This window comes from Mugil cephalus, chromosome 2 (assembly GCF_022458985.1).
Source record: "Mugil cephalus isolate CIBA_MC_2020 chromosome 2, CIBA_Mcephalus_1.1, whole genome shotgun sequence".
NCBI classification, from domain to species: Eukaryota; Metazoa; Chordata; class Actinopteri; order Mugiliformes; family Mugilidae; genus Mugil; species Mugil cephalus.
The window spans coordinates 23,881,539-24,016,819 of NC_061771.1; the positions used below are offsets into that span (position 1 = coordinate 23,881,539).

General features: G+C 42.0%; 13 protein-coding genes across 17 annotated transcripts; 7 read left to right on the forward strand and 6 right to left on the reverse strand.

Moving 5' to 3' along the window:
• Nucleotides 1–1,427: 1,427 nt before the first annotated feature.
• On the forward strand, nt 1,428–15,642 carry wdr19 (WD repeat domain 19). The gene is made up of 36 exons (XM_047577353.1): nt 1,428–1,566; nt 2,328–2,419; nt 2,518–2,583; nt 2,696–2,821; nt 2,916–3,031; nt 3,152–3,267; nt 3,920–4,000; nt 4,143–4,255; nt 4,345–4,518; nt 4,604–4,674; nt 4,756–4,928; nt 5,435–5,555; nt 5,644–5,750; nt 5,852–5,968; nt 6,271–6,426; nt 6,684–6,831; nt 6,928–7,141; nt 8,194–8,353; nt 8,458–8,568; nt 8,656–8,765; nt 8,858–8,915; nt 9,170–9,316; nt 9,403–9,485; nt 9,562–9,645; nt 9,732–9,878; nt 10,283–10,407; nt 10,588–10,697; nt 10,797–10,865; nt 10,938–11,015; nt 11,188–11,284; nt 11,379–11,503; nt 12,268–12,349; nt 12,480–12,630; nt 12,716–12,839; nt 13,855–13,931; nt 14,226–15,642. The coding sequence occupies exons 1-36, from the start codon at nt 1,561–1,563 to the stop codon at nt 14,338–14,340; spliced, it is 4,050 nt and encodes a 1,349-aa protein (XP_047433309.1). The 5' UTR covers nt 1,428–1,560; the 3' UTR covers nt 14,341–15,642.
• rfc1 (replication factor C (activator 1) 1) lies at nt 15,491–27,593 on the reverse strand. Its single transcript, XM_047577354.1, has 23 exons — nt 27,451–27,593; nt 26,945–27,094; nt 26,769–26,844; nt 26,383–26,502; nt 25,976–26,289; nt 25,768–25,842; nt 24,827–24,904; nt 24,396–24,743; nt 24,119–24,232; nt 23,842–24,021; nt 23,643–23,747; nt 23,112–23,544; nt 22,903–23,015; nt 21,770–21,884; nt 20,695–20,783; nt 20,441–20,578; nt 19,858–19,953; nt 19,496–19,749; nt 19,281–19,398; nt 17,236–17,381; nt 16,931–17,144; nt 16,085–16,276; nt 15,491–15,997 (listed from the first exon to the last, which is right to left on the reverse strand). Exons 1-23 carry the CDS (start codon nt 27,454–27,456, stop codon nt 15,902–15,904), a joined length of 3,570 nt encoding a protein of 1,189 aa, XP_047433310.1. The 5' UTR covers nt 27,457–27,593; the 3' UTR covers nt 15,491–15,901.
• Nucleotides 27,594–29,068: 1,475 nt separating this feature from the next.
• On the reverse strand, nt 29,069–32,899 carry rpl9 (ribosomal protein L9). Its single transcript, XM_047577364.1, has 8 exons — nt 32,876–32,899; nt 32,183–32,229; nt 31,968–32,083; nt 31,489–31,584; nt 31,170–31,302; nt 30,936–31,016; nt 29,868–29,997; nt 29,069–29,231 (listed from the first exon to the last, which is right to left on the reverse strand). Exons 2-7 carry the CDS (start codon nt 32,226–32,228, stop codon nt 29,891–29,893), a joined length of 579 nt encoding a protein of 192 aa, XP_047433320.1. The 5' UTR covers nt 32,229; nt 32,876–32,899; the 3' UTR covers nt 29,069–29,231; nt 29,868–29,890.
• Nucleotides 32,900–33,516: 617 nt separating this feature from the next.
• lias (lipoic acid synthetase) lies at nt 33,517–40,030 on the forward strand. Its single transcript, XM_047577360.1, has 11 exons — nt 33,517–33,700; nt 33,927–34,102; nt 35,716–35,809; nt 35,928–36,008; nt 36,112–36,268; nt 36,351–36,408; nt 36,505–36,633; nt 37,830–37,975; nt 38,054–38,124; nt 38,202–38,313; nt 39,022–40,030. Exons 1-11 carry the CDS (start codon nt 33,539–33,541, stop codon nt 39,081–39,083), a joined length of 1,248 nt encoding a protein of 415 aa, XP_047433316.1. The 5' UTR covers nt 33,517–33,538; the 3' UTR covers nt 39,084–40,030.
• Nucleotides 40,031–40,089: 59 nt separating this feature from the next.
• On the reverse strand, nt 40,090–46,478 carry ugdh (UDP-glucose 6-dehydrogenase). 2 transcript variants are annotated; one of them, XM_047577358.1, is made up of 12 exons: nt 46,236–46,478; nt 44,676–44,837; nt 44,181–44,282; nt 43,881–44,081; nt 43,603–43,800; nt 42,901–43,048; nt 42,720–42,814; nt 42,496–42,626; nt 41,644–41,783; nt 41,002–41,093; nt 40,787–40,897; nt 40,090–40,695 (listed from the first exon to the last, which is right to left on the reverse strand). In XM_047577358.1, exons 2-12 carry the CDS (start codon nt 44,835–44,837, stop codon nt 40,585–40,587), a joined length of 1,491 nt encoding a protein of 496 aa, XP_047433314.1. In that variant the 5' UTR covers nt 46,236–46,478; the 3' UTR covers nt 40,090–40,584. The 2 variants fall into 2 exon arrangements, with proteins under 2 accessions (XP_047433314.1, XP_047433315.1); XM_047577359.1 differs by lacking the exon at nt 46,236–46,478 and adding an exon at nt 45,971–46,181.
• A 927-nt stretch (nt 46,479–47,405) lies between these two features.
• On the reverse strand, nt 47,406–53,393 carry map9 (microtubule-associated protein 9). Its single transcript, XM_047578752.1, has 13 exons — nt 53,057–53,393; nt 52,882–52,972; nt 52,274–52,783; nt 51,991–52,184; nt 51,800–51,905; nt 51,647–51,714; nt 51,490–51,551; nt 51,240–51,402; nt 50,950–51,036; nt 50,678–50,839; nt 50,412–50,557; nt 49,021–49,156; nt 47,406–48,397 (listed from the first exon to the last, which is right to left on the reverse strand). The coding sequence occupies exons 1-13, from the start codon at nt 53,126–53,128 to the stop codon at nt 48,272–48,274; spliced, it is 1,923 nt and encodes a 640-aa protein (XP_047434708.1). The 5' UTR covers nt 53,129–53,393; the 3' UTR covers nt 47,406–48,271.
• Nucleotides 53,394–54,696: 1,303 nt separating this feature from the next.
• On the reverse strand, nt 54,697–63,689 carry smim14 (small integral membrane protein 14). Its single transcript, XM_047579243.1, has 6 exons — nt 63,364–63,689; nt 60,978–61,047; nt 59,555–59,650; nt 58,716–58,764; nt 58,425–58,576; nt 54,697–56,687 (listed from the first exon to the last, which is right to left on the reverse strand). Exons 3-6 carry the CDS (start codon nt 59,627–59,629, stop codon nt 56,649–56,651), a joined length of 315 nt encoding a protein of 104 aa, XP_047435199.1. The 5' UTR covers nt 59,630–59,650; nt 60,978–61,047; nt 63,364–63,689; the 3' UTR covers nt 54,697–56,648.
• On the forward strand, nt 62,818–67,646 carry ube2kb (ubiquitin-conjugating enzyme E2Kb (UBC1 homolog, yeast)). The gene is made up of 7 exons (XM_047579242.1): nt 62,818–63,272; nt 64,009–64,102; nt 64,206–64,264; nt 64,798–64,880; nt 64,996–65,095; nt 65,429–65,557; nt 66,862–67,646. Exons 1-7 carry the CDS (start codon nt 63,210–63,212, stop codon nt 66,934–66,936), a joined length of 603 nt encoding a protein of 200 aa, XP_047435198.1. The 5' UTR covers nt 62,818–63,209; the 3' UTR covers nt 66,937–67,646.
• A 1,892-nt stretch (nt 67,647–69,538) lies between these two features.
• Nucleotides 69,539–95,824, reverse strand: pds5a (PDS5 cohesin associated factor A). Of its 4 annotated transcripts, none has more exons than XM_047579240.1 (33): nt 95,683–95,824; nt 94,488–94,640; nt 86,051–86,254; nt 85,784–85,870; nt 84,368–84,465; nt 84,072–84,198; nt 83,776–83,856; nt 82,421–82,561; nt 81,756–81,871; nt 81,312–81,406; nt 81,046–81,191; nt 79,828–79,979; nt 79,378–79,491; nt 79,137–79,218; nt 78,970–79,018; nt 78,731–78,870; nt 78,102–78,217; nt 77,490–77,595; nt 77,187–77,347; nt 76,946–77,069; nt 76,688–76,846; nt 76,520–76,588; nt 76,232–76,368; nt 75,960–76,083; nt 75,448–75,652; nt 75,057–75,171; nt 74,820–74,952; nt 73,911–74,030; nt 73,644–73,706; nt 72,676–72,824; nt 72,504–72,582; nt 72,145–72,416; nt 69,539–70,440 (listed from the first exon to the last, which is right to left on the reverse strand). In XM_047579240.1, exons 2-33 carry the CDS (start codon nt 94,599–94,601, stop codon nt 70,437–70,439), a joined length of 3,882 nt encoding a protein of 1,293 aa, XP_047435196.1. In that variant the 5' UTR covers nt 94,602–94,640; nt 95,683–95,824; the 3' UTR covers nt 69,539–70,436. The 4 variants fall into 4 exon arrangements, with proteins under 4 accessions (XP_047435196.1, XP_047435193.1, XP_047435194.1 ...); XM_047579237.1 differs by having other exon boundaries at nt 72,504–72,585; XM_047579238.1 differs by lacking the exon at nt 95,683–95,824 and adding an exon at nt 95,380–95,544 and having other exon boundaries at nt 72,504–72,585.
• A 3,067-nt stretch (nt 95,825–98,891) lies between these two features.
• n4bp2 (NEDD4 binding protein 2) lies at nt 98,892–110,767 on the forward strand. Its single transcript, XM_047579227.1, has 16 exons — nt 98,892–99,331; nt 99,852–100,869; nt 101,498–101,622; nt 101,806–101,894; nt 102,652–102,728; nt 102,847–102,981; nt 103,550–106,095; nt 106,561–106,634; nt 106,738–106,783; nt 106,893–107,116; nt 107,206–107,330; nt 107,420–107,546; nt 108,351–108,527; nt 108,637–108,805; nt 109,578–109,701; nt 109,795–110,767. The coding sequence occupies exons 1-16, from the start codon at nt 99,112–99,114 to the stop codon at nt 109,838–109,840; spliced, it is 5,322 nt and encodes a 1,773-aa protein (XP_047435183.1). The 5' UTR covers nt 98,892–99,111; the 3' UTR covers nt 109,841–110,767.
• A 922-nt stretch (nt 110,768–111,689) lies between these two features.
• Nucleotides 111,690–115,572, forward strand: rhoh (ras homolog family member H). The gene is made up of 3 exons (XM_047576639.1): nt 111,690–111,931; nt 112,073–112,127; nt 113,292–115,572. The coding sequence occupies exon 3, from the start codon at nt 113,768–113,770 to the stop codon at nt 114,353–114,355; it is 588 nt and encodes a 195-aa protein (XP_047432595.1). The 5' UTR covers nt 111,690–111,931; nt 112,073–112,127; nt 113,292–113,767; the 3' UTR covers nt 114,356–115,572.
• Nucleotides 115,573–121,054: 5,482 nt separating this feature from the next.
• On the forward strand, nt 121,055–129,260 carry chrna9a (cholinergic receptor, nicotinic, alpha 9a). The gene is made up of 7 exons (XM_047578793.1): nt 121,055–121,370; nt 121,539–121,684; nt 123,811–123,965; nt 124,064–124,244; nt 124,686–125,037; nt 127,437–128,029; nt 128,123–129,260. The coding sequence occupies exons 1-7, from the start codon at nt 121,325–121,327 to the stop codon at nt 128,291–128,293; spliced, it is 1,644 nt and encodes a 547-aa protein (XP_047434749.1). The 5' UTR covers nt 121,055–121,324; the 3' UTR covers nt 128,294–129,260.
• A 1,632-nt stretch (nt 129,261–130,892) lies between these two features.
• LOC125004407 (trichohyalin-like) lies at nt 130,893–133,551 on the forward strand. The gene is made up of 2 exons (XM_047578975.1): nt 130,893–131,052; nt 131,130–133,551. Exons 1-2 carry the CDS (start codon nt 130,893–130,895, stop codon nt 132,716–132,718), a joined length of 1,749 nt encoding a protein of 582 aa, XP_047434931.1. The 3' UTR covers nt 132,719–133,551.
• Nucleotides 133,552–135,281: the final 1,730 nt, after the last annotated feature.

The window sequence follows — 135,281 nt, forward strand, 5'->3', positions numbered from 1 at the left end:
TTGCAGATGAAAGGATTTGATTTGATTTGACAGTGGGAAAAAAAATGAAACAAAGTTCAATTAAATTTTACAATGCTGCCACCTACTGGCTTGGTACTGTCACTGCCTCTACTTCAGGGGGCCGGTTCCCCGAGATCTCAGATTTAAGAGGCCTGACCTCATGCAGACAACAAACAAGCTTTCAGAAATCTGCTTATCCTGCTGACGTACATCAGAAAAGTCTGCCTAGTTCTTCTGTCGTCATTATTTCTGTTGACATCATAACATATAAGATACTAGAGCTTTCCAAACCGTACACATGGAGATTATGCAGATTCTTTTTCTGATTAATCTCTCTTCTATGTATTGCAGCTCATATGATGCTCAGAAATGACAAATGCATCTCCATGGGTCATAAAATCTGTACTGTGGAGTTGCTTTGACAATAGAAACTATTTGTTCTATTCTATAAATCCAGAAAATATAGAAACCTGCTGAGCTGCAGAAGAGGAAAGTAGTAAACACACATAAACCAGTGTGTTCGTCAGGTTAAAGCCGATGGCAATGACATAATCTACCGTGAAGTCAACTACTTGGTCATAAACTGCTGGGAAGTGAGCCAAACTTTCTGCAACTCAACCTTTTGTAAAGAAATAGTCCATTTAAATGCATTTTAAACAAGATTGAGATGAGTGATTTTCAAAGTGTGTTCTTGGCCCCCATACGTTCAAATAAAATTATATGGTCATATAGTCTGTGGTTTGGACTAAGAGATTAATGTGGCACTTATGTAGAAATGTGAAAGGATGTAGATGGATTGCTGCCCTAAATCTGTACGTTATTTTATTTATTGAGTTACATTTAAGCTACGTAATAAAGGGTATTAGAAATTTTCCCTTATTGCTGAATTTATTTCTACCATCCTGGAACATTTGAGATGTAGTAAGAAAAAAGACGTGCTGCTTTTAACTTTTAACTTGTGTATCTAATGTGTGTGTGTGTGTCCCACTCCATTACAATGGACGAATTATTATCAGTGATTAAATCAGGGCTCTCAAGTCTCACAATATGTTTACACACTCACATGCCACACACAACATTTTTCACGCAAGTGGTAAAAGTCGCCGCACATTAGTAACAGACTGTATATGAAAGAAATTAGTGATCTATGAATGGATGAGGCAAAGACAGACTGTTCTGCTTGAATCAGCGACCTATCAGCCAATCACAAAATAGTTAGTATTTCTCGTTGCCAGGTGAAATAGCACTTCACACACTTCACTATCGCCCAGCTCAAAAAAATTAAAAATTAAAAAAAAATCTCACTCTAAGCCAAGTTCAAAACTTGAGAGCCCTGGATTAGATAAAACATTGAATCTTGAATAAAAATAAATAAATAATTACTCCGGAACTTAAAAGATGTTGGAGGCCCCTCATTGGCTGCGGACCGTTGCCCTGACAACATCGCCATAGTATCCGTAGACGCTTCAGAGTGAAGCATTGTGGGTAACACACACAACCGTTCAACTCGAAGATGTTCTGAGAAGAAACTCCAAGTTTAAGTGATTAAATGAGACAAATATGAAGGTTGGTACCAGAGAAAAAAACTTAAAATACCATCTTTACGTGCGCTTTTACGAATTCTGTGGGTGACTTTTAACAGTAACCGCGCTTCGGCTAACGTTACTGGGGTAGCTCATGGAAACCAAGCTATTATGTTAGCAAAGGTAACGTTAGTTATTGTTTTGGTAATAATGTTTCCCAAAGTCAGCTAACGAATTGGTTTTTCTAGACGTTCGGCATTTTTTTTTTACAGGATGAGCACATATATGAACTAAGATACTAAGACATTTTATGAAGTTAAGAACATGCAAAAACTGTTAAAAAAAATACTGTGGCGCTAACTAGTTAATAGCCAAAATAACACATTAACACAGTCCGTCGACATTACTTACGCTACTAACACAATATTACCTCTTGCAAGTTATATGTTTGCAGCTCTGGTGAAATTTTAGGCATCTTGACTAATTTCAGCAGATACAGTTAAGACATGGGTTTAGGCCAGTGAATTGTCATATTGGAAATAGCATAAGTTGATAACGTTACTGGACATGTTGCTACCATTGACTTTTACATGTGTATGCATTAAAAACACATGCTAGGTCATTTGATTTAAAATGTTATATATTTGAAATCCAGCTTGAGTTGTGGTTGTGGTGAAGAGATCTAAGTCCACTAGACTCACAGAAGATGATAAAGTGATGTTATGTTTAATGCAGTAATCTTCTGATTCTTCCAATCAGACACATAGACAAAAACAGCTTAAAATGTCGTCTTTATGCCTTCAGAGTGTTTTCATCCTCGCTGACAAAGCCTGGGTGGGTTCTGGCCTGCTCTACAAGTGGCAGAAATCCCTTGGTAATTACATCGCTGTTGCAGGGTGAGTAATGATAGAGACTGCATCTCTTATACAGCCGTGTTATTCAAGATTCAAATCAGCACAGTAATTAAAACCGTCTGTTTTTCTGACATGCATAGGCAGGACAACACAGTGAAAATATTTGATCGACATGGACACAAGTGGGCTGAGCTCAACCTCACGGGGTAAGTGTGAGAACATCAGTTACACTTAGTTTAGGTATTTACCACTCTCTGCTTAAAAATACTTTACATTGAGTTCCTTTATCCCGTTTTTTCTTCCTCCTACACCTCTCAGGCGCTGTGTTGGGATGGACTGGGATAAGGATGGGGACATTTTGGCAGTGATAGCTGCAAAATCCAGCTCCATTTACCTCTGGGATGCCAGTGGCAATAAAACATCCCAAATAGATAGCGGCATGAGGTATGACAAGTGTCAGCAGTGTGGAAATTATCAGCCGACGCAAGTTGGGATGTGACGCTGACGATTTGTTTCCCACTATTGGTGGTTTCAACAGAGATCAGATGTCCTTCATCTTGTGGTCAAAGACTGGCCCCCTGTTGGCAGTTGGGACAGTCAAAGGAAACCTGTTGATCTATAATCAGCAGACTTCCCGCAAGATCCCCGTGCTGGGTAATAAAAAACAAAAAACACAAAATGACTATACGCAGTTTTTATGTTTTTTTTTTACTCACTTTTTAGTCACTTCTGTAACGTTGATTGTCTTATTCTCTCCCTCCTCGTACTTGCTAGGTAAACACACCAAGAAGATCACCTGTGGGTGCTGGAGTAGTCAGAATCTTCTGGCTCTAGGAAGTGACGACAACACGCTAAGCATCAGCAATCATGAGGGCGACACCGTCAGACAGGTACTCAGTTTACATTCACATTAATATTAATGTAATGTTAATTTACATTAATATACTCGCTTCACCTGTGTCATCTGTTGACTGTATCACTTAAATATGATACAACTTTAGTTTCTTGGTCACTGATTTTAAAAGCATCTATTATCGGAAAACTTGTCATTGTCGTAGCAATACACAAAATACAACAACAACCAAAGGCGGTGTGAGATAATGACTTGACTGTAGCACAAGTGCATGTAAAGAAAGATAAATGTCCATTTACTTCTCTTATTTGGGATTCTCTTTGAGCTGTTAAATACCTATATGGCTACAGCGTCTAATGTCGGTGGCCATTGATTTAAGAAAATCTTCTCTGTGATCATCTCCTCTTTTCTCTGAGAGTGAACAGATCTTTTAATGATGAAAGGACTCAGCTAATGACATTTGTCAGCTAAGTGGCACTGCAACCTGCGGTTAGAGAAGAAGCTGGAAACCGGATTGTGAATGAGGATGTCACAGCAGTCTTAGTGATGGGATGGGGATACTGTATATGATATACAAGTTCAAGAAACACACTGAGATTTTTTTTGGAAAAATATCAGAATGCGCAGTATCTCGAGGAAAGAGTAAGAGAAAATAAAGCTGCAGTTATACCTGCCTGATCTTTTGGCAGACAACGCTGAGAGGTGAACCTGCAGAAATTTACTTTTCTGTAATGAAAACGGATGAAAGGTCTTCACAAGGAGAGAGCACTGTAAGTGAATTCTTCACAAATTTCTCAAAGTGTACAGCATGTTTTTGGCTACTGACTTTCTTTGAGATAACCTGTTTAATCTAAAATGTTTGGAAAGTCCACAACATAGACATTCACATCTTTGCAATCACTGACCTTTCAGGTGAGCGTGTCCGTGGATAAGAGGATATTGATGCTTTTCAATTTCAACGACCCTGAGAACCCGATAGAACTGGCCTTCGAGCGCCGCTATGGAAACATCGTGTCCTACCGCTGGTACTGCATATGCACAAACACTCGCACACTTCCAGACACTGAATCGTGTCTGATACTTGCACTAAAGTTTGTTTTTGCTCTCTGTATAGGTACGGTGATGGGTATATACTCATTGGATTTTCCCATGGATACTTTGTGGTGATTTCCACACACATCAGGGAGATAGGGCACGAGCTCTATCAGGCTCACAATCATAAAGACAGTCTCAACAGTGTGGCCATCTCACAAGCACTAAACAAGGCTGCGTCGTGTGGGGACAACAGGTACATTCAGACGTACAAAGAAACAGCACCACCATTAACATTTTTTAGTTGTTTTTCAAAAGTTATTCCCATGTTCTCGTTACAGTATAAAGATCCACGAGCTGTCTGATCTTAAAGACATCAGCCACATAGTTCAACTGGACGACGAGACTAAAGGCAAGACGGCCCTCTTCATCAACCACACACGTCTGGACCACGTTCAGTACTTCACCCTCATCATCTCTGTGTCTGCTGCAGGTCTGGATCAGCTGAGCTGGACAGATGACGGCCAGCTGTTGGCGGTGTCCACGCAGAAAGGGACACTCCATGTGTTCCTGACCAAGCTGCCCATCCTGGGTGACAGCTTCGGTACACGACTGGCTTACCTCACCTCCCTGCTGGAGGTCACCGTCTCCAACCAGGTGGAAGGGGTGAGGACACACATTCACGCTGTAATGAGAAACGTTTTAACGTGAAAGAATTTAAAAGAGACGGTTTTATCTTAGACAGAGAAGGAATGAAAACACCAGCATAAAAAGGAATAACATACCGAACCGTTAATCGTTAAATTCCGCATCCAGACCTTAATCTCTCTCTATGCAGAAATGGAAAGAGCTATAAATATAGATCCATGCTGGACAAGGACGACAATATAAATGATTATCTTGCCTCAGGGCATTACGGTAAAGAGAGGATGTTAATAAACGTTAAGTGCTTTATAAATGGCCATAAAGTTTTCGAAAATTACAACATTATAGATGCTTGTAGTAGTTCTGACAACAATTATCATATAAACTTGGGAGAAAGGATAATATGAGGAAGATTTATATGATGAAATAAAATAAAATCAAGAAATACGGTATATAAAACTGAACCAAGAAGATACACGAGAAATTAGATTCAATATTCAGTCTTTCTCTTTTACATCGTGCTGTAGGAAAACCCTGTAGCCATAGAAGTGGAAGTGGAGCCCACATTCATTGCAGTGGGACCATATCATGTGGCAGTGGGCATGAACAACAGAGCCTGGTTTTACGCCCTGGTAGATCAAGAACCTGGTATGTACATGTTTTAATCACTGAAGCGATGTTATGCATCGTTTGGTCATGAGTTTTCTCCTGTTAAAAGTTTTTGTGCGTCACTCAGGTTATCACAAGCTGAAGGACATTGAGTATTTGGGAACCATAGCCAACATGTGCCTCAACGCTGACTACGCTGCAGCTCTGTTTGAGGGAAAAGTTCAGCTCCACATGGTGAGTCATGTCTTTCTCACCGATAAATGATAGTTAAACGAGCTTCTCCATTTGAACATCGATAAACTGCAGGTCGACTCCATGTCTGTGTCGTGTTTAAGATTGAGGGTAAAGATCAGGAGGAGAAGAAGCAGATGAAGCTTTTTCCAGACGACGACAGAAAAGGTCGGATCCTTTGTCACGCCCTCACCGCCGACTTCCTCTACTACGGCACTGATGTAAGGATCAGCACGTCAATTTTTAATTAACTGTTTTAATTAGTGAATCAGAATATTACACTACTACTCTACTGAATCATACTTGATTGTTTTTATTAGTGTAACATCAGGAGTAGCAATTTTAATTAATCAGTTATCAAATATCTGTTTATTTTTATGTGTTTATATGAGTTTCTATTATTTTAGAGTTTAAATGTGTCACCTCTTTAACTCAGTCTCCACCATCCAGTTGTTTCCTTTTCACTGTGCCAATGGACTTGTACGTGTCTGCCGGTTTGAGCTGTAATCTAATTTGTTTTCAGTCAGGAAACGTGGTGTGTGTCTTGGTGGAGGACTGGGAGACGGTGAGCAGCTACAGTCACTCCGTTGGTGTGCGGAAAGTGTTCCCCGACCTGAACGGCACCCGGCTGGTGTTCATTGACGATAAGAATGGCGGCTTCCTGTACTCTCCTGCAAACGTCAGTGCATACGTAATTCACACGTCTCTGAATTGTGGAATCTAAAATAAAAATAAGTATTTGTGCGCGGTGAAATGAGAGGATCAATAATTAATAATGGCAGAGAAATATTATGTGTTGTCGCGATCTGTCAATGTACACGCTGAATATTTTTATTTATTTAACACAGCGTTAAAAGAAAAAAGATACAGACACACTTGAACAGAAATAACTTGGATTAAAGCAAATGTTCGTGTGTTTGTGTGCGTCCAATCCAGGCGACGGTTTCCTGCTTTGAGCTCCCGAACTTCTCTCCCACCATCACAGGAGTGTTGTGGGACAACTGGCATGCGGACAGAGGAGTGTTTGTAGCTTACGACGAGGATAAGGTCTACACCTACGCCTTACATAAAACTACTATATATGGTAGGGAGACGCCACAGTTACACATATTATAAGAAGACCACAATAGAACCACTTTTATACGTGTAATAAACTCTCCTTCCCCGTCACTCTGCTCAGGGCCCCAGGTGGTGTTGGTGGGCAGCACTGCACTCCTGTTTTCCCAGAAGCCTCTGCTCTTGTACAATGGTGAGCTGACCTGTCAGACGACAAGCGGTAAAACCAGCGAAGTGGCTCTGAGCACGCACTCGTTCCTCAAGCACGCGACAGGCACGTCGACAAATTCACCACCAGAGCTCAGCAAGCAGCTCGCACAGACTCTGATGCTGAAAAGGTCGGTCACGCTGCAGATCGTCAATCAGTCAATCAATCAATCAATCAATCAATCAATCAATCAATCAATCAATCAGTCAAGTAGTCAAACTTTATTTATGGAGCACTTTTCATACAAAAGATGCAGCCCAAAGAGCTTTACTTAAAAAAAAAAAACAAAAACAAAAAACAAAACAGTAGACACAAGAGATATCCCCCTCTCCCTGTATGTAAACAGACACAAGGATTTAAAAACACTGAGGAATTAAGAACACTGAGGAAACGTTATCCCTCATTACTTTGAAGTTGAGTAAATAGTAGAGAGATAAAAATAACAATACAATTATAACTTAGTAATTACATATATATTAAACTGTATATTAAACTCGGCCTAGTGCTGTTTATAAATATACTTTATTTTGCAAATACAATATTAAGTTATTCGAATTAATACACACGTTTTATTTCAAACATGTGCAACAGTAGGGTGACAGATAAAGTAATAAATACTGGCAGATTCATGTTTTAACTTTAAACATAGCTATATGTAGAACGGGCAGTGAAGTGTAATATGTGATTGGCTCATCAGCGATAGGGGCGGGTCCTATGGTGTACGGGAGGCTTGGATTGACAGGACTCATGGGGGAAAATTGTGGATGAAAATTTAAAAAATATATAAAATATTAATCAACCAATGATTTTGCGACGCCCCTGCAGTACCTCCGCGGACCCACTAGGGGCTACATACCCCCTGTTGAAGACCTATGAGCTAAAGGATAAAAATAAATGAAAATTCAATTAAAAGCCATACTAAAAAGGTAAAAATGTGATCATCTTCTTTGAAGAGCCAGACAGTAGCTTTGTTTTAATGTTTTACAGTTAAGATGGATTTTTTTTAACTGTTCAGAAAGTTTTTCTGTTGTTTTTGATCTCCTCCTCCATTCTTCTTGGATAAAAGAACATCTACAGAGTTATCATCACAGTTTTCAGCAGGGGATCAAAGCTTCAGTGGAAGAAAGCAGAAGGACGTGGGGCTGAAATAAATAAATAAACACTGTAAATCTTCTTGTCCAGGTTCCACGAGGCCTGGGATCTGTGTAAGTCCGCGGGCAGTGACGCAGACTGGGCAGAGCTGGGCAAAGCCTGTCTGGTCCACATGGAGGTTGAACAGGCTATTCAGGTTTACCGCATGAGTGGGAACGTGGGAATGGTGCTGTCCCTGCAGGGCATCCAGGTACGTACACTCCTGGTAAAACCTCAAAACCTCCATGTTTAGACAAAACTGACACTCCTTCTCTTTCTTTCTGTTTCTGTGTCTGCGTGTCTCTCTGTTTCTAGGGTATAGAGGACATGAATTTACTGGCGGGCCACTTGGCGATGTTTCTTTGTGACTACAACTTGGCACAAGACCTTTATCTTTCCTCCAACTGCCCAATTGCTGCCCTGGAGGTGCGTACGAGGCCAATAATTCTTTGTCACAGGTTGTATGAGATGTTATTATGCGTGTAAAACTAACTAACACTGTGTTTGTATTAGATGAGAAGAGAACTTTTGCACTGGGACAGCGCTCTTATGTTAGCCAAGCGGCTAGCGGAAGATCAGATTCCCTTTATATCCAAAGAATACGCGGTTCATCTGGAGTTTATGTGAGCGAATTCGCACACATCACATACACACACACGACAGCAATCACACACCTTTCATACATGTCTCTAAACCTGATCGTCTTTCTGTGCAGAGGAGATTATGTCAACGCGTTGGCGCACTATGAAAAAGGAATGACCCGCAATAATAAGGTAAATTAACCCGATTTCCTCTTCAGATAGTGTTTTATATTATGTTTTATATTATTTTACTACACTTTCTTAGCTCCACAGTCTTCCTACAGTTTGTCGTCCACTCTACTTAGGTTAAGAAAGAGCACTTTAAGAGCAGACAGGAGGAGACTTACCAGACTTGGATAAGAAATGCACTGAAGGTTCACGTCTACGTTGCACGTGATTGAAGTGATCCTGATTCTGTCGCTGGTCCTCACGTTCCCCTCCCTCAGTTCCAGGACCACGACGAGGCGTGCCAGGCCGGCGTGGCCAGGATGTCCATCAGGATGGGGGACATCCGGAGAGGAGCCGCTCAGGCCATTCAGCACCCGAGCAGACTCCTCAAAAAGGAATGTGGAGCCATACTGGAGAGCATGAAGGTGCGTGATGTGTTGTGTTGTGTTGTGCAGCGTTGTCGTACTGGAGGATCTTTTTTTTTTGCTCATCTGTGCTTTATTTATTGCAGCAATTCTCTGAAGCCGCTCAGCTCTATGAAAAAGGGCAGTATTATGACAAGGCCGCTTCAGTCTACATTCGCTGCAAAAACTGGTGAGACAAAAGCCAGCGCACACCGAGTGTGTCTTTTTTTATTCTCCTCGGTTTAACTCCTCTGTATGTTTCTCAGGGCGAAGGTGGGAGAGTTGCTCCCGAACGTCAGCTCTCCAAAGATCCACCTGCAGTACGCGAAGGCCAAGGAGGCCGACGGGAAGTAGGTTCTCAGTCCATGTGTCCGTCTCCTCCGTGATTCACTGATAGGGATTGTAACGTGTAATGCGTGTCCGTGCGCACCGCCAGGTATAAAGACGCAGCGCGGGCTTATGAGAGCGCAAAAGACTGGGACAACGTGATCCGTGTGCTGCTGGACCACCTCAACAACCCAGAGGACGCCGTTCGCATCGTGAGGGAGACGCAGAGCATTGATGGAGCAAAGATGGTCGCCAGGTATGAAAAACAAAAACAAATAAAAAACCCAGGATATTCACAAAGAAGGGATTGAGCTTTTAATCTTTAATGCATGTCCACATTTTCTTTTACTGCTTTATGCTGCCGAGTGTTCACATTGAATTCTACATACTACGAAGTAAAGGGGTAAATGCCATTAAATAGTGAACAGTTGCAGGTTCTAGGTTTTTAAATCACTTCTTGTTAATCTTCCTGTTTGAGAATTAGAAGTGACAAAGGTTTGGCAGTTTTCTGTAGATGTCTTAATGAATTATCAGGTCCAGTTCCAGCTGTTTTTGATTCACTTTCTGAAAACGAATTGTTTAAACTCTGTTTGTTGATGTGCAGTAGTTTTATTTTAATCTGTATTGAGAACCCTGAAGCTATTCCTGTGTGTGCTGCAGGTTCTTCCTGCGCCTAAACGACTACGGCTCAGCCATCCACTTCCTGGTTCTGTCTCAGTGCAACGACGAAGCCTTCCAGCTGGCACAGCAGCACGGGCAGATGGAGGTCTACGCAGACATCATCGGTCAGAGCCCATGGATTATTCATTCAAGTTGACACCAAATTCTGAATTGTTGCAAATGTATTCCCCTTCTGCACTGTTTGTTGGTCCACTTTATTTAAATGTAATTGTAATTAAATGCAGTGTTGTTTGTCTGGAATTTAATGGCGTTGGTGTTTTTTTATTTTCTTTTTCTTTTTTTAGGCGCGGAGGCAACGCAGGAGGACTACCAGAGCATCGCTCTCTACTTTGAGGGAGAGAAGAAACACCTGCAGGCTGGAAAGTTCTTTCAGAAGTGTGGGCAGTACAGCAGAGTAAGAGCCTCAAATTCACTTATTCACTCATCAGTCGTTTATTCTGACTTTTATCATTTACACATTTTCTTTCTTTCTTACTTTCTGGGCGTCTCTCAGGCCCTGAAGCACTTCCTGAAGTGTCCAAACACTGAGGACAACCTGGCAATAGAGATGGCCATTGAGACGGTGAGAGCTCTGTGTGTATGTGTGCGTTCGTGTGTGTGTACAAAACTAACTTTGTGTATGTGTGTGTTTTAGGTGGGCCAGGCCAAGGACACCTCTTTGACCAACCAGCTGATAGATTACCTGATGGGAGAAAGTGACGGTATGCCCAAGGTAATGAATACACTGCTACTGTAGTTTGAGTGTGAAACAGCTGTAAAATAATAAGGAAATATACTCGTTTGTTTATGCCACATTGGGATAAATAAAGATCTTTGTTTGGAGGAGCTAACAGGAGTTTATTTGACTTTCATCACCATAAATCATCATTCTCCGTTCCTCCCAGGATGCAAAGTACCTGTTCCGCCTGTACATGGCGCTGCAGCAGTACAGGGAGGCTGCTCGCACCGCCATCATCATCGCCAGAGAGGAGCAGTGTGCAGGTGCAACCGCCACCTTCGTACCAATAACAGCACCATAAGCTGGTGTGACCAATTAAATGTGTAACGTTCCTCTGCTTTCGTGTTCCTGCTGAAGGGAACTACCGTAACGCTCACGACGTGCTGTTCAGCATGTACACCGAGCTCCAGGCTCAGAAGATCAAGATCCCCGCTGAGATGGCCACTAATCTGATGATACTTCACTCCTACCTGCTGGTGAAGGTCAGAACAACTTAAATCCATCACTGTTCAGAATATTGTAAATGTATTTGGGGGTTTATGTCAGCTACGTGAGACTAGGTGCCAGGTTATTCTCGAAGGAGCGTGATGGCAGCTTAGCCTCTACAGCAGGGGTGTCAAACTCGTGTTAGCTCAGGGGCCACCTACAGAACAATATGATCTCAAGGGGCCAGACCTTCAAATAATGACAACTTCAAATGTTTCCCTTTGTTTTAGCACAAAGAAGTACATCACGAAAGTGTTTACATTTAATGAACTGCACTATTACAAAATCTTTTATGAACAACCATGTTTCTTAAGAAAAAGAAGTGCAATTTCTGTATGTCTCACTGTTGTGTTATGTCCACAGCTCTTACTAAAATTGTGTGAAACGCAGGAAAAGTAGTTACTTTTATTGGAAAATTTGCAGTCAATGTCTTCAATGTAATTTTTGCACTTTGCAAATTCATCCCACGGGCCAGATTGGACCCTCTGGCGGGCCGCTTTTGGCCCGCGGGCCACATGTTTGACACCTATGCTCTAGGGCGACTAATATTTGGACGTTTTATCACAGTGCTCCTCAAATTCACAAGGTAATGTGTTACTCAACCATGTGACTTTGAGAAAAATGACGTCCTACATCAGTAACATGTATAAATAAATCTGTATTCACCATAAATGCACCTTCACTTTTCTGAAACACGTCTGTGTCTTAACGTAGGTAAGTTCGGTGTTTCTGACTTTGTAAATCATGTGTTTTCTTGTAGATCCACGTAAAGAGAGGGGACCACTTAAAAGGGGCGCGCATGCTCATCCGTGTCAGTAACAACATCAGCAAATTTCCTGCACGTGAGTCAGCACAGACAATTCACCATCATCTCCAAGTCCAACTCACACGAAGAAAAAAAACATAAATATCACGACGTTTAAACGTCAACCTTCCCCAGAATACGTCTCATCCGTGTCTGTGTTTGTGTAGATGTCGTTCCCATTCTGACGTCGGCAGTGATCGAGTGTCACCGCGCCGGACTGAAGAACTCGGCCTTCAGCTTCGCTGCCATGTTGATGAGACCCGAGTACAGAAACGACATCGACCCAAAGTACAGGAAGAAGATCGAGGCGATGGTTCGGTGAGTCACATGAACGTCCACACCTCCTCCTCCTCGTCTGTCCTACACGGCCTCTGAATCTGAAACGTTCATGTCTCCACCGCAGGCGTCCAGACACGTCGGAGCTGGAGGAAGAAACTACTCCGTGTCCCTTTTGTGGCTTCCAGCTGCCGCAGAACGAGCTGCTGTGCATTTCCTGCAAGAACAACTTGCCCTACTGCATCGCCACGGTGGGAAAACACGATCGCTCATACGCTCCATTTCTTTGGAACAAGATACCGTATTTTCCGGACTATAAGTCACGTTTTTTTTTTTTTCATAGTTTGGCCGGGGGTGCGACTTATACTCTGGAGCGACTTATGTGTGAAATTATTAACACATTATTACCGGTATATCATTTCACATGTCATTTTCACACTAAACCGCAAGGGGGCGCTCTAGGCCTGTGTTGATAATTTCAACATTGGCGGTAACTTTTAAAAACAACTGAGAAGGGCTTAACAAAAACGGCACCGAAAAGAAACTCGTATTCTGCAGATAACAAGCTGCAAGTAGTAAAACATGCAGCCGAAATCAGTAATCGAGCAGCAATAAGAAAGTTTGGAGTTAGCGAGAAACTTGTAAGGGACTGGCGAAAAGCGGAGGTTACTCTTACTGGAATGAAGAAAACAAAAAAAAGCCAATCGCGGGCTAAAAGCTAGCTAGGTGGCCACAGCTACAGGAAAGAGTTCGCACGTGGGTGCTTGGAAAACGTGCGCGACGTAGAAGAGGAAGCGCCGCATCTTCTACCTCCGGAGTTAGCGGAGTTGTTTAAAAGTGACACCGAGGATGAAGATTTCATTGGATTTGGGTTATTTGGAGTGACACGGATGTTTTGGTAAACTTCTTAGCATGTTATTTATGCTATAGTTATCTCAATAACTCTTAATATGTTATGTTGACAAACCAGGCACGTTCAGTTGCGTCATGTAACGTAAACATACCGTACAATTATTCAGCCTGTTGTTGCCTCTATTCTATTTTTATTTTAAATTGCCTTTCAAGATGACATGTCTCTTCTTGGTGTTGGATTTTATGAAATAAATTTCCCCCCAAAATGCGACTTATATATGTTTTTTCCTTCTTTATTATGCATTTTATGGCTGGTGCGACTTGTACTCCGGAGCGATTTATAGTCCTGAAAATACGGTAGTCTCGTCTGTCCCTGCACATTCTTCATCTGGTCTTTGTTCACGTTGTCCTCAGGGCCGTCACATGCTGAAGGAAGACTGGTCCATCTGTCCTCACTGTGAATTTCCCGCCCTCTACTCGCAGTTAATCCTGTTAGTGACACACTCGCACGTAACATACACACATTCACCGGCTGTATTTTAATGCATAGTTAGTCCCCAGTACCAAATTGATAAGTTATATATTCGTTTTATGTGGCTGACAGCGACCGATATATACTTCAGAATATTTCCAGATACCATCTTTTTTGCTTTAAGTTAATTCATCTTAATCTTGTGACACTTTCAAGGTTATTTCCTCCTGTTTACACACATAATTGTAGAGATTGTGTTGGGCTTTAGTTCCTCTTCTTTCCTGACAGACTTTACCCTGAACTTTTGTTCCAGGTTACTAGAGAGTGAGACCGTGTGTCCTATGTGCTCTGAGAGTCTGAGCGTCAAACAGGTGAAGAAGATCTCTGATTGCTCCAAATACCTGCAGAGCGACGAACCGGATCAGTGACGTCAACACGTAAGCCTAACGTCAACCAAACAGACCAAACAAACCAACAAAAAAATGTATATTTGATGAAACTGTATATTTAAGCTAAAGATAATTTGTAATCACACTTTTGTATCTATAATTGTATGTCTTACACAGCGCCCCCTAAAGGCCACAGTGGGTAATTACATCTTTTTCTGACTTAACCAGCGCAGACCGACATTACTCTGATAGAGTTGACTGTTAGCTGATGCATGTTTTTAAGACTGTGACACATATTACAGCTTTAAACCACAGGAAACATAAACACTATCACAAATGTAGTCCAGTAAGAAAAAGAAAACACCACTGTCACCTGGAGAGAGTCCTGTACTGCTACAATAACCTGTTTCATGTTTGTAAAAAAAATGTTTTTTTATTAGCCATGATGTGAATGTTGAATATAAAACCAGTGAAGATAAAACAAAATATATTTCTGTACCAGAATGAGCTTTGTGACTATAGGATTAACCTTCAGTAATTTATTGTCATTAATTTGTAATATTTTCACTGAGTCTATGATTAAATAAAAAAAAAATAAGGAAAGATGGCATAATTTTTTTCCCTGGAGCTCAAGCTGATGCATTCAAATGTCTTTGTTTGTTTAGTTTAAAATCTACTGTGATTGAAGTGAAGGTCAGTTCTTGAGAGGCTGAACATTTTTTGTTGCTCTTGGTTTGAATACTGATTTAGTTTGTTCCGAGATGTTCATGGTTGTTTCTCATTCAGGTTTGTATCTGGCAGCTTTGTGTAAGACAATTATTCATTTCTGTATCAGATTAAATAATATATTTATACATATTTTGAGATTTAAAGAACTTCTTGACCCCTCACGTTTGTTTTTGTCAGCTACATTTTCCAAAGCTAAAAGGAACTTTGACTCTCCACGTCTTATTTTAATGTTTTAAAGAGACGGCGACATGAACACTTCACAGGTCACTGGAGAATTAGAGCCTCATTTGTCAGTAGCGTTGCTGTAAACAGCCTCAGCATCATTTGACACCTTCAGTGAGGACGAATACTGAGCGATTGTGTTGTCTGAGAAGAGATCTAAACATAACAACCTGTACAAACCATCCTTATAACAGTAAACTACACATAAAACTAAAAATAAAAAACTCCAAGCCGACACTCATGAGCAACATATTTCTCTATTACACCTCATGACATTTTTTTTTTCCTTTACAAAATTGCAATTTACAAGAGACAGATCCTCGGTTCTAACCGTAGAGCAAAGGCATCGCTGTAGTAAAAAGTAACAGTCTTCTACGTCAGCGCTATTTACATCCTCAACACTGTGAAACGACTGAAGGAACAACACTACGACTACCGCTGCTGCTCCTCGTGAGACGTGGACTGACATGATGATGATGATGGCAGACAGAGACAGAGCAGACAATATCAGCATCATTGTTCAGTAAAGAGACACAGACTGTTAAACAAAAAGAAAGAGGACAGATGAGTGACCTGCTGACCAGTTTCTCTACACGCTCATGAATGGATCCATGTAAGTGCACACAAAAGTTTCCTAATGAGTCCGTCCTCATTTCTTTCCCTTTCCTTTCCCTTTGCCTTTGCCTTTCCCAGATTCTTCCTTCTTCTGCTTAGTCGACTCCTTTGTGGTTTTGGCCTTTTTCTGCTGCAGGACGCAACAAGAAATAAACAGGAAGTTGATGCAACGTTTTTTTTTTTTTGAGCACATCATCAAACCGTGCATGTTTCTCACCTTGATCATAGCGTCGGCTTTGAGGCCGTCCCCTTCCTCCTCAGACTCCTGGCCGCCGTCCTGGCCGCCGTCCTCTCCTCCCAACTCCGACTCCCCCCCGCCGCCACCGCGACGCCCCTTCTTCACGGCTTGGAGGGAGTACGGCGTCAGATGAACCTCTTTGTTGTACAAACGGGTGAAAGCCGCCTTCACCTGGGAGGAGGAGATCAGACAAGATGCTCATTTAAGCTCCTGCACTCGAGAAAGTTCAAAGAATTATAATCTGGCACAGATCGTTTTAGTATTTTATGGAGCAGTGATTCCCAAGCTGCCAAGCTGCCCCCTAGTGGGCTGCAAAGGTAATGCAAGTGGGCAGCCAAATCATAAATAATCAGATTTTTGTGTATGTAGGTGGGGTGAAATTATACAAAAATAAATATATACAGAATGTTTTAAATGCTCAAACTCAGTTATGTTTTAAAGGATATAAAAAATGTGCGGCCGGACCATTTTGCAGTGAGATCGAATTGCATTTGACTTGTTTACATTTGATGCTGACGGCTGAAACTGGAGTATAAAGATAAATAGCTGAGAAGAGGTCGGAGCTGTTTACTTAGTTTAAACATGTAACTTAGCATTACATATGTCTGCTGTATTAAGTTCAGTCCTTTATGTTCAGTTTTAAATAAAAAATGTAGTACATTGCCTCCATATTTATGGGGTCGGAGAAACCGTATCCTATCTGATTAGCATCTAAAGCTAAAAGAAGCTGCTCTCCTCCTTTTCTGAATATTTACATATGTGAGTAAACAGAGGGACACTAAGAAACGATGACCTAAGCCTCAGTTCGATCAGCCTCCCGCTCACCTTGGAATCCAGTTTGGAGTAGGGGTCGGCCTGTCCCCCCCAGACGCTGATCTCCATGATGCTGTCCACGTCCTCCTTGACCAGCTGGTAGTCGTCCAGCAGCTTCACAGCCTGAGCCGCGCCCTCAGCGCCGTGTTTCTGGAGAGGACTCAGCAGCGCCTGTCGCAGGTAGAACAGGTAGTCCAGGTTCACCGCCTGCCTGCTGCTCATGGTCCTGCAGGAGAAAACAGACAAAAGAGACAATTTGACGAGCTGAACATTATGTGTAGATGTGGCATCTTTGTGATAGAAGCAAAAAAACTCACTTGAGACTCATGTGCGAGGCCAGCTCCTGAACGATGCGGGAGTGTTTACTGGTGGAGGAGTTCTTGCCGAGCCAGCTGGGGAAGACCGGGAACTGAGACATGTAGCCTCTCATGAGCTCGCCTGGGATCACACTGGCGTAGATGGCCTAAAAACAAACACACACACACACACTTATAACGTTACTGCAGGGATAATAATACAGTCGCACACTCATGCTAAGCTAACATGTTGTTTTTTTTTGTGCTTGCACACATTTATTTACTTTTTGAATACAGTATGAACAACAAAGAAGATATGAACAATGTGTATTTGTGTGCGTGTGAGTCCTATCATAATTTGTATGTTTACCAGTTCACACAATAATACAGGAATAATAATGATTATCACATTGTTATTCATATTATAGTAAGGAAAAATAATGAACATATGAAGTAAAACAATGTTTCCATTAATAAGTATTAAAAAATGAAAATAATAATGATAATAAATAAAAACAAACAAAACCAACAACAACATTTACAAAACAATTACTAATTATAGTGATAATAATTACTATAGTGAAGGATAGTGAGAGATAGTGGAGGAGGAGGAGGAAGGATAGAGAAGATAAATCTTCTAAGACACATTATACATGTTTTTTATTTTTAACAGACTGGTATTCTGTCCTTTCTGTCCATCTATCGTAACCACGTCCAAACCATCGGGGAAGTTACACAGGTGTCAAACATATGGTGACACACAGCATATATTTACAAAGAAGACTGCAATTTTTCAATGAAAATAACTTCTATTCCTAATTTATCCACTGTTTTAGAAAGAGAAGTGGACACAACACTGAGAAAGGACCCAGGACTAAACAGCAGACAGCAATGTGCTCAAAGCATTTAGCTTTCTTCAGAAGTTTCCTTTTCTTTTTAACAACTTAACTTTTTAAACTTTGCACTAAACCAAATGGAAAAAGTCTGGAGTTGTCTTTACTTATATGGGTCAAAGACGAGACATGTCAATTCTGGTGTCCGAGGCATATTTATAATAGTAAAAATAAATTAAAAAAAATTAAAAAGTACAATTTGTTACTCAATTCTTCCCACTTTACTTGCTCATATGAGTATTTACTGTAAGAAATGAAAATTTAAGGACCTGTTTAGCTCAAAAGTACAAAACTGTCCTTCCTGAATAACGTCCGGGCTAAAAATCTAAGTACAAAATTACGCTAAAAATGTCAAAAATCTTAATACAGGCATTAATGATACACTGGGGCATAATTGTGTTGGTGTTTGTAATGACACCTACAAATATAGTAACAACACTAAGCTCATTTACATTTTTATTCAAGAAATACTTTTGTCCCTATTTTTGGATTCTCAAATGTCCTTCCTGTGTATCACACATAAAGTGTTTATGACCATATTTGGATTTGGACATTCATGTTACAGGGTGTTGTATCAACCAACAGATTCAGAAGGACCCAAAAGAGATGACAATGTCAATAAATCTCTCTTAAAATGTTGATATTTTGACCTTTTCGCTCAGTGGTATGTTATGTACCACCGTGATGTGTCTTTCTGGATAACGCTAATAACACATTTATAATTTTTTTATGTTTTAAAATGACCTATTTCATGTGAAATATGACATTGATGTGTTGAAGATTGAGCTAATGTTTTACGCAGTAGACCCAGTTAGTGCCTGATTATAAAGGAAAAACAGTTGTTTTGTCCTTCCTGGGTAACAAAGGTATCCTGTTACCCAGGACATGTCCTCTGTTAGAGAGACTGGACATGTTAATGAATTCAGTAGCTGTAGGTTTTTGGACATTGATTTGATGTTGTACTGTTACTCTTTTATTATTATTAATAGCAGCTGATTTTGATTTTGTTTCACTTTTAAAATCCTTATACGTCTTTGACCCATATGTAGTTATTCTGTCATGTAGTTGATCTACACCTACTAAATGAGTAGGAGTGGTGCGTTCGCTGCCCTTTAAATCAAGCCCTCCACCGGAGGACGTTTCTATTTCATGACACAGAAACATAAACGTTACCTGGGTGGGCAGCAGAGACCAGTTCTGCCCTGAGCGGATCCGTCTGTCGACCATGTCGCCCTGAGAGATGGAGTCCGCCGCCTTGCTCAGCAGCACCAGGTGGGCCTTCATGTCCCCGCTGTGAGAAAAGACAAAACAACATATTAAAATATATTAAAAGAACTGATACTGATCTGGACCCGGAGTCTCACGGCCTGTCCCCCCTCTTTCCTCACCCAGCAGCGGCAGGACGGACGTGCAGGTAGTTCTCCTGCACGAACAGCGGCGCCAGCGAGTAGTCGTGGAAGAAGAGGTCGGACTTGTCGATGAGGCTCATGTGGGACGTCTCGTCCCCCGAGGCGAACACCTTCCTGCAGACGTCAAACGGGCCCAGCTTCATGTCCTTGCGGGCGCTGGCTGCGTCCGCCTTGCACTGGTCGTACGTCATCACCTTGTCTTTGGCCGACCACATGCTCAGGTTGTGGATCACCTGGAGAGGAAGCAGACAGCTTTTAGAGAGAGTGGAGTCAAAGGAAGAAACTTCTCACGTCAAAACCGCAGCACAGGTTTAATCAAATGAGGCTTTGACTCGTTTTACCTGTCGGACGTCCTGATTGGAAGCTAAAATGATTTCATTCAGAGCTGGGGGCGGGATCTTGATTCCCTCTTTGAAAGCGATAGACATCATGGCTCCCTGAAAAGGAATGAAAAAGGACAACTGTGAAAGAGGAAAGTTAAATATTTACATATTGGAACAAATATCACAGATGCAGAGTCGTAGGTGCGATGGAAAAAGAAAAAAATCACGTAAAAATGTATCTGATAAGAAGTGACATTTACATTTAGATGTGCTGCAGCTGAACAGCTAATTAACCATGTGGCCAGTGAAGGCAGCACTTAAAAATAAATAAATTAATAAATAAATAACAAGATGTGTTCATGTTAAATAAGGAAGCTTAAAAAGAATAGTTAACAGAAGTTACACAGATGTCCAGCTCAGTTACAGCTTCATGCCAGATCTGACCACAACCACATTAGATCATTATAAATACTAGGATTTTAATTCAATCATGTGTGTGTATGAATATATAATTTTATTTAAATATATATATATATTTTAAAAATATTAAATTAAAAAATAAAATATCATATAAAATTGTTGGGGCATATTTGAGATGTACCTTGATCTGTTCCACCCGTGGCCTCTGGAAGCGCAGGTCGAAGCAGTAGTTGGCCAGAGACCTGATCTTCTGGTGGTTGCGGTCGTTGCACATGCAGATGATGGGAACCTTCGAGGTTTTGATGAGGTTGATCATCTCCTGCGCGGAAGAACAAACACATCGGGTTTAGTAACGAGGCGTCGCGATCCTTCCTCTAACGCCTTCAGAAGACAAGGACGCGTCCAGACTGGGGAGAGACACGAGTTTGTTTGTACCTGGATTCCTCCACGGTCCTCGTTTCCAGCCATGCCGTCGATCTCATCCATGATGAGAACGTGTTTACTGCTCACGGTCGAAGACGTTCCTACACGAGACCAAGAGAGCGGGAGGACACGGTATGAGCTTCGCTTGAGAGCAAAATGTGTGTCATGTACATTTACTAAAACAAAAGAACTGAAGTTTGTGCAGGTTTCTTGTATTAAAAACTTTGGTATGAATTTTCACAACTTTCTCAACGATATTAGGGATTAGTAGGTATAAAAACTACGCATCATCTTTGAACAGGAAGTAGTAAAAACGAGCAAAGACAGAACAATGAAGTCCCAACGTCCTCAAACGAGTACTTGCTAATTAGCGACGTTGTAGCTCGTTGCTATTGATAAAATTTGTTAAATTTGTGAGTCACATCAAACTAGCAACGTTAATAAGCATAAACAAATAAGTTTTGACCTTTGAATACCACTAGACTAAATCGTCCACTAATGGGGACAAACAATGGGTTTAAATTAAGCAGAATAAGCTGCAAAATAAAAGCTAAAACTTCATGTCCCCATATGAGGACGCAGGGTCTCAGGAGGTTAAGCTCGGCTGGTTGTATTTTAAAAAACGTCCCTCATCATTTAAAAAAATTAAAAGAGGGTTTTGCCTTAAAGCCTGAAGACTTATCCTCCGTAATTGGAAATCTGACAAGTCCTCTTATTTTTCAAGTTGGTTAAAAGAAGTTTTTCCTTAAATCCTCTAGAAAAACTCAGATATTATAGATTCAGGCGCCTTTGTAGGATTCATTCTTGCCTTATCCCCCTCAGAAATAACACAATAGGTCATATTTAAAAGTGTGATTCATGTCATGTTGCCATATACGCTACAGGGCTGTGTATTCATGTTTACACCTGAGGTCTGAGCTAATAAGTGGCTTCTCCTATTGCTAACGTGCCCCTTGGTCTCTACATATGATGATATGACTATGGCTTAAATGGTTTGCTGCTGTAAGTTCGTGCTTCTTGTCCACTAAATTTATAAATAAATGTGAAAAATGTAACAAATAAAAAAAGAAAAGAATACAGGTTTCACCTTTGTAGAAGTTCTCGATGCTGGTATTGTTCAGTGACTCTGCAACCACTTCCTTCAGGCTGTTTTTGCTACGAGTGCAGCTGGCGTTCATCTCCACGTAGCTGAAGCCCAGCTCCTACGAACCAACACCAACCATCAAGCGAAGCCAGGATCAGAACAACTTCTAACCCTCAGGACAAAAACGTCCACGTCCAAAAACCGCTATAAAAACTTAACAGACTAATATTTTTTTCAGATTTTTTTCTGCATAAGTGTCTTAAACCACTTCAGCACTTTACAAAACTATCACAAATTCAATCATGTTGAGGGTTTTAAACCCTTAACGAGTGCATATACGGCTTTCAATACACACACACACACACACACACCTCATAATAAGCTGCTAAGCTAAGCTCAATAACACAAGCACAAAAACGAATGAAATAACAAACATTTTATTCATAGGCTCTGTAATGGGAAAATTACTGCTTTTAGTGTTTAACACTCAAAATGACAAATTAGACCATTTTTCTCATAACTGAAAACCTAATATTGCAGAATGAATGTTTTATTGTTTTGATGGCTGAGAGATCAAAAAATGTAGTTATGATGGAAGTCAATGTGACATTTTTGTTCACTAAGGTCACAAGAGGGTAGTAAATTTTACATCTGATGCTACACAAAAACTAATAATGCAATCAAGTCAATATTTTCAGATAATCTGGGTCATACCCAAGACTGATCTGGAAAAAATAAAATAAATAAATAAAATAAATGCCCTAGCCACCCAACTTTAGTTTTATGGAAAATAACAAATTTGTTTTTCATAAAAACAACAGTGACTTCAAGTAATCAAACTGGCATTTAAAAGGTCAACATTCCTCAAAATGAATGTTTTTTTTTGGTAGTTTTGTAAAGTGTTGAAGTGCCTAAGAAGATTTGTGCAGACAAAATCAGAAAAAATTAAATTAATTAAATTAATTAAGTTTTTATTAAGTTTTTATAGGAGTTTTTGGACATGGTTGTTTTTGTTCGCTACGGTTACAAGAGTTTGGTAAATTCAACAGATGCCTGAGGGTTAAGTTTCCCTCTGAGCGGTGTGCGACGTGTGTGTGTGTGTGTGTGTGTGTGTGTGTGTGTGTTTCCAGACCGACCTCACAGACCAGCACAGCTGTGGTGGTCTTCCCCACGCCAGGAGGTCCGGAGAGCAGAGCGGCTTTGTGACCCGATCCATCGTCTTTGCCTCCAAACTTACCAAACTTCGCTGCTGTTCACCAGAACACACAGAACAAAGACCTTCAGCACAGATACTTTCTTAAACGTTCACCAAAACAAACCCGAGTCCTCCAGTTTTTTCTCTTACCTGCTGGTTTGCTGGCGCTGCCGCCGCCGTGGTTTCTGTGCCAGTTCTGCAACCATCGAATCAGCTTGTTGGCGCAGCTCTGGTCGCCCTGCTGGCCGATCACGGTCTTCAGGGAGCGCGGCCGGTACTTGTCCACCCACAGCGTGCTGGCGCCCTCCTCTGACGACGATGGGGCCGGGGTCGACGTGGAGGAGGAGGAGGAAGAGGAGGTGGAGGAGAGACCCAGCTCTCGCCGGGCAGTGTGACGCGACCCTCTCCCAGACGGGGTGCTGGCATCTGACGTCCTGGAGCCGTGGCCTTGTGCCAGGCCGGTCTTTGACGGGCTCGGGGTCTGAGGGGACCTGGAGTTCCCCTTAGAGGGGGAGATCTTCTGGGACTTGGGGGTGGTCTTTGACGTCTGGGTGGAGGGAGTCCTGCTCTTTGGGGCTTTGCTCTAATTAGAAGAAGAGGAAGAAAACGCTTAATATCAGTGAGATGTTATTTAAGTTACAACAAAAAGACATAAAAGCTGCAAAACAGTCTGAGTTTTACCTCGGCTTCTGCAGCGATCTCATACTTTGACTTCTTTCCTGGTTTGGTTCTGATCAGCTCCAATAGAGCATCTTCATCCAGGATCTTTGTACCGAAACTCTCCGCCTGAAACACGAGTGTTAAAAAAAAAAAAAGATTGTTTTGATATTGTTTTGTTCCTCCTCTGTTCATCTGTTTGGACGTGTTCGTCCTTCGTCACCTTCTCGAGCTTCGAGGCGCCGCTGTCTCTGCCCAGCACCAGGTAGGTGGTCTTCTTGCTGACGTTTCCCGTCACCTTGCCTCCGTAGCGCTCGATGAGAGACTTGGCGTCGTCTCTCTCGATCGACTCCAGGACGCCCGTCAACACAAACACGCAGCCCTCCAGACAGTTCTCCGCCCCCTGGAAAGCACACAGCGGCGTCCAGTCACCCACCAATCAGACACCGAACGAACGCACAGCTTTTCGTTTCTTTCTCTACAGCAGCAGGTGACGTTACCGTGGGGATTTCCTTGGAGCCCAGAGCTCGTGGTCCATCTCTGTTGAGGTAGTTCCTGTAAGCTGAGGTGTTGGCTTTCTTCTTCTCCATGTCCTCAGGACTCGTACTAGTGCTCTGGTTCAGAGACACAATTGTTTAACTTTATGTTGTCAATGTTTTTTTTACCCATTTTTTTGTTCACACGTTTCTCTTTTGTGGTATTTTATAGACAATTAAAGAGATTTAACATGAGATTGTGAAGATTACGACCTGCGTAAGGCTCATCTTCTTGGCTCACCTCAGGTTTCTTGGGGGAGATTTTAAGTGCAGTGGGGGTAGTTCCCGCTTTAGGCGTGAACTTCACGTCTGAGATCGCAGAATCACGCGGCTCCTTTTTAGGGGAGATTTTGTTTTTCGTCACTTTGCTCTTCGACTCTTCGTCCTTCAGCTCGTCTTTTCTCTTCATCAGGGCCAGTTTGGAGCTGGCTTTGACGGGGCTGGCGTTCTTCTTGGGAGACGGGCTGATCGCGGCCTCCGACGCGCTCCGGCCGGGCTTTGAAGGGCTGCTCGTGCTGCCGGCAGCATTCGCTCTGCCCTTCTTGGGAGTTACGGTTTGGCCCGGTCTTTCATCAGAGCCTTTACGAGCCTGGATGTAACCACATGCAAGAACACACTTAACAACTGAGGCCGTTAAAAGCGAACCTACGTTTTTATCGTTGGCTTCATCACCTTCTTGGCCTGTGGCTCCTCGTTCAGCATCGCCAGTGTTTTTGCGAATTCCTCATCTTCGTGCACCTGTTTTTCCAGCTGTGTGAAGGCACAGAGACAAGAATAAGTAAATGTCTCCTTCTTGATTGATCGTATAACGCTCCAGTTCACTCTAATACGCAACACGACCGGAACAAACAGTTTGAGGCATTTTTATTTGAAAACAGACTGAAAGCATAGCGCAAAAAAAGTTTAACTGTGCTGTTTCTGACCAGTGTGTTGACTTTGTGTTGTCACACTGCCGTGCACCTGCAGCAGTCACGTGCTTCCATGTCAAGAAGCAACTAAATGTACCGACAACGGACTCGACGTGTCTCGGTGAGAAACACTGCAGATTCAAAGTCACGTTTATGTTCAAACAGATTCATTAATTACTGTCTACTAGTGATGTGCGGATCGATACTTCCGATACCAGGTCTTTATGCTTTAATATTGATTCTATCAAAAGATCGATACTTCAGTCATTTGAGGTGATGTTGGACCTTGAAAGTAACTTAACTTGTGGCAACACAACAAACCTTGCGAAACACCTCATTTGCAAATTAAGATGCAAGTTTTCATTTTATAGTAGTTCTTAATAGTTAAGTAATAATTTATTTTAATGGTTGTATTGTTTTACTTAATAATTTTTATTGTTTGTTGTTGTATTAGGTCGGTTATAGTGAATGAGGCCGCTACCTCAATATACTTCTGAGTTTAAAATAAATACATTGATGTCTGATGTCTTGTATTATTTATGAAGATATGATGATTTGAAACGCTTTTTTTCCATTTAACAGACACATTAGCATCAGTATCGACTGTCATCGGCGATACTTACTCTGTATCGGATCGGAAAGGAAATCGGTGGTATCAAACATTGCTACCGTCGACTTTAAATAATGATATGTACAAGTAGTCACCTCCATCTCCTCCTCCAGCTGCAGCTGTCTTGCAAGTTCTTCATCACTTATCAGGTCGTCTGTGTCTTGAGTTGGCTGAGGAGAAGATGAGTTTTTACAGAGTCAGTTTGTTGAAACGGGATTCGTATTTTAATAGTGAGAGGATGAGAAGAGTTGGTAAAGGGTTCAGTAATAATGCAATAATAATATAATAGAAGTGAGTACTCACAGCCTTTCGTTTGGTGCTGGCCACCAGTTTCTTGTCTGACCGCTGAACGGTCCCTTCGCCAAAGTAGTCCAGCACTGAGGTGGGGGTTTGTTTGGGCTGGGGAGGAGGTGGTGCTGACTTAGGGGTGGCAGGCAGAGGAGGAGACTTTAACCCAGTTTTCCCCCCCTGAGTAGCAGAAGGCTTGGGAGGAGACTTCACTCCTCCTCTGGGTGCCGACCGAGGACTCTCCGCATCTGACTTTGACGTTTTGGAGCCGCTCCTCTGGTTGGGTTTGGAGACTTTCTTCAGGCTCTGAAAGGTGTCGCTGTCCGAGTCTGCAACCAGAACAGAGAGACATCCCATCAAAACACAGCTGCTTTGAAATGATTTACCGTCACGTGTTAACCGCTGAGGCACGTAAGCATCACCTGTTTCAGAGACGTACTGCACCGGGTCTTTCTTGGGAGGCGGCTCTGCCTTCTTGGTCTTCACTTTCTCTTTGGGAGATTTCTTTGACTTGCTCACGGGCACCTCCTCCTCCTCCGAGTCTGAGCAGAAAGAACAAGATGTAGCAGCTGTTTTATTATAGTTCTAGGATCCTCTAGGACTCTTCTCTTTCCTTTATACCTAATTTGTTGTTTTCTATTCCAAACCAAGACTGTAAGTTGTAAATGATAACAAAAATGTATTTACATTTGCAAATTTACAAATACTTTACTGTGTGGAAAAACACAAATAACATAATAAAAGTGAAGATAAATACAACAGCAGACACTCTATGATCACGTTAACCATTAGCTCACATCCCTCTCACCTGACTCTATGATTGCATGCTTCTTTCGCTTTTTCCCTCCATCCTTGTGTTGCTCTTCTGCTTTGGGGCTTTTGGCCTACAGAGCATAAACCAAATTAAATCAAATAACCAAGAGGAGGAGAAAAACACAGGAATCAATACAAAGAGGAGGATAGACTATGGTACTATTTCCTTGCCTTGGTGGTTTGTTTCTTTTTATTCTTCACCTCCTCGTCTGAAGACAGAGGACTCTTCTTCTTCTTCTTCTCGGGTTTGACATTTTCATTCGAGGCTGGTTTCTGCACCGCCGGTTTAGCGGATGTCGGTGCAAAGAACCGCCTGATGTCCTGTGTGCACACACTTGTTTTATTATGACATTAACGAAGGCAAAACGATTATTTTGTAGTTTAAACATTGAACTTTCGGACATTCTGCATTAAAATGTGCAAATTTTGAACTTGAAACAAAAGTCGACGGCAAAACGATGAGAAAGTAAGAGAAACCGATGTGATCCTCTTTCCTTGCATTAAACAACAGATTGTCAAGATTATCTTTCTTTATATTTCTTTAGCTGCAGCTAACACAGCTCAGGGCGCTTTTGCGCGTCAACAAGATAACAAGCTCACTTTCTCTTGATTTAACAACTTAAACTATTGTGCCATTTGTCGTGTAAGATGATAAACAACAGAAATGTGCAACGTACCATCATGAACACGTTTTCCCGCAGCGCTCAGACAAGTTTTTTTTATCAGAAAAGTAAGAAAAAACCTCCTTCTGCTTGGCGCGCGAAGCTTGGTTCTGTCGTCGCCCGGAGATGACGCACACGAGGGGCGGGGCTGGTTGCTGGTTGCTGGTTGCCATGCGTCAGTTTGTCACTCAGAGCGATGCTTTCAAAATACCAGAAAATAAAACAGTAAAACTCTCTAAAAACGTGTTTTAGGTCAAACAAACTACTTAAATATTTATTATTTTTAGATTAATGTTAAATCTTTGTGAGTCGTGTAACATTATTATGTTTTTTTCATGTAATTGCTATTGAGTTTTTTGTGTTACATACAAAATTTAACAGTGTAGATACAAATATAGACATAAAAATCTTATGTATAGAAAAATGTAATAATTAAAACGTATTTTTTTTGTAATTTTTGTTTTCAGAGTTTTGATTGAATGAATTGTGATAAAGGATTACAAAAGAGTAAAGGAATAATATGACGTATCCACCCATCATAACTATTCGTGCTATTTGCGGTGGTGCTGCAATGGAGATATTCTTTTTGTTTGTTTGTTTAGTTAGATATTAAACTACACATTAATGTGATTATTAAATGGCCCAACATAGTATTTTTGTTACTGTAAATGAATAACCATTTTGTAATCACATTTTGTGAAGGTCACAGAAGCCTGTATTTTCATTTTATTTTCACATATGGCTGTGGTGATGTGAATGTGGGCTCATCTGTTTGACATTTTGACTTGTTTTTGGTGTCTTGATATGTACAAAACACCTCTCCCTGTTAATACACATCTTAATATCGTCCACCCATGAAATCCTGATGATGGTATTTAGCGTCTCAGAACATAAAGACACGGTAAAGGAAAATACATGTCACACATTAACTCATTTGATTTTTTTTGTGCCTAATAAGGTCTGAAAACTGATGTAAACAGAAAATCTGAGTATTATTTCAAAATAAAAGCCTGACAATTTGAGTAATAATTCTTTGTAAGGAAGCATATTTAATTTACTGAACCAACCTCGTTAATTGCGAGAAAATAAATACTATTGTTTGCGTATGAAGCCTTACAACCCAAATTTTTGTTTTTACGAGTAACACCTAACACTTAGCCATTGAACAGTTACATTTGGTTTTAGTCTGAATTATGATAAACATTTTGTAGAATTAGCCATTAACTTAGAGATAAGATATGCAGCATTAAATATATGAAGAACTAGCAATTATTTTAATAAAAACTTTGATATCTGAAGACGTCTTTTAGTAATAGTGTTCTCACTGTGCAATCATCCATTTCCTGGTAATAATAGACTGAAACATACTTCCACAAGTCTGATAACTTTTTACTCAGTATAAATATTTCCATTTTTTCAGTTGCTATACAGTCAAATAAAGAACAAAACTGAATTAAACCTTAAACACATTTTATTAGCCACAGGATTGATGTTTTTTTTTGACCACATATTAAACTTTTAATCAACTCTTTTCATGGTTTTATTTGTTCTAAACTCCCCATCAATAAAAATGTGACCTGTATTTTATTTTCTGACCTGCAGCGACGCATGAGAAAGGAAAACAGAGACCAGGTGAACTGGAAAAGATGGTAATTTATTGGTCATAACAGGACATAATGTGATCATTTACTCGGCATCTTGCTCCACCACAGTGGTCTTCTCGCTGACATAGATGCCATCGAGGAACTTCCTGATGTCTTTCTTCCTGACTGTGGTGGCCTGCTGGATCAAAGCCGCTGGAAACAAACAGAAGAGCAAAGTTTTAGGACGATGTTATATTATTGTGACATGCTCAGTTATCAGAGGCCTGAAAGACAGGAGCATCGATAGAGAGGAGTGTTGAAGAAGAAGCTGTAGAAGTTTGGACATGCAAGCTGGGGTGAAGCAGATATTTGAACCAAAAACACCTTCAGTCACTAAACAAGCAAAACTGGGCAATAGTTCATTTCATCTAATTATTTTAATACTTCAGTCCGTGTAGCTGAAAACAATTTGACCCTACTATTGTGTTCATTTTAGCCAAATCAGTACACAGGTTGAATAAACCACACAAACTTTAACAAAATCATCGAAAGTCTTTGAATTTTATAAGAAACGGATGAAATCAACCTGCATTTTCTTGAGAGAAAACTTGAAAATCGATCAGATTTTATCAAACACAATAGGAGGGTTTTAAAGAAGCTAAACGTTTTAGTGTCAGTGTTTCATTCATACTGCAGAGCTCCTACACATACAATAATTTAGAGCCAACAACCTGAAGCAGAAAAAGCAATTAAAAAGGAAAACGGTAAAGACGTGAAGAACATGCAGAGAAAGAAAACAGAGGTCTCCCCCTGTAGGACACGGAGGCGGCGTCGACGGCTCAAGCTAACCTCTACATGTGCAGGTGTAACGTTTACTGCTCCGCTTCCACTACTGTTCCCTTCTCGGACACGTAAATGCCGTCCAAGAACTTTCTGATATCCTTATTTTTGACAGTGGTGGCCTGCTGGATCAGAGCGGCTGCAACACAGACGTTGGGGGTGATGAGCAACACAACACATCACACAGGGAGAGCAAACAATAATTACAGGTAAGGTGGAGAAAAGATGTGTCAGTAAATACTGGATGACCGCTTTGTTTCATGGCTCCATTGAGTAAAACATTTAAAATACATTCACGTTTTAGCTGTAACCTGAAAAGTGGACGAAATCTACATGAAATGACAAACTAGATCAAACTTAACACAGATGCAGCGATGGTGTTGTTGTTCATTATGATCCAGAATAAAAAGGCACCATTCATAAAAAGGTTATAATTAATTTTAAGGCACATGAACAGCAACGTGGTGACACGATCAAACTACTTTGTCCCATTCTGAAAACAGACACGTAAACATCGAGTCCTCACAGGGACGAGTAAATTAGCTCCTAAATGCTGCTGGATGATATATATACACACACACTAATATACATCATAAGTGTAGTAACAATTGACAGACACAGTTGATACTTTGACAGAGGTACTTAAGTGTTATATGTATATATTCTATTACTCTATATATGAGGAAAACAATTACTCTCCTATCATGTGACAAAGCGTCAGCTACTTAAAAGGGGGATAATCTATGTTTTGCTCAACAACAGAAGAGGGAGAGGACCACGTATGAAAACAGGATTTGACAGAACTGCTGTAGAGACTGGTCAAGTGATTGTACGAGTGGTTTCAGCCTCTACCAGACTTATCCACCTCCTCCAGTACATTAGTTCAGTCTGTTTGATGGAAGAGGAGCACGTTAAACCCTTCAAGGTAGAGTCAAATTATTTCATTACTGATCTTTTATGATTAACAATCTGCAAAATCCAAGTTATCCCGAGATGTTACGGGTCAAGTACAGGCTCAGGATCTGACCAGGGCTTCTGTTCTGTTGAGTCATGTAGAGAAACTAGGGACACACATACCTGAGTTTGACACCAGCTCGATGTCGTTACCCTCCAGGACCAGCTCGTCCTTCTGGGCAGCGGAGACGGCACAATTCACACCTGAAAACGAGAGGAGAAATATGTGTAAATAACCCACTTCAACAGGTTGATAGAAGACAGAAATTTCAACAAACCTGATCCATGTCATGTGTATTTTCTTCTCAGTTTTTAATTGGAGAAAAACAAGTTATCATCAGTGTGTGTCGAACTCACCAGGCCTCATTCGGACGCGGCGGATGTACTTCTCTCCCAGGAAGTTCCTGATCTCCACCAGGGTACCGCTCTCCTGGATGACTACGTTAATGGGGAAATGGGCGTACACAGATCGCATTTTGTATCTGAAACCCTGCAGACGGAGAGAGACGTGTGTGAGGCACCGAGCTGGACCGACAAAGCAAACAAAAAGCCCCCAACAATAGGCGGCAGTCGACCATTGAGGAAATCAACTAACCCCAGCACAGTAGAGGCCGGGGGCACAGAGCTCGTTACAGTACGCACACTCACTCAGCTACTGTTAAAATATTAAACTCACCAAAGTGACGCCCTTGATCATGTTCTGGACGTGGCTGCAGATGGTGCGGACTGTGGCAAGCTCCTTCCTGTTTCCCCACCATTTTTCCACACGAAGCTGAGGACGACGACAGACTGATCACTTTCAACGAATCATTACTAACAATTATACAACTACCAATAAATAAACGTTGTCTTAAGTGTCAACGAGCCTCTTCACAAAAATCACAGACATACAGTCACGTATGAACGTGTCATCCTTGTTTGTTAGGCTTTTATAATACTGTGTTTAACATGAAAAAAAGGAGAAACCCTCCACATGTCGACCTCTAACCATCTGTGACTGTGACTGAGCAAATCCAACCTGACGCTGTATCTAACAGCTTCACTAAATGCATCATGTACACATCACAATATCCTAACTAAAGCTCACTGTGGTAACATCACTGTAATCCTCAAGTACTTTAAAGTGTTTATCGTTCTACGACACGTTTTCCTCACCTTCTTCTGTTTCTTGCCGAGCAGGCTGAGCTCCAGGTTGATGTGGTTGAACTCCCTGGTGAGCTTGCCACGGGGCCCCTTAACAATCACTGTTCGGCCCTTCAACCACACCTCCACTGAAAACGACAAAAAGGACAAAAACATGGGTCAAGAAGCCACAAAAACACAGATAAATACATAAAAAGTCAATCTGCAGCCACCCGCTGGTTTCTTACCGTTGGAGGGCAGGTCAACAGTCTGACTGCTGAGAATGGTCTTCATTCTGCAAAGACACAAAAATGCGTGTTTCACTCTCTGAACTATTTGCGAACTTATAAAAAATGACAACTTCGTCAAGTTCAGGCTAAAGTTAAGTTGGCAGGTTATGATGTGCAGTGATAGAATTGGACTATAGTTAGTGAGGGCAGCTAAATGACAATATTTTGTCTTGTTCATAAACTTTTCTGACTACAATCACACCGGTGTAATACTGGACCATGGGACCATGAATGCATCCACACTGTATTGCGTTAGCTAGAGTTAGCACTGATGCTAGCACACAGCTACTTTCTACAAGGACCGGTGTCCTTACTGTCCATTTCTTAACAGTTGTCATTATTTAACAAGATAGTGAGCTTAAACACTTAAAACCAAACTAGCACAACATTTAAAAAATATATATTATTGTTCAACCCGCTACGGTCCTTAAGCGTGAACACAACGTCAGGCCTTAGACTGACAACCAATATGTGACAAAACTATTAACATATTCCTCCCAAAACATCAAAGTTAAGGTAAAAAATACAGCTCATACTGTGAAATACAGCTATGTGCGCGTCTTGATGTTCAAAATTGAGCCTAAAATGTGTTTAATCGACCTAGATGGAGTTAGATGAAACCTAAGAAACAAAATTTCCAGCTATCCTCACCTCGCCGGTAGCAGAGGAAAGGAGGAAGGAAGGACGTCACGACGCACAAGTAGACCACGTACGTGACACGACGGTAGACATTACGAGACAATCGAAGAACTTATTGACGATCAGGATCATCAATAATTATTTAGGTGTCGTCGACAGATTAAAAATATGACAGGTAACTTTTACGTCAAAGTATGCTTTTCTTTTCTTTTCTTTTTTTTTTAAAAAAAAAAAGAAATAAAGTTTTCAAATGAGACCGTTGAATTAGAGCTAAATTTCATCATATGTTGCGTTCACGTAATATAGTACAAACTGACACTACAGAATGCAACTGTAAAAAAAAAGCGTCCCTGTCAAATTAGAGAACAAGATCACCTGTGTTTCTGCAAACACAATAATTGGGCAATTTTACACAGTATCTTATTTCACCGGTTAAAATGTATGCGTTTGAGTTTATGCCCTACTCATTTGGTTATCATATATTGCTATCTATCTTTAAGTGTTGTTCAGTCTGTAGCTCCAGATTATATTTTAACTTCATTAGGCGCTAATAGCTGAATGCTGAATAAAAAATATCTGTCGTTGTTGACTGTCTTTTTAACTTACCAATTTAAATTTACCCTTAAATTGACAAAACATGGTATTACCCTATTTTCAAGACTCAACCGTTGCCCCATGAATGCACCATCAGACCAAAGTAGCCGCTCTCCGAGTTGTGTTGCCAATGACAGCCGCCTGCTAGCAGCAAATGTCATGGCGTTGCTCAAACAAAGTTGCTGCGTAGCGGGTCGTTTCTCCACAAACCATCTGTGGCTGAGTCCGAGGAGCTTCCCACATGTGAGTGTCTCCCTCCAAACTAAAACATTTTGACGCTTTACGCAACGAACAGCAGGCGTCGGTTTCTAAAGCCGTGACCACGGGCCCTTAAGTAACCACCGCCTGCGTTGTAATATGATTAGTGTATCTGAGGTGTGGGGCCACTGACTGGATGTTTTAGGACTCTCCCGGATAAGTGATCTGCTGCGGTGGCATCTGGACTAACCCGTCGCTGCTTTCTCTGCAGGTTTATAGCAGCAGCTTCGCATCTGTAGCCAAGTCCTCCCCGGACCGGAGTGACCGGAAGAAGGAGCTTCTCAGCCACGATGGACCCGACCTGCAGGACTTCATTTCAGGGGAGCTGTCGGAGAAAAGCAATTGGGCGGAATATAAAGGAAACCTGAAGAGGCAGAAGGGAGAGAGGTACGGGAAATCAGGGTTAAGGCAGGAGAGATGCTGCAGTTGTAGACAGAAAGTGTCTATTTTTTCAGCCCAGCTGAAGGTTAAAAGAAGATGAGTGAGTCCATTGTGGTATCAGAGGGTTCAAAGGTCACGTCAGACAACACCTCTGCAGATCCTCCAACATCTTGCACTTCTTACAGTCTCCAGGTTAAAACAACAACAACAAGTTGTCATTTTGTTTCTGACACGACAGAAACTGACTCTCAGAGTCTTGACATTTATACAGATCAGTCCAGTCTCATGAGGTTTTGTCTGATATCTTAGAAAATGATAAGAATAAGGAAAATCTGGTGCTATAGTCAGACCTCAGACTCTGCAATAAAGATAAAGCACAGATTGAAGAACAGAAGTTACAGCAGCAACTATTTGCAATAGTAGAATAATAACAGAGCTGATAGACACATTTACATTGCATATATTTATTTCTAACTATAATCTCCTCAGACCTGAACCTTTGTTTGGTATTCATTTTTAATTTCTTCAAGGTATTTGAGATCAGTAAGGACCTAAGAAGCATAAAAACTAAGCATCAAGTAGTAGTCAGAAGTAGTAGTTTTTGAAAAAACAAACAAAAAACAATGTCCTCATATGTGGACAATGTGTTTATTTCATTATTTATATTACAGTGTGTGACAAAATATAAAACTCTTTATTTTAATACCTGTACATGGCTGAGAAAAAAACAGAATTGCCAACAATGAAGTCCCAACGTCCTCAAACGAGTACTTGCTAATTAGCGAGGTTGTAGCTCGTTGCTATTGATAAAAGTTGTTAAATTTACGTGTCATATCAAACTAGAAATATTAATAAGCATAAATAAATACATTTTAACTGTAGAATTTGATGATTTGTCCACTTTTGTCCTGTGATCGTCTGCAGAATGAATCCGCGATCATGTTTTTACCGACTAGTATATTGTCCCTTTGCTCCCACTAGATGTCAGACTAAAGTGTCCACTAACGAGGACAACGGGTTTATATGAAGCAGAATAAGCTGCAATAAAACCTAAAACTTAATGTCCCCATATGAGGATGCAGGGTCTCAGGAGGGTATGATGGCGATCAGCAATTACATTCAAGCATAGTTCATTGATCGGACGTATGTGCGTTTTCTTTAAGTCAAATTTTTTTACCGTCTATTAATTTCGTCTCTCGATTGAATTTCCATTAAAAGTTCTAGTTTTATGTACATATCATAAAATAGAGTCCAAAGTACTTTTTACAGAACCACCAGTAAAGCGACAGTGGCAATGAGCAACTCCTCTTTAATAGAAATAACCCATCTCCTTGACCAGAGAAAATAGAGGGAGGTGGTGAATAAAAGAGGGCAGCAGATAAATTCCACTCAGATAAAGTACACATGTAGCTTATGTGATATAAACAAGAATATGTATAACTAGACATAGGAGATTCATGGAATGAATGGAATGAATATGAGCCCTTATTCACTGTAGAAAACTTAGTGAGCATGTGTAGTAACATACAGCAAATAAAAGACTTTCTCCAAGTCGTCCACGCCAACATGGAGATGAGACCACTGTTACACATCAGTGACCGGCTCTGCTCTCGTTCCAGACTCCGTCTTCCTCCGTGGCTGAAGACCGAGATCCCCATCGGAAAGAACTTCAACAAGCTGAAGAACACACTGAGAGACCTCAACCTGCACACGGTGAGTTACACTTCATCAGCTGAGGAGGTTTAGATGTAACACAAACATATGACATTATTTGACTGGAGGGTCTCAGCTGATTACCTGTGTTACCCTGTGTCTTTGTGTGTTTCCTCAGGTGTGCGAAGAGGCCAGGTGTCCAAACATCGGGGAGTGTTGGGGAGGAGGAGAGTACGCCACAGCCACAGCCACCATCATGGTAAATCCTTAACACACGGTGGTGCTGTTGTGCAGTTTGGACATATATTTGCAAAGATTATTTAGGCAGCAGGATAAAGAGACGTCTCACTTTGTGTGTGTAGCTGATGGGAGACACGTGCACCCGTGGGTGCAGGTTCTGCTCCGTGAAGACGGCCCGTCGGCCGCCTCCTCTGGACCCGGACGAGCCGTACAACACGGCCAAGGCCATCGCCGCCTGGGGGCTGGACTACGTGGTTCTCACCTCAGTCGACAGAGACGGTAACAGCTTCTGACCTCAGCTCAGTCTTCTACAGTGCAGAAGAGTTTTCTACATTTTTTTTTTTTTTTTACTTTCTTGCAGATATTGCCGATGGAGGAGCAGCACACTTCGCTAAGACCGTTTCTAACCTGAAGGAAAGGTAATAATCTCTCATCCATCTTGAGTTCCTCAGATCCACCAGTGTCACAGTGTTATAGTGTAATAAAAAAAAGGAGCTTTCGTCATCTTCATTTAGAAACTCTCAGATCCTGGTTGAATGTCTGACCCCTGATTTCCGCGGCGACCTGGCGGCGGTAGAGAAGATCGCCCTGTCAGGCTTAGACGTTTACGCCCACAACGTGGAGACGGTGCGTGAGCTGCAAAGGTAAAAAGACTTAACATTTTACCTCTCTGGTTTACCGCCATAATATAAGTGAAGATAAAATCCTCAGAGATTAGAAGCTAATACCTGCACAGTCTGAAAATATGTGTACAATGACACACAAGAGCACTGAAACGCGTGTTGTGTCAAGCTGTTTAAAGTTTCTAGCTTGTGTTCACAGATGGACACTTTAGACAACTATAATCAGGCAACACAAAATATTCTGTGTCATACTGTACTTGTTTAAAGGATAATTTTGGTATTTTTGTTTAAACCAAATTATTTCGATTTTAAGCGATTAACAAGGAGCGAGAACAACACAACCAGAAACAGTTCAGTCAATGGAGCATTTGTCTGAAAAGCACGACAGGACAACTCATTGTACGAAGCATCACCTGGGTCTCGTTCTGTTTTCTGTTTTCAGCATTTGACATTTCTTAATCTTTAATCCACAACGTTCTCAGCCACTCAAAATAATCTGATTGTGTGAGATGGTGACAGTTGTTTAGAGGCTCTAAAGCACAGGTGTCAAACATGCAGCCCGCGGGCCAAAAGCGGCCCGCCAGAGGGTCCAATCTCGCCCGCGGGATGACTTTGCAAAGTGCAAAAATTACATTGAAGACATTAACTGCAAAATTTTCCAATAAAAGTAACTACTTTTCCTGCGTTTCACACAATTTTAGTAAGAGCTGTGGACATAACACAACATTGAGACATACAGAAATTGCACTTCTTTTTCTTAAGAAACATCTGGTTGTTCATAAAAGATTTTGTAATAGTGCAGTTCATTAAATGTAAACACTTTGATGTACTTCTTTGTGCTAAAACAAAGGGAAACATTTGAAGTTGTCATTATTTGAAGGTCTGGCCCCCTTAAATTTCATAATGTTCTGTACGTGGCCCCTGAACTAACAAGAGTTTGACACCCCTGCTCTAAAGTGTCACCAGGATTGAAGGAATTAAAGAACTGTTATTGACACTGTGGGACAAACTTTGTCGCTGTTGATCATTTAGACCCAGAGAACGACGTAAAACAGAGCCCTGGTTTAAAAGCAAAGAGTTTATCCTTTAAAACTGACCGACAGCCACAGTGAAGGACAGTTATACCTCCTGACCAGCAGATGGCGCCTGGTAGACGCAGCAGTACTAGATAAACTGCAGTAGATGATGTATTTTTCTGGATCTTTAACTATTTTCAGACACGTCCGTGACCCCAGAGCAAACATCGACCAGTCCCTGAGCGTCCTGAGACACGCTAAAAAGGTCAACCCCACCGTCCTCACCAAGACGTCCATCATGCTGGGACTGGGGGAGACCGACCAACAGATAGTGGACACTCTGACCGGTGTGTACACTCGTCGCTCGCACGCAGACTCAGTTGTGCCTCCACAGTTTTTCTGACCGTGTTGTGATGTCGTTGCAGAGCTGCGGGAGGCGGGAGTCGACTGTCTGACGCTCGGACAATACATGCAGCCCACAAAACGCCACCTGAAGGTCAGAAAACACTGTTTGATCCTTGTTTCAGCAGAGACGGGTCAAATACAAATACAAATATGTGGGTTTGTGTTTAGGTGGAGGAATACGTCACTCCGGAGAGGTTCGCCCACTGGGAGAAAGTGGGGAACGAGATGGGTTTTGTGTACACAGCCAGTGGGCCACTGGTGCGATCCTCATACAAAGCAGGTGAGAAATACAGTCTGTTCCTTCAGTAACGGTTCATATGTTCAGTAATTTGACATTTAATAGATAATAATCTGCAGAAGAATTTCTGAAAGGAGAAATTACATAGGATATAGAAATTACATTTCTACATTCAACACAAATATCTTTAAGGAAACTTGATGGTGAATGTTTTAAAGGGACTTGGATGAGAAATACTTGATGGTAATTATAATAATAATAATAATGAAGACTTTGTTTCTGCAAAAAGATGTCGCTATGTTATCTTTTAAATAAAAAAAAAAATTAAGAATTTGATTAACGTCCAGTTAAATCTGTTATACTGCGCCAAAACACAAGTAACAATAAATAAAATTAAATAATAATAATAAAAAAACACTGTCTATATTATGAATCATGTAATTATCACATATCCTTTATAACATGATAATTACAATAAAGTTGATGACAACAAATTAACCAATGTGTCTCTGTTAAGAAGACATCATTTAATAAAAAAAAAACTAATACATTAGAGAATGTAAACAAAGTAATTACTGTTCATGTTTTGGTGCATTTTATTTTGAAACTCGCACGGAGGAAAGTGGAGATTAAAGGCTGAGATCTTGGGTTTTCTCTGGAAGGAATTATTGTAGTTAATTAAACCACGTCTTTAAAAACTAAATATCAGAGTGTTTCCTTTTTAATTGTTGTTGTTGCTTTTCTTTACAGGGGAGTTCTTTCTAAAGAATCTACTGAAACAGAGAAAAGAGGAAGCGCCTGTGGAAGGATGAGACGCTTCCTGACCTGCAACGAGACACTGTGACAAAACACACGTTATCTAACCTCATCGCTCTGTGTTGATTCGAGACGCAGCACAGGAAACACTTTCCACACAATGTCAAGTTTAAAAAGGAAGGCAGTGTTATTGGAGAAATGACATTAATACACGTGTCCTCTATTTATCAAAGAGAGGACGGAGCAGTTAGAGGCCTCCGGGTATGTAAACCACATAATCCCGTCCTGAGCAGGGACAGGTTTTCACCCCTGAGGTGTCTCCTCACTTCAGGTAAAAGCTACTGATCTTTAACAGCTCCGTTAATGAGCGCTTTGACCTCTGCTGTGTCAGGACCAGGGACGGTCTGAAGATAATAAAGATAATAAAACAAAATAATAATTTAAATGTTTTATGTTAAAAAGCCCAAAATGTATTTTCAGCATTTGCGCTGCAGAAACAGCGTTTACCAGAAAGAAGCAAAATATTCTTATATTCAATCAAATCATCTTAAGAAAAAAGAAAAAAAAATCTACCAATGGGTTCAGCTTGACAAAAATTCTTAAAATACGCACAAAGTTCTAGTCTCTGAACAAAATTTAAGATGTGTTTCTTTGATACGAGGATTTTTTGCTTCCTTTAAATTCCTTTTTTTTTTTGCAGTGTGCACACAGGTTGTTTTAGCCTTTTACCAGAACATGCTTTGTATAATGAATGTAATTTAATTTAAGGGTATTCACATCCAAAATGAAATAATGGGTTTAGGAATTATCATCACAAAACAACGAATTTGTTTTGACAAACAGCTCAATGTGCTTCAGTCCAGACACACATGAGCTTTACTGTACGTAGGCTCCTTTATTTTAGACGCCTCTGTGTAACTTGTAAATGTTTCCTTTGCGCACAGTTCAACAAAACACCTAAAAATGTATATTTGTATTTAAAGAATTAAAAGTCTTCAGTTCACATTTGGTTGTATCATTTTTTTCCCACCTCCTCCACAAAAATCACCAACCAGTCACAAGTTAAAAGACAGATGTTTCACTTTATTGCATTGGCCGTTTGAAGTAAACAGCCACGGATACAGAAGACATTACTGATTTAACACACGGTACGATCATTTATAAAAAAATAGTATAAAATTTTGCAATTAAAAAAAAACACTACCTGATTGTAAAGGTAATACTTTAAGACACTGGCGTATAGTGTTCTTCTGAAATGAGTACAGTAACAGGCAGAGTTTCTGAAATGCTATGAATGAAACACTTGAATATCTGGAACGGATTTGTTGTTTTTTTTTGTTTTCATCCGGATTTTTTCATCCGGATTCATCCAAAGAGTTATTCACAGTTGCTCAGGCTTTGACTCCGCTAACCTCTACCCCTCATCCAACACACTGCAGGACAGCAATTAGTCGCGCTGTGTTCCCCTTTTTAATCCGACGGCTTGGACAGAATGAAAATAATAAGGTGGAGGGAGGAATGTGTTTTATGTGTGTGTGTGTTTGGGGGAGAAGAAGTTTAGACTTTTGCTTTCTTGATGGGAGGTTCGCTGGCAGTGATGCGAGGACAAACAGCAGCCGGGGTGTAGGGGATTCTCGTTGCCGTCACTTTTTTCCCGATGGTCTCGATCTGCAGAGACAGAACTCGCTCGTCTCATTTGCCCCGTTTTAAAACATTCATTTTGTTTTGTTTTTGTTTTGTTTTGTGTGTGTCTGCTCACCTGGAAGCCGATGCTCTGGAGGTGAGGGTGAAGGTGATCCAGCACCCTGCGACCATCGAATATAAAGGCCGGCTTCAGCATCTTCTTGTAAATCTTCTCGTAATCCAGCTCCTGTAGCCGTGTTAAAAAAAAAAAAAAAAGCATTTATGTGTTTGTTCATTCATTCCTTTAAGGGCCGAGTTGATTTTCTAGAAGCTAAGATGTGGGATTGTGACCTTAAACATGTCCCACTCGGTGCAGATGACCAACGCGTGTGCGCTCTGACAAGCTTCGTAGGGGTCCGACGTCACGGTCACCAGCTCAGAAACTAAACAAAAAAAAACAAACAAGAAAAACACTGGAATCAAGAGAAACTCACATTCAGGATGAGGTGTGAGTCAGAATGAAGAACTCGTAGGGTGAATTTTAAGATTTTGTGAACACTAATGCTTTAAAAGATTAAAAAAACTGGAGGCAATAGTGTAATATCACACATAAAGTGGTTAACTAATAGAGTTACACACTTCTTAACCGTGTACCTCAAGCTTTTTTGCGTTGTTTCGAGTTTCCAGCTTCTAAATCCGATTCACAATAGCACACAAACTAAAAGGGGAATTAAACATTTCGATATGAACAGGATGAAGAAGACGTGAGGGAATTTTTTTTTCAACTAGTTTTTATCTTTTACGTGGGCAGAGCTGGAGCCAGCAGCCAGTTGGCTCGACACGAGCGCTGTGCGAAGGTAACACCGTGTACCTGCCAGCTACCGCTCCTTTATCTGAGCCTCACATCTCATGTGTTTAATCTGTAAAGTTAACGGGCGGAGCTCACGCTAAGCTACGTGAAAGCGAGTCTCCTCTGAAGGTGTTTAGATTTACCTCTCTCCGGGTTGTCCTCCGAGATGTGCGGCTGGGAGAGGTCATGAATGATTTGCTCTTTGAGAACTTTGGGGTCGTAGATGAACAACTTGGCTCCTTCGTCCATCAGATACTTGGAAATGTAGATGCTGGACGACTCCCTGGTGTTGTGAAACACACACACACACACAAACGCTAAATGTGCATCAACTCTGAACAGGGGTTAACGATCGTCTCCACGTCAGGTTGGCAGGTGCTCAGCGGGGTCAAGCGTGATAAGCAGTGACTCGGCAAGTTTTCTGTGTACAGAGTTTACTCTCAGCGGTTTGAGCGCTGCCGTTACTGATTTCAACAATGTCAGACAGAATACAGGCCGACTTCAAGTCTCTGTTCACAATCCCTTTAATAAAAACAGCTGTGAGCTCTATGTATTCTGGGATGTATTTACTGCTAAATGATCAGACTTTGCTTTTATTGATATGAACCATTTTCCTCAATCTACCTTTAGGCGTACATTAACGTTAGGAGTATATTGCTGAATAAATGTCAGCAAAACAAAAGAAGTGTTTAGTTTTAGGATTAAGAAGATTTGCAAGAGTCACAACTTCAATGCAAAAGTAAAAAAAAAACAAATATCCCTTGTGGAACGAATGCCTCGTATATGCCAGAGGAGGTTACTTTGAGGAAAGAAAAACTCAAGTACCTGATAATTATAGTAAAAATGTCTTCTGATAAGCTGCTCTTCATATAATAATCATGTTTATTTTCATGCAAAGTAAACCAATGAAACTAACTTTTATGTCTGAACTTTTGGCCTAAATTAATTAAAATTTCAAGTCTGTTTGGAAGGACTTGTAAAAGAAGGAGACTGACCTGGTGTCACCGGTGTCTTTCTTGAAGGAGAAGCCCAGCAGAGCTATCTTTTTGCCAGTAACGGTGTTGAAGAGACAGTCGATGATCCTGCAGGCGAACCGCCGCCTCTGGTACTCATTCATGTCTATCACCTGAGAAAATGAGAAAACAGGCATCGGAATAAATACAGACAAAAAAGAAAAAAATGTTAAAAACCACAGGCGACTATGACGTGGAGTCCTCACCTGCTGCCAGTAAGAAGCCACCTCAGGAAGGTTGAGGGCTTCACACAGATACACCAGGTTCAGCACGTCCTTCTGAAAGCAGCTCCCGCCGAAGCCTGGACGTCAGAGAACCGAAAGTCAGACATTCATCCGCTTTCACCCAGTGAGCGAAGCGTAAACGTCCTCTGGGCTCGTCTCTTACCCACGCTGGCTTTGAGGAACTTGCTGCCTATTCTCTGGTCCATGCCGATCGCCTTGGCAACCTCCTCCACGTCGGCCCCGGTGGCCTCGCACAGAGCGCTGATGCTGTTGATGCTGCTGATGCGCTGCGCCAGGAACGCATTGGCTGCCTGTTCACACACACACACACACACACAATGTTAACGTTCAACACTGTACAACTACAAAATACAGAGGAGCTCAGATATACATATATATAACATTACTAGGTACGTATTTTGACGAATCATTCAATTTAGGAAAATGCCAAAAGTTTTCATGTGAGAATTATCTTCTTTACTGTAAAAATGTATGTTTGTGTTTGAGTTCTGGATTGTGTTCTTTGCAAAAGAGACACGTGAAGACATCGCCCTGGGCTGTAAAATAAGTTGTTTTTTCTGGTGCTTTATGTACAACTCTAATGGAGCAACCAAGAAAATAACTTACAGGTGAAATAATTAATGAACAATCTAAATATTTCTGGGGTGTTCAATCTTACGTCTGATGAACTCACCAATTAAATGTCTTCTAAAAACGATGCTAATTCTTTATATATCTTGATTACACTGTTTTCTATTTTATTTTACTTGATACTACTTATTTTATTTTATCTTTTTACTTGGGTGTTTCTTTTATGTGGAACCGAGGCCGTGACCGAGTCATTTCTTCACAGCCTTCAACTCACCAGCTTGGACAGTTCAGACGACCACGTGTTGGTGGTGATGATCCGCGTCTTGGGGACCCAGTGTTCATACACGGCGCACAGCGCTCTGATCGCCCTTTGACCTTCCGCCGTCTCGTCTCCACCGATCAGGACGCGGTCCGGCTCCTTCAGGTCCCTCACCGCCGTTCCTTCTGCGAGGAACTCCGGGTTGGACAGGACCTGAAGCAGCAGCAGCAGCAGCACGATTTTAGTAAAACGGGAGACATCAGACAGTCGTACATGCGCGACGGTGTACGCACGTGGAGGTTGAGGCTGGGTTTGGTGTTGGCGTCAAATATCCGCCTGATGCTCTCAGCGGCTCGGACTGGGACGGTGCTCTTCTCTGTGACAATCTTGTAGCCGTCGGACACCTCCACGATCCGCCGGGCGCACGCCTCGATGAACTTCAGGTCGGCCGCGCGACCCTTCCCCATCCCGTACGTCTTGGTCGGGGTGTTCACCTGAGGGGCGGACGGGTAAAACCGCGTGTGAGATAATCATTCAGTTAGCTGGAAAAAAATAAATAAATAAATATGCGCAGCAGGAACCGATGGACTCACAGAGATGAAGACGAGGTCGGCTTCCCTGATGGCCGAGTCGATGTCTGTAGAAAAAAACAGATTCCTCCCGCGGCATGACTCGACCACCTCCTTGAGTCCTGGCTGAAACGGGGGGAAGTTGGACGATGTGTCAGTGAAACGCAGCACAGACGCACAAAATGTGCAGTCACCAACATAGTCATTGTGAGGTAACGCCTTTTGGTCGGGGGTTTGACGTGGACGAGTTGCGCTACAGTCTGGAAGTAATTAGTGTTTCATTTTACCCATGAGCAGGGAGTGAAACTTTAGAAAAACACTGGTTTGACTGTTGCCTGGATACGTGTACGGACTGATTCCAACGTTTTTTGTAAAGACATTTAAAAAATGAATTTCTTGAACTATCACCTACTCCACCTCATTAATGTTTAACCCAAACAAACACAGTGTATGCATGTGGTTATTGCTGTTGTATAGTTGTGTTACTGTGTAGATAATAATAACAGTCTAACACGTTACCTCGTAAATAGGCAGAGTGTCTGAGTTCCACGCTTTGATGCGGGACTCATTGACGTCCACAACTGTCACCGTGATCTCTGGACACATCTGGGCGATCACGCTGCATGTTGGGCCTCCTACGTACCCAGCACCAATACAGCAGATCCTCTTTATCTGAAACATCTGGAAAACATGTGGAGGGAAGACAAATTAACCACTTCTGAAAAAAAATAGGAACAAATTCTAATATAAGACTAAATCAGTTTATGCTGAAACAGGGTGAGGAAAGCCGTAATAAGACTGTACGATCGTCTGTATGATAAACTAATATTGACCACCATAACATCAATATAAAGATTTAGAGCAAACATTCATTTTTTACCTAATAAACTAGAAAGAAGACTTCTAAGAAAAAACTCTAAATGAAACCCATTCATGAGTTAGTACATATTTCAGGGCCTAGTAATAACTACCGCCGCCCTCATTTAATAGTCTGCCAAAGCCAGAATACAGTGGAAAGGCTCACAGTTTATCAGAGGATCCTTCAATGACCTAATTTGCTCAAAAGCAATTCAAAAAAAGTGCAAAGGACTCAAAAGTTTAAGAAAGAGAAAGAAGAAGAAAGAAGAGAAATGGAGCAAATCTTCCCAACTGAGAAGTCAAAACCAGAGGCCCAGAATGACCTCGATGGTAAATCTAAACCTGATCCTGCTTTATATGTTTTATCTTCTACAGAAAAATATATATATATTATTTCCCATGCATTACAATCTCCGTTTTATTCCCAATCCAGTTAATGAGCATGGTTCACCCCATGCACCCAGGGCTTAAAAAAAAATAAGATGATTAATCAACTACCGATCTAAGAACGATCAGAAAACATTTTAATAACTCAACATTTTCTGATTCCAGCTTCTCGGATGGAGATGATGATTTAAGTTCTGGTCAAAGCAACTCAAACGCATCACCTTAGTAATAAAATAATATGGATGAAATAATCAAAAGTTTAATGTGAACATGTATCTGTATAAATGTAGAAATAAATACACCAACTATACGCCAGTTTAAAGAAGTCATAAGTTAAAACAGATCTTAAATGTTTGCAATATTCAGCAAATATGAATAAAATCAAGTGGGGGGAAAAATAAGTTATGAACCATAAATATATATATATGTGTGTATGTACACACACACAAGAAGAGAAGTATAAACGTAGTAAGTGTGTGAATAAAGTGGAAATTGTGCCAAATAGTGATATGATGACTTATTTCATTGACATAAAACCGGTCCTTCCTCTTCTTTTTTCAAGTCTTCACCTGTAATAGTTTCCAGTGGCACCGTTACAGCCTGGCACAGGATATAAAAGAGCCTTTTATCCGAGCTCAGCCACGTCCAGCACGGATGAAAAATGAGCCCTTTATACCACAAACCTCCCAGTGAATTCACATGAACAGAGTCACTGTTTCTACGATCGCATTAAACATTAACATGGTTGTATGTGAGCCGGTTTACCTCCTCTTCTCTTCTCTTAAACCCGACACAACAGACTGATAATGAATGGACTAGCCAACAAGTCGTTACCTTTGCCAGCTCGACACTTCAGGAATGTTTAGATTATCTTCGTTCGTCCGTATAATCAGCCCGGTCGAAACAGACGATACACCCGGAACCAATAAATGTACTGTCCGGGGGGGTAAACCAGCGGTCCACAGGTAACTTCTACGGATAAACTCACACCGCCAGGGCTTCTTTTGGTAACTTTTATCAATTGTGTGGCTCCTCCTGAAGTTAAAACCCTTCTGACTGTGTCCTCCACACGCCTCGTTCACTGGGGTTGGCCCGCTGATGTGACGTAACTCCGCGTCCGCCATATTGGAGGAGGCACAACTGTGCTGTGAAGTAATAATACAAATGGGATTTTAAAGCACATTTTAACGGTGAATTTTACGTTAAAGCCTCAGCTTATTTAATTCACACACACACATACGTTCACACTAAAGTTAATGGGAAACAGGTACCAAAAACAATGTATTAAAACTTCTTAGTTTAGTACAATAGCTTTATTGATCCCACACATCAGTAATTCATGTTTCATCAGCTGTAAAGTAGTGCAAAAAACAGTGTATGTTACACTTTAATAATATATGAATAACAATAAATGTAAATTAACCCCCCTCCACACGCAAGAAAAAAATGGATACGTTAACTGAGTTGTTATTAGGGTTGCCACCTTTCAGAAATGAAAAGGGACACCCACCACGGCTCCTTGGGGCCATGACCACCAGGGCCCGAAGGAGAAAGAAATTACTCGTATTTCCCAGTCTGGGATGAAAAAAACATCTATCTATCTATCTATCTATCTATCTATCTATCTATCTATCTATCTATCTATCTATCTATCTATCTTAAAGCTTGAAATGCTGAATACATTCTTTATTGTACAACATTGTTGCATACAAGCCTTAATTTGAACTTTGAATATATTCTTTTAATTTTATTTTGATTTCCCTTCTGGATCATTAAAGTCTATCTAAGTCTATCCATCTGCTCACCCCTAAGCCTTTAACTGGGCTTAAGTACCACTGCGTTACTGCAGTTTATTGACACATCTGCTTTTTAAAAATGCAGATGTGTCAATAAACATGCAGGTATAAAATGTATTTCACTGTGCTTTGTACTATCTATAACTGTGCATGTGACAAACAAAATCTATCTTAGAGAGAGAAATGATTTGAGAGAATTGCCAATATGAAACATATTTCACACCTTTGTACATCTTTATTAACATCTTGTGGAAGTGACAATAGCTAACAACCTAAACTAATGTCAGTGGCTCTGGGAGACTTCTATGTATCGAGGTATGTGAACAGATTTATGGGGCATAATAACAGTTTTGGGTCTTTTATTGGATAATTGAGCAAAAGCAGACAAGGCCATAAACTAGTGCCTTCACAGCACTCACTCATTAGGACAATTACACTGTGTTTGAGTTGTAAATCCAAAATGGTTTTCCTCCGCAGAGACTTGTTCAAAGTGTCAGCCCCAAACTGGGACGGAGAAATGATTGTTTTACTTTTGCATTCCTTTACACTTGTTTCTCACTTGCAGTAAAACTATTTGTGAATGGACTAAAAATAAATTTGAATTTGAGTTTATTAAGGGACGGCCCCTTGAGACGCAGCATCTCATTTTCGAGGGGGTCCCAAAATAACCAGCACTGTAAAACAGATTAAATAATTTACATGTTGATCGATGTTAAACATCCGTCCTGTGATTGTGTGAACTTTTGCTGATCCTTTAAACCTAAAGACGAACATAAACTTTGCAGAGGAATCAACAGTATTTCAATCCTGATGTTAACTGCTTCTTATCCTGCATTCTGCTTTACAACAAGCTAATAAGGAATTTATTAAAAAAGGTTTCATTGTTTCACTTTTTTCTTTCTAAAACACACTTAAATATATATAAAAATATAAACTTGCAGTAGAGCTGCTGCCTAATACAAAATCTTACAAAAATATCAACTTCACCAGCTGCCATCCAAAATACAGCGCAAACGTTTTAAGCTGTAAATGTAACATAACACCAGCAGACGCCAGGTGTGTTATGTTACACGTCTAATGTGTTTTTCGGAACGGTATGGTTTTATTTGGAGGGCTCCACGGTGGAGGCGGGCTGTCCCCGAGTATCGCTTGTATCCGTCTTTCTTCTCTCTGTCTTTTCTGTTCCAGCTCTTTTCTTGCCTGTTAGAAAAAAAAATGAAAATCATGGATTCAACAGAAACGCTCCCAGACACCGTCACAATTAACACTTGTTTTCTGTGCATCTTAGCTCCACTTTACTGTTGTAGGAACTTGAAGTGGGGAAACTGTGTAGATTTATTGTAGGTAATTTAGTCACAGTCAACAGTTGGTTTAGACATGATTAATAGAAAAGAGACACTAAGTTAATATTCACACATTTCTGTCATTTTGCAGAACTTTGTTTTTTTACTTAATTATGGACCAGTGTATATTATGTAGTAGCATGTAGCAGTGAATTTAGTGACACCTAGTGGTGAGTAACCAACACCTCCACTTTAATGGAAGCATACAGGAGCAGTTATCAAGGTGAAACTCCTTCTCTAGAGCCAGTGTTTTAGTTTAGCAACCGTTCAGACACTCACACTTTCATATGTCTAGACTTGTCATTGCTGTAGTTCCACATTTGCTGATTAAAAATGCATCCCTAAATGTTTGCCAAACCAGAAATGTGGCCACATGTAGACACCAGATTTGCTATAAGGCAAACTAGCTTCATCACCATTGTGGGAACATGTTCAAGAACAAGTAAGTAACTCCTGGAAGGTGCCATCAATACAACTTACCAGCCAGTTCTCATACGTCTCTAAAGCCATTTTATCCCTCTCTTCTTTCATGTATCGCTCTTCCTCTTCTTTATTTTGGATCTCTTTCTGCTTCGTCAGGACATTTTCATGGATGACGTCTTTCTTCTTTGCATACCTTTATCAAATCAAGAAAAGAGAGGAAAAAAAATGTACACAGGAAGCATCCGGAGCCGTATATCACCCATAGAGAAGTGGCAATAACAGAGAATAAAATGGGATTAAAAGTTAAAACATGCCACAGTGCTTAGTCTACGGCTCCAGCACGGAGTCAATAAAACATGTAGGTAAACTGAACAAAAACGGAGAAAGTCATGGGAGCAGAATATTGAAAAGAAGACCTGGATGTCAACTGATGTCTCCCTGTTATATGAGGTAAATGTCAAAGTCTCTCTTTGACGTTTGTTAAGATTTTATACATGAAAAATAAAGTCATACCATTATTAATGTGAACCTTGCTCTCCAAAACACCCAACACCGCTTTACAAATGAATGGAGTTTGAAGTTAACCAAGCCTTATGTTAGCCTTATGCTAGCTAGTTATCTGGACTAAAGGATTAGAAAAATAGCAGCTACCGTCATATATACTGTGAAACTGATGTGTGGATTTAATTTAAGTCCATGTCGATAGACAAATTTAACTTTGCCTCGGTTACTTCTAAGTTATTATGACCAGCGTGCTGATGTTATAATACTAATGACAATACTAAATAACAGTAAGACTAGTTCAGTTTTCATCATTTCTGAGTTTTTATCATTTCTGAGTCATTTCAAACATTAACATCGATGGATGAACACAGAGACTGAGGGGAAGGTAAACACAGCTCCATGACTGATGAGGTGATTGGACTACAAAGTATTTTCAGGCTCATTTAAGATATTTAAAGTAAGTAGATGCTGGGATATTTAAGTTAGGGCCTTTTACATATTGACAGACGTTGGCAGTAACATTTATAGGCCCATTAATGATGAAAATAAGACATTCATTTCAACACAGCACATCAGACCCATAGTGTTACACTGTAGAATTTCCCCTCTGATGGAGCAAACATGGGGCCCATGATTTGAGTTGGTCAGACTCTGTAAAATATGACCAGCTTTGAGTGCCATCTAGTGGGCGACCCTGAGAGTTGAGTGGATGTAATTTATAAACTAAATGGCCCTAGTTAAAATACAGTATCAGTTTTAAAATATATGTTTAAATATTTATGTTTAAAGCCTTGATAATGTGTGTATATGTATGTACACATATATATATATATATGTATAGACACGGAAGAGACACATATGTTTATATATAGCGACTAACCGAAGTAATGTATAAAGGTCAGTGGTTTGGTGATAAAAAAAAAGGAAGATATTTTCAGACTCACCAGTCAGAAAAAGCAGACTTGCTGTCTCTTTTTCTTTCTTCCTCCTCTTCTTGTTTTTTCAGCTTAAGTTTATTTTCAGCCTCTTTTTGTTTCCTGTACTTCTCTTTAAGCAGATGATCATGCTCCTGTTTCCACTTTTCAAACACCTTTAATATAATATTTATTATCATTAAAATAATACAACAGTTAAGATCACATTTACGCACAGAACACATTTAATGGTTACCGTAGCTTCCTTATTAACGTACACTAAATGGTCTTTTTACCTGTCTGGCAGACTGCTTTTTGTCTTCTTTCTCTTCAGTTGCTCTTTGCTCTTTTCTAATCATATCTTGCTTTTCTTTGGCCTTTGCTTTGAGGCTTTCCACCTTCCTCTCTTTCCAAGCCTCATAGGATGCAACAGCATCTCCCTTTTTATCCTCCTCCTCCTGTTTGTTTATAGAAAGATACTGAGCGTTATCCGTGCATGCCACATGATTATGTAACATTCAAAGCTGGTAAATGCTTCATCAGTTATCAACAAAAACCCATCATTCACCTTTTTCTTCTTTTCCTTCAGAATTTCCTCTTTCCTTTTTAGCTGCATCTTCTCTCTCGACTTTTCTTTTTTCTTTTTAAGCCATTCCTGGTGAGAGTAACGAAAGAGTTCACATCAGTGAAAATAAACCGTAGATATTCAGGGTTTATTTTAATTTGATTTATCTGAGTTTGTGATACCTCTTGCAACTTCATAATTTTGCTTGTTTTATTTTTTATTAACACAAATACAGTCTTATTTATTCCCTATATAAGACAACACAGTCACAACACAGTTGCTGTCACACTGACCTGGTAAACAGCAGCTCTGAGTGAATCTGCAGCTTGTGGCTGAGACTCTTGTAGTGAGACTTTGCGGTCGAGGACTTGCAGAGTTCCCAGATACTTTGATTCCACTTTCCTGGAGCACACACTCTGAGGCCTCTGAGAGGTGTTAGACCGAGAACTTGAAGTCCTGATTAGAATAAAACAAAATGACGGTGAGTTAAGCATTCGTCCTGTTTAAAATACAGGGTTCAAAAAGTGCAGCTGGGTCATTTACCTGGTATCACATGTTTGCTCGTGGGCATGAGAGAGTTGATCTGAGTGATGTCTGGAGCTTTCCTGAAAGAAAACGTTAAACACATTTACTGGAACTACAAACATTGAGAATAAAAAGGTGGATCGTATTTTATAATACACTGAACACTATCTCTTACACTGAATTCTTCAAATGACGTGGAGTAGTTTCTCTCCTGCTTTTTGCTGTCATCGGAAATCAAGTCATCTGAAATAAGATATCAAGGAGATTAATGCCTACAACAAGTAACACAAAATAAAAAAGTAAAGAGGCTGAACATGACAAATATTACCTCTGGATCCAGAATCGACTGTGGACTTGGCGAAGAGTGACTGTTCACTCTTATTCGAAGAGGATTTACTGACACTAAACGAAACCACGTGATCTCCTTCTGCCCACTACGAGAAAACAACGTAACAAACCGATTAGGGATTGTTTAATTTTTTACTTTTCTTTACTTTAATAATGAGCAGTGAGACACACATGTGGACTGTAGCTCCGTTCAGCAGTGCTGCTGGATGTGTTCGCTGAGAGGGGAATTGAAGCGGAAGAAGTCTGAGGTCTGCTGAGGTCCTGGGGTTCAGTCTCTTCGGCCGGCCTCTCAGCAGCGGGGAAGCTCAGTCCAAGTGTCCTTTGCCGTGGTTTGGGTCTCGGTGGCTCAGTTTCTGTGACACTACCTGGATAATGACAGGTAGTGGAATTATAACTGAGAAGTTTGCGCTGATAGTTTCCAAATGAGTGAATATATGTACTAAATGAAACATACCTGATGGGGCTGCGCTATTTAGGTCAGACGCTGATAACCGTAGATCTTGGGATCTTTCAAGAGACTCACCATCGTCCTCTGGACCTGGAGTTTCCGCTGGGGTGTCAGACGGTGAGGCCAATGGCATGTCAAGCAGGGTATCATCTGACGTTTGGTTTGACGACAGAGACTTCCTCGAGTTCTCTCCTGATATTTGAGGATCAGCAGACTCCAGATCACTGTTTTTAAACTGTGTGTTATCTCCACTGACATTTGTGGAGTGCTGCGAGGAAAAGGACCCACTATGATCAGCGTGTGAGTCCGGTGGCTGGTTTTCACGCAACTCTGACGCCGTCGTGTCATTGGAGGGAGAGACGATCCTTTGGGTTTTGAGGAATGAAACTTTCTTGGGCTTGCTGTGTTTACCTTCATCGTCCGAAAGCTCAAAGTTGTTAATCTTGTCTTTGCTTTTCCCACCCTTGAAAGCACCAGCCTTCTTTTTTCTCGATTGGAGGAGTTTATTCAAAAAATCTGAAACATAGCAAAAGGTGGATTCGTCATTAAATTAAACGACCTCTGCAGTAGAACCTGTAAACAAATCAGCCTTATCTGAGGCTGTGCCATCTTACCATCTTCATCTTCCTCCAAGTCATTGTAGTAGGAGTATTTGTCTGCTTTTGTTTTGCTTGCTCTGGCAGAGACAGCGGCGTGAAGTTCATCCTATAACAACATTATTTTAAATTTAAAAAAAAAAGGGGGGCCAAGGACTGTTTTATCAGGGACTACATACATCAGGGCTCTTACCTGAAATGTTGTTCTTTTCGATGTTTTCGGGCTTTTCGTGTAAGCCAGTGTCCTGTGCTCCTGAGCTGACATCCTGAAAACGATGAACAATCTCCTCCGATAGCGCGAATAGACATTAGCATGGTAACGTTAGCTAATATTCGCGCAAGCTAGTTCGCTGCAAAGCTTCTTATATGCCGCTTTTTACAGCTAAATTAACATCACTCATATTTTTATTTGACTGTAAAGTACCGCTTTACACAGTGTACCGGTAACTGTAAAAGGTTTTATAACCTGAAGCCACGCAAACGTAACTGCCCGTAACTAGCTAGCGGAGTTGTTGATGGTAACCCAGGGAAACGAGTGGGACAGTTCCGGTTCAATAATGCGCATGCTCAGAAGATGACTAGAACTCGTCCACTTGGGAGTTTTGACCTAAGTCACTCACTTATTATTGCTCATAAGTTTAACGCAAATTTATGATATTGATTTGGGAGAAGTGTGGTCTTATTTGCATAAATATGACTTGATTTTATAATCAAGGTATTTGATTGGTTCACACTGCCTTATTATTGATGGCAGGATATTCATTATAACAGAAAGAGCATTAAGATTGCTGGTATCTTCACTGTCAGAAAGCGTTACTCTGTCTTAACATTTATTTTCTAACTTTTAATTATCTGTACTTTGTTGCAGTTCAAATAGCTGCAGGGGATAGCAGCAGCTTTTATCCTATGTGATGAAGCTACTGGACACCGAATTTCCCTCAGGATAAATAATGTATATATCAAATCCAATCTCAAAAAATAGTAGTTTTGCTTCTCCCGCGCTTTAAAATGGAACTCTTTGTTTGTAATGACATGAATTTTGTCTTACATCAATCCTATGAATGTCACGCAAGACAAGAATCAGGCAAAACCTCTGAAGATTCATTAATTCCCTTTTCAAAGTGTGAGAATATAAGTTTACAGAGAAATGTGCAAACACACAACGAAACACAGTCAAGCAGTGAGACTGAAGTATTTTTTTTTATTATTATTATTTTGTTTTGTTGTTGGAAAAGTGCATAGTTGAAGCCCTTTTTACTCCAGACAGCAACATTATACATTGTCCTGGTCCACTTTTATCAGTCCGTGATATAGGGCGATGTCTTTCTTCTGTTTATTATATACATCATCATCTTATGGTTTCCCCAACACGTTCCTTCCTTTATCTCTTAGTTGCAATCCTCCAAAGTGACTGAAAGATGTTGTACCAAACCGTTTATGGAGCACTGGTTGATCTGAAGATCAGCCAGTATCTCATTAGGTGTTGCAGATACGTCAGACATGTCCTACGGCACATGTTCACAAATTACAGACACTCGCAAAACATGATGAACACTATGTGATGCAGTCTAACAGCTGAAATACAATAATCACTAAATACTTTATTATTCCACTTTTTTTTTTTTTGTGGTTTGTACTGAAAAAGGGGTTGATTCCCCACAGTAACATTGAAGCTGTCATTTGCAGTGATGCTGCAGATTTTCTCCATTAATTTTAAATTGTATTTTTAAACATTTATTCTAGTAGACAATGATTGACATACTATAAGACAATTACCTTGTGGTGTAGTGTAAATGGTCATTCCCTCCTCTTTCCATCAAATATTTAATAACACAAGTGTGAGGTTCTTTTATTTAAAAAGTCACAAACGAGCTTTAAAATTCAGAAATAAAAATTCACACTGGCACCGTTAGAATACACCGTTTCATTAATTTCCCCACGCATCAGATTGACACACTATGATACAGAATTGTGAAGTAGAAACCGACCTTCAACGCGAGTCAACAAAGTGCTCATAAAATATAGTTTTGGCTACAAACAAGTCAGCTATTCTGCAGAATCTTGTCGTTTGCTTTTAACCACAAAACAATTACAGCACACACACTCAACTCAATATGATAAAACAGATTTATTTGTGACTGAGTCAGCTGAGTTTATTGGCTTTTATTGTATTTTTTTTGTTGTTGTTGTTGTTAAATGAGTTTGTGAGCGTTTCGTATTCTTCTCACACACTCAATTGGACCTTTCTCGACTCATAACCCGTAGCAGATGTATTGTCCTCTCGAGTAACCATAGCAACCTATTTAAAGGGACAGACATGTTCTTGAAAACATAGTTAACATAGAAGTCCATGATATTTGCTAGTTTGGGAAAATGTTTAACCTATTTAACTAAGGCCTTGCTGTTAAATGTTGTAACTTTAAAGTGGAAAGAGTGGAATGTTTCAGAGAGACAAGAACCAGCCACCCTTCGTTTCTCAGCATCGCTCAATGGGGATTTCTCCGCTACCTGCTACCGTTCCCCTCTTTCTCCCGACTGTGTGACACATTCCTTCATTTTGAGATCAAGTCTGATATTTACGTCTGGGATCAGAGACTGAGGCCCTGTTCCCAACGTGGCATTAACGTGGCTCTTGGGTGATCAGATCACAGTTGGGCAGCGGCAAGTTAAGGCGTGAGAAGGCGTTGAAGTCCAGACGCCCAGAGCACGTTCTTTTTTTTTTAGTGTGCCTTAGGCCTGAGTAAAATTAAGTTGTTTTTATTTAATTTGACATCTTCCTCTGAACAGCATGAACATCTTTCAAGTGATCACAAAACAAAGAAGACCACTTGAAAACAAGACTTCAGCACTAGAGCATCTGAAGAGAAAACAGCACTGTAGATGTTTTCTATTCATTATAGATGTTAATTACTTAAACTAATAAATAAATCTAATCAAAAGTAAACAAAGTGACAGAATATCAGTAGGCTACGTGTAATTTGGTCAAAAACTTGCATTTCTTTTGCTATTAAACCACGTGTTAACGCTGATGTGTGCAAATTACCAGTTACCATGTGTCCTCAAACAGCGGCCAGGGCCTTTATTTAACTTTATCACCAAAGATTGTTTCTTTTCACAATCTCACAACAAATAAATTATTTTGCCATCCATAAAATATTGATCAGCTCATTGTGATGCCAGGTGTGAGTCTAGGTGCTGCCCTGGTAGCTGTCCGCTTGTGATCGGATCGCCCAAGAAACAAGAAACAACACCAGGCGTGAATAGCGCTCGAGTCCAAACACCGGCACACCTCCCTAATTTAAGACTTTGTGAAGTATCACACAGAGCCCAAATGATACATCAACATGCCCATATGAGTAGATAATCCAGTCTTCTGTTGATTTAGTTTTTGCTGTGTTTAACTATGATTAAATTACAGATGATAGTTAATAACAATGATAATCTACATATACCGTAAAACCTCAGCACAGAGTAATAACCAAAGCTGAAGAGGAAGCAGAATAAATGTTGGCACTATATTTATATTGTGCTTTTATGAAAAAAAAAAAAAAAAAAAAAATTAAAAAAAGATTATTAACCCTCTCTATCGTCGTAACTGTGCTGGTCTCACTGATCCAGGATCAGCTGGGCTCTAGGATCAAAGTAGTTGTATTAGAAAAAAAAATAGTAAAAGATATGTAGATGAAGGCTGACGGGGAGACGGCGCTGTCCTGGTCACAGCTGTAGAGAAACTGTGCAGCTCCAGTCTGAACCGGTGGATGACTGGTGTCAGTGGGGCTCCTCTGCTAGTCGATGGGTGGGGCTGGGGGCTCTCTTCTATCGCTCTGCAAACAGAAACCAGTCATTAAAACTAGTGCTGGCAAAATGAGTGGAATAATGCGGTGGATTAATTTAGATTAATCACGATTAAATATCATTCATTTTTAATCTTAATTAATCGCGTTTCATTTTGCATGAGCAAACACACTCAACAAGTTCAACAGTTTCAACAAAACAACTTTTTGTCTCTTGTTTTTTTTTTTTTTTTTTTTTTATAGATATATTAATGCAGCCCTGACTGAGACAAACTAACTTCTTGACATTGTCCGAGAGGAGAGCTGACCACATCTTATATAGAGTGTTTACTGCAACTGAGAACAGTCTCTCACAAGGAACAGTGGTTCAGGAGCGTGGCCAGATATTTACAAGCCAGCATTGCCAGCTGGTCTTTGTCTTGGTTTGTCTCAAGACGGGCGACGCATTAGCTGAGGTGTTAGCAGAATCCCAGACTAACGTATGCTTCACGTTAATGTGGTATTGTAAGCTAGAAGCTAGAAGTGAGTTGGTGAAAACTCCTTCCTGCAAAGTGTACTTTGCACTTTTTTGTTCTCAAATTTCCCACAGAGACGGCCAACGTGCTGTTTAGTGTCTTCCATCTTTATTGGATTTACTTGGACAAACTGCCTGAAATGTGTTGCCAGATATGTTCAGAGTCATTCTGGTTGATGGTTGATTTACTAGATGGGTTAATTGGATTAAAATTTTCAATCAGATTAATCACGACGATGGATTAATCCACGGTAACGTGTTGATTTTGACAACCGCTAATTAAAATGTAAAAATAGTAACTTTTATCTGTCTATATCTTTCAGTTTGACTGTATAAAGACATCTGTAAACCTTTAATCAGGTTGTGAACATCCACGGGTCAGAGTCCGTTTTAAACCCAGCCTTAGTTTGTTCTCAGGCCAATAACACAGAGTAAACAGGTTTGTTTGTGGTTCATAGTTTGGGGGACAAACAGCTCATCTTCCAAACATGGCAGCTGCCTTAATCATCTTTATATTTGGAAGAACTGTTGCTCAGACCTACAAAGCCCGAGTCTCCATCTGCAACACAGTAATTCAATCTCATGCCCTAATAGCATTTGATAACATGAAATTAAGCGCATTTACTGTGTAACTGAATTCTCCAATTCTCCTCAACTCCAGATTTTATTTTGGAAACAGGTTATTTTAACTCCACTGATAGAAGACAATAGGTCAGTCGTCAGGCTTTGTTGGTGCAGATCAACATCAGTGAGAAGGGTGGGACGGAAACCTGAGAGAAGGGACTCTTAACAAAGAATGGGTGGCTTGTGCCTTATTTAGACTTTGGATATTTTATTCTAAATACACGGCTTTGCAATGATCTCACCTTCTTTCGGCTGCTGTGCACAAAATAATACATAAAATGCTTTTCTCAGTCTCTTGATTATATATGATTGTGGGTGTAGCGCAAATACTTGTGGTTTATTTTTACTAATTGCGTGTTTGTCTTGCGGTTGCACGCTCTCCCCTTTTCTGTTTTTAACAAGAGCTTTTGAAAACGTGTGAGCACAAGGCAGTAAACTGTTGTAGCGTTGCAGGGGAGAGACTAAACAAGTTGCGTCTTATTGAGGTTTTAAGATGAACAGATTTCCTCTCATGAAAGCAAATAATCTTCTGCACTGTGATTAATTGGTATGCGGAAGATGAAAGAAAAGGAAAGCGGCAGCTTTTAACTTGCGACATGTAAAAAAAGGAGTGTGTGTGTGGTACTGACATCGTGGGGTCCGGTGGGTTTGCCCGTGGGCCGGGTGCCCCTGAGACTAGATGGGCGCAGCAGAAACAGGACCAGAGCCACCACTGCCCATCCCATCAGGACCATGGGGAGGGTCAGGTCACCCCCTCCTGCTGGTCCGCTGGGCCCTGGCACTGAACACAAACACACAAGTCCTCTCATGTTCCTCGTTCGGGAAACGTGTCTGAATGCAGCCGCGCTCCAGCTTTCACACACATGTTATAAATGCCAACAAACAACAAAACACGAGACCAGGTGTGACGGCATACATACATTCCTGAGGACACTCTGTGTCTGTGCAGTAGGACTGAGATTGCCTGAGCTGAAAGAGAGTCACAGAAACAAACAGAGAATTATTTAACGTCTTCCTGACTGTGTGGCAACACTGCTAGTTAAACTTTGTGTCATGAAGTTTGCGGCTTCCGTGTTGCATTAACGAAGCAACAAAGACCGCATGTTGCATTTACATGTGTTCAACGCAAAGCGAGCCTTTGCAACATCTGCTGTACAGTTGTGACTGACAAATAAAAATGATTAAACCACATGGACAACACCCTTTGGTTCTGTAAGCAAATCGCGAGTCCTAGAGGGCGTCTCCGACCAACCACAACTCGCCATGCAAGTCATACCTGCGCACAAAGAGCAAATGAGGTCACCTCGAGGGAGAGAGAGAGATGCAAAGTAACTTCAGGCTATATTTTTTTTATTACCGTCAGAATAATTTTTTTTGGAAGTAAACTGGCTTTTCACAACATACTTTCCACTAAGAATGTTTTACAAGCACAACGCAAACCTGCCAGCGTAGTGCGGCAGATAGGAGCGTTTTCACGTGGCATAACTGATAGGATCTCAAGTAAACACTGAGCAGGAACCAGGATGTGTTGGCTCAGTGTCACTCAGCCGCGTTTCATTTCCTCCTCTAAAGACTTCTATCTGCTAGAGAATCGTACATGTTAAGTTACTTCTCTTAACTTCGGCATGAAATATTTTCTCTTCACACCGCATGCTTGGAATACTTTGACCTCTCCCCTCGCGTTCAGCCCTGTCATAATAAAAATATACCACACGGACTTTGAGAGATTTTGAAAGCCTTTTCGGGCTCCGTTGCTTACCAGGTTGATGAGCCGCCTCATAGCGTACTCCTGGGTGCAGATGCACTCGCAAGGGTCAAAGCCTCCCTCTGCCATTTCTCACCACGCGGTATCCACCTTGGAAGACAAGCACCGCATGTAACCAGGACGTACATGAGCCAGCGAGAGAAACCCAACGCTACCTGTTGTCAGCCCCTGGGCTCTATTGTTGTTCCACAGGCTCACACAGATTAGTGGGAGGAGACTTGCTCAGCTAAGGACAGTCAGCAAACTCTGTGGCTATGTTATCACCAGGGAGAGCTGCAGATTTTCACTGTATTTATCTTTTATAGTTGTTGCTGAGAAAGCCCAATTCTCCTACGCTCTGTCAGTCAAAATAAACGTTATCGCATTTCTTGCTTTGCTTTGTGGAATTAGGTCTTTATAGTTATTTATGTATTTATTTTGAGCTGTTCTTTAACCATTTTTTGTGTGTGTGTCTCCTGGGGATGGCTGCTGCCATCAAGGATTGTCATAGATATGGGGATGGGGGGGTGGTCTGGTCTGGTCTAGGTGGATGATACATATCTAAATAACCACATAAATGCCAATATCAAATGTTTCCCAGCAGAACTTTGAATTGTCACGAGAGATTAAGGTTAATATTATTTTAATGTTGGTTTCTCCAGAAGTGAAATCAACGTTTCCACTATATATATGTAAATATATATGTAATCAGCACACACAACTTCTTTAAACACTATCTTAGTTTCGTTTTAACTGCGTTTCCTGCCCTGTGGTTCTGTATGTGTCCAGCTGATTATATAGTGATTCATCTGCGCCAATCTACCACAATAAAAGTAAAAGTAAAAAAAAAAAACTCAGAGGCCATTTTATGACATACCTTAAACAAACGTGGCCTTACGCAAAAGGATCTACAATAAATGACATCTGCTTGAAGATTATATAAGTAAGAAGTTTACATAGATGAGGTGTTTACTTCAGCGTGTCCACCCCATTTGCGTCAGTGGCACTAAGGTAAATAGCAGAGACAGGTCTCTTGTGTAAAGCTAAACAGTTCAGGAGCGACACAAAGCCAACGCCAGGAATTATCCACTGCAGGAGTGGTGCTGTGTTAGCCGGCATTACTTTTAGCATGTAACATATACACGTTATATTTTCCATGGCTGGCTGGCTGGCTGCACATCAGCTCGGACAGTTTGTCTCGACCCAGCTGGATTCAATCAATCACAGCTACACCCCCGCTCCCCTATTAGCTCTGAGCTAACCCTTGACTTTTCCATTAAGTTAGCCCCAGAGCTAATCTAGCATAACGTTAAACCAGCTTCTCGGTCGTGCAGTCACCCAAACCAGAGGAAATCCTCTTTCTCTCTCTCTCTCTCTCTGTGTTGACTGTTAATAATGGAGGACAGATGTGAAAGCGGCGTCGAAATTTAAGACTTACTTGGGCTTTGTGACGTTCAGGAAGCGTTTGGTTGTCCTCTGGAGGCCCGGACTACACAGCTGCAGTCCCGCTGTTATCGACAGAGATGGGTCATACAGCAGACATGTCAAAATGTCAAAATACCCTCTCTGTTTTGTCTAATGCACGTGAACTAACCACAGTCTTCGCGATTAACATCCGGGATGTTGAAGGAGGGGCGGGCCCCGACGCTAAAATAGACGTCTCCTATTGGTTCACACGTTTGATTGACAGGCCTCTGAGCCAATCAGAGCTGAGAAGGATCTCACAGGCTGGATAGTAAACAAACAGTCCAGCTGCCTGTCATCGCGACACAAAGGAAGATGAACTCCCAACATCTGCGCGGTTGTATAACCAAATATAAAGGAGTGGAATCGATATTTTTACTTAAATAAAATACTACGAAATCGTACTCGGGTATTTTAATTTAATGCTGTTTCTGGGAAAGAAATCTGGAATTTATTTGATTTGATAGTCCCTATTCTGCACTTCTGGTCTTAGACACAAAATGTGCTGGGTTTACAATTTATGATGCATTGTTACCCAGTGTTAAGAGGTGTGAAAGATGGACATGTTACTAATAATTTTCTCTTTTTTTATAATGCCATTTTTGTTTCTTCTGTTGTTAAATATATAAATATATGATACAACAATAATAATGTTCCACTGAACAACTATAGTCATGTATTTTGGCACATAATCTGGCCACATACATTGTACTTCAGTCCATTTAACACATAATTATTTTATTTTTCTCCCATACATATTTAAACCTGCGAGCTGGACAAACATATAGTCCTACATAGGAGGAATGTTGTTCAATAAAGAAGACATTATATTATTGCCTATTAAGTAGTTCAAAATGTGGCTGTATGCAAAGCAGATTGGTTATTTATTGTATGTTGTGAAAGTATAATGTAAGAGATAAATAATAAGTGAAATTAAGAAGCGTAAGATTACTCAAGTGCAAGTACAAGAGCAAGTATCTCTAAATATTATTAATCATCTTCTTTATTAAGCAAAATATAATAAATATATAGAGATGTCTCGCAGAAATTTAAGCACTATTAACAGCCAAATTGTAATTTGGTACGAGAGCCGTGATTGTAGTCGACATGCATTTGAGTAAAAACTTGTTTTTGGTCACTAAATCTAGAAATAGTTTAAGTAGAAGAATAAAATAACATAGATACAGGTGCTTAAAATAGTTTGAGTTGAAATGTTCAAATAACTTTGCATAGTGTTCAAATTCCTTAGTTGTATTATACACCGATCAGGCATAACATTATGACCATCTTCCTAATATTATAGGTCTCCCATTCGCCTCCAAGACAGTTGTGACTCATCAGAGGATGGACACGGGCCTTCTGAGGGCGTCCTGCGGTGTCTGGTACCAGGATGTTGTTAGTGGGGGGGTCTTTGGGTCTTATGGGTTGAGGGGAGGATCATCCCACAGATAGTGGGATGATCCTCCTCCTTGGAGGCCAGATCAACACCTTCTTTTAAAGTTCTTCCTAAACCATTTTTTTTGTGTGTGTGTCTGTGTCATTCTGCATCCTGCTTGTTGCTGCCATCAATGAGTGCCATCGCTGTGGGGTGGGGGTGTCTGATTTCCTCTAGATGGGTCCACAGGTCCAGATCCACAAGTTTCCCAGCAGGATATTGAACTGTCACAAGATGGTCATAATGTTACTGGTTTAAATGTATGGCTAATATGTGTATTCTCCCTTATGTGAAATTAACTGTTAACTAAATCTAGACTGTGAAAACAAAATAAAAACCAATATCATTGTCAGGTGTAAATTCCTGACAAGTTGCCAGTGCTGGAAAATCAGACGTGGGCGTCACATGATGAAGAAATGTCCTGAAGGCGAGTTTGAAAAGAGCCTAACCCCAAATGCAGCCTGTCACCTGAGCTCATTAATGAAAGTTCCAGTTTCAGCTCCATGCTGCTACTTCACTGTCTGCATGTTTCTGGATCGACCGACCGACCGACTCACCGACTCACTGACTGACTGACGCTGGGTGGCAGGGTGGCAGTCGACGGCTACTCTGAACTCCCTCTGGGGTGATAGGAAGCGCTGGACCGTAAAAAGTGAAAGGACCTTCGTGTAAAAAAAAAAGCAGCAAGCGGCGGGGCAACCTTCCGTTACAGCCAGACAAACACCGGCAGAGACTGAGGGAGGCTCTGGGTCTAGCTTTCAGGACACAGCCATGGCGAACATCGCGGTCCAAAGGATCAAGCGGGAGTTCAAAGAAGTTCTCAAAAGCGAAGAGGTGCCGTAACGTAACTTATATTCACCCGTGTTATTTCAACGCCATTGCTATATACACTGTCAGTGGTAGTTAAAGACAGAGCATAATTTACCTTTGCTCGGGTCTCGCTCCTGGTGTTGTAGGTCAGGCCCAACCAGGAGAACTTTAGCTTTAGCTGTAGCTGTAGCTTCGCGTCAGGGATCTGGCCGAGCCCTTCCTCTTGTGTCCGGCGGCTGCGTTCAGGAAACACCGGGGATTCAGCCGGGTCCGTCTCATAAGGCCCTCTTTATTTGTTTTTGTTTTTTTATTTTTTATTTATTTTATTTTTTAATAACACACAATACCGCTTTTATCTCTGGTTTATTACCCAACTGAAACAACCGGTGGGCTTTAACACGAGGCTGTTTGTGGGGTGGTTGCGGCAATTTTTAAAAGATACGTGTTGTCATTTTTGCTACCTGTCAAGTGTTGTTATTGAGGGTTTCTAAGCTAACTGTGGCTAGCCGGGTGCTGCTAACTGTGCTGCTAACGTATCTGTTGTGACGCTTCCTGTGAAGACTTTCAACAGATATTATTGTATTTATTGTGGGTTTTTTATTTTTTATTTTTATCGCCAACTGTGTGTGGCTGCATATTGGGCAAAAACATGTCCAGACGGAGGCTGAGACCTGTGCTTTCACTGGACACCCATGATGATGATGATGATGATGATGATGATGAATTGTGTGTGTCTCTTCTCGTTTGTCCCAACCCTTAGACAAGTAAAAACCAAATTAAAGTAGATTTGGTGGACGAGAACTTCACAGAGTTGAGGGGTGAGATAGCAGGACCTCCAGATACACCGTACGAAGGTACAGTCACACACCTGCACTGTAATGGCAACGTCCTGTTTTTGTGCCTGTTAATGTTGTGATTTGTCATGCTGAAACATTGTTGTTCTGTCTTCTTCTCCAGGTGGAAGGTATCAGCTTGAAATAAAAATCCCAGAAACCTATCCCTTTAACCCGCCAAAGGTATATGCACTTTAGCATCTTTAGCACGTTTTCATCATTTTAAGTTCATTTAAATACACACACACACAGTATCCAGCCATTGTTGGCATCACAGTTTTGGGGTAAACTATGTTTCTAGTTTCTAAAACCTTGATGTTTAATTTAACTTTTAGAAAACGCTCAATCTGCACGTTAAAATGAAAGTGAAAGAATGTGCATTATTGTGTTATCTTGAAATCCACCCATTTATTTGCACAGGTGCTAGTTACTAAGCGCGCTAGGAGAGGTGGGCAGCTGAGAAAGCACTGATCATTCACTCCATATTTACACATTTCTTCCCATCAGCCCGATCCACTTCCACCACATCATAAAAATACATATAATAACAATCATTTTTAGGAATAAAAACAGTGTTTTTTACTGAACTGAATGCTGGCTAAATTAAAAGACTTCATCACGTTGAATTCATACACCCAAATATGGACAAATTACCATTGTCTAACATGCCGTGCACTGTTTTAACATAGGTTATCTCGCGCTTTTGTCTTTCTCAGGTGCGCTTCATCACTAAGATCTGGCATCCTAACATCAGTTCTGTGACAGGAGCAATATGTCTGGACATTTTAAAAGACCAGTGGTGAGTGAGCGGTGTCCGAACCTCGTGAATCGACGGCGCTCGATGCGCCGCTCTTGTGTTCCCCTTTGCAGCCTTTTTACACATCTGCGCCGCCTCTTAATCTTGTCTCACCCAGGGCAGCTGCTATGACCCTGCGGACGGTGCTGTTGTCTCTACAGGCTCTTCTCGCTGCAGCAGAACCAGACGATCCACAGGATGCAGTAGTCGCAAACCAGGTGAGAAAGATTTATGTTGCTTCTTGGTGCAGTGTTCCTGCTCTGCTGCTTTCCTTATTATATTTAGATGGCAAAACCACACGTATTGTAGAAGTTGAGCACAGAATCATGAACTGTTTGCTTTTCCTAGATAAAAGTAACGCTGTGGTGTTGTTCGTGGTAAATGCCGTGTGCCGAGCCTAGTAAATAATAATGGTTTCATAGGTTGTCACGATCAGTCGTACAGCATTGTTTTTCACACAGTTTGTCTCTGTCTGCTTTCTCTGTTTGTGATTTATTTATATTTATATATTTTTTTTTAAAAATGTGAATTGTCTCTTTCTGAATCCTCAGTATAAGCAGAACCCAGAAATGTTCAAACAGACTGCGAGGCTGTGGTCTCACGTCTACGCGGGCGCTCCCGTCTCCAGCCCCGACTACACGCGTAAAATAGACAAACTCTGTGCCATGGGCTTCGATAAGGTCAGAAACCACTTTCTGTGTATGTCACGTTCTACCACAACATTTATATGTAAAACGAAGCATAATGTGGAACAGAAGAGCACTAGAGGCTGGGGACAGTTGTTGTGTTTTTGATCAGGCGTTTATGTAAAAATTGACTCTGTGGCAAAACAAATCACTGGTTAGTGAATGTTAGTTGTGAGTGCTTTGGGTTTTGGGTTGTGGGTCAGAAAAACAACGCATCCAAGATGCAGTTTTACACTTTTGCAGTTTTACTGTTGCATTTTGCAGAAAACATATGGTAGATTAAATGATAATGCAGTAATTACAGTGGGGTTGTGTTATTTTACTGGATTTACCTGTTATAAGTTTATGTTTATTTAAACACGACTACATCTATAGACCCCTTCATGGTCACTGTGACGTCACTATGGCAACTGGAGGCAAAGCAGAGGGAAACTTTAGGTGAATATTGTCAGTTTCAACCATGAAAACATCAACTTGCTGTATTTTTTTGGTGCCAAAACTGAAAAATCAAAAACACTAACTTGAAGTTTTATCACATACCAGCCGCTGCCAGTAGTACACAACTTTGTGTTTGGTGATTAAAACAAAGGATTGAGACAAGTGAGACAATCAACAACACAGACACTCCTCAGATAAGATTAATATGTGATGAATCATCAGTTTCAGTCTGGATAACATCATGTGTCAGACTAAACCGTGGCTGAAATTAATAAGTTAATTACATTATTTAGGGGATTCTTGTTACATGTCAATGCTAATGCTAACCGTGAGCTAACACAACATTAGTTGTGTGTTTCAGGGGTGTCCAAGCAGAAGTTTCATTTACTACTTTACCCTTCACAGTGGTTCCACTTAATTCTTGTAATATATTTGTTGGAGATGTTTAACTTGATAAAGACAGACCAGACTTCGTCCCCTCTGTGTCCTACTTGGGTCAAATCGTCCATCCAGCGAGTGAGAGTGTAGGGGTCGAGTCAACTTTTTAAAATAATGCTCACAGTCTCGGAGAGTGAGCGTATTAGTATATTCTCTAAAATATGTGTTTCCCTCAGTCCGTTGAAATATGCTAACAGCTGTTTACAAGCTACAGTGTTTGAGATGTGTTGCCTCCGGTTAAGCCCCGCCCCTCAAAATATGTCACATTGTTTACAAACCGTGAAGGGGTCTATAATTATAATCTAGGAAATCTGCTCTGTCCACATTTAAACAAGAACATTAATTTTTCAGGTCTTTTTTTTAATATAGTTTCTGTTCATTTCTAAGTGACTCCTCTCTTCCTCCTCCCCCCCCACACACAGAATGCAGTAATAGCGGCCTTGTCTTCTAAATCCTGGGATGTGGAAACGGCGACAGAGCTGCTCCTCAGCAACTGAAGCACGCGGCGGCCTGGTGTGAGGATCCAAAACAAAACAAAACAAAAAAAAACAAACCCTTCCCCATCATTAAATCATCAGCCCCTCCCCGGTACCATTCCACCGTTCTGCCTTTTCGCCACACAGACGACACCCCCGGTCCATCACGGTGCTCTGAACCCTCTTTTATAACCAATTAGTTTGCTACAAACTCCACACCTGTAGCGCCACAGTTGCCAATATGCACACCACCCTGTTGCCTGTCTTCATCCCATCTATCCATTAGCTCTTCTCTTCTGCTAATTCAAAACGTGTCCCCCTGCCCCCCCCTCCCCCCAACCACCACCAAAAAAACATCCTCGTCATGCATCTCGTCTTCCACGCCCCTTTAAGTATATCGGCTTTTTTTTTTTTTTTTTCACCAGTTTGTGTTCCTTATCAAGTAACTGCCTGGTGGATTGTCCGTGGTAAAATGTGAGGGGGGGAATCCTTCGTACTGCTCTCACACTACGTCACTGTTGATTCCTTTTCGGCAGCTCGTGTGTCAGATACTGTCCCACAGACTCTCAGTACTGTAAAAAAAAAAAAAAAGCGTGCTGGATTAACTTTACTTGACTGGATAGTGCTGTGCAAGAACATTGTACTGGGGGGTTTCTTCCTGAATAGTTTATCATAGATGCTTCAAAAAATCCACTGCAAGTGTTTGTATTTTTCTTTCTGTGTGTAAAGATAAAAGAAAAACAAAAAAAAGAATCACACACACATAACATCCTCTCGACACATGCACCGGAGAGAAAAAAAGAAAAAAAAAGTCTGTAAATAGATGCGTGTAAATTTGAAAATACAACGGGAATATACTTTTTTTCTTACATGGCATTGAAAAACAAATTATTTTAAATATAAACTATGCCTAGTTTACAGTTATATGGAGAGATATCTTTTTATGCTTTTGTGATCCATGAGAAGTTCCTCTGAATGTCATTTTTTTTTTTTTTTGGTTTGTTTGTGTTTTTCTTTTCTTTTCATACGATCGTTGTGTACGGTGGGAGGTGGGGGGGTCGCAGGTCGCAGCCACAGCGTTGGCCCCTTAAACGGTACCGGAGGAGGGAACAGCTCAGCTCAGGCCCTAAAGGTCACTTACGCGCCACGTCTTTCCTTCCACGTCCACTCGTTCTCGCATCTTCTCTTGTCCTTGCATGTTCTGTTGCCTTTTTTTGTTTAATTTGGCCAAATGATGTGGCGGGTGTGTGTCTGTGTGGATCTCGCGTCTGACTAAATCAGCTCTGAAACCCACCGACCAGGAAACAGGAAGGGAACCAAAGCGATTTCTTTTTTTTTTTTTTTTTTGAATACGTTGCTGGAAAATGATCTGCAGTAAGAAATCGGTGAATGTCAGTGAGGAGTTTGTTTGTTTGTTTTTTTGCAGTGGTTTTCTTCTTTTTTAACCCATTTTCAGAGCGTTTTCTGTTTCGGCCGCAGATGAAAGGTCCTTTTGTTGTGGTGGAGGTGGATCTGTACAGATAATCATCCAATCCAGCAGCACTCAATCAAAAAAAAAAACAAAACAACTTTGGCCATATATACACTATATATATATAAATATATATATACGCACACAAACACACAGGTGTGTAGGTGATGACCTACACTCCCAAACATGCTTTACTACACAGCCAAATAAAATACTCGTTGAGCTCGTCTGAATTATGTCCTCGGATCGACAAGAGGCTGGAACTCCTCTCGTTACTCTGTGAAGTAGGTATCAGGCCTGCACAGCGTTTTTTCAAAGACTTTTCACTCGAGGTACATGAACTGCAGAGACGTATGTGGAGAAGTGGGGTGAAGATGCATCCTCTCACAAGTTTTTTTTTTTCCTCTTTTTTTTTAAAAAACATTTGCTGCTCAGTCCCCTTCCTACCTGCACAGTTTGGCATCTCACAGTCTGACACGATGTGCAACGTTCTTCTCGGATAAAAGTGAACAAGTTTCCAGCCAAAAACAACAACAACAACAACCACAACCACAAAAAAAAGAAAAGAACGCACACGTCATTTGTTTTACTTGTAAATAATAGTTGGGTTTTCGGTTCTTGATGCAGAGCCTCGTGATCATCGCACCACTGATGGCTGGATCGACATTTTGTAAGAAAAAAAGGCAGGATGACGATGAGAGAAGAGGAATGAAAAGAGGCCCGATACTCCCCGTCTTCCTGGTGTTCTCACTATGTACAAATATTGCACGACGATGACAAAGCATAAAAAAAAGGGGGGGTGTTGCGTTTCAGTTTCTCCATTTGGATTGAGAATATATATATATATATATTTTTTTTTTTTTTGAAGGGGGGGGTTGTTTTCTGGAAGCAAGCATCAGCAGTATAAAAAGCATGGTTATTTATTGTGACAGTGTCATGTTTCTTTGATTAAAAAAAAGTGGAAAATGACGTCATCCTTGTTTCTCGAAAGCTGCAGCGAAACAAACGCACACTTACAGCTGAACAAATTTATTATTTGTTTTTTTGGGGGGGGGAAATGTGATAATTTAACTACATTAGAAATGTTTCCACCCACTCTGGTGTCGGAAAAGCAGAAATCTGGCAACAGTGCAAAAAAACCTGAACATATACTTGTGTGGGAATATATCGTTTATGCATTTCAAAGTGAAGTATTTAGGCAGTAAAAACAAAACAAAAAGTAATTCATCCTCAGCTCGGATCCTGGAGACGAGGCGTCAAAAAGGAGCTCGGGACACGTTTTTCTATTTACACACTAGAAAAAAAAAAACTAAATCAGGCCACGGATAGTTTCAACATGGCCTTGTGATGCTAATATCAAGCTAAAGCTACTTAAACTTAACAAATTTAGAAGCATATGCACAAAATTTTGGTGTAGATACATCACATTCCTGTGTATTTTTTTCAATTTGCTGCTTCTTTAACCGTCTTAGATATTTGGCTTGAAATTTGCTGTGGCAAAATAAAAACAAAATATATATAGAACAGCATTAAACCAAAGCTAAAAGAAAAAACACTGCAACACAGACACAAGGAGGAAGAGGTCACCTTTTTTTTGTTTTCCCAGGGAATTTAATAAGCAACAATCATAACCAGATTAAAACGTTTGTAAAATGTCCATCTTGTTTTTTTTTTCTTTTCTTAAAAATGGCTCCACAAAAGAAGCAAAGAGCAACAAACACAAAGGGGGAAAAAAAATAACATGTTTCTGAGTAAGACCTACATACAATGAGCTTCAAATCAAGACTACAAGGAGTTTAAAACTTTCTAGGATGTCACCGTTTTCTTCTTTTCTTGTGTGTGTGTGTGTGTGTGTGAGTGTGTGCGTGTGTCTGTGTATACGTGTGTGTGTGTTTTAAGAAAGGTCCATAATGTGTCCAGGAAAGCTTTAAGAGTCGGAGGAGCTTGTACATGGGGTCGGGGGTCGGGGTCGGGTGAGGGGGGGAGGAGGTGTGAGGAAGAGTCTGGCCCATTCTCTACAGTCTTGATTTCATCTTCACAGGTTTTTTCTTTACCTGAAAAACAACAGAGTTTGGAGAAGGTGTCAGTGTCGTCATATTATCCTCTACATGTCAATAACTGAACCGATTGTCACAATTACAAGTTAAAGCTAAACTCCACATGTTTTAGCATGAGGATCATTTGTGAAACGCTACACAAATTAAATGGTGGGGGGAAAAAAAAACCATTGAAGCTCATTTATGATGCTGTGAGACATGGATGTTAATATCAGTTTCTACTTCCTGCTTCAAATTCAACAGTCGAGTCACGAACGTCGTCTTTTCTTGTGAACGTCTGTATCTCTGAACGTTTTCCATCTGCACTGACCCAAAACAATCGACTTGAAAACTGCGGAGGTGGCAATATTAAAGTGGAGTTACACTGCGACCAAGTGGACCAATCACAGCTGCTGTGGTCTGTGTCGCTGTGACGCATGGTTACATTTGTGGGTGAATGTCAGGCTATAGCGTCAGGGCTCGTGTTTGTCCTGTGTGAACTTTACAGACTTGATACAAAAGGACCTGTAATTATTATTATTATTATTCCATTTGTTTTAGTGCAAAGAAGAACAACTAAATGAGGAGGATGTTTGTATTTAATGAACTGTCCTTAAAAAAAGTGAAATTCCTTTAGGAAAAATAAGTTTAATTAGAGTCATTGATGTATTGATTGATGTCTGTTGTTTAGTCCTGGGTGTTGTGTTTTTTTCCACGTTATATTCAGGGTTCCTACACATTTGAAATTTAATTTGAATTTATGGCATTTGAGTAAATAGTTGTGTATCATGTAACGTTAGTTTTCATTATTCCGATTATTTAGGTCACCAGATTATTTCCAGACATTTATATATCTAGGTAACGTAGCTCCTACAAATAAGTTAACCCAGAAAAATTCAGTGCACGTTTTTTTTTTATGCAAGTTGCACATGAATCATCCGTCTCTGATCATCTATGTAGCCTACTGTGCTGCCAAGCGCCTTTAAAAAAAAAACCCCAAAAAAACAGATCAATCCATTTTTTTTTTTTTTTTTTAGATAGCCATAATTTTATGTTTTAGAAAAATGAACAATCTTGGGAACACGAATATTTTTCCAGACACTAGTTTTCATTTCCCACACTGGTAAAGGAACCCTGTATATATATTATAATAGTTATTTTCATTGAAAGATTACAGTCTTCTATTGCAACTTCTGCATTCTGCAGATTCCTGCTGTGGGCCAGATGAGACCCTGTGGTATTCTGGTCTGGCTCTGCAGAGGTGGGATGTGTTCAGAAACACCTCGGATGAAACCAACTCACTGCCTGTCCCCCTGCCTTCCTTCCTTCCTTCCTTCCTTCCTTCCTTCCACTGCTGCTCTCTGCCTGCCTTCCAGAGGGAACTCCCCTGCGTGTGGACTTGGTTTCTCCTCATGTGGCCGGGCCGAAGCGACCTGGTCTGAGGGGGTTTCTGTCTGTGTTCCTCCAGTCGCTGATAACAGCTTCTGGGCTGGACTCCAAGTCTATCTCAGTGTCGCCCTCACTGCACAGGAAGAGGTGAAGTGGCCCTACAACCACACTCTCCTTCCTCACTCTTTTATTCTCATCCCTCACAAACGGCCGCCTGCTGAGATAAAACAAGTTGACACCTGACACGCAAACTAGTTCCTTTCCTGCCACTTTCCTCGACTTCATTCATCGCTCGCTAATTAGTCCGCATGTAGCGGCGGTCAACGTTCTCACCTCTGCAAATCGATCTGTCTCTTTGTCCCTTCATCGTTCTGCTGCTGCTGTTTTGACATCTTGATGTTGATTGACTCTGCAGACGGGTTGGAGTTGGGGTCGGCCGCCCTCTTCCTGCCCCTGCCGGCTCCGCCCCCCGCGGGCGCCGCCCCTCCCTCCTTGTCGGCCGCCACTGGGGCAGCGCCCGCGGCCGTCTTGGGCGGGCGGCCGCGCCGCTTGACGGGCGTCGGTTCCGTCCCGGCGTCGGGGGTCGCATTCTGACTGGGAGCGTCCTGAAAGAGAGAGCGAGAGGAGCTCAGACGGGACGGAGGTCGAGAGCCGGAAGATTCGAGAACGCGCAACGTCTCCCGTCAGCTCACCTTCTTCACCTCGTCGTTCTTGATGACCGGGTTCTCGTTGTTTTCCTGTGCTCGGCTCTCTGGCGACTCGGTGGTGGCGCTGCTGTTGATTGAATTGTACGGGGAGGTTATTTATTTTCTGATGGGTGAGTGAGCTGCTGCGTGGCGTGTTTGCGTGTGCGTGGTCGTGTACCTGTTCTTGTTGAGCGTGGAGCTCAGCGGTGAGGAGTTGCTGCTGGCGTTGCTGGCCGTGTCTGAAGCTGTGGTGGTCTTAGTGAAGATCCTCCTCCCTGGTACCGTCAGAGGCTTGTTCACAGCTCCCAACACTGGAGCTGGTTTGGGCTACACAAATAAAAGGAAACAAAAAGTCTTAATATATCACTACTTAATAGTTTAGGTCTTAAGTATTTTTGACTGATGTGGGATCATGTCTGGGGGGTGAAGGAGGAAACCAAGAGTAAACTCTACAAGTAAACATTCACCATTTAGTATCTAAAACCATTATCCACTTAGCATGTCTGCTCACTTTTTAGACAGCACAAATAAATATGTGCTAGGTTAGATTCTCAACCCTGGTGTAAAAATAAAATGTTGTTTAAAAAAGACATTTATAGAAGTGGGATTAGTTTACTCTACCTAAACTACAGAGAGTAACAGGGTTTCTTTTCTCTAATTACATCTGTTTCACAAGTGTAAGCGACTGTATTTTATTAAGAGATCTCGCTCCCGGTTGCATTGTTCAAAGTTACTGCACGACACAGTTAATACAAACTTAACACGGTCTGTTTCAGTGGGCGTGCACCATTCAGATCTTAATAATGCTCTTATCGTGAAACAGGGTTTTGTGGGAAATTCATTAACGTGCATGTTCAGGTTTAGCACTTGAAATAATATAAGATAAGATAAGATAAGTCTTTATTCATCTCACAGCAGGGACATTCTGGTAATTAAGCTAATTTTTGATCTAATTTCTGAGGATGGAGGGGGGAGTTCAGGATCCAAAAAGGTTGAGAACCACTGGGTTCGACTTATCCACGTTTTAAAAAATGACTTTGGTTAATTTCATTCTTTTGTGTATTTCTCTTGAGTAGCTTTTTTTAAGTATCTCTGTGACTTACTTATTTGGTGCGTGCACGTTCTCAACATGAATCTGAACCTTACCTTCCCAGTGAGCAGCATTTGTCTCATCTCTGCAGACAGATACTCTTTGTCGTTTTTGAAGTCCTGTTGAAAGAAATTAGAAGAAAAAAAAGGTAAATTTTGTCTTTTCTTTAATCTCTAAATAGTCAGTGAGGATGGCGTCTTCATGAGGTCATATTTCGCTTTGAGAAGCTTGAAAGGTTCCGATCCCGACTCCTTTCACATCCTACAAAATAAAACATTTTCTAAGCATCTGGCAGCGTGGACGTGTGTGTTTGTGTGTGTTACCTTGTCCTGTACGAGGAAGAACTTGGAGGGTAGGACGGGGTCCTTCGGTGAGTCCAGGTGGCACGCGGTGCTCTTGTTGGCGATCACGAAAAGAGCAACGTCACAGACAATGTACAGTTTCTGTGGACGCAACAACACAATATGAGCCGTTAGGATTGTTTGATGCCCTATTTATACGGGAGTAGTTTTGTAGTTTTACCTGGAGACGTCTCGTGATAAAGAAATAACAAACCCTGTGTTCTACTCAAATGTATTATTTCATTGTTATGGCTCTGCTACTTTCCATCTCACTCCAATGCGTGTCAGTTTTAGTTAGTTTGCAAATTAAAATATATATTCTTGACACTATTTATGCCAACGACCTGGTGGTATTTAAATCAGACCCACGTTTTGGCAATGAATACATTAACGACTGATTTAATGATTTCATTTGTCTAAACATGCGAATAGTTCGGTGATATTTCCACCGTGTGCTCTAACATCTGTCCACACTTTGAATTATGCCACATCCTTCGTGATTCTTAAGTGACAAGAGGCAGAAAATGGCAAAAAATCAAACAAAAGTCTCAAAAAAGTAAAAACTCACCCCTAAATCACAGAAACGTGATTTGTACTGGATTTGGTTTTATCAGAGAACCTGCGTTACCAGGAAGGTAATTTGCTGTGTGATTTTTACTTTACAAATCACAGACATGATCGATTCGCACGGGATTAATATCACAGACGTCTTCTGTGATTATTACAAATTAGCAGAGGTCCCCAGGTAAAACTAGTCCCATGTGAATAGGGCTCGTCCCCAGTGAGGTTCAAACACAGGGGCAACCTGTAGGTGGTGCTGCAGCTACAAAAAAACAGCATCAGAAACTGTGTGTGTCAGATTTGAAACTATTACGGGTGTTGTGTTTGTACCTCATTGGCTTTTACATCCTCAGGACACTGAGCATCCTTGGTTTGTTTGATGTTTTCGACCATCTTCCTGAGGAAGGCGTGGCTGTTGTTCTCATTCTTGGTCATCAGCACTTCCAGCATGAACCACAGGCACCTGCACACAGCGGCACAGTTGTATAATAGTTAACAACACATTGTAGTCAAGTGGAAATGAAATGCAACATATTCTGAAAACGGAAATGAAACCAGCAGACTCACTCTTTGATGTCTTTGAGCTGTTCATATTCTTGCGGTTTTGTGAAGTCGGGGTCGTGAGCCAGCAGGTGGATCATGTAGGGAACGACGTACTCAGGAAGAAGAGAGACGAGTTTTTCTAAAGGGGGGAAGAGGAACAGCTCATTTTAATGCAATGATTCAAGATGACGTCGAATACAGAACTCATACTTGTGTTGTATTTTCTAACATGACTAGAGTACTAACTGTTTAAGCCAATACAAACATTTTCTTTTCTGAAAAATGTCCTCATTATTTGCAGTGAATTCTGATGCAAACTTTACTTCCCCAATCTTGTTAGACCGCTGTCCAATAAACATTTCACAACCCGTTCTGTTAAGATACAGCGGCGACGATGATGTGCGTGAGAACTGACCCTGAGCGAGGGGGTTTTGTTTGATGTACTCTCTGCGGACGGAGATGTTTTTGAGGAGGCACTGTCGGGCGTGGGCGCGGCGCTCCTTCACCGGGTCCTTGGCGCACAGGGCGAACACGGCCAGGTACTCCAGCGGCAGCAGCAGCTTGACGAGAGCCAGGTGCAACTTCTGCGCGAAGATCTGTCGAACTTGGTAGCACTCGTCCTGAAAGGGGTTGGCGGGGTATTAAAATCACACAACTTCAGTCATTCAGTTTCGCTCGCACAGGAACGCTGTGAATGAAGCTACTGATATTTGAAAAGCTCATTGTGCATCAACCTGAAGGTCGTTTTCATAGCAGTCGGCAAAAGCACAGGTGGAACTAATAACATTAACTTTGTGGGCCGTGACAGTGAGTGGAGCATGCATAATACTGAACTTCATTCATCACGTCTGGTGTTATTAACACACGCCAACACTTATCCCGGAAGAAAAGGGGCCTGTCAGGCGTAAAGTTAAGGTAAAAACTGACGTTGATGACGAGGCCACAGAGCTGAAACTGCTCGGGTGTGATGATGTCGTGGTAACATGGTTCTTGTGCCAACTTCATGATGGCTCCGCCTGCAGCCAGCCTCAGACGAGACATGTCGGATTTACTGCGGGACATAAGACATAATAGAATGAAAACAAATACAATTGGCTCATCAAAAGCGATGTGTTTCAGAATAAATGAATGTACACGACACATTAAGGCTTCCATCCAAAGCTACTCTCAGATACACTGTGACGTCCGGGTGGAGGTACCTGATCTTCTTCTGCTCTGTGAGGTCTCCCTCGCTGACCAGCATGGCCGACAGCAGCCGCAGGGTGGAGTTTGCCGACTTGGATTGGTTGTTCTTCATCCCTAGTAACCAACGTACCAGCAGCTTGATGGCCTGAACCTGGTGGAATAGGAACAACACATATGGTTCAAGAACCGGGTTCTCCAGAACAAATCTTTCTATACTTACTACAAAATATCAAGAAAAATCTAAACCGTTCCAAATACAGTCACTGAATATTATGAAACTAGGAGGAATGTATTCTCTTTACCTTTGCTAGAACCTCAGGTGAGACTTCCTCATCAGTGGTCCACAGCTTCCCGTTCTTGTTTCCCACCGACTGAAGACACATCAATATCCACCACAAACGTTTCAGTGACATCACAATGAAAATGTGACACGGCTACACGTGCAGGTGTCTGCCCAGATCTCCACGTACCCTGTCATTCATGAGCAGGTCCTTCACGATGAAGTTGGCCACGATGGATTTCATCGGTGAAGCGAACTGATCTGGAGCCAGCATGGAGATGTGTCCCAGGGACACCAGCGGGGTGATGAGCTGCTCTGGGACGTCTGCGTTCAAACTTCGTGACAGAGGCTGCGGGTGAAAGAGAGAGAGACGCAGAGATGATGAAGAATGAAAGGCTGACGCATAAATGAAATAAAAAAAAAAAGGTCAATCTCTGCAAGCTTGTACCTCAAAAATCTGTGCCAGCTGCACTTCCTTGTTGTTGAAGATGGCGTGGATACAGTGGACGGCCTGTTTGGCCTGGTGAGGCGTGCCCCGCTTGGCTTTCTGATGCAGGATGGGAATCAGAGTCCTGATGGACACAGAACAGATCATTCTCGTATTTATTTAAGCAGCACGTGTTTAAAACAAAAGTTAAAAAAAATACACCAAACTGAAACAGTCTTCCCACTGTGTGTTTATCTCTTACGATCTGATCTGTTGTAACTCTGTCTCAATCTTCTGCCCGGTGTTTCTGAAGATCTGGATGGCTGCCTCTGCTACTTTGTCGTCTTCCATCTTCAGACACTGGAGCAGAGACTCGTAGGTCTCGGCTGAGTGGAAGGCTGTGGGGTGGGTGAATGACAGGACCTAGAAGGAGAGAACACATCTGGCCATTAAACACATCCATAAATATAAATTCTGGAGTAAGTATATTATTATATTTACTCTTCCTTGTGTGTTACAAATCTGATTTTCTGCAGTTGCATTTATTTCGGTGCGTGGCGTGTACCTTGAGCAGCTCCAGCCCAGAGCGGATGGCCGTATCCGGGGTAACGCCTTCCTCGTCATCGTCAGCTGTTCCCTCAATGGACTTGTTCAGCAGCTTCACCAGAGCACTGAAGCAAAACGTGAAGTGTTAGTTATAACCATCTATGGGCTAAATGTGTGCGTGTTTTCCGTGAGTTTCGAGCGCTCTTAGACACAACAGAACAACAAATACCAAACGGATAATTGTTGCACCATTTAACCTGAGGACTAGATGCCATTCAGCACATGCGTTTCCTGTCATGTGGTGTTTTTCCATAAACCAGAAAGGGTTAAACCTGAGCTCTGACCGAGGCCTGCAGTTACACCTCACCGCCACCAGGTGTCTCAGTGAATGAGAAAAGCCTGTCTGTGACACAACCTCACACAAAGATGCAGAGATAGCACCAGAGGCACGGTGTAAGTGAGACAGAGGAAGACACGACTGCCTCTGAACCAAAGACACATAAATCTAAACAGATTTACAAACTAATGCCAAAATGCGATTCAATTAGAATCAGGACGTTACACCTGAACTAATGTTTTCCCGCGTGTTGTTGGAATGAACCCAGGATTCGACGTGTTAAGGTTTTCTGACCTGATGGCCTCGGAGTCGATGTGGACAGGGGCGATGCGCTCCAGTAGGAACTTGACCATCTCCAGGAAGGGGTTCGTGGGCTGTTTGGGGAACGTCAACTTGCGCGTGATCTCCCTCTGGACAAAGTATGAGCAACACACCATTTAAAATTCAACACGCATGGACGTGCGCTCACATATACACATTAAACCTTGTGTTACTGGATCTGGAACAACCTCCACTGATGTTTCCTTAACCATAAAGAATAACGACCATATTCACATGAGAAGAAGAAGTTTTTTTTTAAGTGTCTTGACCTTTAATGTATACACTTGATCAGGCAAAACTATTTTCTACTATTGCGTAGTTCTCTCTTGTTCCTCAACAGTTGTGAGTCATCAGAGGAGGGACAAGGTCATTCAGTTACAACAACAACTTCCGTCTCTCAGCGAAATGTATTTTGCTGCTATGTAGAACATAGTTTACAAAATCAGAGGACGCAGCCTTGTGCTCGTGACTGACTCATTAGCAACTTTATCGCTTTTTGAACTTGTGTTAACGTAGCAGAGAGGAGGAGACCGTCTGTCTGTCTGTCTGTCAGGAAATGAGTTCAGATGTTAAGTGAATGAATGTCCTCGGTGACGTCTTACCACGCAGATCTCAGCCTGTTTGCAGGAGCAGGTCGGACTGATGAGCATCTCCAGCTGGATCCTGAGCTTCTCGTCCTCCCCGAGGACCTGGTTGAACTTCTTCATGAAGTCCTGAGCTTTTCCAGCGTCTGGTAGGTTCTCTGGAAAACACAGAGCCGGGTCAGAGGAGGACGTCGGTAACGCTGATGAGTTTAATTAGGACGGGTTTATAACTGCGTCCGTGTGTGTTTCCAACTTACTAGCGATGCTCATCAGCTTCCCAAACATCGCCGTGTTATTGGCCTCAGACTATCAAGAGACAAGAGAAATGTTTAATAGACGCGTCGGGATATTTAGTTCTGGGCACATTTGAAAGGAGGTGGAGGAGGTTATTAGTGTGTGTGTGTGTGTGTGTGTGTCGACGTACCACTGGCAGCTTGTGGAGGTCGAGCAGCTCTTTGACGAGGCCTCGGAGCATGTTCTGACACTTCCACATCTCATTCAGGGCCCTGGAAACGAAGATCATTTGGACAAAGTGAGAGACGATCAGAGGCAACAGGAACATGTGGAGATGCAAACAATATGTATTCTTTTTGGAAATGTGTTCGTAAGCACGTGTGTTGTCATAAGATAACGCCAAGCGGTATCAGTGTTGGAGCTTTACTGACTTGACAGCATTTGTGTCCAGGCAGGCGTACAGGTAGTACAGACACTTCATCTTCTCCTCTGTGTCCAGACTGTGAGGGACCATGTACTGGGCAAAAATCTTCTCTACTAATAACCTGCGGACAGAAGGAAATCACAAAAACGTGAAACGCTGCTGTGATGTTGTACACTGCATCTGCAACTGTGGGAAGCGGTTAGCATAACAAAAGCCAATCCTTATCAAGAGTTCTCAAGTACAAGCGTAAACGTAGCTCTTTTAAAAATAAATAAATCACAGACAAATGTTTGTAAAGTGCTGCTGCGCTAGTTCAGAGTTGTGATAAACCTGCGCGAGTGAAATGAATCACCTTCGAAATGCATCTCTAAAGTGAAAATAAATGAGATAATTGTGTTATATCTGTGCTCTACCACTGATAGGGCATTAAAACATATATATACACAGTGTGTCTCACTTGTCGTCGATGCTGTTCTGGTAGTAGATGTGCAGCAGTTTGTCTTTGATCCAGCTGATCTTCAGGGCCGAGTCTTTTCCGGCCTCGTGGTGCAGACAGTATTTCTTAAAAAGCTGAGCCAGGCCCATCATGGCCTCTTTACGCACACGCCACTACAGGAGGCAGAAGAGGACAAGACAAAGGAAAAACTGATTAAACCTCAGAGAATTAAATCAAGATGGGCAACTTTATTTACATATATTGTTTTTTAAAGGAAGATAATTTGCTTTTAAATCAGAAATAGCAGCACAGCTGCAGACACTCATGGTCAAACTAATCATTTATGTTGAGTATCCACATGTTAACATAGATGAGTTGTGACGCGTGTTCAGCTGCTGATAATCAGACTGAAACCAACACATTACTACTATTAAATCCACATCCTAACTGACCTTCTGAAAACTCCGCCCCCAAACCGCCATCGTCCAATCATACGCCCTAGAAACTGTTACTATGTAAACAAGGTCCGTCAAGCTGCTGACCTCCGACAAGCTAAATGAGGAAGGGTGTGTTTATGCCACACGTAAGTCGGACACTATGTATCACAAAAGTTTGTCTGGGGGAGTTGTGTTCTTCCCCAAATCTAAAACACAACAGGAGCGGTGGCTTAAAATGGGCCCCACTCTCATCTAAATCTTAAGAAAATAAACAAAGATACATACGTCTGCTCCAGGCTAAGGCTAGAATGGGCTAACCCACACAGCTAGCTAGTTTACGTCAAGCTAGCAACACGCTCATATATACAAAACTGTATATCACAGTTATAGTTACTACTGGCAAATATTAGCATTAATTTTAGTGCCTAACTAATGTTAGTTAAGTTAATGTTAGTTAGCTAGCTGGTGAGTTCATGTTAGCTAACTACCTTTAGCTGTTGAGTCGCGTCTCAATGTTGGGAACTCTCTCTAATGTTATGTTTTGTCAGTTTACACCAGAGTTGAACATCTGCGTCCCAACAGGTTATTTAAACTTATTCTGTTTTCATCTTTCAGTTCACATTTTGTGTTTTCTCAGATTTTGCCATTGACTCAATAAATGTATTTTGCCCTTCGTTGCATATTTTAATATACCCCTTTTGCCTCGATCGGGCTAGCAACAGTAACTAAGGGAGGGCGGGGCTTTTGCGTGAGGTCAACTGCCTGTTATAAACATGTGCGGTTGTCCACGTGTTCGCCTCACCCTCTTGTCTAGTGTCCTTTCCCGTACGAAGCCCAACAGCTGATCATTGACCAGGTTGAGGTCTTTCTTCCCGGCGTTGATGATGGTGACGATGACATCATGGCGGATGGCCTCCTCTGGGTCGTGGGAACGCACCTTCAGATATTCTGATTTAATGAAGCAGAGGAAGACGTGAACATGTGTGGCAGAGTAGATACAGACATGAGAGGAGGGGGTAAAGAATGAGCTGGACACAGTTAAGCATAAAAACACAGGAGAAATCAGACCTGTTAGGTCTCTGGCCAGGTCTGGGTGGTTCATGAGGCAGTGGCTGGCAAACTTGACACACTCTAGCCTGACTGGTACGTGGATGTCGTTGAACCTGGAGGGAAAACATCACATAGGCATAATTAATTAAAGTGGCTGAAGCCTAAAGTCAAGTACAGTCACACAATACACTACCCATCCTCTTTCCAAGATTAAAAACCTTCCCTTTCAGATTTCATTATTCGACAGAAACACACCCAGATCCAGTTCCTGTGCTCATTCTACTTTTTCCAGTGGAAATGGTGCATTCTTGTTTAACTTTGTTATTTGGAAATAAGTATTCTATAACATTTAAAAGTTAATCAATGACACCAAAATCTCTCCTAAGATCTGTTTGAGTTTCCTGACTGAGCTGAATCCTCTTAGATTATTACTTTCACGGCGTAAGTGTTCATGTCACTCACCGTCCTAAGAAGCACTGCCACAGCGGCCTGTTCTGTGAAGCCAGCTCAGAGTCTTTGGCCCCAAACAACTTAGCGAGCAGCCGAACAACAGCCAGTCGCTCCTCACCGTCATTGCTCTGCAACCACAAAACACACACATACCATTAAAATAGATACATAGATAATTCATTAATCCCAAACTGGGAAATTTTGTCCGTTGCAGCAGCAATGCACAGGCACTCAACACCATACATACTATATATAACAGGAAAAACACAATCTACTATATACACGTTATTGACAGAACTAAAAAAAAAAATCATCTGTGCAATCTAAACTGTTTGACAAACCTTTGTATCCAGAGCAGAGTTATGTGTGGAGGCAGATAATACACAATATCATTTTAACATGACATCGATGAATGAGAAGCCTGAGGTTAATTCAGTGTAGATCTAATTAGGATAAATGTTGTTTACTATATTCTGTCATTAAAGGGAAAAAGTGTTATTATTACGACTATTGGGTTAATTTAACTTTTTTTCTCCACTATTTTCACTTCTGGTTAGAAAATAAACTGCATTTCGTTGTGTATGTGCGCAACTACGCTGAAGTTTAATCTAATCTAAAGTGAGATGCACTGTTATCGTTTTTGAGAGTGACTGTGTGTTGCTGTGTGTCGCATTAACCTTGAGCTTGAACTCCAGCTGTGGCATTACAGAGGTAAGAAGCATCGGGTCGATGGCAAACAGTTCCTGGATGAGGTCGAAGACGTGCTCCGAGAGGTCGCTGACTGACGACTTGCCCATCACTAAAACCTGATTGAAGAACTGAGGGAGGAAAAAACAAAATTAATTAATCTCACAGCAGGATTCCTGCAGGTTTGAATGAGTTCAAACCTACGCAAAGTATAAAAAAAATAAGGAAAGTAAGAGACTCAAAAACATTTTTTTTTATCATCATTCAACTATTTGCTCAAGTTGTTTATTTTTGGATGTCATCAAACACAAGGACGAACCTCGACCCTGGAGACACTTCAGATGAGATTTCTTTTGATAAACTCAGTCTAAACCTTGTTATTTATGCAGTTGCACCTCTAGGTCTTATTTGCAGTTTTCTTTCTGCGTACTAGTTTTATTTATGTAACTATTACATTTTATGAAATGTAATAGTTACATTTTATAAAGAATGACACGGACGCATTGAACAAAAAGCGAATGACGAAGTGAAGAGCTGTTTTTATTTTGGACTTTTTGTGCGTTTGTGTCTGTGGAGTTCGGTGGAGCAGTCGTTCAGTCCGTTGGTGCCTTCCTGAGATCAGCGCCGTGTCCTCGTCCTCTGAGCTGCCCAGAACGAGGCCTGAGATTCCTGATGAACTTCAGAAGAGGCGCTGAGGATGTCCTTGGACGTGGAAGTGAGATGGATGGACTGTTTGCACTTGATGGGACGCAGAGGGAGTCCGTCGTGAAAAGTTTGGAGACTTGGGTTCATGTGGACCCACAGTTTGTCTGTCCCCGACTTAAGGACTCTATGGGTGGATGGTCCTGAGTGTTGGAGGTCACAGCCCCCCTGTCCTTCCTCGGCGAACAGGGAAACACCACGAGACATGATCCATGCTGCTGTTGCTATGCAACTGACCCAACAACTGGATCGCCTTGGAAACCGTTTTGTAAATTTGTTTAATGGTAATTCTGCAAAATTTTTTGATTACACCGTTTATTTTACTAGATAATATTTTTTTATAATCAAATATTTTAAATTTCTTTTTACTGTATTTTTTTTTTTTTAAGGGTGTTACTTTTATGTGCAACAAAGCTACTGTGACCAAGTAATTTCCCTCGTGGATCATTAAAGTCTGTCTTAAGTCCACGTCTAAGACTTTTGTAAGTCTTAAATTGGGATTAATCAAATCTCAGACTTTAATAATTTAATCCTTACTAATGATGACATGATGTTGGAGTTAGGAAAGTTGATGTTGAATCCAAGGACGTGAGTCAGAGAAACGATATTAATTCCTTAATGAAGGAAAATAGCTGCTACTCACGTTCGCGATACACGTCTCGATAGTCTGGACGGTCCTCTTCAGCAGAGTCTTGGCCAGATCGTAGGCCTGCTTGTTCAGATTCTGAAGAAGTTTAAACATGGACTGGTTAGTTCAACTCTAAATATTTACTCGCTCACTTATACACAGAACTTAAAAGCTTCTGGTTAACAACACGCCAGCTGACAGCTGTTGAAACAACAATAAGTTCTTTACTGTATATTTTCTTGACATATTTTAATCAGAGAAGAAAAATAACTAAATAACTGACTGTATATTAGTTTGTTTTAGGGTCTTGCCTTGTGTGCCGGGATGAGGTTAATGAGGATGGTGTCCAGCAGCTCTTGTGTAACTCCGTCTCCCTCCATGATGATAGAACTCATCAGGTCCATCATGTGCATCTGCACTTTCTGATTATGGCTGTTACTGTGGACGGACAAAGACGGTGGACATTTAAAAATAAAATAATCAGCAACTATACATTAAAATGTATGCAGGTGTTATAAAGTTCATAGTTCATACATATAGTTAATGAAGTGTTTTCATGCTACACAGTGAGAAAAAAAGGTCGAACAGATTCGGATACAGGACGTACTTGATGACAGAGAAGAGTGTTTTGAAAAGCTGGATAAAGATCTCGTTGCAGTCCTCCAGCTCAAAGCAAATGTTGTACGACTTCACCCACGCCAGGTTCTATGGAAAACACACAAGATAGCAACAAAGATTTGAGGTCACTAACTAAACAACGTGCTTTCCCTCAAACAATCATCCACCGAACATAAGTGTGATTGTAACTAGAGATTGACCAATAAAGGGTTTTTTTTTTGGTTGGTTTTTGTTTTTTTACATCAGCCTTGGCCGATGACCGATATGTGCTTCAATTTTCCTTGAGCCCATATCTGGAGCCTTTTTACTTGATAAAAGTTACACGTTGACAACAAATTTTAAGTCTCAATTTTAACCAGAAAACATAAAAACTTGTGGAATTCAGAGAATATTTAACGCTCTCATGCATATACAAAATTAACAGTTAAAAGAGGAAGAGCACGAGCATTTTCTGGCTTCCAGCTGCATGGACTCTGCTGGTGGAGGAGGGTCAATGTATGGGCTGCACGGGTCCACAACTGTCTCCAGCAGCACAGGGACGGCTGTGACGTAAATGTCAATGTCTCTCTTAAGATTTTTTATAGGAAAAATGAAATCATACCATCATTAGTGTGAACCTTGCTCTCAAAAACACCCAACACTGCTTCACAAATGAATTAAATTTGAAGTTAACCAAGCCTTATGGTAGCCTTATGCTAGCTAGTTATCTAGACTACAGGCTTAGAAAAATAGCAGCTACTCTCATATATACTGTTAAACCCACGTGTGTATGTAATTTATGTAGAAAACTTAATTGACAGAATTAAATCTGCCTTGGTTACTATGGCTAGCGTGCTAATGTCATAATGATAACACTAAAAGGTAAGACTAGTTCAATTTTCACTGTTTCTGAGTATTTATAATTTTTAAGAGTAATTTCAAACTTTTAACGGCAATGGATGAACACGGGAGTCAGGAGAACGTAAACGCAGCTCCGTGACTGATGAGGTGATTGGACTACAAAGCATTTTACGGGCTCATTTAAGATATTTAAAGGAAGTAGACGCTGGGATATTTAAGTGAGGACCTTTTACTTATTGACAGACAATGGCAACAACATTTACAGGCCCGTTAATGGCGAACACAAGCGATTTATTTCTACACAGTACATCCATCCCGTAGGGCCACACTGTGGAATCTCCTCTCTGATGTAGCAAACATGGCGCCCATGATTTGAGTTGACCTGACTCTCTCTAATATACAGCTCTGGGTTGGTCGATGTATCCGTTGGTCTCTACATTACGTAAGTAATGATGGTTTTCATTACCGATACCGCACTGATGTTAGCTTGCGTTTTGCCACGGGACCCCCCCCCCCCCCAAACCACCGACGCCACAGTGGTCCACTATCTCTCTTGGTTTCTTACCTCCAGCAGGTAGAAGTATCGGTTGAACTGAGGGCTCTTAGTGTCTTCTAGTCCCTTCAACTGTCTGGTGATGAACAGGAAGATGTCCTGGACAAAAGAAGAGGTGCATGTTTTAGCATGGGACCGAGTTTACTACCCACTAGATGTCAGTCAAAGGTTTGAAAGGAGATTTTTGGCATCTGGCAGTATTCATTTAAAACTTCTGCCACTGCTTTTTTGAAAAAAATTCCTTTGAGGCCAGTGCTCCGTCCAGGGTCGCGTCCCAACCTTGAGTTTGTCGGGGGAGGTGTACGGGGCCTCGGGAGCGTAGATCCTGAAGATGTCGGCCAGACAGCAGGCCACGAGTAGCCGTACGTCTTTGTTGGGATTCCTAAGGAAGAACTCAGAGGCGAGGTGAAGAGCCAGGCCGAGATATTGCTGCTTCTCTTCTTCAGAGTCCTGGTCCATGTCCATGTAGGTCTTCACCACCATCTGTTGGACAGAGCAAAGCGGGTGGAGGGTGAGATGGAGAACTTGATTTTGACAGCTCTGCATTTAGAAAGCATAGCTGCCTTTTGTCTGTCTATAGTTTCTGCTACAACAGCTCCAAACCTCCCTCATCTTTAGACATAATGTAATCATAACAGCAGCAACAACCAATTTATCCTAAAGTGGTACAACTGTCTCCGTTGTTTGGTATTCAGTGTAACTGTATGGGAGAAGTAAGTGACAACTCTTGGATCTTGCATTCGTTGTGCCACGTGAGCATTAACTTAGACACGTATCACCCACCTAGACCAGACCAGGTCACCCCACCCCATAGTCATGACACATCCTGATAGCGGCTGCCATCACTCAGCAGGAAGCAGCCCGACACACAAAAAATACGAAGAACAGCACAAAGTGTTGATCTGGCCTCCAAATTCACTAGATCCCAAACTCATCAAGTATCTGTGGGATGCACTGGAACAAGCCGGATCCACAGACCCATCAAGCCAAAGGCCCCCACTAACAACATCCTGTTTCCAGACACCACAGGACCCCGTCCTCACGTCCAGGAGTCACAACTTGTTTCAGCGACACGAGGAAGACCTACACCAAGGGTGTCAAATTCATTTTAGTTAAGGGGCCACACTCACACACTTCAATCTCTCGGGGGCCAGACCAGTAACACAATAGCTTATTAACTTGTAAATAATGACAACTCCTAATGTTTCCCTTCGCTTTAATGTAAAGAAGTACAAGTACATGTAATGAACAACTGTAAATATCTTATGAAGTGCAAGGTGCAAGTGCAATTTCTTATTTTATTGAATATTTTCAGCTGTTATCTTCAGTGTAATTTTGGCAAATTCATCCCACGGACCAGATTGGACCCTCTGGCAGGCCAGTTTTGGCCCCCGGGCCTTATGTTTGACACCCCTGACCTACACAATATTTGGAAGGTGGTCATAACGTTACGCCTGATCATGTGTATAAAACAATTATAAAATAAATGAATAAAAACACAAAGTTCACCTCATCACAGTTGGTCCCAAACAGGAAAGAAATGGGAACAAATAAAAATCGAACCAGCCCGCTCGTTTCATTAAATCAATATTTGCTCGTAGCGTTCGGACCAGAGTCGGTCTGTATATTGGCAGCAGCGAGGAAATTCAAACAGAAGCTTGACGTTATATAGAAACAATGTCACCAACGCATGGCCGTCCGCTAAAACTAAAACACAACCCACTCAGAAGTCATAACTATTTAACAAACACTTACTGAGGTAACAAGAACGTGTTTTATTACATCCCTGATTAAAACGTGGCACGTTAAGTGGTTCTTGACAGTGATGCAGCAAGGCGCAAACAAAGATGGAAGTTCGGTGCAGAGTGTAAACACAGCTGTGCGGTGTAGAAGAGCAGGCAATTATCCAGAGCACCTCGTAATCTGCTTCAGGTGGAGGGAACTGTCAGAGCTTGTTTTACAGGAGCCGCCTGGACTCGGGTTTTATGTGACGGGGTGAATGAGAGCAGCGAGACGCCAATAAACGCTCTGGAAAGACGAACTAACGCTGCGATCTCAATCAGAGCGATGGAGGTTAATTTTTAATGCAACAAATTAAGGTGTAAGATATTCAGATAAAAAGATGGGTAGTATTAGGGATGTGTACTGGCAAGGACTTCAAGGTATGTATCACGATACTTGATACACGATACGATACATTTTTGCGATACTATGATATTGCGATATTCTACATAGTTCACTGAGACATTTAAATGCAGCTTAAAATACACATTGTATTTAGACAAACTGAGTAACCGCAGCAGCTTTCAGAACTAATCAGAGCTCTGTACACGTGTTGTTGTTTATGGGTACATGCTGCACGCGATACGCAACTTTCTTCTGATTTAATCGATAAAAGCCACGATAACATTTTTTCAAAACAACAACAAAAACAAAAAAATTAGCGAACTCAACAACTTCTTGTTTTTTTAAACCAACTGTGCCAACTTTGATTACTCAAGAACAATACCACTCAGAGTGACTCTGACTTTTGTGATAGATACTTCAGAGTCTTGGCTTTAAAAAGAGCCTGGGATCGTGCATGCAGCTCCAAAAATGCTCACAAGCTGCATTCGATTTATTCTGGGTACGTCCTTGCAAAAAAAAGGCTGGAATCATACTTTAACAAAAAAAAAATGCTGTATTCAACACCATTACTTTTTAAGCACCTCAGTTTGTGCGGATAAACACTGGGATGTCATGCTTCACGCAAACCACTTCCTTTCTGTGTGTGTGTGAGAGGCAGAGCTGAAGCACGGCCTCCGAGCTCGTACAACAGAGAGGCAGCCGGGCCCGGGTTGGGGGATGGGCCTACAGCAGCTACAGCAGACTGCAGAGCAACACACTCACTCCTACACGCAGTATAAATACACACACACACACGCACAGACACACACACAAACCCTCGCCTTGCTTCACAGAAACAGACGCAAACCAAGTCGAGGAAGGCTCTCTCTCCCCGCACGAGAAGCAAGTATGTGGGTCTGCTGAGCGGTTACGTACGTGAGCATCTCTGCAGCTTCGATTTATTTTGGCGTATCTGGACCAAATTTCAGCTCAGTCTAAAAATATATAGGCAACGTGTTTTTGTTTTTTTTCAAATAGTCTTTACCACAAAATCTTAGAGTCAAAAACAACCAACAACCTGTTATATGTGATACATCCAGGCAGCCCTGACGTTATCTGAAGACACATTTCCAATGTTCCTTTATTTTTATTCTAACAGGTGCTAAACTCTATATATAATTGACTTGTGATTAAACAGAAACTGAATGGAGCGGTGCCACAAAGGAGTCCAGTAAAAAGTAAATTACGCTTGATAAAACAATAAACAAATAAATGAGGAAGAACTTGGCTCAACCTTTACAGTGACACACCGATCAGCCACAACATTAAAACCACCAACGTGCGAAGTGAGCAACGCTGATGATCTTGATACCATGCAAAGTTCTTCTGGGAAGCTGGGAAACGACGACACGGGGGAAGTTCCCAGGTAAAAAAATTACCCACTTTATTCTACTGATCTGCGCTCCAGTTCTGATGCTCACATTTATGCATAACAATCGTGTACAGGGGTCAGCATCGTCACCCTGACTGGTCTGCAGCTACGCAGCCATAAAAATAAAAAATATCTGCAAAGCACTTTGTGTTTTGACACCAAGGATTTTGGACCAGGACCAGTCCTCACTCCTCAATTGCTTCAATGAGCCTTGGTCGACCAAGACCCTGCTGCCAGGGTTTTCCTTCCCTGGACCAGTTTTGATGGGTACGGACCACTTTAGACCAGGGACACCACACAAATGCTCCAATTTATAAGATACATACATTCCCTGCAACCAGCCACTGCAATTTGGCCCTTGTCAAAGTTGCTCAAATTATGTTTTTCCTGCTTCAAACACATCAACTTTAAGGACCAAATGTTCACTAGCTGCCAAACGTATCCCATCTACTGACAGGTGCCACGATAACAGGTAAAATGTGACAATGGTGATTATGAGTAGGTGTGATCTTGGTTGCATATAATGACGTCACTTGGAAATGCATCTGGTGGACCAATAAAATACACGCAAGAACATATTTCTGGTAGATTACTTACAAATAAGACTTTGATGTCGGTTTTGGTGTAGATTGCAGACTGACGCCATGTGCACACAAAGATGGTATTTTCTGCTACTGTCCATTTTCTGAACCACCCCAGAAACTGTTACCGTCTTGACGGAACCACTGAAAATGATTGAAACCGCTGCAGTACCTATGCCAGACCTTATGTGGCGCTGTGAGGTTACTCCCTGAAAATGGAGACGAAGATCTGGGGCATGCGCGTAATGACACCATCGCCTCCAAACAAACCTGGAGATCGGTTTCAAAAATGTGCCGAAAACACCAACTTCATTAAGACGGAAACATTAAAAATTTTTACCGTTTACAGTGAAACACAGCTTCCTGTAAATGGGGCCTAAGTAAGGAAAAAAAAAAACTCTTTCCAGACAAGCATCAGCACTAAATGAATAATTTGACAGTTCTTTTACAGAAAATCTGGTAGCACACACGCTCGTGAGGTAAATATGGAGCTACAGCCATGTTAGCTTGGCTTTGGCTCTGTCCAACGTTAACCTAAAAGGGTCTTTAAAGCAACAATTAATTCCTAAAACTACATTTTAGGAAGAAGAGCAATATTTGTTGGTCAAACAAGAAGCCGAGGTCTTCTTGTTAATAATCTCTATAAATGGAAAGGACGCTTTACTTCCACTTCATCGTCCTCTCTTCAGTTCCTGTGACTGATTGACTGATTCCTCTGACAGTGTCAAAAATACACATTATACCGGTCTGTGCTTCCACTGGGAAACGTTGGTTACTTATTCCTCTTTGACTCGGGAATGGTGTTAATACTTCACATTTATTAGCCTGCAACACTTCGGTAGAAATACCAGTTAGTCCGGGGTTGCACCCACTTTCTTTATAAGTGGGTGCAACAAAGCCAACGCCTAATCACCACTGACAATCTGGCTGGTTTCACTTTCACACTCAGGCAAAAGTGCAGGCAGTGGAAATGAGGGTGCATGTTAATAAAGATGAAAGAACCCAAAAGCAAATTAACTGGCCCCACACATTTAAATGCAAAGCAACTTATACAACCCCTTTAATAAAATGTGCTATAAAATGTATTTTTGTTGTTGTTGTTTTTTAAAAAAAATACAGTTTCTTTGTTACACGTCTATGAAAACAAAGCTTCATATTAAGCTCTGCATTTCAATAGTGTTGATATCATCCTACAGTAATTTCCCTTTCAGGTTGCGGGGAATCATTATAGGATAAAGGAGAGCTTCACATACAACAGAGACCTAACATAAAATCCACTGGTTTGCTACTCCTACACATTCAACATTGTACTGCACTCAAATCAAATGCAGCTTTGTCTAAATGGACATAAAAGTAGCAGGGGGGTGGGTTTTGGTACAGGTCTCCCGTTTGCTTTTGATTTTGGTTCACAAGGTGCAAAGATGAATCCATCCGTAGATGTTTCTCAGATAAATACCATCATCAAATAATGTAATTACAATTTGTCCCAGAGACAACTGTATTTTTTTGGCTGACAAGTGAAATGCAATTTAGGAAGAGTGATGGGAATGGCTTCACCTGACGACTGAACTCAGACTGACTATTAAATGCAGTGGCTGCACTGATTACTAACACTGCACACTGCTTTTCTGATTCATCTAGACACTTTGTGTTGACACAGCCACGGCCCAATATCTGCAGATAGCGAGCGAGCGCTGGCTTATCTGAGAGATTAAATAACAAGGAATCCACACAAACCGTTCTTCGAATTCCACGGCCTCATACTTTCTAGCCACAGGTAATATCATGTCGACAACCAGATCAGTGTGCGAGCGTCTTTCTCTTTCAGTCTGAACCACCCTCGCTTACATGCAGTCTCTGGAACAACTCCCAGATAGCCAGAACGAGCTAACCATCCTTCGTCTCATTAACCGAGAAGGGTCGACACGGACTGTAACTACTCATGCCACGGTCTACAGGACAGCTGTGATTCAAGGCGGCCAAAATGGCGATTGGCTGGGAGCTTAAAATGTAAGCTTCTACATATGTTGTAACTTAACAATACAAAGTTAAAACTAACAACTGTTCCTAAACTCAACGTGAACAATCCAGACACAAGGCCAAGTAAGTCAGGGTGACAATCATAAAGTCAGACTCAGCTACAACAACAACAACCCTTCATGTGGTATTTCACTTGTAAGGAAAGGATCATTTGCACAATGCTCTGTTCACAAGCACACAATATGTTCAACCAAACAATTAGCTAGCGCGTGTCATGCCATAACCAAAAAAAACAAATATAAAACAAAGGCAACAGGACTTCTTGAAGGTTTCTTGAAGACAAGACTTGTGGGGTGGGGAGTTCAGGTTTATTGGAGGAACTGTGGGTGTAGCCCCCAGAGCAACTCAAACTAGCATTCAGGTTAGCTACTTCCCACGTTATTAATAATATAAAATAATAGGTAATAAATATACGTGTCTTTTCCAAACTTAACATGCAGCATGGGTCAAATGAATCTGAAAACATCAACAATTAACAGCCTACCATTCAACACACGAGCCAGACAAGTTCTCAGATCTCAGGAAACCATTTTAGTATGAGCGTAGTTAACTGTTACATACGATTAAGAGAGGTCACGGGATAAACTGTACAAAACACGAATGCCAATGTTAAAACTGCTGAAGCTGGAAGGGCAGGAGATCAGGATGCAGAGTGAAAAGTTTTAACATCCACATGTGAAAATGGGTTTGCTGATAGTGATGAACCTACAACCTAGTGCACCTCAGGCTAATCCATGCAGCTACTATTAACAAACAAGATTAAAACAACTACATAGTACCTGCCCAGCATTAAATGGCACACACACACACACACACAGTGAGTTGGTTAACACAACAGAGCTTTTAGCGGTTAAAGAGCCCTTTGGGAGTTGGTGGGACCAAAACAGAGGTAAGAGAGATGGGCTGATTACTTGCCAGGGGGCTGCAAACAGGACTAGGAATGTAGTGGCAAAGAAGCTGGTCATAACAACTTCTCATGTCAATGCTGTGTTCACACCTCGCTTCCCCTCATCCACAATAATAAAATTTGTCACAGGTTTACTGTGAGTGCGTTTACATGGACGTGAAGGAATAACAAAAAAACTAATTATTCACTTAATCAGACTCTAGCTGGGCAAACTAAGTGCGTGTACACACTTTACTCCAACTCAATCGGAGTTCTCTTCATCCGATTAAGACGCCCAGATAATGCGATTGAAATTCAGTTTTCTCCAGCATGTATACGCTTTAACCAGACTACAACAGGACAACGTGTGTGCGAATGCTCTACAACCACTGCGCTGGCGTGTGACCCCGGAACAAAAAACAACAAGAAAACCAGTCACAGAAGAAGAATGTAAACGGAGCCGGTAGAAGAACCGTCTGAGGGATAGCGTATATCTTATCTGCACCAGAAGTAGCGCGCACATTACGTACAAGATTAAAAAAGCTGAACTATTATCCATCTGGTTGTTGTTTGAAATGCTGGTCTGCCACATGACTCTTGAATCTACGTATTAGGTCAACCGGAGAGGAGGCCATATTAGCGTGGCATTATCCCGCTGAAAAGAAACACGTCGCCACCTAGTGAGGAGGAGGAGAACATGTTCCCGTCAGTTATTAGATTTTCTCCGTTGCATGTAAACTGGGACATGAACTGTATTCAAAAAGTCGAATTTTGCACATAGCTCGATTAAGCTCTGCATGCAAACGCACTCAGTGATGAGTCCGTGCAATACGGCTAACACAATAATGTTGCAGATCATCTTCCCACTGTTGATAAATACAACAACGCCAAAAAACACATTACCAAACTGCTGTTCCACTGGTGAGCATTTGATTAGACTAATCAAAAGTGTGCAGCAAAAACTATAACAACCAACTAACTACAGCTGCCCCAAATTTGCTTGAGTGCCCTCAATTTGTTTTTCCGAATTAGTTCAAGGGCCTCCCACTTCACTTATTAAATGTTTCATTCGATTCTAGTGCTGAACAGGTTGGTATACTTCATTTTACTGAGACTCATTAGGTTTCATTCATATTCAAATATGTTACCGGAACTATTCTTGTTATCAGTTTCATTGGCACAGCTGCTTCCTTCAATCTCCCACAAAAAAAATAATAAATAAAACAAATAAACAGGACTTAATGTTACGCTTCCTTATACAGTAGTGAAAACAGATTCGGTGGTTAACTTTGCTTTTATTGTGTCCGTATTTTGGGATCATCCCATGTTATTGTAGCCACAGGGGGAAGGGATGAATGACTAGGAAAAGCTGGAGCCTTAACAGTGACATCTCCTGTTTTGTATTGTGAAAACACTGGTGTTTCACAACAATCATAAGACCCGTGGTAATAAGAAACACATTATGAATGTTGTTCATAGGGGGAAGTTATGAATGACTAGGGGTAAACAGTCCGCCATAAGAGATGAATAGACCACCTAAGGACTTAACATAAAGTCATTTGAAAACTAAACAGATTTTTTGGCACCGAGCCACCGGCTGGACATTTTTAATGAGGGTTTGCAGCAAAACAGCAGGATTTTTTTGACAGCAAGGAAACCACATCCACGTACCTTCAGCCGCTTGACCACCTCATCGTTGCTGATTTTATCCGTAATCTCTTTAACTCCGGGGGGGTAGAAGATCTTTCCGTCCCCCGCCGGTTTCTGCTGTTGCGGGAACTCCATGCTTGTTGATGTATGGTCCACACGGTCTTCTACTGGCCTCTATGGGTCAGAAAACAAAAGTTCAACACAACCATGCTACCGCACTTTACCAAAACCTCGTTTTAAGCGTCATTTTCATCAGCCAAAGATCAAATCTGCTCGCAAGAGCTGATTAAACCGCACCCGTGCTTTTATTATATGCTAACCCGGCGGACTTTTCAGACAGAGAGCCCCCGGTAAACCAGCATCGTACAGACTGTTAGCTCACATGCTAACTAACCACAGCTAAACATCAGCTCCTTTTTTTTTTTTTTTTTTTTTTTTTTTTTTAAACGTAAATAGCTCATGATGCACCGTTTACATACAGAAACGAGCCCGGGCGGTACATCGGCAACACTACGTCCATCTGAACCGAGAAGTTGAGGGGGAAAACCACTTTAAAACGGAATATAAGAGCAGCCGGTGCACGTCCACTGTCACACGGGTTATTAAATTAGCCAGTCGGCTAGTTGCAGAGGGAAACACCACAGGCTAGCGGGGCTAGCATTTTGCGGGAAGTAGTAGTGTTAGCATCGAGCGGCTAACACACACACACACAGGCTAACTCCCGTGTAGCCTCCTTGGCTAAAGCCTAGGCCGCAAAACTACTCAGGTACCCATCACATCTCCAGCTACAACCGCGGAGGAAGTAAAGTGTCCTATCGTTTCTGCCTAAAACGGCCACGCTCGTGCTCAGTTGCCCGTGGTTTCCCAACTGCTGCAACTACTTTGTGAAGTTTAAAAATGAAGCCAAATTTACTTGTTACTGTCTTTTCTCAACTTCCAGGCGCATCGCTCCGTCCTGCCGCTAGTTCACAGGCGGGGAGAAGAAGAAGAAGAAGAAGAAGAAGAAGAAGGGCTTGCTACCCCCTGAGCCTCCTCTCCAAAACACCCAACTTGCCCCCACGGATGATTCTCAACACCCACCTCCCCTCCCCTCCCTCCCTCCCCAACAAATGCAAAAAAATGAATATATTTCTTGAAAAAAAAATAAAAAAATTACACAACTGCGACGACTCAAACCCCCGGGATATTTGCCATGCGATTCTTCGTTTGTATTTACCTCTCAAATGGGCCGTTTTAATTCATTAGTCTGACACAGGTTGTGGCTTTAGTTTTCGGCACAAAGCTCTCTGTCCGTTCAGTGCTGTCTGTCTGTGTGAAGGCTGGGTGCGCAGCGCCCCCGTCGGTCTCGTAGGGGAACTGCAGCGCCAAATACAAGGCGGGAGTCGGAAACGAGCTACACACACATACACAAACACACACTTACTTCACTTCACTTTCTGTTCCTCAGCCCGCTGTGGGGTTGTGATGATTTCCCCATTCACACCTACTCTGGTTACATACGATTATATTATAGGGTTCGAGTGACGATAATTTATGCCAGCAATTATATAATTATTATTATTATAAGTAGTAGTAGTAGTATTAGTGTTAGTATTATTGTTAGTATCTTCATTGCATTATATTACAGATGAACCGGGGAAGTAGTGACACCTGGTGGTTCAACTGTGAATTAACAGGTGAAGTAACATCCAGCTTTTTCCCATTACAAGAATGTGGCACAACACCTGCTTTTCTGCAGCAGTAAAATAATCATATTCATTTTTATTTTAATATTCAACTTTATTTTGACACCAAGTTATATTGATTGATCTGACCTTATGCATGCAGGATAATACGCATATAGTTTATACTCTTACCTGAATGAACAATTTTCCAACCTGCCCTACCTCTTATTATATTCTTAAAATGACATGTAACATCATTGGCTATATCTTGTATTTGTATCATTATCAGATTCTAGCAGGGAATAGGTAGGTAAGTAGAATAAAACAACTGAATATATAAAATTAAATTGCAAAGAAGTTAAATTCATTTACAATAAACAACCATGTGCAAACTTTGCAGTAACAATAAGACCAGTCCAAGTTCATCTTCCACGCACAAATGAGGAGACTGATGACTTCAGGCAGGAAATATTTCCTGTAAAAACAAAATTGGCTGAGCGTCCTGGATAAGATGCTCCGTTGTCTGTCTATTGTGTGGTGGAGAGGGTGACCAGGGTTGTCCATATCTGACTAGCTGTTTGTTTAGTGAAGCAGACCACAGTGAAGAAAAGGTTGCTGTCCACGAGTAACTGGTAGAAGATCTCCAACATCTTGCTGCACACATTGAAGGACATCAGTTTCCACATGTACCTAGCAGTAAGCATGTTTATATCTCAAATTATCAGTGATAAAAAATAATAATAAAAATAAAAAAAAATTATTATTATCATTAGTCACGGCCTTAATTACCCTCCCACTCTGAGTGTGTTCAAATAAAATACAAATTAACCAATTAATCTGTTGTTTTGATCAACAGGTTTACCAGAGTTTGTTGAGTTTGTAAAGATTAACTAATAAGTTTGTGTGTGAGCATGTGCACACTGGTTTGAGTGACTTTAATTATTTATTTTTTAACATGGTACAACTGTGACACACTTTAAAACAGCATTTTAGAAGCACATTTATACTTCTAGTCCAAAAAAAAAATAAAAAAATCCAATTTTCATTTAACTAGATCATTACATAAAACTCATGATTGTGACACATACACAGAGATCCGGTGTTGGATCCCCTCTGAGCTTCCAAAAGTGACCCCAGTATTGTGTCATAATGCTGTTTGCTTACCCGTGAACATGACTTCCTACTTATACTTCCCCCCAATTCCCACGTCTTACCCTGTGGGTCTGTTCTCAGGCTCCCTGGTGGAAAGCTGACGAAATCTGCATCTGGTTTCAACATGTTGGCAATTCAGAATTCAATGTGACTCAGTTGAATCTGGTATACATGTTGCATGGACACGTTTTAAGACGTTGTACACCACTCGTGGTTTGTTTTTGCAGTGGAGGAACATTTCTATTCAACAGCACAGGCACATTCTTACATGGAGAAATATGCAGATCACCATAAAATCTGACTACCCTTAAATTGGAAAGAGATGTGTTTAAGTGGTTTTACATAATTTCTAAGTACATATTCTTGTTGTGTATAACATTTGGTATGAAAAACTTCCCTAATACTGTATTTAAATATCAATTATTTCCAGTGTTGGGTACATTACTTTTAAAAAGTAATTAGTTATAGTTACTAGTTACATCTCCCAACAAGTAACTGAGTCAGTAAATGAATTACTCCACTATAAAAGTAACTAGTTACCAGGGAAAATAACTATTGCGTTACTCTTCTTTTTTTAAGTTTAAATATGTTTAATAACTTGGATTTTTTTTCTTAGAAGGTTTCACAAGCCAGCTTCATAGAGTAGAATCGCATAGACACGTACTTACACAGAACTTTTAATATTTATTGCACCTCAGACCCCAACTGGTAGATAAACCGCTTTCACATCGAAAATCCCGGGTCGACCCGGGTCAACTCGGGATAAAGTTGTAGTTTGTTGATGACCTGAAGAATGTACCTGTCAAACCTTCGCTCTTTCAAAAGGCTGCTGATATTAGAATAAATCACTGTGTCCTACGCAGAGCCCAAAATCTGCTCACCTCTTCTAGCTGTTTATGGGTGTGAAGTTGTTTTGTGCGTGTGTGGTTTGCGTGTAACCTGAACACTGCCTCTGATTGGATTATCATGAAATCTTACTCCACCTTAGCCAAACATCATCATTTATGCGGTTGTTTCGCCGCTCCCACCTCTCATCGCTAAAAAACAAATAAAATAAAAACAAACAAACAAACAAAAAAAAGCTTTGCGGCTCCCGTGGCTGAAAGATTTAGTTTGTAAGGCGCCCCATTTAATTTTCAGTAAATTTTCATTTAATTTACAACGATGGAAATAGTGATTAGTTAGATTACCCCGTTACTGGAAAAAAGTAACGCCGTTTATTGTAAGGCCGTTATTCCCATCACTGTTTATTTCCACTCATTTATTTTTTGTTATGCTATGTGTGATATATGCTGTATATGGACTGTTTGTTGTTTTTACTGTGACGATGCACGACGATGTATGTATGCCAATACTTGCATATTTTTTTTATTCCTTATACCCTTAAATAAAGGTTTTGTAATTCTAATAATGGTGTGACTAGATCATTACATAATCTAATTTCCCTTTCAAGGATTAAAAAATATGGGATTAATAAATATATTCATGAATGTATAAATCCTAGATTAATCCTAGAAGAAACGCGGTGAGTATCTTGTATTGAATTGAAATCCACAGCAGAACAGCCGCGGCTTTTATTTTGAAACGCCGGTCAACCACCAACCTGCGCGGTGTCGCCTGGCACACATTTTATTTTGTGATTGCTTCACCACTTGGAGTGCTGTTAGATACCACATAGCTGAAGTTGTTGCACTTTGGTCTCTGTAGTACAGTAGTAGCATGCCCTCACAGTTTGGGCTCAGCCCCTCGTAGCTCCCTAAGCTACTCACTTAGCTCCGTCGTTAGCCGCTAATGCGGAGCGACCGTTGGCCTCGGCCCGGCCGCGGATCATGCCTCGGAGGAAGAAGAACGGACAGAGCCCGGCGAGGCTCCCCGCCGGCCCCGGCACGGGCTCCCCGCTGACCGGGGGGTACGATGGGGCAGCGGCGTCGAGAACTTTTGCACCCAGCACCTCGGCCAAGGAGAAAATCTTCAAAAGTATGCAGGAGATGTTCTCCCACCTGGACCCCGAAGTTATATTCATCGTGTTGTCCGAGTGCGACTTTAAAGGTATGTCACCGCACGCGGAAGCTGTTATTATTATTATTATTATTCAACCCGCTCCGTGACTTTAATCGGGAATGCTATTTGTTAGCAGTTAGCCCGGTAGCTTTGTTAGCCTCGGTACTTCTGACAGCACCGCAGCGTGGGACTATTTACGATGATTATGACGTTGCTCCACAGCCCGAGGTCCCGTGGATCGTTGTAGCACCGTGAACAAAACCCACGCATTGTCCGTGGACTTGTTGCACCTGTTGTGTTATGTTATGTTATGTTACGTATGCCAGACAATGTGTCCTTAACATAACATCAATGACAGCTCCATTACGTGTGTGTGTGTGTGTTAATTGGCCCGGGGCTTTCCGTTTACTTGTATAACACCAGAAAACTGTGCCAAAGTATTTCTTATGAGTTGTTTATGGGAATAGACTTTGGAATTTTAGTTTTAGAAACTTGGAATGAATGTAATGACGTCACTTCTCTTTCTCTGTGTTATTATTATTATTTTTTTTTTACTTGTGTGTCATAGTTGAAAACGCCATGGACTCCCTCTTGGAGCTTTCGGATGCTGCTGAAGTCGCGGCCCCGCTCCCTCCTCCTCCTCCTCCTCCTCCAGTCTCCGGCTTTGAACGCACCGCTGCAGCCCTGCTCAGCCCGCGCCACTTCTCCGAACCAGGACCGGACTCATCCAGACCATCTCCTCCGTCCTCTAACCTCCTGACGGAAGAGCTGGACCTGCTGGTCGAGCAGGAGCTGGAGACGCTGGCCGCGCAGCAAGGCGTCGAGGAAGGGCGAAGCGGCGGAAAGTATTCACCTTCCGCCGCGTCCCTTGCGCCGTTTCCTCCGCCGCCTTTTTCTCAGCAGGCCCTCCCTGAGTTGCTCCAGTCCAGCTTGGAGCCTGGATCTCGAGAGGCGTCTGCTAAAGATGTGGGAAATCTGGTGGAGCATGTGTCTGGGGCTTCCTCTCCTCTGGACCAGCTCAGCACATGGGACGAGCAGGCGGCCGAGGGGCAGCGACCTGTGTTGGATTTCACACATCTGATCGGAGAAACTTCTGCAGAAAAGCCGAAACCTCCTCTGGACCTGGCGGCTTCAGGACGTCCCTCGGCTTTCCAGGTGTATAAAAAGCAAGAGCCGTCCCACGGTGCCTCAGAGAGGCCTGGGCTCGGGCGCTCCGATGCAGTAGTCGGAGGAGCGAGGTCCAAGGTGAACATGCTCATTCGAGAGCCGCCTGCGTCGCCCCACTGGAACCCCGAGGCGCCCGCATTTTCTCCCCACATCCGTGGAAACCAGGCACCGGTCTTCATTACTCCCGTGGCTCAAACACCGTCCAACTGGCCGAGCCATCCGAGGCAGGCGTCCCCTTGGCTGAGCCAAGCTCCCGTCAGTCAAGCCCCTCTCAAACCTTCCGCGACTATCCCAAAGTCTTGGGCCCTGCCCGCCGCTCCACCGGCGGCCGCCCCCCAGCACAGCAGACTTCGTCTGGAGGGGAAGCTGCTCGTGCTGCTGCGCGGGGCTCCGGGATCCGGCAAGTCGACCCTGGCGAGGTCAGGATGCTTTTGATAGCTTCAACAGCGCTACGCTGTGTCCTCCGGTGACAGATTATTTACATAGCTGCTGTGTTGAACAAAAAGTTAAGCCACAATATCTTGCAGTTGGGAGTTTGTTTAATTCTCAGTATTTGTACAAAAACATCTGGTTTGGGGATGTGAGGACTTAGAAGAACTTCTCGTGTCAGCTGTGACAGTCTGATTAGCTTGTCTGTATCTTGTTATTCCTTCCTCTGAATTTCCTCTGAGTATAAACGCTGTTTGTCTGATCTGCTAATTTATACACAGCAGTAAAGTCATACACCATTTACATGAAGAATTAATGCAAAACAAACATTTAATCTCCTCCTGCTGCTGCCACACTAGGTTTGTTTATCTTGTTCATGTAAAAACCTACAAAAACCTATATTTCTATCTGTATTCACTTTTGTGAAATGGTAAACACACTGTTAGTTAAATGTAAAGTTATTTGTTGGCAATTTAAAGTACTGTAATCCTAAATAACTTTTCACAACTTTAGCCCGTTCCAGGTATTAGTCAGATGTGACATTGGTGAAAGGATTAACAGCAAGTTTACCCCAAAAGAGTCACACATTTACAGCCATATCTGTGTTTGTCTATGCAGAGCCTTGTTGGAGCATAACCCCGGAGGAGTGATACTCAGCACGGACGAGTATTTCATTCGTGATGGAAAGTTCCTGTTTGACCCCACTGTCCTCGAAGAAGCCCACGGGTGGAATCACAAACGAGGTAAAGGACACGCAATGTGTTGATCGAAAGCTGCACGGAAATAGCGACTTTTTAACATATTGATCTTTGTAATTCATTCCCGATTGAAAATATTCTGTTGTGTGACCTGAGTTGTACTAATAAACCGATTAATCGTTTCATTGTCTCTTCTGCTGTCTGTCCCATGCCATCGTTACCCCACAGCCAAGGAGGCCTTCGAGAAGAGAACGAGCCCTATCATCATTGACAACACCAATATGCAGGGCTGGGAGATGAGACCGTATGTGGTTCAGGTCAGTCACTGAAGCCTCAAATCAAGCGAGTAACTAATTCTACTGCTGCTCTAATTGTTTTGTATCGTTTTATCTCCCGGATGATTTTTGGACACCTGTAGTTACTGATGGTAACGGCAAATGTGGTTGAATACTGAAGGCTGCAGAGTTCTGGACACAACAAAACAAACTATAATGGTTTTACAAAAGGCTATAAGGCAATAATAATAATAATAATAATTTATCCTTAATTCTGTGAGCAACCAGGAGGATCAGATTGTGCATACAGTATAACACGCAGCTCTTCATCTAACAGCTCACTGTGGCTGTCTTTCCTTATTCTGTTACACCTCGAAATATAAAAGTCAAATTATATGTGAAGCTGCAGCAGCAGAGAAACTTCAAATACTGGTTATAAATAGTGCAGTACTTTTAAACGTGGGCCACAGGAACAGTGACCTCATTCAGTGATTTAACAGGTCATTACTCAAATAAAAATGTTATTTAAAATAACATCTAATTAACATCACTGTAAATCTACTGTAAAGGCTTTTAAAGTACCTTTGTTTTTGTATCTGTATTCTCTGACATGCAGTTTAGTTTCAACGCTGACTGTGTGGTCCAGAGAATAATATACAATGACATAAACTCATGGTTTCTATTACAAAAAATGTAGGTTTACATAGTCCCATTTGTCTTGATTTAGTAAAGCTGGTCATGTTTTAGTGTACACGACTATGAACTGATTGGAAAATGATTGGTCCCCTCTCTGTTTTAGGCACTGAGACATGGATATAAGGTGCTGTTCAAAGAGCCCGACACTTGGTGGAAGAGCAAGCCCAAAGAGCTGGAGAGGTAAGAGACACAGTGCCATAGTTTTAATGTGGAATTTTCTTTTGCGCATAGACAGCCAGATGTCGTCTGTTTTATACATCATCTAACATCTGTGTCTTGCTTGTACGTCCGTTTGCAGGCGCACCACACATAATGTACCAGGGGAAACCATCAGGCGCATGCTGAATGGATACGAGCGCTTCGTCACAGTCCAGTCTATCATGGGTTCGCAGATGCCCGAGTGGAAACATCGGCTCGTTTTGGAGAAGAAACAGTGCGTTTAGCCTTAAAATGTGATTACTCTAGAGCAGGGGTGTCAAACATAAGGCCCGGGGGCCAAAACCAGCCACCCAGAGGGTCCAATCTGGCCCGTGGGATGAATTTGCAAAAATTACACTGAATTTTTGACAAAATAAGAAATTTCACAGTTGTTCATTACATGTAGCTGTACTTTTTTGCACTAAAGCAAAGGGAAACATTTGGAGTTGTCGTTATTTACCAGGTAATAAGCTATTGGGTAACAGGCCCGGCCCCCTGTATGTGGCCCCTGAACTAAAATGAGTTTGACGCTTCTACTCTAGAGGCTGGAATCATTCAAACTGTAGATTGGTGTCCTGATCCGTCCAATACAGTGACTTGCATTGTAACTTAGTACAGATATAGATGTGTAGAAGGCACTAAGCCTATTTCCAAGTGTCTGCAGCCCCAGGAAGACATGTGTACTTGTTTCTAAAACTTAATAATGACACACTACATTGAGTTTAACCTAAAAGAAAATGTAAATTCATGCATAGATTATGTATGTAATCTTATTTTCTGTTTATACATTTGTTTGTTGTTAGGCCGGCGCCCTCTGCGTCACCTTGTCCCGACCTTGTAGGTCCGCCTGGATTGATCGAAGGATGTGATAAATCCCGCTCTCAGCTATTCTCATCCCTCCCTGACGTGTCGTCCATCGGACGTTCTGGAGAGGTGGAATCGCTGGAAGACGGCGCCCACAAATCTACAGAGTCACTCGATTTACAGCTCCAACCTACAGACAACCCTGACCTTTCTGAAGCAGATGACGGTCTTGATCTGGGGGAGTTGGATGCTGAGCTGGACGCCCAGTTGGAGGCGAATCATCCAATCAGGGACCAGAGGATGCCCGATTGTATAGTCGAATCCGTGATGAACGAAGACCGCTGTAGGGAAGAAATGCCGGTGGCTTTCTCCGAATCGATCGGACAAAGGGTGAGGAGAGAACGGTCAAATAGGCGGGAGGAGAGGACGGAGCCTGCGGACCTGGTGAAAGATGCTAACCAGTCAGAGGCAAAGGGAAGAGAAGCAGAAGAAGGGGCTGAGATGGTGTACGGGGAAGAGAAGCTGTTAAATTTTGTGGGGGACTGGCCTTCTGAAGGGGCTCTTCAGCAGCGACAGGCGAGGAAAAGTAAACGGCATAATGAAACACAGTGTAAGGAAGGTGAAGGCGCCTCTCCATCTGATCATCCAGCCAGTGATCATGAGAAAACAACGGGGATACAGTCAGGTCCCCATGTGACCGAGTTTCAGAAGCTCCTCGACCTCATCCAGACTGGTGCAGCCCCAGTTCAGACCAGCTCTTCTCGCTCACACTCGGTTTCTCCAAATCCTGAAGAAGAGTTGGATAGAGAGGGTGAGGCATGTGACCTGATCGAGGAATCCTATGACCGTATGCCCAGCGGTGAAGAGGGCGAGCAAAACATAGCCAGCGTTAACAGCGGCAGGAGCGAGTTGCCTGACTGTGTGTTAGACAGAAAGATCACTGACAGCTGTGCAGTCGGGGAATCAGGAACTGAGGACTGGGCGACTGGAAGAAGTTCAGAGATCGGTCAGGAAGTTACATCTGAGGATCTGAGCTCGGCTGTCGCAGAAAATCCCCTTTCAGCTGATTCACTAGACGCCTCCACAGCTGCGGAGGCAAACGTAGATGGAGAGGGAAGCCATAGCGGTGAAGGTGAGGTGGGCACGGATGTCGACACAAGTAACTTGTCAGAGAACGGCAGAGAGACGGAAAGCGGTGCCCTCGGTGGAAGCAGTCAGGAGAGGAAGCAGCGGCAAAGTCGCAGATCGGGGAAACAGTGCAAGCTCGCCCTGACCTTCAGTCAAATCTGCCCTGCCTCTTCGTGGACTAGCCCAGACTGTCCTGACACCGAAGCTCAAGAGGTCGACGGCAATCAGGAAGGCACTGACTTGATTGATGTGAAGCCAAACTTTAAACCTGACACCAGTCTCGATCCAAGCCCTGACATGGTCGCTGAGTTCCTCCTGGAGCCGCCGCCGCCGCCCACCAGCCTGTCTCCGTTAGACACCGGCTGCTCCACTCAGACCGAACCTCAGGACTACGCCCTCCTGTGGCGTCTCAATCGCCCCGACAACGACCCCGACGCGGCCGTCACTGCTGCGGGAGCTCTCTGCGGCAACATGACCGTCTTGTCCGGTGACTCTTCTCGTTTTGTGCCGGAGCTCTCCTCCGTCGTCTCCGCGGCGGTCGCGGTTCACCCGTCCGGCCGCAAAGAGGTGCCCTACCGAGTGGTGCACGAGAAAAGCACACAGGTGGAGGAGAAGGAGCTGGGGGTGACTCAGGACCGGCTGGAGAGCCTGCGCATCCTTAGCCGTCATTTTAAACTGGTTAGCTTTGACACGTTGGAAGATCTGTACGACAAATGCCATCAGGACTTGGAATGGACCACGAACCTGCTGCTGGACTCTGGAGAGAGGTTCTTTAGAGATGAAGAGGGAGAGGAGGAAGATGTAGTTTATGAAGGCGACAACAACGCATCGAGTGCGGGTGGAGCTTTATGTGATGCCGTCGAAACCAGTTCATACCCTAATGTGTTAGATGAGCATCAACATTTAGATCTACCAGTGGGAGAAACTGCTGGGATGGAGGAGGGGTCCCTGCAATCGGCACTTAGCGAGACAGAGGAGAGCGGCAGTAATACACATGTGCCAGATGTTGGAGGTGCAGCTCCTCCAGTTACAAACGCAGATCAGCCTCACGAAACTCCCGACTCAGAAAAGGCTCCTCAACCAGAAGCCAAAGCGAAAAAGGAAGAGGAGAGTCCTGACGACGCCGACTGTAAAGTGACGTCAGAGCCTGGCCCAAAGTACGGAGCTTGGTGCGGCACCGTCGATAACGGGGTAATAATCGAAGAGCTGAGGGTCGAGCTGGAGGACGACGCCGCCAGCATGGACGAGGTTAACCGGCTCCTGCAGGCGGAACTGGAGGAGATGGACAAAGAGGAAAAGCGGAGGAAAAAGGAGAGGGGAGGCTCGCACCTGGATATTCAGAGCGTGGAGCTGAAGCTGCCCACTGAGCTGGCTCTGCAGCTCACCGAACTGTTCGGTCCCGTCGGAATAGACCCAGGTAACTAACGCACACGTTTCATAATCCAGATGCTTTATCTACACGTGACCTCAGATGAATTCATGTATATTAAAAATGAATATGGAAAACAAAAGTTCCAACTCTTTTACGTTTTGCCATTTGCTGCGTAATACATGATTTTCCTTTAAAAAGGGAAACCAGTGCTCAAGTCACCTCTTTCAATGCCTTTCAATGGCCAGCAGGGGGCAGCTGCATTCGTTGTAAAAGTCTGAATGAGAAAACAAACTTACCTCTCAGTCATTAGTTTCAGTTTTTTGCCAAAACTGCATCATGTGCTTTTAGTAAATTATGGTCACATTCAGTGTGAAATATGCAGCCTATGCTGTCAGTCGTGGCTACGTAGTGTCTTCATTGGACACATCTGTCTGTAAACCCCCAAAAATTTGTATATTTCTCTGCTACTTACACCAACTGTATTTGTCTTTTCTGGTTCATATTATTCAGGTACGTGCTCCGATGATGACTTTTCAGTGCAGATGGATCTGAATCTGCACCAGAAGTGGAAGGAATCCATCCAGGCGAGTAAAAATTTAGCGTCGATGCTTTCCCATCATCAAGATACTTTATTTGTGAGCGCGGGTCTTTGTTGGTTCATCTGACTGTAAAATAATGTTTTTTCAGGAAAGGCAAAGACAAGCCGCTCTTTCCTTTCATTTGCTGCAAGAAAGTGAGTTGTAACATACACAAAACGTACTCTCAGATGAAATCAATAAAGCACATAAAGAAGAAGAGGCTAAAGTTTGCTAAACGTCAAATGTCGACCTTTGAATGATTAGGTTCATCACACTGGGGTGATTCACAGGTGGCCAGACCTTGGCCACCAGACCGCACGCAGCCGGCAGATTTCCTGATAAGTGCCGACGGTTACGCGTCGCTGGTCAACCAGCCGGAGGCCCGTGGTCAGATGCCAGTCATGGACCACTGGAACGTGTCCCGGCCGCATGTCTCTCTAAGAGACATTATAAAAGAGGAGCAGGCTTTGCAGCACAACGTGGAGAAAGTAAACGCGCCCGCACTTTCGGATGCTTGTGTCACATCTCGTTCTTCTTCTCTGTTCGCTTTGTCCTCACCGCTGTCCGCCCCTTTCAGACCAGACAGAGTCGCGCGGACCTCGATCGGCGCGACGGCGCGGCGCTGTTGAAGGAGAACCAGCTGTACTCCCTCTTCCCCACCATCGACAGGCACTTCCTCCAGGACATCTTCAGAGACCACAAGTGAGGGACAGATTGATGACGCAAACATGCTCCATGAAGTTCTTTCTATGTGTCGAAGCACAAAGGTTGACTTGTTTATCTTTCCGTAGTTACCAACTAAGAGAGACAGAGATGTTTCTCCGCTCTTTACTGAACGAGGAGCCTGTGAAGACGGTAGTTGCCCCAGAAGCGCCGCGGTCTAACAACCTTAGAGCAGCCAGCAAGGAGAGGGAGAAGGTATTCACAGCACAGTCAGAGACACAAACAGTAGAGGACAAAACTAATTTATACTGATTCACATTTGAAACACAGTCTGGCTGGGGCTGGGCGGTTTACAGGTTCATACTGAATACCGGTATTTTTTTTGTTATGTGAATTTTTAATATATACTGGCATGCCGGTGTATTTTATTGTCAAACTGTTCCGTTTGCAGGTGATGTGTTGAGACGTGAAAGGTGAAGATGAGAACGAGAGGACTTGTGACAAAAACAGGTGGCATGTTGGTTGTTTGGTTTTTTTTAAGGTGATCAGATGTCCCCCAATTTCTGGGGACAGTCCTCTTTTTGGATGACCTGTCCCCCAACTAAAGCTGTCTCTAAAAATGTCCCCAATTTTAGCTTTTTATGAATGAGGGGGAAAAAAAAGTTGCGCGGAGACTACAATTATTACGGTAGTCAGTCGCACTACTATTACAGATATAGCAGTTTAAATATGTGAAAATAAATAAAACCGTAATCTCCCTTAGCTAATCTACTGCATTAATTCTTCTTTTGTGATTATGCATGAAAAAAAAAATACTGTGATTTACATTTTTGGTCATACCGCCCAACCCTAAGTCTCGTGTTTCATGTCAATTTCTTGACCTTTGTGTCTTTGTTTTCTCCACTATTAAATTTTAGCATTATATATATTTTACTGCAACATTTTATCAAAACATTTTTTACAATCATGGTATCTTGGTACAGGCTGCTGTAAAACTTTTAATAGAAGTTGACGTGGACGTACATCATTTACACCTCTAATTATCTGTTTATTTGTCAGAGACAAAAACCCCTTGAGTCAGTTGTACCCAACTACCAGGACACGGAGGACCCAGAGTACGAGGACTTCAGGGCCGAGGCGAGTTTACAGAGGAAGCGACAGCTGGAGAGTTTTGCTAAGGCTGCGGAGGCCTACAAGCAGGGGCGCAAAGAAGTGGCCTCATTTTACGCACAACAGGTGAGAGGCTGAGGCGGAAAGCTTCACTCAAATACTTGATTTTAATCCCTGGTTTATTTCGATGAGCGAATCTTTCCTTTCAATTTACTCTCGTCTCCTCTTTCTGCAGGGACACCTGCACGGCCAGCGGATGCGTGACGCCAATCACCGAGCAGCCGTCCAGATTTTTCAGAGGGTCAACTCGTCTCTGCTGCCCAAAAACATCCTGGACCTCCACGGGCTTCATGTAGACGAGGCCCTGGAGCATCTGGCCCAGGTCCTAGAGGACAAAACTGCAGGTACATATAGACATTATGTGGCCCTTTCAGATGTTCACTTCTTAATCCGGTGGCAATTTACCTTATGCCTCATGAATAAACAATAAACACCGTCAACGTCACTTGATTAAATTAAATCTGCTCCTCGTCTGGCACCAAACCTCTTAACAGTTATAAAGGCTAAAATAAAGTTGTGAGGAACAATAAGCAAAAAGTCACATCACTTGGTTCTCTAGTTGGGTGTGTAACTGAAAACGAATTATGACTAAAGATAAAAACCCAGCACCTGTGCGATTAAAAAACAGAGCTGCCTGGGGTGCATCCGTTTCTGACACTCGGGCAACAAAGTGTCAGACGTAGAAGTTGGTGTAACATCCTCACGCAGAAGAAAAAGAAGACGAGATATAAGATATAGAGTGATACGTGACATAACCCCCATGGCCAGTTACACAACAATGTTATTGCACAACCCTCACGGCCGACGTTCACTTTACGTTTTGCAAAGCCTGATGGACGTGAGCGAGAATCAGTATTTGTGGCACCTTTTCTTAAAAACTCTGGGTCGAGGACGTAAGTCGGGAAACTACTTTCTGATAATCGACTGCTTGTAAACTATTTGTCGGGACGAGTGTTTGTATTCTACGTTTAAAACGGACGGAGAGTCCAGAGATGAAACATCAGAACCAGATATATTAATTCGCTCCCGTCAGATTTAGTTCGCTCTTAACCGTGTTCTTTCTCTTTTTGTGTGTGTGTGTGTGTTTTGTTCTTCTCTGGCCCTTTTTCTGTGTAGAGTGCGAGCATGGTCTGTGTCGACCTCAGCTCTCTGTCATCACAGGAAGAGGGAACCACAGCCAGGGGGGCGTGGCCCGCATCCGCCCCGCTGTTATAGACTACCTCACCAACAAGCACTACAGGTACGCGCACACAGGCTAAAGTGAAAAAACACAGCACGCAAGCTCGACACGTTCCTCTTCACCCACCTTTTCTCCCGTCTCCGTGTCTCACAGGTTCACGGAGCCAAAGCCGGGCCTTGTGTTGGTCTCTTTGAGGTGACGGCAACTCGTTTGTTGAATTCAAATTAAAGCTGCTATGGAGGACTGTTTATCTGTTTATCGCCACAGTACAGCTATTACAATATTTACGGTTTGAAACTCTCCATCCTGTTTTACTTCTTCTCCTTAGTCAGTTTTTATAGGTTTTTATACTCATCCCTTCTCTTCTTTTTCTCCACCAGTCATAAATATAACATGATTAGGAGTTTAGTCTAAATTCTCTCCTGTGATTACATAAAACGGACTTCATTTGAACAACAGATTTTTCTGTAAAGCTAGAATGTGAATTTTATATTTAAAAATGTTTTATCGTGTACGTTTGTGAAAGGCTCCACGTCGAACAATTATTTAATGTTCTGGTGCCGGGGGTGGAGACGAAATGCAAAACATTTTATGGACCTTTATTTGAATCATGTACTTGCTGCCTGCGTGAAGGTTTTAATGAATATTACAGTATTTTGAGCCATAGTGGAAGAATTGTATTTAATGTTAAGTATAATCTGAGAAGGTAACGTAGCAGGAGCATTTTTCCTTTGGTTCATATTGTTACAGTCAACAACATGTGGTCCAGAAAATCCACAATACACAATACTGTTCATTTAAGCTTGCTTTAGTCCAAAAAAAATACAAATATATATATATATATATTATAACTCAGGTGACTGCGTTGTATTTAAAGGTCGTTTTTTCCCCATCCTGTTCCTAGTAGCTTTTGAAAAACACATTGTACCGGGTTTTCTACTCCTGTGATATTTTTCCATAAACCTGCAACAGGTATGTTGACAGATTTTACTGACTACATAGCGCTGAGCGCACATAGATTATAAAGAGGAGATTGTATTACTACTATTATTATTTTTTTATTCAAGTGTTCATAATGTTTTACAAAGGGAGTGGTATTGTTGAATAAAACACTATTTGTTTACAACTTTTGTCGGTGTGTTTCTCATTAAAAAGCTTTAACGTTTCATGCTACATACTGAATGTATATATAATTAAACAAATTATTAATATGGTTTATTATTTAATTGCATATTTTACAATTAAAGAATTTGAGTTGGTTTTCGGTATATTTCTGTTTCCTCAAGTAACAATAAAAAAATAAATCTGTGTCGCTGCTGTGTGAACAAATCCTTTCACAAAACACTTAACGAGTAGATATAATTATTTATTGATGACTTAATGTTTCATGGCTGGTGAACACAGATGCATATAAATCTGACAGTCCTGCATTTTTATTTCTATTTATTTATGGAAACCTGTGAGATTTGTATTTGATAAAAGCGTTTTCATCATGGCACAGTCAGATATATATATATACTTATTTGTGTAGTAGATTGCGTGAAAATTCAATGTTTTCAGCATTGTCACAACAATGTTTACTTATTTATATACTGATATTAGTTAAAGTTTATTTAACAAGAGCGTTTTTAAAGTCTGACTGGGCTTCCATTAAAATAAATATGCCAATCACATGTCACCTTTCCGGTCCATGCGCGCTTTCTCTCGCCTACATTACCCAGAATGCAACTGGGTCGCCCACAGTTTGGGGGGACACTTAAAGTGGTGGTGGTACCAGCAGTGGTAAATGTGGCCTCAAGCCAAATTCACGTGTCTGCGTCTCCACATCCGCAGGTTACGTGTCACCGGTCAAACTCGATCTCACCTTCACCTGGAAACGCACCTCGACGGTGGAGGAAAAAAAAAAGATGGAGTTCCCCTTTAACAATGAAAACTACCGCATGTAACAAGCTATCCAGATGTAGCGTGGTGTATTTTTTTGAAGGGGGAGTTTCTGATAATTAGTTCTGATAATGGAGCTGACATTGCATCATTTAAATCATTTCTTTGCTCCACCTGTGCGCTGTGCGTAAAGCTGCGCGAAAAAAAAAATGGTACAAATCCACAACAGAAAAAAACCACCCTTATTCTAAAGCACAGCTGCTGTGGGGGAGGCGAGACTCTGTCACTCAATTCAGTAAGTCAGTCAGTCAGTCAGTCACACCTCCACACTCCAACAAGCGGATGCGTTGTACTTGTCTTTTCTAGTACTTTCTCATTTCCCTCCTTCAACTACCAACCAAATATTTAGGTGGGTGCCTCATACTCCATCTCGTCCGCGTTCTCCTGATCAATGGCGACTACATAATTGGCGTATTTTTTCGACGTATTACAACAAATAATAAAGCGTTTCTGGAGTTTAAAACCACTTTTTTTTGTCTTTCTTCTGAAGTTGTCAGAGGCGAACAGCATCCGCCCGTTACAGATCGAGGAGACAGACAAGAAAGGTAGGCCTTAGCCATCTGTTCCTTTGTTGCCTTCAACTTTTCCTTTGTCTCTATACCAGATTATTGTATCTTATGTGTCCATATTTGTCTTATTTAATCTGCTGTTAACGTAATAGGCAATGGGTAGTTTAAAAAGGCCTAGAAATGTCTTAAAAATCAATTATTTCAGGAGTTTTACGTTTAAATCCCTCCCAATAATGTGAGTTTGAATATATGTACTGTCGAGGGACATATTAAACTAAACTAACACACAAATGATATAGTATGTGGATTACAAAACTATGACGGCCTCATTGCAAGGCGTTGTAAGGGATGGTCCCTTTCTCTTTGTCTTTTCATAATTCGTCTTTCCTCCTTCCCCGTAATCTCACTGTATCAAACCAAATCTCCTTCTGGTGAGATCATTTGTGGAAACCCACTGATTAAAGTGTCCCATCTACGTTATGTCGGTCTTTCCATCCAGATGACTATGTGTATGTGTGTGTGTGTGTGTGTGTGTGTGTGTGTATGCATGTATGTGTATGTGTGTGCGTGTGTGTATGTGTGACATGGCAGGTGGTTTTGAGGTTATCTCTTGGTGTGTCATCTACTTTAATCCAACTATTGATATAATGCACCAGAGAAATAATTAGAGTCCAACGGCAGATTATGTTTAGTTAAGGCGAGAGCTATCGAGATTTGTTCGTGTCGGACGGAGACATTGACGCATCAACATGTCGGTGTCGCGTAAACTGCGGAATAAAGACTTGCTCTTATCTGACAGGGAGTGGGGGGGGGTACATTCACCAGAGGCACATGGCTCTTATATTAGACCTCGGTGATGTGAGACAGACGGATAAGTTGTTCGTGAACACCTGTGTCGGTCTTTAGGATCAAGCTGTGTATTCTGGGTCACACCCAAACATACAAATCCTTACTTCCGTATTTAAACGGTACCGTGTCACAGATTTAATATTGCAGCTTGTTTCTGTATGTATGAATAGAAAGGTTTCCGCCCTGTGTTACATAGAGCGCTCTAGGCCGCTTCGGTGTTGTTTGATCCATTCATCGTCCGTGGTAGATACGTTAGTTGGCTGGAGGTATAAATGACGCTCAAGTCAAATGATCAGTCCTGAGTCCTTTCGGTTTCTAACTATCTCTTTTCTGGTTGATTTCCCTCTTCAGCGCCGGGAGGCTGAACCTGTCTGGGCAGAACAGCGATCTCCACGATGATCAGAGAGAAGGACCAGAATCTGACCACGATGCCGCGAAGCCCGAGCGCAAGTGACGAGACCGGAGGTGACGTGAGGAACGAAGAGGTTATGTGAAGGGTTTTTGAAGCTGGAGCCTCTGGAGAAGCGCTGACTGTGCGGAACCTGCCACTGCGGTTTGACGGACGTTTGAGGACATTGAGGAGACGCATCAGTAATCAGGCTCAGTAAGTTGAATGACAGCCGCTGTAGACGAGATCTCTTCTGATGGAGTTTCCTCTGAGCAGGGCTCAGCTTTCCCTGTTATGAAAACGGCCACCTGCACGCGGAAGTACAGCGGCGACAGAGCGATCGGCGCTTGTGGCTACCTCGAGTCGATCTGAACTTAACCAGAAAAGCGAGACTTAACTTTGGAGCATATTGAGGGGGGCGAGATAACCGGAGGCAACCATGAACAACTTCGACGAGATGTCGGTGAAGTGCGTCCTGGTCGGGGACAGCGCGGTCGGCAAGACGGCCCTGCTGGTCCGCTTCACCTCAGAGACCTTCCCGGACTCCTACAAGCCCACGGTGTTCGACAACACCGGGGTGGAGGTGTTCATGGACGGGATCCAGATCAGCCTCGGCCTGTGGGACACGGCCGGCAACGACAACTTCCGGCAGATCAGGCCGAGGTCGTATCAGCAGGCCGACGTCGTCCTCATCTGCTACTCCGTGGCCAACCCCAACTCCCTGGCCAGCGTCCAGCACAAGTGGATCGCCGAGGTCCGCGAGAACCTGCCCAAGGTGCCGGTGCTGGTCGTGGCCACCCAGACGGACCAGAGGGAGGTCGGGGTGCATCGGGGGCGGTGCATATCGGCGGCGGAGGGGAAGCGCGTGGCTCACGACGTCCACGCCAAAGGATACTTGGAGTGCTCGTCCTTGAGCAACCGCGGCGTGCAGCAGGTGTTTGAGTACGCCGTGAGGACGGTTGTCAACCAGGCCAAGAAACGGGCCAGGAGACGCATGTTCAGCATCGACCAGTGCAAGGTCTTTTGACCTTCGGGCGTTGGCTGAGATGACTTTTTTTAGAGTGCTCTTCAAACTCGTTTGGCCTTGTAGAAGAGGCGCAAGAGCCCGAACTGCTTTGACACACTGTACGTAGGGTTCCTTTTTTCACTAACCTACGCTAAGACGCCCATAAACTCAAACTTAAAACGTTAAGCTTTCAGCGATCTAAGGGTGTTACTGGGAGGAAGGGTTTTTGTTCTTTCACAAAGCAATTTGAAACGGGGCATCGAAGGATGGAAATTGTTTTATTCAGTTAAAGCATATAAATGATAAGCAATGCAATAGAGGTGTCAGAACAAACTGAACAAGTGCCTTTATCACCACAAATAAAATGACACAACCAGGTTCCTTTCTATGGCTGCACGGAGTCGTCACAGTGTGATTTTCACTTTGTAAAGATCAAACAAGGAAAACTCTATTTATCTCTACTTTTTTTTGTTTGTTTTTTTTGAAAGGAGATGAGCAAGTAAAAGGTGCGAGCGTGTCGCTGTTTGTTAGCATTGATTTTAACTATTAAGAATACGATAACGAGGGCGTCACCTCAGGAAGAATCTGAACATTACAGGCTGTACATAAAGTGTTTTCTTTTATTTTCTTTATTTGATGTGACCAGCAAATAAACAGTTGGGTCGAGGAAGACGTCTACGGTCTATATATTTCTCTATTATCCATGTATTTTTCATGCATCATGTTAAATATATTTAAAGTTTGACCACATCAGTCATCAGTGAAATCGAGCTGTAACTGGACGTGTTCGTCTCAAAAAGAGCCGAGAATGAATTAAAGAGACTTAAATAACGTCGCTCTTTGCGTTCGATAGATTTTTTTATGCTACATTTTGCTGCAGTTCACCTCATTTTAGAAAACAAGACAAAACAGACCTTCTAACTACATGACTTTACAGTATTTATCTTTATTTTTTTTTGTGGGAGATTAATAAAAACAACAACTTCTTTTAATTAAAACTAAAGGTTTAACGTAGTTTTGTTATTTTTCAGTACAGGTTTTTCACGTGTACTTCGCTGTAGCTTTACATTAAAAGGGCAACGAAACAAATAAAAACAAAGCTAGCAAATCAAAAAACGGGAAGAAAGTCTACTTGACTGACTGTTATCTGTGAGCGTTACATGTTTTTGTTTGATTTAAATTAGTTTTCCATTTTCTTTTTGTTGGTTGTTGGCTGAATGGTCCTGAATAAACTATATCACGCGCTGTCAGAGGTTTCATTACTATGTTATTACATGAACACACCATTGGGTTTGCATGTGCATTTATCATAAGATATAGTTGTCGTTCTGGTGGACCGACGTAACACTCCTCATGTTTTTTATAGCGTATCGTAACGGTGACAAAATATATGAGGAAATGTGAATAACATAAAAAATAATCAGACCTCTTTTACAAACCATTGAATTTATCCACTTTTATAACGTTTGTAAATGATTTGAGAATGAGATTTTTAATGGCTGATCAATGACTTGAGGCTATTTCCTGAAAGTAATGATGTTTGTGTAAAACGCATCCAGCTTTACAGATGTGCAAACTCACATCTATGATGCATTATTCTCACGAACTGAACATAAACATGGAAACAACGCAGCTGTTGAATTGGAAAAGAGGCCGTTTGAGGAGAAGAACAAATGACCCATGCACACACAAAAAGTCATGTAGTTCAGATCACATACATGATCAAAACCTCTCTGTCTTTTCATCAACATTCACAAGTCATTTAAGTATTTTAGGACTTTAAAGTCAGCCTACAGCCTCACTTAAAAAAAAAAACTGACGTCCGTTCTTTGAGATGTGTTCAATGTTTAATGCTCTGACAGGACGAGCAATGAAAGCGCAAAAGAAGTCGATCAGGGAATGCAAAGAACCAGAGAAGAAGAAGAAGGGCTCCTTCCCCCTCACTTCACTCTCTCCCCTGCTCTTCATCTCCACCTCTCTCTCTCGTTCCCGCCTCATGTGGTGTTGAGAGCTGTTGCTGGGGATGAGGGGCACCGTGCAGACTTTTCAAGGATACGCCGAAAAACACCTAACCACATCCCAGCGTGCGCATGCGGGTTTACGTTCAATCGACGAGCCAGAGCAGACGCGCAGAGGTAGTCTTACAAAATGACATGCAGCCGTGGCGATACCACGTAGGCCGGAGGCAGGAGCTCATGTCCTCCAACTGTTCTGTTGTATCACAAAAAAAAAATCCACAAAACCAATGAATAATTTAAGCAATCACCAATGATAAGCTGGTTTCGGGATCTAAACACTTTCACACATCCCGAGTACTTTACAAATGAACATGCAACTCTGTTCTCTTGTTGAGAATATGCACAGAGCCGGCTGAACCGTATGTTTACAAGAGAATGAAGTTCATGTTTGTGCATCTTGAAGCATCAGCATTCGTTCTTTGTGCACAACACGCGTAAACAGAACAAGAAAACTCAGTGTGTCCCGGGGTCGGCCTCAAACAGACCTTATATACATATATGGAAGTGCAGCAGACTATATATGAAGTCACATGGCCAGACAATAGTATACACTTGAACTTTAATGGTGATGTCTGTGTGACAAATGACAAAAACGTTCGCCTCTGAGAGCACACGGCGTGTTTGAGTGCCTGCTGTGGTCAGATCTTTCATCTCTCACTGTGCGCTCTGCCACAACTACCACAATGCCCCATTCCTCTGTCTGCCTGTCTCTGTCGCTCTCTCTCACACACATGGTGGTGGTGGTGTACGGGGCTGTACGCCACTTCACAGTCAGCCGGTAGTGGGTGTACGTACTTTGTTTTCAAAGTGCCTCTGGGAGGTTATCCAAGGAGCCGGTGATTTTTTTTCACGGCAGACATTTCGACATGTCACGTCAGATGAAGAAGCAGAGGAGTCACTAATGATGTGATTAACGTGTACTTTCCAGTCAGACGTTAACGTTATTGGCCCTTTTCCTGTTGTGCTGTTGGTTACAGCCTAATGTCGTTTTAGGTTTCTTTCTTTATGTCTCTACCAGAACCACGGCCAGAGACACATAAGAACTACTTAGAACCTTTTTCTCAGCCTGTCATGACCACTTTTCCTTCCTCTGATCTGCAGACTGTGAACACACCACAGGGGCTGCAAGTTATGAGACTTTATGACTCAGAAGTCAAGCCATTTAATTTTGGCCTTAGTTAAAGTCGTACTGAAATCCTTGGAAATTCACACATTGCTCAACTTTAATGACAAAATGTTCGTTCGGCGCCTTGTACACACAGATCAAGTATAACATTATGACCGTAATGTTGTGTAGGTCTCATCAGTGAGTGGACATGGGTCTTCTGAGGGTGTCCTGTGTCGTCTAGCGGGGGGACTTTTTGGTCCTGTGGGTTAATGGGAGGGGCTCTCTCTGTGGATACTTGATCAATCTGTGATCTAGTGAGATTGGAGGCCAGGTCAACACCTTATGCTGTTCTTTTTTTAGTTTTCCTAAACCGCTGCCATCAAGGAGTGTCACTGCTATGGGGGGGTGGGGGTCCTGGTCTGGTCTGGTCTGGTCTGGTCTGGTCTGGTCTAGGTGGGTGCTACGTGTCTAAGTAACATCCACATGATGCCAGGTCCAAAAGTTTCCCAGCAGAACGTTGTATTGTTACAATACGGTCAATGTTATTTACGTCTCCTGTCAGTGGTCATAATGTTATGCCTGATCGGTGTGCACAGTGAAGCATGCTTATTTATAATTTTGCAATTATAGATTATTATTAAAACGTAATTTACTAAAATAAAATACCATTGATTCGTCAACAATTTGTGTTTTTGTCTGTCGAAGTAAAAGCTGTGAACGCCATAAACTCCGACGACAGCGTCTGTGCATTGTTGCCAATATTTGAATTAAATTAAACTCAATTAAAGGCTGAGACTAACCCAACGCTCTCTATAGTAGCCAGTCTCCAGTGACACGTAGACCACCTTTCGAAGCTGTTTTCATAGCGGGATAAGGACGAGCGGAACTAACACCACACGACTGAAGCGGCTCAAAGGAAACGATCGATTGTTATTTTGTTCTATTTCTACTGTGACAAGTCAGAATGACTCCTGTGAAACAAAAGGTCATGATATGTTTCACTGGTGGGTTTACGGGCAACATAGAGCTCTGTGGCACAAACACTCACAGAGGTAATTCTTAGTTTTTTTTTTTGTTTTTTTAATGGGATTTGTTCAAAAAAAGATAAAAAGAACCAAACCCTGATGAAGACACATCTCATATTACAGTAGGAGACGTTTCCCTGACTTCCCTGGCACATCACTGCCTCTTTGCCTCTCGCTGTTTCATTAGTTAGTTTCTGAAGCCTCCTTTTATCGTCTCCTCTCAATCATGCACTCACTGCACATACACATACATGCACACAAAAAAACTTCAGTAGCGCATACAGCATCCAGAACTGGCACGAATGTTAGCAGTGTTGTGCAAAAGATCATTTTTGACTTTAACTCTTGGCTCTGTTTCACACTTTCTTCTCTTTCTCTATTCTTTAGACACACACACACACACACACACACACACACACACACACACACACCACACACACACACACACTCACGCACACACACACAGGAAACACCTGTCCTATGCGAGCTCCGTACCACAGAAACTGAGTGACACATTAACACATCACATCTCAGCCCTGTGCAGAGCGTCAGAATAGTAACTACTGTATGTCAGTAACATTTCTCACTGACGCTGTTTGATGCTTCTGTGAGATAATGTTGTGAGTTTAAAAGTTTAAACCTTCTTTAGTTTTTGCCGTCAGGGTTTTAGGAAAACCTTGTATTAAATGCAAATATAAAGGTTTCTCAATTTTACCAAGACACTGTGTCATCTTTGACTAAAATCGTATTCTAAAACATTGTTTGTCATCATTTATCTTGTGTATCTGTGTGTGTGTGTGTGTGTGTGTGTGTGTGTGTGTGTGTGTGTGTGTGTGCTGCTCATCTGCGTGCGGTAATGGCTCCATGTAGGAAATATTGGTTCAAAGTTTTGCCAGTAAAGCTAACTGACATTTCATTTCTTGCTCTGTGACAGTAGTGGCCTACGTTGTCGCATTTTCACACCGCAAACCCTCAGCCAGAAGCTGCCCACCTCGAGGAGCCTCGACAACACACGTAGCTGTATGGGAGACTCTTACTCATAGTCTAACCAGACACCTATAACTTCCTGTCCTGTGTCCTGTGCTTTTTGTTTTTTTATTTTTAAATGTATATCTTTTATGCTGACATATAAACGCAATGCAACGTGACACAGCATAAATATATATATATTATACATATATATTTATGCTGCTTTGTTTGTATTCACGTTTTTAGTTGTTTTATGTAGTAATGTCTTCAAATACAATATCAAGGTCCCACAGTTATTTCTCTTCTTCTTTCCTAAAACAACCTATAAACCAAACTGAACGCAATGCAACGCAATGTAACTCAACACACCACAAACATTTTTGCTGTTTTGTTTGTGTTCACAATTTCCAGTAGTTTTATTTCATATTGTTTTCAAACACGTGATCAAAGTCCCTCTGTAAAATATACTAAGCTTAACTAAGCTAAGTCAAGCCAAGCTAAGCTAAGCTAAGCTAAATTTAAAGCAACACAAAGGTTGTTTTGTTGTTTTGTTTTATCCAATATTGTGTTTGAATACATGATCACAGTCCCTCCTTTTATTTTTATTTCTTTAAACAAACTATAGAATATATTTAGCTATGCTAAACTAAACTAAACTAAACACAACGAGACGTAACGCAACACAACATAAATACCGTTGTTGTTTTGTTCATGTTCACATTTTAGTTGTGTTGTTTAATATTGTGTTTGAATACATGATCACAGTCCCTCTTTGTTATTTAAAAACAAAACAACTATCACACATACTTAGCTAAGCTAACCTGAGCTAAACTAAGCTAAACTAAACTAAATGCTACGCAACATTTAATATTGTGTTTGAATACATAAGAATATACTTTACTGTTTCACTCCTTCAATACTTGATCACTGTCCCTCTTTTTTATTTTACTTTCCTAAAGCGACATATAGAACTAAACATGAGTTTATGTTGCGTAACGTTTTGCATTCTTCATGGGACAAGACAAAAAAAAAAACGAAGAAAATTTAATAAAACACAAATAATTTAAACGCAAAGTTATTATCAACAACAAAACATGTGTAAATCAGTATTTTCCCGTTGTCATATTTGAATTAAAGGTGGTCCTGCTCTCATGGCTGATCTGTGACCAGCACACAGCTCTACAGTCCTGGTCCTGAAGGTCCCCGTTCACAGACCCCGGACCCACCTGTGTGAAGTTTGTCGCCATGTGACAAACACTGACATGTGTCACATCCTCAGTGACATGTGTGTGTGTGTGTGTGTTTTCATCTTGAATGACCCCGAGAACAGGTAAGAAAGTGTCGGTGTATGTGTGTGACTGACACTTGTCATTAGCGGTAATGTAGTAAGGTTCAGTGTGTGTGCGTGTGTGTGTGTGTGTACGTGTGTGTTTGTGTATGTGTGTGTGTGCGTGTCATACAGCTGGTTGTGGTCATGTACAGAAGTGGATAGGGCTGCAGGCATCACGTTTCACCCAGTGCCTTGTGTGCCATGCGATACTGCCTTCTGCCCGTGTTTGAGTGTGTGTTTGAGCGTGTGCGTGTGTGTTTGAGTGCGTGCGTGTGTGTGCTCCTGCCCCGGGTCTTGTTCCAGAGCAGCGATTACACACACACACACGCACACACACGCAGAGACGAACTACGACTAACAGCTAGCGAAGCATTCAGAGCTTCTGACAGGATGTAAGATTTCGAGAATTTTCTGCGGTCTCGTCTGGCTCGGCGGAGCAGAATGGAGATCAGAATCGAGTGACACTCTGGATTTGGACTGACGCTGTCTCGGCGACTGCTTTGCTGAATAATTGATCCCTTGGCTTGTGACTGGTTAAAAATGAGGAAGGCAACGCTCATGGTTTGGATCAGCCTTTTGGTGCAAGGTCAGTTTTGCATGATGAATCAATTTGATGCCTGTTGTATGTAGCTCTATGTAGGTGTTTGGTGCTACTTTTCTTGTCCTTGTCCCTGTAATTTCCTGTTTTCCTGTCTAGTGAAACATCTTCTTAGTGTGTTTTACCCACCATGCTCTGTCCTTTTCGCCCCCTCAGTGTCCAACTGTGCCCAAGGGCATTATGCCCGCAAACTTCTGGCTGATCTGATGGAGGACTACTCCAACGCTCTGAGACCCGTGGAGGAAACCGACGATGCCCTCAACGTCTCCCTACAGATCACCCTGTCACAGATCAAAGATATGGTGAGAAGAGAGGAAGCTCAAATATGACTCATCGCTCAGCGCAAGCCCACAGATAGATCCCTCTGACCACACGCAAACATCTTCTTCAGATCATCTCTCGCGTTCGCTTAAAAAAAAAAAACGTCGTCTCACCGCTTCATAACTTTACTTACATATTCTGTTTCCACTTGTTCCTTCACTTTCATGACTGATTAATGACTGATGACTGATTCTTGCAAAATCAGCCGGATGTATTTAGTATCTTTTAAAAAATTTACAGCGTCCTCTTCTATGCCAGACAGTACTCTGTGGATTTCGCTAATGCTTGGCAGCAGTGTGTTCTCAGTGTGGCGCAAAATACGACGACAAAGATGCTGTCAGTCAAATGTTGAAATAGCCACGTTGAACAATTAAAAATGAAAGAGAGGACGAATGAAGGAGGAGTTAAGATTCATTGTGAAGAACTAGATCATACGGAGTGAAAGTATATAGATATACTGTAGAATTAATTATGGGAGGAAGCTGACAATCACATCCATGCATATCAAGCTTAAGTGAAGACTGAGAGTACCATGTTACAGCTGTTATATAGAACATGTCATGTCTCATTATTCAGGTCTGATGGTGATGGTCTAAACTGAATTATGTGAGAATAGTTTACAATAGTCAGCCTTCACTCTCTATGTAAGTGGAAAGGTGCAAAAACTATTGTCACCTCTCTCGTGGCTACATATTCTACAATAATGGCTCATCGACTGTAAATTTAGGTCTAGTTTTAGTTAAACGAAAGTGTTTCTTTATGTCTGTTGCAAGCTACAACTGTGGTCCCGTGAGTTTAAAGTGTCCAGGCCCCATGCTTAGATTACTTTAGGCATTTCATTTCATTTTTATTTTTTTATTAGTTTTTTTCAAAATTATCTTTTTATTTGGAAAGGAAAATTTAATAATCACTGCCTTGATCCTTCAACAACATAAAAATGGATGGATGCAGAAAGTTTAAGTGATTTTGTCTGCACTGCCTTTCCAGGATTTTCTTTAATGGGCCACTAATTAGAAACAATGACAAAAACGGAAAGAAATATCAAATAAAAACAGAGGTTCACACGAAGCCAAGTACAGCCAATTGAAATTAGATCTAATTTTTACATACTTGGTCCAGATCTTATAAAATTTTTCTTTTTCATAACATGAATCTCTTGGACGATTTCTATCCATTCCTCAACGGTGGGTGGGTGGTAGGGAATATTTACGTTACACACATTTTTAAAATGTTTGTGGATTTCTCCCCAGTATGATCTTATTTCCCGGGTCCTTATTTCAGTTTTAAAAAAAATACGAAAGCAGACGGCTCCACTGGACCCACAAAGAGTCCAACAAGCGTCCCCATTGTCCACGTGTCTTTTCTTAATGTGTGTGCGTTCTCCCGACATGTGTTTGACCCGGTTCAGAACCACTGTAGTCGGCATATTTTCTCCCCGTTTGATCTTTACCTTTACTTCCTTTTCCCATTTCTTCTTTATATATTCTGTATTCTCTTGTTTAGGTAATTGTTTATCATTATATATGTTATATATGAAGTCATTTTGTTGTCTGATCTGGGCTTAGTTGATGATAAAACTACTTCCATAAACCCTGACTCACCTTTTCCTAAAGCCCCTTTAAGATTAAATTGCAGGTACCTAAAAATCATCTCTTCCTCGTCCATAATCTTTCTGTAGGACTTCAAAACTCTGAAAACTCATACTTTATACATTTCTACAATCGTTTTCTACTTGTGTTGTTAGATCCCATGAGACGGGTAAATTTATCTCTCTCTCACGCCCTCAGTTTGTAACGTACATTCCCATATCTGAAAACCTTATTGATGTCACCCAGCTTAATATATCTAACTCGAAGCTCATTCAAAACCACAGAGGATTTTATGCAGCTGCTTCCTCAGACAGTGCACCTGTAAGAAAAGAAAAAAGAAAAAAAAAGTGGTTTGTGTCATAATCTACTGACAGTTCTACATTTAGTGCAACTGAACGAATATTCTCACAGTGTGCTGACAGTACTGACTTTCCCTTTCCACCCGCTTCTCAAGTGTCTGATCTGATCTTTAAATGCATTTTAAAAGTGTTTGTGCTTCCGCGTTTGTGCGCATTTAGGATGAGAGGAACCAGGTGCTCACCACGTACCTGTGGATCAGGCAAGTGTGGAACGACGCCTACCTGAAGTGGGACAAGGAGGACTACGACGACCTGGAGATGATCAACATCCCCAGTGACCTGGTCTGGAAGCCAGACATCGTCCTCTACAACAAGTCAGTAACAAGCAGGAAATAGGAAAAAGACACAGCAGGAAGGGCAAAGACAAATGTGTTAAAATAAACTCTGCCTTTTCCTCCGTGTGTCTGCGTAGGGCGGATGAGGAGTCGTCAGGTGCGTCCAGCACTAACGTGAAGCTGCGTTACAACGGAGAGATCGTCTGGGACTCGCCGGCCATCACGAAGAGCACGTGCGTGGTCGACGTGTCCTACTTCCCCTTCGACTGGCAGCAGTGCAATCTCACCTTCGGTTCCTGGACCTACAATGGAAACCAGGTGTGTTTAAACCCAGATTACAAAAATAGATCACGAGTCGAGCGGAAGGAACGTCACTGCGCCTTGACTGCATGTTTTGCATGCAACAGCTCGTGGTCTTGCAGAAAACGTTAGTCGGGAAGTCACAGTTGGAATCTTTACAAACAAAGCTTATAATCTTCTTCTTCTTCTCTTCTGTCCACCTGTTGAGGATAGTTAACAATAGTCATGTTACTTTCAATATACAGAAGGAAAAGCTACTTGAAAAATAATTTGAATACATGAATCCTTATTTTCTGATTACAATCTATTATTAATAAAAGTAGAGATCGCTTCAACCATATTTCTGTAAGAAGGTATCATACCATACATATAATCTGACACAATGCCATTTAATCTAAAGGAACAACAATATAAAAACGTTTTTATGTCTCTTTCCACACACGTGCGTCCTCCACACAGGTGGACATCAGTCTGGGTATGGACAGCGGAGACCTGTCGGACTTCGTGGAGAACGTGGAGTGGGAGTGTCACGGCATGCCGGCCGTCAGAAACGTCATGATGTACGGCTGCTGCTCCGACCCGTACACGGAGATCACCTACACTTTGCTCCTGAAGCGCCGGTCCTCTTTCTACATCTTCAACCTGCTGCTGCCCTGCTTCCTCATCTCGTTCCTGGCCCCGCTGGGCTTCTACCTGCCGGCTGACTCGGGGGAAAAGGTTTCTCTGGGGGTCACGGTGCTGCTGGCGCTCACCGTGTTCCAGTTGTTGGTGGCTGAGAGCATGCCTCCTGCAGAAAGCATGCCCTATATAGGTTTGAACTGTCTTATTTTATTTTATTTTTTCACCAATGTTGAAATTACATATTAACACATTTCCACCAAGAAAAGAAAAGTTTGTCTCTTTACTTTTAATGTTTTTGACTAGGGGTGGGAAAAATATCGATATGGCGATGTATCGCGATACTTTTTCTTCCGATACAATATCGATTTTGAATGTCTTAATATTGATTTTAAAAGAAAAGAAAAAGTTGATGTTTTGGGGCCGATCGTGAGATCCACAAGGTGTCGCTGTAGCACCACCTCACTGCACGGCGTTCCCTTTAGTGCTGAGCGAGGCAGATGAAGACATGGAGGCAATTAGCATAGCGGCAAAACTTGAGACGCAATCAAAATTCAAAGTTGACGTTTGAAGGCAGGGACTAATAAGCTGGGCAGTTTGTCCAATCAGTTATCACTGTCTTCTGATGTTCATATACAGGTGCTGGCCAGTAAATTAGAATATCATCAAAAAGTTGAATTATTTCAGTAATTCCATTCAAAAGGTGAAACTTGTATACTGTATACTTTCCTTCCACACATAGTGATATATTTCAAGTGTTTATTCATTTTCATTTTTATTATTACAACTGACAGCTAATGAAAACACCAAATTCAGTATCTCAGAAAATTAGAATATTCTGAAAAGGCTCAATATAGAAGACACCTGGTGCCACACTAATCAGCTGATTAACTCAAAACACCTGCAAAGGCCTTTAAAAGGTTCCTCAGTCTTGTTCTGAAGGCTCCACAATCATGGGGAAGACTTCCGACTTAACAGTTGTCCAAAAGACGACCATTGACACCTTGTACAAGGAGGGCAAGACACAAAAGTTGATTGCTAAAGAAGCTGGCTGTTCGCAGAGCTCTGTGTCCAAGCACATTAACAGACAGGCGAAGGGACGGAAAAAATGTGGTAGAAAAAAGTGTACAAGCTCTAGGGATAACCGCACCCTGCAGAGAATTGTGACGACAAACCCATTCAAAAATGTGGGGGAGATCCACAAAGAGTGGACTGCAGCTGGAGTCAGCGCTTCAAGAACCACCACGAAGAGACGCATGAAAGACATGGGATTCAGCTGTCGCATTCCGTGTGTCAAGCCACTCTTGAACAAGAAACAGCGTAAGAAGCGTCTCGCCTGGGCCAAGGATAAAAAGGACTGGACTGCTGCTGAAGTTATGTTTTCTGATGAAAGCAAATTTTGCATTTCCTTTGGAAATCAAGGACCCAGAGTCTGGAGGAAGAGCGGAGAAGCACAGAATCCACGTTGCATGAGGTCCAGTGTAAAGTTTCCACCGTCAGTGATGGTGTGGGGTGCCATGTCATCTGCCGGTGTTGGCCCACTCTGTTTCCTGAGGTCCAAGGTCAATGCAGCTGTCTACCAGGAAGTTTTAGAGCACTTCATGCTTCCTGCTGCTGACCAACTTTATGGAGATGCAGATTTCACTTTTCAACAGGACTTGGCACCTGCACACAGTGCGAAAACCACCAGTACCTGGTTCAAGGACCATGGTATCCCTGTCCTTGATTGGCCAGCAAACTCGCCTGACCTTAACCCCATAGAAAATCTATGGGGTATTGTGAAGCGGAAGATGCAATGCGCTAGACCCAACAATGCAGAGGAGCTGAAGACGACTATCAGAGCAACCTGGGCTCTCATAACACCTGAGCAGTGCCACAGACTGATCGAGTCCATGCCACGCCGCATTAATGCAGTGATTGAGGCAAAAGGAGCCCCGACTAAGTATTGAGTGCTATACATGCGCATGCTTTTCATGTTCATTCTTTTCAGTTGGCCAACATTTCTAAAAAAAACATTTTTTTCATTGGCCTTTTCAATATTCTAATTTTTTGAGATGCCAAATTTGGAGTTTTCATTAGTTGTCACTTATAAATATCAAAATTAAAAGAAATAAACACTTGAAATATATCACTATGTGTGGAAGGAAAGTATACAGTATACAAGTTTCACCTTTTGAATGGAATAACTGAAATAATTCAACTTTTTGATGATATTCTAATTTACTGGCCAGCACCTGTATACAAGTTGTATATTAAGCTGCATTTAAAAATTTCTCAGAGAACTATGTAGAATACTGCAATATATCACAATATGATAATATCACAATAATGTATCGTATCGTGACTCAAGTATCGTGATACGTATCATATCGTGAAGTCCTTGCCAATACCCACCCTTATTTTTGGCCATGCAAAACGTTTGGTTTCTATTTGGGTTTGAAACTTTGAAGAAGCCTTGACTGCACCTCTACATAAACATGTCTTTAAGATACTGTTTATTTGGAACTGCAAATGTCCATGGTATAGCTTGTACGGAAAAAAAAAAAAATAATAATGGATGCTAAGTGTTTATTTCTCCGTCCTCTCCTCTAGGGAAGTACTACATAGCCACCATGACTATGATCACAGCCTCCACCTCTCTCACCATCTTCATCATGAACATTCATTTCTGCGGCGCTGAGGCCAAACCGGTCCCTCACTGGGCCAAGGTGCTCATCATCGACTACATGTCGAAAATCTTCTTCGTCTACGAAGTGGGCGAGAACTGCACCACGCCGGAGAGCGAGAGGACGCCGCTGTACCCGGAGGAACCCATGAACGACAAGAGCTGCTACCACGACGACCGCTTCCAGGATGGCTACTACCACCACGACAGCGACCCGTACAAGTACAGCAACGGCCACGGTCACGATAAGCATCGGAAAGCTCAGGCAAACGGCAGCGCCAACAGCAGGCATCACCACTACAACAACCACGCGTCCAGGATGGAGAGGGGCGAGACAAAGACGGAGCCCACGCAGCACTACCACCACATCAGGAGGGACGAACTGGACTACGAGGCCCCTCGGCATCCACAAAACCTGCAGCGCCTGAACGGGGGGCTAAAAGAGCAGATCCTGTACCCCTCAGAGAAGCTTCAAGTCCCGAGCTGCCCCTGCTGCTGCCCCTGTCCCCAGCACACCCAGGTGACGCCGTTAAGCTTCTTAAACTACTGATCTGATTACTCTTCTTCTCAAGTTTCTGGAAGTGCCGAATTTAATTATTTTCTCGTTGCTCAGGTGGTGAAGAACATCCAGTACATCGCCAACTGCTTCAGGGAGCAGAGGGCTACGTGTGTGAAGGTGGCCGAGTGGAAGAAGGTCGCCAAGGTGATGGACCGCTTCTTCATGTGGATCTTCTTTGTCATGGTCTTCCTCATGAGCATCCTCATCATCGCCAAGGCGTCGTGACAGTTTCCCCGTCGTCTTTCTTTTATCAGCATTAGTCCTTTGGTACTGTTGGGCCTCAGTGTTACGCATTTCTACTTTATTGCAACTTTAAATACATCAAAACTGCTTCGTCTACGGGGAGAGTCAGTGTTTTTGTATGTTGTTTGTGTGTGTGTGTGTGTGTTTGTATGTTGTGTGTGAGCGTCTTTGTCTGGGTTAATCGTTGTTTAGTTTTGCTTTGACATAAAGGAGACGAGTTCGCCGCGCACAAATCATCCATTTAACCACACGCTCTCACAGAAACTTGTCAAAGCCTCTGGGTTAGTTAATGTCAGGTGCGCTTGCATGTGTCACTGAGCACTGGAGCGGTAAGACAATCCAGGCCTTGACTTGAACATGCGTGGCCTCTTCATTATTGATGAGCTAACAGCCAGACATCCAGCTATAGGCATTATATCAGATGAAGCTGTTTTTTTTTGTTTTGTTTTGCTTTTGTTTTTTACCAGATGCAGCGGATTCACCAGCAGAATAAGCATTCAAGACCTTTTCTATGATTAAATAGCGAGTAAATACTAAGTTGTCGACACAGTGGCTAAACCGTGAATCACATGTGTCTTGACTTGTGGAAGATCATGTAGGGTGACGATGTTAAAGCGTTAACTTCTCTACTTCTTTACAAGTTGAGACCTGAAGAGAAACTGTGAATGTTTGCCTTTCTATTCTACAAAGATCCCACAGGTCTTAAAGTTTCTACCTCCTGAGAATAAATGCTGGATGCAGAGTACCTCGTGATGAATGTACAATTTGGTTCTTGGTCCAGTAAAATAAATAATAAACCTTTGATATTCTGTCATTAAACTTGTTTTAAACTCCCCCCATGGCGATCCAAAGAATTCATTCATGTATTCTGCAAAAGAGCCCGTTTATTTTATTTTATTCTTTCTGTCTTTCTTTTGCATACATATTAAAAAGTAATTTTGACACTCAACATCTTATCTCTAAAATCTTTTATATTTGTGCGTGACCATTTCCAGATATGGATAAGTCCTCCCGTAGCAAGTAAATACATACTCTCGACATGATTCTTTTGTTTGTTTTGTTTGTTTGTTTGGAATAAATGTGCAACACATGTCTCCAAACAATACATAGGCATTAAAATGCATGCACTATCTAATTTTAGACAGATTTAGAAGACGAAGTAAGAGACAGTGACAGTTCAGTAAGACTGCAGATGGCAGACGAGTGAATGAACCTGGTTTATTTTTTGACAGATATTTAAATTCTGCCGAGAGCCTCTAGAGGGCAGATGTGCTACAATGAAGGAGGCTCTGTTTACCACCATGTAATGGAGTGAATGAATGAATGAATGAATGAATGAATGATAAGAGTGCACATATGTAGAAAATAATGTGATATTAAAAAAGGACATAAATGACTGAGAGAAGAATAGTTTCTAAAAAAAAAAAAAAAAGGTAGAAACCCAGAAATAGAATAAGTAAATAAATAGATTTTAATGATCCGTGTAGTCTGGAGGGCAAAGTTAGATCCATAACTTGCAGAAATATCTACAAAATTCTTACTGTAGAAACAACCACTCATTAGGATGTTAATTCAGAGAAAATCTTTAACAAAAAATCAGTTAGAAACTAGTCCGTCTACAATTTTTTTTCATGATTTGAAAAGGATTTAGAAAACTCACCGGAACATAGCCTGGGATGAGTAAGTAATGTAATTAAATGTAGCTGGCTAAATAAATCAAGCATTAAACTTATTAACCTGTACTGATGACACAATCATTTCTAATGTGATATGTAACATGAGACAAAATGAATATTTCAGGCTCCAGCTGAAGTTCATTATGATTACTATAATTAGGTGTTCTCATTTGCAGACTCCAAATACTTTCCCTGCCAGACTGAGTTTATTTTAAAGACATTAAAAAAAAGAAGAATAAACGGTTTACATAATAATAAAGTCTACTGTTGACACAATCTTATAGCTTTTGCTCTGATGGCGTGGACATATTGACACCAGTCCGTCTGAAGTGTCACCACATCACCATTGAAACCGTCAATGACTGGTTTAAAAAGATGAAGCAATCTTTGCCTCCATCTAGTGGAGTTTTTATACGAATCCTCTACCAGCTACTGCATTAACTCGTAATGTGTTTTGTCTGTGAAAGCATCGAAACATAAAAGAAAATGCATTCATCTGACATGTACCTTTCTGTTGGGGAGCAGCGGCGTGAATATTACAGGAATTCTACACTCACGGAGCTGTTGGCACGTCTGCAGGCTTTTTGATTTGGTTCTTTATCATCTTTTTATCTGGTCTGTATGACCTCAGCGGTGACAGGAGTGTGACTCGTTGCTGATCACAGCTGATCACCACATGATAAAAAGACGTGACGATCAAACGGCTAGCCGGCTGGACTTTGATCCCACGGATCTTATCCTAAAACCTCTCTGTATATTGACTGCTTCCCCGATCTTTGCCTCAGCTGGACCACGACCTCCCGCTGGAGTGTGTCTTCTCAGAGACAAGGTTTTTTTTTTTTTGCCCCCGTGTGACACAGAGACAGACTATTGGACAACACTCTCTCCAGACTGATAGACTGACGATGGCGACAAGTAGAGTTCAGAGGGATAAACATGTCACAGGGTCAGACACGGTGGGTCTATATAGAGCGTCGGCGTTTTCATTCGTTTGTCTGTGGAGAATAGTGAGCAGAAACATCATGTCGTCCATAACCAAGCAGCTGTCTTCCATCAGCTGTAAAGGTAAGTCTGTATATCTGTGTTATCTTTATTCTTATTTCTTCCATTCCGGCTTGGTGCAATTGTTTTTGTCTCTTCAGGCAGGAAGGTGACCGCCCCCTCCACTGAGATCAGACTGACTTTGCTGGGGAAGACGGGCAGCGGGAAAAGCTCCACCGCCAACACCATCTTGGGCCGCAAGGTCTTCGACTTGAAGGTCAGCAGCTCCTCGGTCACCCAGCGCTGCCGCAGGGCCTGCGGGGAATTTCGTGGCCGACAACTGACGCTCCTAGACACTCCCGGTCAGCTGGACACTCGCCAGGCTCCGCAAGAGGTGCAGAGGGAGCTGAGGAGGAGCGTCAGCCTCCTCTACCCGGGGCCGCACGCTTTCCTCCTCGTCATCCAGATTGGGAGGTTCACGAAGGAGGAGAGGGAAGCCGTGCGGCAGATCAAACAGGCCATGGGCTCCCACGCGTTGAGCTTTTCCGTGGTGGTCTTCACCCACGGGGACCGCTTGGACGAGGGCCTGACCGTGAAGCAGTGTCTGATAGACGAGTGCAAGGATCTCGCTGAGCTCGTGGACGGATGCGGGGGCAGATACTGCGTCTTCAACAACCAGAGCTCCAAGAACAAGGAGCAAGTATCCGAGCTCCTCGGCGTGGTGGATCGCATGATGCAAAGCAACGGAGAAAGCTACTACACCAGCAAAATGCTCCTGAAAGCGGAGGAGGACCTGGCTCGGGAGGCGCAGGAGGAGCAGAGGCTGCAGGACAAGAGGGAGGAACGGCTCAAAAAGCAGCAGGAGGAAGTGATAAAGAAGTGGTATGAAAGAGAGCTGGAGGCAGTGCAGCAAAACAGCAAGAGGGAGATTGAGGAGCAGAGGAGGAAACAAGAGCTGGAGAGGGAGGAAGAGGAGAAACTGGCAAAGGATCGGGAAGAGGCGTTCAAGCGAGAGATTGTGCAGATTGAGAGGAAGGAGAAGGAGAGGAAGATAGAGGAGATGGTGAGACTGATGGAGATACGCAGAGAGGAGGAGGAGAAGAGGGAAGCTCTTCAGGAAAGGCTCGACAGAGTTACTAAAATGCTGCAGGAGGAGGTTGAGCAGGAGCAGAAAATGAGAAAATCAGCGGAAGAGAAGATCCAAAAGGAAAAAGAGGAGAATGAGAAGAAGGAAAGACAGAGGGAGCTTCAGCTCAAAGAGAAGGAGCAGGCCATCAGGCAGAGGGAGGAGTTGAAGAGAGACGCTCTGCAGAAGGAGCTGGACAAACTCGTCCAGAGTCTGGAGGAGCAGGGCAGGAAGGAGGAGGAGAGGAAAAAGCAACTCGAGGCCGTGCTCCGGCGAGAGCGGGAGGAGTGTCAGAGGGAGCGGGACATACAGATGGAAAACCAGAGAGCGGAGCAACGGAGGGCCGAGGCCCTCAGGCAGGAGCTGAGGCTCTTGAAAGTGAAGATGGAGCAACAGAAAGCGAGCGGAGAGAAGCTCCAGAGACAGCTGGAGGACAACCTGCTAAGGGAGAGGGGAAGGTGTGACCTGGAAGTCTCAGCGTTGAGAAAGCAATGTGACAGGAAGGCCTCCGAGAAGAAGAAACGCAGCACGGTGACAGATGTGGCCGGATACGCGCAGGAGATGGGACTGATGGGCCTGAACACAGCTTTGGAGAGCGTCGGAGCTCCCTGCTGCATACAGTAACAGCACAAACATTTGGGATTATAAACGCGTCTTTTTTTTTTTTTTTTTTTTCCAGCTGTTTGCAGTGTATCATTGGGGAATGAAACTTAATCTGTTGTGACTTTTAAACTGTGATTATTTGATTTAAGCATGTCCACTCAGTTAGGAAAAGAACATGAATGGATGCCCACGTGAAAGCATTTCATCTCAACAACTGGATGTAATTCCTATGTGTGTGTGTGTGTGTGTGTCCTAAATCAGCAAAGGTATAAAAATAGTACAAAGTCTCAAAAAATGATGAAGATAATCTGATTATCAGCTCCCCGCCCTCTGATTTTGTGCTGCTGTGTCTGGCTCCATCATCTAAATCTGTATTCACACACACAAAAAAAAATCCAGTTGCCATTAATAAAGAGCTAATATCGCTTGCATGCTATTTCAGTTTTCCTTCCCGATGCTGTGACTTCAGCTTTGCCACCTGGTTCTGTCCCCCCCTCCAAAATGTCTCCAGTGTGGCCTGTGAGAGTGTGTGAGGGGGGAAGACGGGGGGAAGAGGGGGACATTAAATTTAGATTGCTCTGTCACGGCTGTATATTGTCTGGACAACGCTGCCTAAAGGTAGCAGGCAGAGGAGCAGCAGCGATGCAGACCAAAACAATGAGGGAATAACCTACTTTGGCAGCTTTGTTGGTGAGCGTGAGATGAGATTAATATCTCTCAGACTTAACATAAAGCTGCAGCCCGGAACCAGTTAGCTTAACATTTAGCTTTCAAAATACAAAAACAGTCACGCTTCAATTTCACAGTAGTGCCTCATGTTATGTTTTTTTTTTTTTAAATCTGCTTACAATTTGCAAGAAATCTATGAATTTAAGGTGCAACTCCCTGTTCCTACCTGTGCAGGGAGCATCTGCTCTTAATTGTTTTTGATATGGACTGTGTGTGTGGACGATCTGTAACTTTGGCAACGTCTTGCCAAAGTTTTGTCAATAAAATCTTGTTTAAAATCATTCATTGGGAGTCTTTTTAAAAACACCTAGTAAATGTCTGCTTTTCTCAACCAACTTCTTAGAGAAGTAATGAGGCCTTTGCAAAGCCTACAAATGACTAAATTGCTTCAAATGTTAAACAGATGAGTCCAAACACAGAATTAAAATTGCATTGGGATGCTCAACTCCTTTGAATACATGCAAATATTTAGGGAGAACAGACTCTGATGAGATGTTTTCTGCAAGTGGACTCTACTTAGTTAAAAAAAATGTTGCCAAGAGTCAGGAGAAAAACATCATGTCTGCGCAGTCTGAGAGCTTCACAAGACAGTGAGGAGACGCTATCTGTCCTTGGTCACATACGTTTGGATTGAAGAACATTTGAAAAGAGAGTGTTTAAACAGTTTACTCTATAGTGATTGTCCAATTTGTGTTTCACTCAAACAGGACGTAATTAGCGTGCACGTTTGTGTTTAAGTCATGGAGGAAGTTAAAGAGTCTCAGCCGTGGCTGGAGCAGGAGTACACGCCATTTGGTTTAGATGGTCGACCCTCCTCAGAAATGCTAATTTACACATGTGAGATTATATCAGAGTATGTTAAAAATGGTTTAAACTAGGAAAACTGAGTGTATATCAAGAAAATAATGGCGGAAACATACCCAGGACTTCTTAAACAAATCTCACCAGAGTGTCTTGTGCTGTGGGTGTTGACAAAATCAATTTAAATTCACTGATAACACAGTAAAATTATTCAGATCTATTGTATCTCCACTGACTGGCTCATAAGGTTCACATCTGCCCCCGAGGGATTAAAGATTAAAGCTGCACTAACCAAGAGCAACTGGGTCAACGGATTGCATGAAAGGTGAAAAGGGTCATTTGTCATGAGACTCACGTGAGGATCATCAGGTCACTTTTCTATTTTGCAATTCCTCCCCATCTTTTTAGCCTCGCTGCTCACTGCTACTTGAAATCTATCAGAAAAAAGATGTACTTTTGACCCATTGTTGACCTGCTGTGGTCTGATGACCACCAACCAGCAGCCTTCATCCATGTATGGACTTCAGCATTAAAACTGGTAATGTGATTCTTCAGAAATGTGCTACTTTTTTTTTTCAACTTTTCTTTGGTGAGATCAAAGCCCCACTTTGTTAGTGTCTGTCTAACCTAGAAACAGCAACATACTGTACAAAGTTTTCACTTGACAAACAAAGGGTCAGTTGGAGTTTGGAGAGAAAGAATTTGCCCTCGGAGGAAAAATTATAATTTATTTAACTGATGACATTGGGACAAATGCGAGGATGGATCTTGTAACAAAAGTCCTAATTAACCCATCGAGACACCTAAACACAATCAATCAATCGATCAATGCTTTCATCCAGTTCCAGACTGATCTGTGTGAGGGCTTTGTCACCTGTAGATGGCCGGCTACTTCCTGCACCGCGTCCGCAAAGTTTTGTGGTTGTTGTCCCCTTGAAAAGTCAAGCCGAACATGTTTTGATGACGTTCTGTATATTCTTATTGGGCAACTCATCAGTGGTGGATCTGATTCGAGCCTGGCATGAAGCGCTCAGACAGGCTGTAATAACAGCTT

Excerpts from the sequence above, each read along its gene's own strand:
- pds5a (XM_047579237.1), bottom strand. The coding sequence starts at position 94,601 with ATGGAGTTCCCGCAACAGCAGAAACCGGCGGGGGACGGAAAGATCTTC. Across the intron at positions 75,172-75,447 it reads ACAAAACCCCCTCGCTCAGG|AAAAACTCGTCTCTCTTCTT; the intron begins GTCAGTTCTCAC and ends TCCCCCCTTTAG. Across the intron at positions 73,707-73,910 it reads TCTTCCTCGTACAGGACAAG|GACTTCAAAAACGACAAAGA; the intron begins GTAACACACACA and ends TTCTTTCAACAG.
- lias (XM_047577360.1), top strand. The coding sequence starts at position 33,539 with ATGAATGCACCATCAGACCAAAGTAGCCGCTCTCCGAGTTGTGTTGCC. Across the intron at positions 35,810-35,927 it reads GAGACCTCAACCTGCACACG|GTGTGCGAAGAGGCCAGGTG; the intron begins GTGAGTTACACT and ends GTGTTTCCTCAG. Across the intron at positions 38,314-39,021 it reads GCGATCCTCATACAAAGCAG|GGGAGTTCTTTCTAAAGAAT; the intron begins GTGAGAAATACA and ends TTTTCTTTACAG.
- ube2kb (XM_047579242.1), top strand. The coding sequence starts at position 63,210 with ATGGCGAACATCGCGGTCCAAAGGATCAAGCGGGAGTTCAAAGAAGTT. Across the intron at positions 65,096-65,428 it reads ATGCAGTAGTCGCAAACCAG|TATAAGCAGAACCCAGAAAT; the intron begins GTGAGAAAGATT and ends CTGAATCCTCAG. Across the intron at positions 65,558-66,861 it reads GTGCCATGGGCTTCGATAAG|AATGCAGTAATAGCGGCCTT; the intron begins GTCAGAAACCAC and ends CCCCACACACAG.
- LOC125004407 (XM_047578975.1), top strand. The coding sequence starts at position 130,893 with ATGGCGACAAGTAGAGTTCAGAGGGATAAACATGTCACAGGGTCAGAC. Across the intron at positions 131,053-131,129 it reads GTCTTCCATCAGCTGTAAAG|GCAGGAAGGTGACCGCCCCC; the intron begins GTAAGTCTGTAT and ends TTGTCTCTTCAG.
- chrna9a (XM_047578793.1), top strand. The coding sequence starts at position 121,325 with ATGAGGAAGGCAACGCTCATGGTTTGGATCAGCCTTTTGGTGCAAG. Across the intron at positions 124,245-124,685 it reads GGACCTACAATGGAAACCAG|GTGGACATCAGTCTGGGTAT; the intron begins GTGTGTTTAAAC and ends TCCTCCACACAG. Across the intron at positions 128,030-128,122 it reads CCTGTCCCCAGCACACCCAG|GTGGTGAAGAACATCCAGTA; the intron begins GTGACGCCGTTA and ends CTCGTTGCTCAG.
- rhoh (XM_047576639.1), top strand. The coding sequence starts at position 113,768 with ATGAACAACTTCGACGAGATGTCGGTGAAGTGCGTCCTGGTCGGGGAC.
- rfc1 (XM_047577354.1), bottom strand. Across the intron at positions 24,744-24,826 it reads AGGAGCCACAGGCCAAGAAG|GCTCGTAAAGGCTCTGATGA; the intron begins GTGATGAAGCCA and ends GGTTACATCCAG. Across the intron at positions 24,022-24,118 it reads GCTCCAAGGAAATCCCCACG|GGGGCGGAGAACTGTCTGGA; the intron begins GTAACGTCACCT and ends TGTGCTTTCCAG.
- map9 (XM_047578752.1), bottom strand. The coding sequence starts at position 53,128 with ATGTCAGCTCAGGAGCACAGGACACTGGCTTACACGAAAAGCCCGAAA. Across the intron at positions 52,784-52,881 it reads CTTGGAGGAAGATGAAGATG|ATTTTTTGAATAAACTCCTC; the intron begins GTAAGATGGCAC and ends GCTATGTTTCAG. Across the intron at positions 51,403-51,489 it reads GAGCAAACATGTGATACCAG|GACTTCAAGTTCTCGGTCTA; the intron begins GTAAATGACCCA and ends TATTCTAATCAG.
- rpl9 (XM_047577364.1), bottom strand. The coding sequence starts at position 32,228 with ATGAAGACCATTCTCAGCAGTCAGACTGTTGACCTGCCCTCCAACG. Across the intron at positions 32,084-32,182 it reads TGTTGACCTGCCCTCCAACG|TGGAGGTGTGGTTGAAGGGC; the intron begins GTAAGAAACCAG and ends TGTCGTTTTCAG. Across the intron at positions 29,998-30,935 it reads CGAGCTGGTGTCAAACTCAG|CCGCTCTGATCCAGCAGGCC; the intron begins GTATGTGTGTCC and ends TCTGTGTTGCAG.
- ugdh (XM_047577358.1), bottom strand. The coding sequence starts at position 44,837 with ATGTTTCAGATAAAGAGGATCTGCTGTATTGGTGCTGGGTACGTAGGA. Across the intron at positions 44,283-44,675 it reads ACACTCTGCCTATTTACGAG|CCAGGACTCAAGGAGGTGGT; the intron begins GTAACGTGTTAG and ends CCCCCGTTTCAG. Across the intron at positions 44,082-44,180 it reads CCGACCTCGTCTTCATCTCT|GTGAACACCCCGACCAAGAC; the intron begins GTGAGTCCATCG and ends TCCGCCCCTCAG.
- wdr19 (XM_047577353.1), top strand. Across the intron at positions 3,032-3,151 it reads CCGCAAGATCCCCGTGCTGG|GTAAACACACCAAGAAGATC; the intron begins GTAATAAAAAAC and ends CGTACTTGCTAG. Across the intron at positions 9,317-9,402 it reads CCATACTGGAGAGCATGAAG|CAATTCTCTGAAGCCGCTCA; the intron begins GTGCGTGATGTG and ends TATTTATTGCAG.
- smim14 (XM_047579243.1), bottom strand. The coding sequence starts at position 59,629 with ATGGCAGAGGGAGGCTTTGACCCTTGCGAGTGCATCTGCACCCAGGAG. Across the intron at positions 58,765-59,554 it reads TGAGGCGGCTCATCAACCTG|CTCAGGCAATCTCAGTCCTA; the intron begins GTAAGCAACGGA and ends ACTCTCTTTCAG. Across the intron at positions 58,577-58,715 it reads CACAGAGTGTCCTCAGGAAT|TGCCAGGGCCCAGCGGACCA; the intron begins GTATGTATGCCG and ends GTTTGTGTTCAG.
- n4bp2 (XM_047579227.1), top strand. The coding sequence starts at position 99,112 with ATGCCTCGGAGGAAGAAGAACGGACAGAGCCCGGCGAGGCTCCCCGCC. Across the intron at positions 100,870-101,497 it reads GGCAAGTCGACCCTGGCGAG|AGCCTTGTTGGAGCATAACC; the intron begins GTCAGGATGCTT and ends TTGTCTATGCAG. Across the intron at positions 106,784-106,892 it reads CTTTCATTTGCTGCAAGAAA|GTTCATCACACTGGGGTGAT; the intron begins GTGAGTTGTAAC and ends TTGAATGATTAG.